The sequence below is a fragment of the Cygnus atratus genome, chromosome Z (assembly GCF_013377495.2).
Source record: "Cygnus atratus isolate AKBS03 ecotype Queensland, Australia chromosome Z, CAtr_DNAZoo_HiC_assembly, whole genome shotgun sequence".
Lineage (NCBI taxonomy): Eukaryota > Metazoa > Chordata > Aves > Anseriformes > Anatidae > Cygnus > Cygnus atratus.
The window spans coordinates 50,803,322-50,947,500 of record NC_066396.1 but is presented as its reverse complement, the minus strand read 5'-3'; the positions used below and the strand labels follow the sequence as shown (position 1 = coordinate 50,947,500).

Below are 144,179 nucleotides of genomic sequence, written 5' to 3'. Positions count from 1 at the left end.
ATGGAATAGCCCTAAATTCTCCTGAAGTTTTTCCCACGGTTAAAAACTTTTGTATATATATATATTTTGTTTTGTTTTGTTTTGTTTTGTTTTGTTTTTACTTTTGAGAGTCCTACTTGCTTAGCACTTTGAAAAGACAGCATAGTTCCACTAGTGTGGATTCATTTGCTGTCTCACAGTCTGGATTAGCAATCCCATGAATATCACTGCTATGAATCATTTCCTTCTCGGTGGTTGGTAGCGGTCTCAGAGAAGAACAGTCAAAGAAATTGTCTTCTATTAAACACGTACACTGAACCAATATTTCTTTCTTTTCATTCCTGCACACAGTGTACTTTTAAAGGGCAAAGAACAATAAAGTTTCAGCACCTCATTGTTGTTTCATTGAATCACAACTGCACAATTCTCTACCATTTGAAGAATATTGACAAGAACAACAAGATACACTGGAGTTTATAAATTTTCAGATCAGAGACATCTGTACTCTCTCAAGGTCAGCTAAAGTCAAGGATAGAAAGTAAAGAGCATGTGTTTGAGATTTTTTTGGTCTTTGTGATATACTTGGTCTTGACCACATTCTTAAAGATAATGTTTATTGTGATGTTAGACAAACTAAACAGTTCACATGTGTTCTGCAAATTTGCTGGTTTTAGAGAAAAAAATAAACAAACAAATGTATGTAAAATGCATGCAAGAATGTTCAATGTTGGGGTTATCTTGGATCCCTGGGAAAGAGATTGTCACTGGAGCCAGAAGAAGAGCTCTGAGGACTAAAAAGCTCTGCGGCCAAGTACTGTGTGCTCAAGAATAAGGGTACAAGTGAAAACGTTTTGAAGTCTCTGTGGCTGGAATCCAATGCAAGTTTTGTTTGCTTGTTTGTTTTCCTGCAGGAAATACCATCTGGAGGGCTTCAGTAATTGAGTTACTATATTGCCTTTATTGAAATTACCTCTGGGACGAATGCACACGCTGCCAAAAGAGGTAGACCTAGCTTTTTTTCTTTTCTCTCAGTTATTTGTGTCTGCATTGTCACTTCTGTCTAGAGAGCCAGGGAACTGACCTGGCTGAAGAATAACATCTTTTCTGGCTAGGCCAGTTTTCAGCTGGATCATTTTCCTGAAATAATTCCTGTGTAACCTGAAACAAAAAGTCTAATGCTATTTCAGGGAAGGCATGGAAATTCTTCTCCAGTCTGTCATTTTTATGATATGCACTATTTTTACGACACAGTTCACACTTCTTGTGTTGTGTGATGGGATGTGTCACACATTTCATGATAGGCTTTGCACTTTGAGAGTTGTGTGACCCACATCATGTGTTGTTTGTTGTGTGACAGGATTTTTGTGTGGAATCCTTGTGTTTGAAAGATATTTCATATATTCACATTTCATTGAACATTTGAACTCATTTCATATTTCAAGAATAATTTATCTTTAACAAGTTAACATTTATCTGTATATGCACAGAAATTGAACCACCGTTTAGGTAGAATAGCTTATCTTGCTAATCGCTGTGGAAGTTGGATATGCATATGAAAGTGCATATTACTGTTAATTGTATTTTCTTTCTGATTTGCATGAGTTTTCTGTTGTATCAAAAAGGGGCATCACACTAACTACCCATCCATCAGACAGTAACCACTGGATTCTGTTTTCTGCATCAAGGTGCTGTGAAGATTCTCTGAAGCTCTAAAAATTAACCACAATCCACAGTGCCAGCTACTTCTATCTTAACTAATGGTAATCTGAACTTTATCTACATTTAGAACAGCATGGCACCATCTGTATCATGCTTTATTTATTCAATAGCAGCCTTTGATTTTGTCATTCTTCAAAACATGACAGGTCACAGTATATACATAGGCAGGAACCATCGACAGTATATTAAATCTCATAGAAAATTGTATTTCTGGTAGATAACATATCTTTCTTTGTCAGTATCAAACCATCGCTTTTATGTATGGTGCCAATAGCAACAGACCTAATGCTAGTCTGAGATGTCAGGTAAGAGCAAAGACCAGTCTCTTGGTTTAATTGTTCTCATTAGCTAGGTCTGAGTGGCTCCTTGCTTCGGGTGTTAATGAAGAGATTTCTTCTTAGCTCTCCACTGCATGAGGGACCTCAGTGCCTAACTCGAGATTTTCAAATGCCACCCAGAAACACAGTAAGCTTCTTGAACATGCACATCCCGCCATTTTGTGTACACAGCTGAGGGACTATACATATAGTAATATATAATAATATACTAATTATGAAGGAAGACATAAGCTGAATAGACCTACCTGGCAATCATTGGAGCTAAAACAACCAGAGACTCTTTTCACTGAGTTTTTAATAGTTTGACTGATTTTAAATGGATTGGACTGTTGTGATAGTGACAAAAATAATAATAATAATAATAATAATGATAAAATCTGAGTGTCAATCTCTTAAACAAGCCATTACTCTGTATTCATTGACACACACACACCACACACACACACACACACACACACCACACACATACACACCCTCTCTCTCCACGCTTCTAGATTGTTCTTTTATTTGTTTCTTTTTATTGATACTGAGCATTTTGGTGGGGCTTTCCCTCCAGCGTTAGCTGAAGAAATCCGAGGAGAATCTGCCGTGCAGATCAGCGCGAGCCATCTTCCTGCCCTACTGCTGCCGCTGAGGAGCTGCGGGCTGCGGTCGGTGCCGCCGGGCAGCCACAGGGTTTATATTTTATTTACTGACTGTAGTTGTGTTTGGTCGCACAACACCTTCCGCTTCTACAGCGCCGTCCCGACGCCATGCGGGGGTACCCGCACCCCCTGCCGCGCACAAGATGGCGGCGCCACCCGCCCCGCCGCCATTCCCGCCGTGCCCCGCGCCCCGCGTCCCCGCCCCGCCGCCCGGGGCATCGCCGCGCTGCGGTGTGGCGGCGGCGGTGTCAGGATGGCGCTTGAGGCGCGGCGGATGGAGGGCGACGTGGAGGACGGCGAGCTCTCCGACTCGGACTCCGACATGCCCGGAGCCGGCTCCCCGGTGGGCCAGCAGCAGGTGAGAGGGCGGCGAGGCGGGCACCGGGCGCGGCCTTCCCGGCCCCGCCGCCTCCCGGTGCGGGTGTGGGTGCAGGCCGCGGCCGGGCCGTTCCGCTGGGGGACGTTTCTGGGAAGCCCCCTCGGGCTCCTTTGGTCCTCGGGGGCTGGGGGAGCTGGGCGAAGGGCAGCCCGCCGTGCTCCCGGGGCGTCTGGTCGGGAACAAAAGGCACAAGCCGCCTCGGGCACACGTGGGGGTGGTGGGCAGCAGCTGGTGGCCTGCCTCGGGTGGAGGTTCGGCTGCTCCCCGAAATTCTGGGGAGATGTGGGGTGCTCTGGGTGTCTCTGCGGGTGTGCAGTTGTTAGTGCTCAAGGTATATTCAATAACGTGAAACACAGGTATTTTGTAATATAAAATAAGTTGAAGGCCTTTCTTCTCTCTCTGCTTATAGAAAGAGAAGAAATGTTACCATAATTGTGGTGAACGCAGTAAGGATTCTTTAACCTCAGATTAAGAGAAATTTAAATCTAAATATCGCAGCACAGTACATAACTTTGTGATAAGAAATCAGCCAGGGGAAACCTGGAATTAGCAATAAGGAAAGTGCTTGTTGTAGAATGGCATGGGCAGCATGGCCAAAATTTCCTTCCAGTTGTGAATAAGAATTCTGGGTTATGTTGCCTGTGGTGTTTCCATAGATTACGCAGAGTTGATTCAATGTTCTAAATTTACCTATCAGATAAATGGGGAATTACTATCTTATGAATATTATAGCAACTGGACTTGTTTGTGGAACATTTTAATATCTTTTGGGTCTTTTGTCTAAATTAATAAGTGGCTATGGTGAGTCAGTAGCATGTTCTTGCTTTAAAAGAAGAAAAAACTGAAGCACAGGAGGTTCCAGCTGAATATGAGGGGGCACTTCTTTACTGTGAGGGTGGCAGAGCACTGGAACAGGTTGCCCAGAGAGGTTGTGAAGTCTCCTTTTCTGGAGATACTCAAAACCCACCTGGATGCCATCCTGCACAATGTGCTCTAGGTGATCCTGCTTGGCAGGGGAGTTGGACTTGGTGATCTTCAGAGGTCCCTTCCAACCTCAGCCATTCTGTGATTCTGTGAAAACCGAGTTCTTCTCTAGGGTATTACCATCACTAACTGTTCATGTTCTGTCCCGTGTGAATCAGAATTAGCACACCCAGTTCACTTCTCAAAGTCTGAGCAGCATCCAGCTATTGTGGATTTATAGTTCTTTTTTTCTTTTCCTCCTCACTAGAGACCCGAGAAGCACTATTGTCATTACAGGTCGTTAGTCCAGATCTCTTTCTGGCAGGTCAGACTCCAGAGAAAACATTATTTTCTCTACTGTTACAGAAACTTTCACTAAGTTGATCTGGTGGTTTGCTTTTTTAAAACTACTGTGCGTGTCTGTCATTGTCTGAATTGGGAGTTGTAATAGCTTTGCCAGTCTCTTAATAATCTTACTTAGTGTGATTCAATAAAGGTTATGTTAAGCAGATCAGTGACTCTTGATATGTTTTTTTTTCTGTAGCAACCATGCTGTAGAAGCATTCAAAATAGAGGAGTTTCGTAAGATGCTCGCGTCAACTGTAGCCCATAACATGCTTATAGAAGACTGCCCAAACAGCCACAAATCAAGATTAATAACTGCTAACTAATGAAATTTTTGGCATGACTTGATAGCTCTTTTTCTTTGCAAAAGTAATTGGATTAACAGATATTTATTTCTTCATTCCAGAAATCACGTGACGGCAGTAATTCAGGCAGACCTTTCCAGAGCAGCATTTCATCCTGTGCACCAAGCGTTCCTTATCGAACAACCAAAAGTGTGGATTCAAGTGATGAAAGCTTTTCTGAATCTGATGATGACAGCTGTCTGTGGAAACGAAAACGACAGAAATGTTTCAACCTTCCTCCTGCTAAGTCTGAGCCTTTTCCGCTTAGCCAGAGCCACCAAAAACAAACTGCTGTAGGTGGTAAGAAGGTCAACAATATTTGGGGTGTTGTGCTCCAGGAGCAGAATCAGGATGCAGTGGCTACTGAACTTGGGATTCTAGGAATGGATGGTAGTATTGACAGAAGCAGGCAGTCTGAGACTTACAATTATTTATTGGCTAAAAAGCTGATGAAGGAAGCTCAGCAAAAGGAGGCAGAGACATTAGATAAAGAACTGGATGAATACATGCATGATGACAAGAAAACAGCTCCAGCAGAAGAAGAAAATGGACAAGGCTTTCTCAAACGGAAGCGGCCTGTAAAAGATAGACTGGGTGAAAGACAAGAAATGAAATATAAAGGAAGGTATGAAATAACAGAAGAAGATTCAGACGAAAAAGTGGCGGATGAAATAGCTTATCGGTAAGTTGGGTAATGATGCATCTGCCTTAAATATGGGTGAGATGCTGATGGAAAAAAAGGCAAAAAAAAAAAAAAAAAAGCTTTCTGGCTGCTAAACCTGTAATACCAACATATAAAAAGCATGAGTGCCTTGTGGCTATTTCCAAAGGCCTGAAATTAAAATACAGCATTATAATTGTTGTCTTCTAGAAGCATCCAGTAATGGTGTCCAAATTTTTGTTTCTTTTTTGAAAGGGGTAGGTAGAGGTTGACTGGAATGATGTGTTATTTGACAGCAGTGGCAAGGACAAATACCGTTTCTCACTAGTTAGATTTAACAGTAGCTTTTTTAGGAAATACCCTGTACTTAAAAATGTGAATTTGAAGTTAGACACCAATGTACACATGCTGTTTTCACCATGAAAATCTGAGTTATAAATCTTTGAAACTATAGTTGACTTAGATAGTGTAGTGCTTTGGAGAGCACGGCTTCTGAAACAAGTTTCCTTCACATGCATGGAACATCCCTGTCTGCAGAGATGTTTCACTGCTGCTGTAACTAAGGGCTGTGCCAGGGCTAGACACCAGCACTGAAATTAAGCCTTCTCTCTTTTTGTGTTGTGAAACTGTGCTGAAGTTCTGTACTAATCTATGCCAGCCGGCATTAGGGTTATCAAGCTCCAGCCATGCGCAACATTATCAAATTCTTTTCACAGTCCTGCTCTTTACTGACGGTACACTGAGCTGACAGTCTGAGAACTTACCTGTTCAAAATCCTATTGTGTTTTTTTTTTAAGGCTTAGTTTTCAGGTAAGGTTGTTTCCCCAGTCAGTTTGCTGCTCAGTTTCCTTTAAGCTTGCACTGGCAGGGCTGGACTGATGCAGGGGAATATGGGGACACATGACAGTAGTGATTTAAGATTGATTTAAGCTGCTGTATTCTTTTCAGCAGTGCAAAGGAGCAAAATTGGTAACTAGGAAACAAGTTAAAGGACTTACTGATTTGTATATTGACATCTCAACTGGGTTTGTTGATCATTGTTGATCTCTGACATATGATACTTGGTATTGCCAAATTTTTTTGCTGAAATACAGCAATTAGGCAGTGATTAATGCTGTTATCAGTTCTCAGTATCTTCTCATTTGTGAATCTGAAAACTTGGAACATGTCACTTTTAACAAACTTTTTCTTTGTTCTGTTTAGCTTCATGACAATAAGGGCAGAAGCCCTTTTTTTTTTTTTCTAATTATTTATAGGAATAGCTGCACTGAACTATGTCAGTAGAACTGTGCTTATAGGGATGACGGCACCATTATTTAAGCTGTGCTGTGCCATCTGTGCCTGGATTCACACAATGAATGGAAATGAAACAGGTTTTCTGTCAGTCTTGTGCCGTTTTTGCCTCTTAACCTTGCTCAGTCCCTGTTGCTCTGCGTAGCATTAAAGTGCCCAGAAGAAGGTTGTACAGGAGTAGGATGAACACGAGGTGGAGATCTGACTTTTTAGGCTGCCTCTGCTGGTAACAGAAACCTCTGTAAGGAGTCCTGGTTATCTTAAATTTGCCTGCATCTTTGAGAAACCTTTTCTTCTCTTCCAATAATTCACAATTTAGAATTCAATCCTATAAAAATATAAGAAAGAATTCAATTTCTGATGCCTTATCATTCTTTGAATTCAGATTAAGCACAACATAAAGTGTTGCTGGCTTGGTAAACGTTTGCATGGTTAGGACAGTTGTAGCATAGTCATGTCACGTAGAGCACTGAGGGCTGGAGATGGTTTTCAAGAAATTTTTGTAGTTGCTGTGATCTGTTGGTCCTTAAAGTTTAAACCTACTGCTTGGGATTGTGCATAATTAGATTTGTCATTTAAAAAAAGAGAGTTTAGAGCATGAACCCTTGCTCTTGACAGGTGGTTTTGATTTGTGGGCTTAGGCTTTTTTCCAGTAGGAGTACACATTTTGGCACAGTGACTTGATGCTGTGTAAAACTTCTTTCATGCAGACTCACAATAGAAAACTTATTAGGATGTGGTTGCTAAAAAAAAAAAGGGGGGGATTTAACTCAGTATTAATGTGGTATTTTTTTCTGTTGGCATTTGATAGATTAGGTAGATAATTTGATGGGTTTGATCATAGGTTGGTCAACATCATGTTATTTTATTATGTGGGTTTGTTTCAGTTGCACATGTGACTTTTACATTTGCTGTTGTCTCCTGTTACTTGTTGATTTAACTGTTTCTAACTAGCCTAAATGTTACACATTTACTGTAACATCCATCTTTTTTGCTGACTTTGTGCTTGTAACTCTTTTAAAGTTACAGTTTGGTGTAACACTTCTTTTATACTGTAATTTCAGATGTTTAAAAAGGGCTTTACCGTTTCTCATATGATTTAACTTCTCACAATTCAATAGAGGGAAAACAGTGCATTTCTGTTGAAATAATTATTTAAAATGCATACTTTAGAAGTTACTAGCCCTTAGAAACTCGATATTATAAAATTACATTTTAGAAGCCACTGAAACACATCTAAATGTGTAGAGACAGATTTTAGCACAGTTTCACGTCCCGCGGAATAAGTTGGTGATTATGGAAGTTCTTTGGGTGATTTACTTGAAATTCTACTGACTGTACATGTGTGTGTTTGTTTGTTTTCTCTCTCTAAGACTTTGTGAGCCAAAGAAAGATTTAATTGCCCGAGTAGTGAAAATAATTGGAAAGCGAAAAGCCATTGAACTGCTCATGGAAACAGCTGAAGTGGAACAAAATGGTGGACTGTTCATAGTGGTAAGGAGGATGTGATATTGTGGGTTTGAGGGTGGGGAGGATGCTTTTTACTTGCAGAACATTTAAGTAGTACTATTGCATAGCCTTCACATTTAACAGGTTCTCACAGATGCCATGCATTAACCTATGGCCTTCTCTCAGGAAGGAGATCTTTCATTTGAGCCATGAAAGTCACTTAGCAGTAAATAGTAATGTAACCGCCAGCAGGGTTAGAGGAAACAGTGAGATGAATGAAACTGGAAATTGCCCAACTTTGTGTCCTCAGATCAGTATGTGTTTTACACTGTTAACATGTGCTACCTGCCTTCTCTTGGGTTGTTTCCCTCACAAACTTAAGAGTAAGGAATTCTAAATCATGAATAAAAGCTTCAATTTTTAGGCTGTTTTACGGCACTAACCTACTTAGGTTAATCAGCATGCAATCAGAGGTCAACATACTATGTTGAGCATATCTAATACCACGTTTGAAAAGTAACTTTAAAAAGCGAATCTATTAGCTTTGTTGTAGGACTGTTAGTTTGTGTGCCAGGAGAGCAGAAACAATCACTGATATCTATTAGAAATTATAGTAAAAATCCTATATGTAATGGATAGGCTGTAAGTTTTTGTGCGTGTTTTTGTTAAATAATGATCTGTAAGGCAAATGAAAAAAAAATGGAGGAGCAGGAAGAGCCTTGTGTATTGTTTATATTTTTTACATTCAATCATTGCAAGTCAGGGAGAAAGCTTTCTAGCTAGTGAACTCTCTTAAAAGCAGTCTATTGTCTTGAAGGATTTAAGTATTTACAAAGGAGATGAAAGGAGACAACTTCTAGTGGCACAGGCTGTTTGGCTGCAGATCAGAGTATACCATTTGAAAGGCAGATTTAGTATACCGTTTTTCTTGGTTGGGATTTTGTGCAACTAGGATGATAGAAGTATGTGGCATCTGTTGTTTCAAGAACAGATATAAAAATCGAGGCTCCTTGTTAGAACTTTTGGATTGTGTTTGTTATTTAGTAGAAAAGTGTCATTTAATACGGTATTAGGGCATTAGAGTAGCAGCTCAACCTTATATGCTGTGAATCGTAGTTGAAAAATATTCTGATAATTAGTATTTATAATTTATAAAGATTTCAAAGTTGGGTCTGTTCATGCTTCAGTATGATGCATCACACCACTGTTGTTCCACTGAAAACTACTGCATTGTGGGGAGAAACTTACACCTTAGGCAGAAATGCAAAATTCTGCAGATAAATAAATGAGATTCTACATAATTTTATGAAATTAATTTTTGACTTTGTACTATGCTTTTATGTTAGGACTATTTTGAATATCTAACCTAATACATGCATTATTGCAGACAGCTGTGAGAGTAGTTAGAATATATTAGCATTTTATGTCTTCACTACCAAGATCAGAAGCAGAGCGTAGTTGAAAAATTTGGTTTGATGTTCTAAAGCAGATTTTTCTGAAGCCTTATACATTACCTGTCAAAATGTAGCAACCTAGTAGTTGACCTTCTTCTGACTAGAACAGCTGCAAGTAAAAAAAGAACCGGGGTCATGGTTATAATAACATGTAGCACGGCAGAACTTAACTTTCTGGATTTTGTCTCAGTAGAAAGCATTGTCTTTTGTGCTGTTTTTGTATCAACAAGTTCTTGTTAGGTTTGCTGTTACCACCAATTTACTTTTTCCCTATTAAGAACGGTACCAGGAGGAGAACACCAGGGGGTGTTTATTTAAACCTGCTGAAGAATACACCCAGTGTCAAAGAAGAGCAAATCAAGGTAAAATTGTCAAGAGTACAAGTGATTGTCCAAAGTAAATTTGGGGGGGGTATTCTGCCAGAAATGTTACAGTTGAATCCTCCTCATAACTTCTAGCAAGTTTAATTCTATTATTCCAAAGGAAGTATATTCCAAAGAAACCAGCTTTTCATATTCAAAATACAAGGAAATAACAATTGATGAAGTACATTCACACAATGCAAAAGGAACAGCTTTTATGTATTGCTAGTCACAAAAACTTGTCAGGGATAATGAGACTGTAGAGTCCGAAGAGTTAAATGCTGTATTTTCTTTACTTTGTATATGCTTTACAGTAATGTTATCTACGGTTATTTTAGTTATTACAGTATTTTTCCCTTTGGACATCTGCCTCTATACTGGTTTAATGGTGTTCTCTTATAAAATACGTCTGTCCTGTACAGCTCCAGCTGTAGCACCAGGCAGTACGGGCCATCACACTGTGATCTGAACCTAGTCTTAACTGCTCTCTGGCCTCATCTGTGGTGCTCACCACCTTAGTTTTGTGAGCTTGTAAATATTACTGCCTTTCCTTTTACAGTATGAAATAGTCTGAGATGGTATTTTTCGTGCTATTAAAACAACTTTGTTCTTGAACAGTATTTGCCATTTATTTAAGTTTGTTTAAAGAATGACTCGTTTGTTTGTAGGTGGCTGGTGGCTACAGCCCACTCTACGTATCATCCCAGTATCTTGTACTGGGAAAGAGGTGAACTAACATAAATATGATTGTCTGTTGTATGTTTAAAAAAAATCTTCCACAGCTTACAGTAGTCACAAAAAGATGCGACTTTAATCACTTTACCTCATTTCCAAAAAAAAAAAAAACCACCTCTTCCACCCCTGCTCTGTGCCCTAGTAATTGTGTGCCTCATTCTTCTCCTGCTAATACTGGCAAGTGTTTAATGAGGCAGCAGTTTTTACTAAATGAACTTGACTGATAGTCCGAGACATCATTTGATACACAGTCCTGTGCAAAAAGTAAGTGTAATACTGTCATCATACAAGTTGTCTTGTATGCAGATCTCTCACAGGTTTGTTTGTCCTTAGCGCTTGACTTGCAACTCCTGGGGTGAAAAAAGCATTAATGTTTTCCTTATGCAACTTCCATTTTTCATAAAATGAACAGGAAAAAAAGGCATGTAGCTGTATTTAATTATGTTACATGATCTTTTCCCCCTTAACATAAGGAGGAAACATGTAAGAGTAATACTTTGTAGGAGTTAAACGCAGGGGTTCACAAAAGTTTGACAGTAATAATCATGATTCCTGGCCTCAAATTTCAGTTCTGGGGGGAAAGCATTTAAAGTTGTAATAGCAACTTTCTGTCAGGATTTCTCTACAGGTCACCTTTAAAAATTTTCTTTCAATTTGGCATAAAATATTTTTCTTAGAGTGGCGTATGTTGGAAGAGACCTCTGGAGGTAGGCCCTCTGGTCCAACTGGCCTGCACAAAGCAGGGCCCCACTACAAGAGGTTGCCCAGGACCACATCCATACAGGTTCTGATTGTTTCAGAAATTCAGCCAACTGAAAATTATGCCAATACTCAGTCATCCTTACAGTCAAAAAACATCTGCCAGTGTTCAGGAGGAACCTTCTGTGTTTCAGTTTGTGCCTGTTGCCTCTTGTTCTGGCACTGGGCACCACTGAAAAGAACCTGTCTGATTTCTTCACGCTCTTCCTTCAGGTATTTGTATATATTAATGAGATATGGGACCCCTGGAGCATACTTTTCTCCAGGCTAACATCTTAATGGCCCTTTGTTGGACTCTTTCCAGTATGTTTGTATGGCTCCTGCACTGGGTAGCCCAGACCTGGGCACAACACTCCAGGCGTGGCCTCTCCATCGCTGAGGAAAGGGGAAGGATCACCTCCCTCCACTTGCTGGCCATGTTTGTCTAACGTAGCCCAGGACACAGTTACCTTCTTTGTGGTAATGGCACATTGCTGGCTCACGTTCAGCTTGGTGTCCATCAGGACCCCTAGGTCCTTTTCTGCCACCCTGTTTTTTTCAGCCAGTTGGCCCCCAGCATGTTCTGGTGCCTGGGGTTCTGCAGGTGCAATATTTTCTTCTTGTTGAACTTCATAAGTCCACTATCAGTCCATTTCTTCAGCCTGTCAAGATCGCTCTGGATGGCTGCATGACCCTCTGGCGTATCAGCCACTCCTCCCAGTTTTGTGTCATCTGCATGTTTGAAATGAAAACTTAAAGCATTACTTACATGGTAGTTTGAAATCACTGAGAAATTATATAATAGAATTATTTATGGGGCATATTTCTTAATTGCTATCTCTACTCATACTTTGAACAATGTATATATTAGTTATTGTTCAGCAGTATTAGTCATAAAAAGGATTTTACTTCATGTTCTCTTTAGGAAGCACTAGTAAAATGAATATACCAAACTTTTTTTTTTCTTTCAAGGAAATATTCTATCTGGAAAACCAAAAGGAGTATGAAAACAAAAAAGCTGCTAAGAAGAGGAGAATACAAGTTCTAGGAAAGAAGATGAAAAAAGCCATCAAAGGGCTTAACCTGCAAGAATACGATGATGCATCTCGTGAGACTTTTGCTAGTGATACAAATGAGGCTCTGGCTTCCCTGGATGATTTACAGGATGGACACCATGAAGCAAAGATGGAACCTGAAGATATTATAGAAATTGATAATGCTCATGATTTGGAGATCTTTTAGTTCACAATGATAACGAAGTCTCTATGAAACACATTAAATGAGTGTTTCTTATTATCCCATGACTTCATGTTTTCTAAATTGCAGAAACGTGGGAAATATTCGATGGTGAAGAAAGTGACATAATTCTTAGCTAAATTTAACAGCATGAAACATGTTAGTTGTCCTGTTACTTGTTTGCTAAGTCTTCAAAAACTGTTAAGATTTTTCTAGATAACAACTGCATCACTGTGTTTGTCCCTTAGGAACTTTTTTCTAGCCATGTATTAAATTTAGGCATTAAGTCTGTTTTAACCAAATACATCCTACTTAGTCTGCTGAAGCTAACGAAGTTGCCATCAAGTGGGGGATATTCCTAATCACAGTTGGACAGAAACACTGGCATAAAGTCAGTCTTGATGTAAAAGATCCTGTGGTCCTAATATGACAGTGAGTTGACAAGAATAGCGGTGTTTATAGGATTAAGACCTGTAAAAGCAGATTGGCTTGTGAAATTAACTGAATTTTCATAGCTACTGACTTTTTGATAACAACCTTGTAAATAAGTACTGTTGAACAGTGGATGTTGTAAATTTCTGCAGCAGTTCACTCCATTTTATAATAGTGGTTTGAGTTTCCAACTTGTTCTGTCTAAGCTTTTTACATGAATCCACAGACAACTTATACAGATCTTTTTGTTCTAAAACATAAGTGAATTCTTTCTGAGCAGAAATGTAATATGTTTTCCCCCCCAAGGGTATGTAAGTTCTACGTGCAGGTATGAATATTGCAATTCTTGTCTCCATGCTTTTTCTCATGTGCAGTAGAATGAAGCTATGTGCAGCTTGCATAAATTCAGTTTTCCTTTGCGTGAATCTTAAGAAAATAATAGTATGCAAAAGATAATTTTTACTTGATGCAGAAGACTGTTGTGCAGTTCATAAGTTTGAAGGTAACTTTTATGTTGAACATTGCTTTTAATATAATTGAAGAACATTTGCAACACTGATATGTATGATATCTACATACTTGGTCACTAAAATAAGTTGTGTTTTCTGTGAATATACGCTATTTTTCAGTATAAAAATGAAATCAAACTGATCAGTTTGTTCATGTTTGTTTTTTTTGTGGTGGTGTTTTATTTGTGTTTTGTTGTTTGATTGTTTTTTAAAGAATTATTGATTTTACAGTGCTCTGTTTTGGTGTTTTCAGAAATCAGAATGTGTGCCCATGGAAGGAGAATAGCAGTGTCATACTCCTTTTTTATTTTTTTAAAGGTTAATTATTATGGCCCCTTGTCAAAATACATATAACTGGGAATAAGAGAATACCAAGCATGCTTATGAAATTTCCACAGGAATTGTCTGATAGTAACTATTACTCCAGTTTAACATCTCAGTCTCTTTCCTCTGTGGGTTACAAATTGAAGACATACTCAGCATCCTTCAATTTACGCAGGATTGTATTTTCCCAGTTTAGCCCAAAGAGCACAGAGCAGATGAATACCTGAGCACCACAGCTGTAAAGCTGTAATCTTCTTGGCATTTTTCAGAATGAGTGGAAAGAAGCAGGTGCCAAGCAAGCTAGAAGAGAAGAGCCTTAGGGTTCCCTACCCTTGATAGTCAAGTAGCTGAACAGAGGAATTTTTCTTGCACTGCTCTCCCTGCCATGGCAGTCTGCCCCAGCTCTAAATAATTTTCTGTGCTCAGCAGCTGTCTGGCAGTGTTAACACCCCAGTGGGTTTCCTGTAGATAGGTATAAAAGCATATACTGGATAGGCAATATGCCAGTTTGCCTGGCCTCTGAAAAATATTTTCCTTCCGCCCTCCCTTTCTTCCTTCCTTCCTCCCTGCTATGGTTTTGTCAATTTTTTTTCCACCAGTCCACAAGCAAATGAATCCTCAGCAGAGGATTTCACAGGTAGGAGGAAGGCATAGACCCACTGCAGTTTACTGTGGAAGGCAAGCCCATAGAGGACCATGTATATGAAACAAGCTTTCGAGTAACGCTAAGCGTGAGTTCACATCAGCGATTATGTGAGGATTTACACAGATGAGATCATAGCAGATATGAAAGAGGATGTTCATGTATTTGGTATATGACTCTGCTGATATCTACGAGATTATTGTCCAAGAAATTTCTGAGAGTGACATCAACAGGCTCCTCAAATTAGCCTTTGAAAAAGGGGGGAAAGAAAAATACTTTATCCTTTCTGTAGTTGCCAAATCTCTCTGGGGAAACTTGAACCTCCTGGCTGTGAACTGAATCTAATAATACTGCCAAATTGTTTCTGCAGAATTACTTGAGTTGAGGAATAAAAAGATTTTAAATAATTTATTTTTACAAGGAAATGAGTTTAAAAGGGCAATAGCAGAAGATTCTTCCCTAAAGGCATAATTACATGCAACTTCAATACTGCCAAGTATTCAGAAATGATAACAGCTGCTTCAGAAACACTTAAAATAACTAAAAGTAGATCTGTGTGTCTTGACCTTTCAGTTCAAGAGAATGTGGTTATATGTCGACAGCTCAACATGCAATATTATTAACCTTTTAATTGAGAACAACATGCAGGACGATTTAATGAACCCCTTTCAAAAGCCTTTAACCTATCCAGAGTCTGCAAACCACAGTTTACAAGGGAGCAGGTACAGTGGGCCTGAGAAAAGATGTTCACTGCTGTGTATGTAACAGGGGTGGGAGGGATGTTCAAGAGCAATATGTAAGAAAATTTCACTTGTTCCAGTTGCCTGGCTGTTCCTGCATTGCTTCACATTTATGTCTGTCTCCACCAGCGTGCTATTCGTGCAGCTCTGCAACTGTCCGTCATCCCTCTTTTCAACACAGGCCCAACCACACGTTCGCTCCAGTTGTCTCCCGAGGTGATCAGACTTCAGCTACAGAAAACAGACCCTGGGACATCTTTAAATGTTTCAGAGCAGTCAAGGCAGTTGTTTCTACTCTGTTTATTGTAGAGTGTTTCAAAAGAAGAGTTGGACCTTGACAGAGGTGGCGCTCAGCCTCACTGGGGAATGAGTTTACTCACGCTTAATGGTCAAAAGGAAAAATGTTAAGGGTCACAGGACTAGGAGCTAAGCTGCAGTGCTTGAAGGCTGAGAGAGGTCATTCAGGAAGCCTGGAAGAAACTGGTTTGTTGTTTTTGTTTGTTTGTTTCTTTCTTTCTTTCTTTTTTTTTTTTTTTTTAAGTGGAAATACATACAGGAAGGAGTTAGTTTCAGCAACTCCAGAGCTTTCAGGCTGAAGAGCTGGGAGAGAGACCAAAGTGAGCAGTTGGTTCATGGAAGGAAATTCTCCCCAGGTGCCGGAAAACGTACTGAATCAAGACTGAGGAGCATCTAGGAGGAAATCTGCCTCTAGTCTGTGGCTCAGCTTCCCCAGAGGAAGAGCAATTGAGGAAACAACATTCTATTGTCTAAAACCTGCTAAGAAGGTGTTTACAGCAGGACCCAGAGCCAAACTCAGTAAGCCCTGTTTTAAAGTTGCACTGGGGGCTCACTGAAGACCAAACAAGTGTGCTCACCGTGCCTTTGACTTAGCATCAAGTGGAAAATGAAAAAAATATCCAAACGTAACAAAAAAAATGTTAACAAAAAGTGCATGATCTCTTTCCTCCTCTAAGTGTCGCACTTGCCCCAACATTTCCTAGCAAAGCCAAAACGCAGGAACAGCGTTTTCTCAAAAAGTGCTGGCCACGGGGATAAGTTCATGTGGGTTGTATGTGTATGTCAGAGACCAACAGTAATTCTATTTATTTAAAATAACGATAATTTTAAAAGATAACGCATCAGTATTAATTTGTGCTTCCAAGCCAGTTCTTTAAAAGAAGTTTTACCATCTTGTGGTGGTTTCACACTGCTGGCCAGCTAACCACAACTCAGAGGAAGGCGGGGCAGTGGGGGGAGTACAATGGAAAGGGCTCAAGGGTTGAGATAAGGACAGGGAGATCACTTAACAATTACTGTCAAGGGAAAAACAGGTTCAGCGTAGGGAGATTAATATATTTTGTCTGCTACTAACAGGACAAAGCAGTCAGAACAAAAACTAAAAACACCTTCTCCCTATCCACCCTCTTCCCTCCTCCTGAGTGGTGTGAGGGAATGGGGGCTGCAGTCAATCCCTAATGCTCCCACGGGATGCCGTCCTTCCCGAACTGAGCCTGCGGGGGCTGCCCACAGGCAGCAGCTCTTCCAAACCTGCTCCCACACGGCTCCGTACCACGGGGTCCATCCATCCCCCAGGAGCAAACTGCTCCAGCACGGGTCCCCCACGGGTGGGCCGCAGCTCCCCCCAGAGCCCCTGCTCCTGCGTGGGCTCCTCTCCACGGGCTGCAGCTCCGGCCCGGGGCCTGCTCCTGCGGGGGCTCTCCATGGGCCGCAGCCTCCTCCAGGCCACATCCACCTGCTCCACGTGGACTCCTCCACGGGGGGCCTGCAGCGTGGAGATCTGCTCCGTGTGGGACCCGTGGGCTGCAGGGGGACAGCCTGCTCCACCAGGGGCCTCTGCACAAGCTGCAGGGGAACTGCTGCTGCGTGCCTGGAACACCTCCGGCCCTCCTGCTGCACTGTCCTGGGAGGCTGCAGGGATGGTTCTTACTCCTTGCTCTCCCAGCTGCTGCTGCACAGCAGGTTTTTTTTTTTTTTTTTTTTTCCTTTTCTTAAATCTGCTCTCCCAGAGGCCCACCCAGCGTTGCTCCATGTCTTGGCACTGGCCAACAGCGGGTCCCTTTGGAGCTGTCTGGAGCTGGCTCTGCTCTGACATGGGGCAGCTGCCGGACTCTGGTCACAGAGGCCAACCCTGCAGCTCCCCTGCTACCAAATCCTTGCCACGTAAACCCAATATACATGTATGGCTGTAGGGCTGTATTTTGACAATGTGAGTAAAAAAAAATTGTCTATGTATGTCTATATATGTCTAGTATTTGATTGTTCTTGCTACACACTGTAGTATTTTAGTTTCTTCCTTTCTAATTTAAGTGCAAATTAATGGTGTTCACTAAAATTGCATCCTTTTCTGTGTAATCAGGACTTTTATTAGTGTTATTCTACCAAACCGTATGCTTCACAGTATGATAATAGAAAGGATTTAGGACCAACACTTTATAGGTATATAGCAGAGAAGGACAGGAAAGGGATATATCCTGAGACTAGTTGGAATGTCACAAGACGGAAAGTAAAGGCACTTATTTAGACCATGTTTTCCTTCTTTGACTCCTGATTTACCTTGGTATTACAAATAACTAATTGTGTACTTGTGAAAGCACTGGGAATACCTTTAGTCTGTTATTTACTAATATTCAGTCCATGTTATTATACTAAACAATGCTGCAGTAGAAAAAACATCTAATGTAGAGAAGGAAGGCACATGCTACTTTGGAATTGACATGATCTAGCACTTTTTCCTTTCTTATTTTTTTATTCTCTCCAATGTGTAACTGTGCAACAATGTTTTGTGTCTTGGAACACAGGCATAGTTTCTTAAACTGTGTAGTATACTACAGTGTCCTGAAAGTCAGAGAGATTTGAAGACAGAAGAACAGTACAAAACACCACAGAGCTGGCTAGAATTCTTCTGAATAAAGATTAAAATGACAGTCTGTGTTCATTGTTTTTAAAGGTACAGTTGGATTGCATGTCATGTTCCTACCTAACAATGTCTCAGGATATTTTCCTTTTTCCCTTTATAAAGGACCTCAGTTAAGTCTATGTCCCATGCTTATGAATGCTTCCTTTACATTGACAACCCCCCCCTTTTTTTTTTTACTGTAAATTTTTGATGTTTTGTGAATTTTTTCAACCTTTGTGCTTAGCCAGTTAGTTACACAAGAGTTACCAGGGGAGGTGGAAGAATACCAAGTTTTCTGTCATAAAGAATGAAGGAGGTGCTTTCAAGATAAAAAAATTAAAAGTAAGAAAATTAATTAAAAAAAAAAAGAGCTAAGAATTTATTATATTTTTAAGTTATCTTGTATTTAGGGTATTGTGAGGCTTGGCAGTTGATTCAAAGTGAAACATGAATTTTGTTCTACACACAAAATTAAAAATAATTTCTAAAAAAGACTTCTTTATTTCCTCCTGGTTGTTTCTACGCACTATATTTCTCTTCCATAATGTTATTAGATATCGTCATACAGAAGAAGAGGTGATGTTTTGCAACAGCATATTTAGTGGAAATCAGAGTCACAAAAAGAAAGCTAGATTCTGAAAAGAAAAACAGGGTAGAAAGCAATATATTTTGCTTTTTAGGACTCTAGCCCAGATCTCTGGAGAGGTTATCTTGTGGGTTAACCATTGTCTAGTTGTATGCATATTTTCAGAACTAGATAATTTCTTCAAGATGTTGAAGCAATTATTGGCTCAATGCCTGAAAGAATTACTCAGATGTCTTTGAACTTTTTGAACCAGATGAGCAACTATTTGAACCTTCAAGAAAGTTGGAAGAGAAAGGGATTCTTAGAGTTTGCAAATGTAGTTCCAGAAATGCATCAGTTTTATTTTGCAGCCAGCATATCAATATCTTAGCAACTACGTTATTGGCATTATACTACTTTCTTTATAAGAACCAACAGGAAGCAAGGTGGTTGTGTGTGTGTTTTGTTGTTGTTGTTGTTGTTTTTTAAGTCATTGTTGTGCTTTTTGTTGTTGTTGTTGTTATTGTTTTTTAAGTCATTGTTATAAAAAGCTGTTTACTTTCCCATTTATAGGCTATTACAACACATAGCAACTTTTATTCATTCAAGATTTCTTTCTAACTCTAAAATATTTTTTATCAGTAAGAGAATGTTAACTCAATACTTATGAAGTACTCGTCAGCTCTTTGCAATGTTTCAATAATGCTTCAAGAGAAGTATGCAGTGTTTACTACTGCAAATGAGTGCAGAATAAGGTAAGAACCTTTTATCGAATCTTGTCCTCTGCTGAACAGAGCAGATTCCATTAAAGTCGGTGTGGATGAGCAGCCATTTATCTCTGGATGGAATTTGGCCCTTTGGCCATTTGGAATTAATACAAAAATCTCTTAAACCGTGAGGAGCTAAGCTTTAGGATTCCAAAAATTCTTCATGTGCCAGGCAGCCGATGATGAATGTAAAACAATTTTACACTGATCCAAATAAAATTATTGCCCAAGAAAAATGAAGAGTACCTGAAACTTAGGAATGCATGACTTAAAAACACTTCCTACTTGTCTAACCTGCTTAGAGAAATTTCTAAATGTAATGTAATTCTAAATGCAATTTCTAATGGGTAAGCAGGGAGCTTTGTAGTGTTAGGTGAACAGCTTTTGAATATGACTCAGAGACACATGTACATGCAAAAATGAAACTGATTTGGGGAAATTAATTCAAACGGTGCCTACACATCTGGGATCACTAAGATTGAAATTCCCCATGAGGCACACACAGATCATGATATTCATAAGTTCAGTCTCTCATTTGGTAAGAGGTAAAATACAGGAAAATGAATGTACAAGCATACTTTTTTGATATATCATTCCTTGAAAGCTGTTGGTGGTTAAAAAATAAATAAAAAAAAAACTTATAAAGAACAAAAAATCCTATATTTGGTCAGTCCTTTGTTAATTTAGCAACTAAGGGGAGTGGTAGATGGCTTCTTCTGGGAACAAAAGGGAGGCCCATAACCTTGGAAATCCCACTCAGAGCCCAATGATCATCAGGAGAAACCAGAACTTTCAAGAGGCAGCAGCTCTTCCTGGGGCATGCTGGGTGCTGGGAGACTGTCCTAGCACACCTGGAAGCAGCACTGCATGGTGATGCATTCCCATCCCATCCCATCCCATCCCAGGTATTGCCACCCCTGAGATGGTGATGTCAAGTTGATCCAGAAGAGGTTGAGAGTGATCGATGATCATGCTCATCTACTCCTCTTTATTGCTAACAACTGTTGCCCTACAGGCCTTAGGCACAGCTGCATAAACCTTAGTGCTTACAGCTTCGGATCTGACCTTATGCTTCAGCCAGCACAGCTGTGAGTCAGCGAGCTGCCTGGGCTCAGTCTGGGAGCTCAGCATTGTGGTAGGATGTAGTCCCCAAGACAGGGGCATACATGCACATGGACAGGTCAGATTTGTGTTGTTAATTTGCGGTTTGCTTCATCTTTACTAGTCTTACCCCTCATTCATGCTGGGATAATGAGCTGACTAATAGAACTTGCTTCCTGCACACTAGAGGCAAAAGCAATGCATGATTTCAGTCACTGAAGCCAAATGGAAATAAGCAATACTTGATTTTCTGCAGTTTACTTTAGACATTCTTGCATCATGTAGTGTGAATGTCAATGAACTGGTGGTTGGCCTCTTCTCACAGGTAACTAGTGATAGGACTGGAGGGGATGTCCTCAAGTCGTGCCAGGGGAGGTTCAGGTTGGAAATTAGGAGACATTTCTTCTCAGAAAGAGCAGTCAGGCACTGGGATGGGTTGCCCAGGGAGGTGGTGGAGTCACCGTCCCTGGGGGTGTTCAAGGAAAGGTTGGGCGTGGTGCTTAGGGACATGTTTTAGTGGGTGATACTGGTAGCAGGGTTACAGTTGGACCAGATGATCTTGGAGGTCTTTTCCAGCCTTAATGATTCTATGTTTCTATGAATGAAGGGAAAACAGCAAGAATTGTTATTTTATTTTATGAATATCACTCATCTGTTGTTCCACAAAAGTCAGTTATTAATAAAAATGACAGGGTCAAGTCACTTTTACTGAAGTACAGAGGATATGCACAATAAACTCTGCACCCTAGTGTGGGTCCTTCTTAATGAATAGTTTACCCTGTACATATCAGTACAGAGAAAAAAGTGTGTGGTTTTCTAGGAAGTCTCATCAGGAAGAAAGGGCTGGTAAGACAATCCTTATACCCTCTTACTTTCTTCTAGCATGCAAAAAAAGAATGTCTGTAATGACATTGCTGACAATTTAAAAGGTAAGAACCTGCTTGTAATTTCTGCACCTAATTAAAAATCTACTTTTATATCCTTCTAGTGTATGAAATATTTGTTACTTCATAGTGAATTCTATGAAAATTCTATGTGAATTCTAGTGAATTCTAAGAAAGCTGGATCACTTATGTACACCTCAATATCATCTTTCTCATCCAATAAACATTGATATGCCCTCATATGTAACAATGTCTATTTATTGCAAGAATTTTTTTTACAGTATGACTCTTTGTGTGCATGTAGTGGTGAATGTACACAGGGGAGCAATGACTGCTGAAATTTCTACCAAGAATGCACTGGGTCATGGTAATGATTTCAGAGTGGCAGAGCCTAAGTGGGCTCTGCTCCCATGCTTCTGGAAAGATTGCCTCCTACCTCTGCTTCCATACGGATAATAAAATCCACTGCAGATGGCTTAGTGCTCCAGTGAGGTACACAACTAATGTGCCACATAGAAACCACAGCTCTGTGAGAATTAAGGGATTTTCTGAACTGCTGAGTTTGACTTTGGTGTTTCAGTAACAGAATTTCTGCATTCCAAGTCCTCTGCTCACGTACGAACATTGTCTTCACCATTCAGATTTCCACATGCAGCAAGACAAAGTCTTCTGCATCACTCTTTCTGCTGGCCTTTATCCACAGGGTTAGAATCTGCATGCAGTCTGAGGTTTTTATTAAAATATAGCTCTACCTATTAATTACAACTATGAGTAGCATGAAATTAAACAGTACTTCAAGTACCAACCGGTAGAACCTGCTTAGCAGAATCAACATTTGACTTCTAAAGAGTAATGAATAATAAAATAGTAAAATATAGGAATATTTGTGTCTGCATTGATTTCAGGAAGTAGGAAGAAGAATGCCAGAATGAAATATGGCAACAGTGAAAGAAAATGTAGAGGTCATACACCATCATGCCTTACAGCGTCTTTTCTATTTAATTTGCAGAGCTGAAAATATTCTATACTCACTTGTAATTACAGCATGTTATTCACAGAGTTCCAGAACTGAAAATTTAATAGACAAAAACACGTTGCAACTTCCTACTGGTGTTTTGGTGAATCTTTTCTTTTGCTCTCTGTTGTGGGTTAATCCAGCAGGCAGCTGGGCACCACATAGTTGTTAGTTCACTCTCCGGCAGTGGGATAAGGGAGAGAACTGAATTTTAATTTTATTTAAAAAAAAAAAAAAAAAAAGTACAAGAACTTGTGGGTTTAGATAAGGAGAGTTTAACAAGAAAGGAGAAGAACAAACGAACAAACAAACAAACGAACAAAAAATGATACACAATACCATGGTGCCACAGGGTATGGAATATTCCTCTGGTCACAGTTAGGGCCATCTGTCCTGGTGGCATCCCCTCCTGGCTCCTTGTGCACCCCCAGCCTCCTCGCTGGCAGGGCAGTGTGAGATGCTGAAAAATCTTTGTCTCTGTGTAAGTACTGCTCTGAAATAACTAAAACATCAGTATGTCATCAACATTATTTTCATCCTAAATCCAAAACACACCACCATACCAGCTACTATGAAGGAAATTAACCCTATCTTAGTCACAACAAGGACATTCTTAAAATATTTTTTTTGCAATTGGCTACAAGAGTAGTTGTATGGTGTTCTTGGCATCCATAATCTCTTCTGTCTTGTCATTCAGGGCTACAAGTATCCAGGCTGTGAAAAGACAAACTACGACAGTTTTGAAGATTGCAGCTTTTTCCTCCTCCAATAAAGTGGAAATGATTCCACAGATATAGGTAAAGCAACACTTAAAAATGGAACAGGTTATTACTATCAACTTGAGGAGTCTGGAGCAAGCCTCCCTTTTCTGAATTTTCTTTTCAGAAGCAAAAAGTCATAAAAAACATAAGGAGAGCTTCCATCAGAGAGAGTGTTCTATCAGAGAATATTACACAGCTAAGAAATGATGTTTACTCTGGATTCTGCCAACTGCAATTGTACCAGTGCAAAAAGTCATAATGGACAGAACTGTACTATTGCCATTGTAGGATATGTGTTTATGTGTCTCAGTGTGCTGTATTTACCTCCCTCAACATGAGATCACAAACATGTAGTACATCTCTGTACTTCCATGTAGGTTAGAAATATGGGACTTAAGATGAAGTATTGAAAATTATGTTTTCTTGTGGATTTTAAACATGTGATAATCTGAGTATAATACAGTTTTAGTATTATGACTTGCTGTCCTATAATTTAATTTTATTGGACTTATGATTAATGCAATGTCTTAATGGTTGGTGAAAACCACTGGCTCATCAAACCTATGTTCTTCAAGGCTTGTAAGAGAAAAAAACACAGATGGTGATTTTTTCCATATTTTAACTATAACACTATTACAGTCCAGCTATGAGTAATTAAAGAGTAATTAAATCGAGATTGTATCAACACACTAACCACACAGACAGTAGTAAAGAAAATACTAAAAAAACTGGGGATAATGTTGTGATGTACAAGTGTGACTTTTTTGTTATCCCTTTGGCTGGCTGGATCCTGCTGCTATTGGATATACTGACTTCAACTGGAGCAGATTTGAGTCCTGGGAAAGAAGGAATTTACTATTTGGTTTTACTTTGAGGGAATATCAGGGTGTTATGGGGTTGTTGTTTGCTTGTTTGTTTTTTTCCCCTTTTGGAAAAATGCAAAATGCTTAGGAAGCAGACTAATCTTAATTTGTTTTGAAATTGTCCTAACATTTACAGTATCTTCCTCATGCTAGTGCTCCATATTAGAATCCCTTGACATCTGGAGGTAATCACAGTTCCTAACTCTGAAATACAGTACAGTTTTTATAAGACTTCTTTATGAATAACATTATTAAAGAAGATCTCTACAACCTAGACAACAAACTTTAAAATCATAATTATTATCTTGTAATTTATTTTTAAAATGCATAAGGCTTTCACATGCCTCTAAATCTTCAAATGTATAAAGTGAAAACTGGTATTTCCAATGCCTGTATGGAGGCTGCAACACCCTTAGAACAAACACTGACACTCCTTATCTTCCCAGCCACATAAAAGAACCTATTGGTATAAAACTAAATATAAAGGCATGTCAACACCTGAAATTTGCTGCAAGTTTATTATATGTTGTGCATTGTCACGCACAGCAACTACTTTAGGAGCAGACAGGCTCAGTCCATATTGTGGGATTTCAGCGTTTTCAATGAAGCTCTCTAAAAGCACTCTAACCCAGTAACTATCTTAACTACTGTTGTGGAGCCTGGAGCTGTTTCTGATGGAAGCAAAAAAATCTTAATACTCTGCATCAGTCTGAGCTGCCCTTCTTGTTCCATCCCATCATTAACGTGCACAGGTTGTGGTGTTTGGGTTTTGTTGTGGTTTTTCTGTGACCTAGCACTGTTTTTTTTTTTTTTTATGTTTGTCTTGTTTTGTTTTGTTTTGTTTTGTTTTTTAATGCTCTGCCTGTACAGAGAGGAGCCAGTCTGGGGAGCACTGTGATTCATGGTGTTAAGCTCCTATAGCTTTTCCAGGTGTTTATTCTCTTGAATAAATGAACTCTGACTGGTGAGAGAGCTGCATATGTGAGTGAGCAACAAGCTACTAAAATCCAGTTTTCTGAAATTCAGTACTAAACTTGCTTGGAGATGTGGAACAGATCAACCACATGAGAGCCCACATTAATGCACAGAAACCAGGAAACTCACTATGCCTACTGTCACCTCTCAGGTACTAATTTAGAGTTAAAGCAAGTGTTTAATTCTATTTAATTAAGATGTTTAATTTTGCACTAACTCACACTTTCAACATTTTTTTTCCTCTACCACTAAAGGGACAAGAATATTTTAACTAAAACTTTGAGTTGTGATTATTCAGTGGAATTCATAATTAGTCTTTGAAACAAAAATAAACAGCTTTATAAAACTGATGACAAAGTCACAGAAGTTGGCAACAATTAAGGTGTTCTCTTAGCCATTGTCCTTACTAAGTGAATTGGAGTTGTTCTGTCACCAGCTACAGCAAAGTGCTCTCATGTATTAGAATGGTTAATACCTCTCTACTTTTTCAACAAAAAGTTCTTCCCAAAGACTATTATTTCTGTATAAGCATAAGTCTCCTGTGCTAACTGGTATATTACTAAGCAAGGAGTTTCTCTGTAATTTGTTTTATAGCTGTTTGCCTGTGTGGAAATGGGATGTTTCTAGTTTTGCACAGAAGTTTTTAAATTGCCCCTAAAAAACTCTCAGCTTATAGCTCGCGTGGAGCTATATATCATCAGTTCCTGCTTCTCTTTTACCATCTGTAGTTTCTTTCTCTCTGCTCTGGGGTTTTGCAATCACTGTGGGAAGTGACTTTAGCAAGGACTAACAGTAATATCACTACATCTCTCCTACATGTACTTGTATACAGAGGGGGGCGGCGGGTATAGAATATTCCCTGGACATTATCTAAGCCAAAATCAACCACCACTGTGCATTCCTTCCCCTAAACATGCATCACAGTGTGATTTTCTCTGCCTCGAAAACTCTAGGATCTGCTTGAGTAAAGAAAAATGAACAGTGGTGGTTTCAGTAATGGATACTGAGGAGCGCTACAACTCTTGCAACATTCTTTTTGCTTCGGTCTTTCCTGCACTGCTGCTTCAGGCTACATTCCCTTCTCCTCCCTTGCCTTCATCAATCTTAGTGTGCCATAAGCATGCAGATACAGCAAGGCCGCATCCCAAATACCTCTATTCATGCTATTTCAGTTTCTCCTGGAGGATATATATCCCACAGAACACAAAATAAAGTCTTCAAAAAACTTTCAATGTGATGGCTTCAGCAGAAATGAAAAAATACATATTTGTACCTTAAACAGTAACTTAAAAAATCCCAGAACCTTTATTTTATTTTATTTTATTTTATTTTATTTTATTTTTATTTTATTTTATTTTATTTTATTTTATTTTATTTTTACTTTATATACTTTTTTTTTTTTTTGCATTTCATATATATGCAGGAAATATTGATAGCTCTGTTTGAATCCTGATGAGGTACAGTTTAAAGTTAATAATTTAAAAGTACTTCTTAGGCAAGGCTTTGAGTTAGTTATACATGAGGAAACTTACTAAAAGTAATGTAGTCGTACATGAGTTATTACAATACAAAGTACTGATTAGAAACACATGGACCATGCAGACCTTAGAGTTATCTGACTGGCATCACTTTTGCATTATCAAAGCCAAAAAAAACAGGGAGGAGTATTACTATTATCCTATCTGCTGATGTGACGAGTCTCCAGATTTTGCTGTCTTTCTAAACATCTGTAGACATACCTATTCCCTGCTTGCCACTTCCTCTCTCCCCTCACCCCCCCAACATTGCAAAGGGAAAACAAGATTCTGTTTCAGAGTGTCTGTGTCCCCAATAGTGGTCTCTAGTCAGCACTATATAAGCAAAGGAATTAACATTTTCGTTGACTTTCCAGAATTAAATACTGTAATATTTATGATGTGTGTGATATATATATGATGTATATGATATATATGATAACAGGAGAAAAAAAAAAAAAGGAATATGCTGAAAGGGAGTTTTTTCAGCACTTTAGTGTAAAGTTAATTGTACTTGGGGTGAGGTCCTGATATGCTGTGCATACAAGTACAAGTTTATTTTGTGCTCCAAGGTTGTGAAAATGCTTAGTAAAGTTGCACTTACTTGATACTGACTGTAGCTGACAGGAACAACCCTTCTAGATCCCTGCTACATCTAGCAGGACTGTAACTATTTTTTCTGTAACTTGTTGTTACAGGAAAAATATTGGCATTCAATTTTTGTTGGTTTTGCTCACTTCTTCAAAGCACAGACTTCAGAATTTACTCAGATGGACTCTTCTGTAGCAGACATTCCCTGAGTGGAAACAAATAGGCAATATTTCACTGATAAATACTCAGACTAAAGTTTCAAGCATTTATCAGTTTCCTACTTAGAAGAGTGGTATTTGACTCCCTAAAGTAACATTTACCCTTGTAGTACTGACACACTGATGGAATGTATTCACCATGATTCTTGCCCACTTCAAAAGTAAATAAATACGAATGATTATATATATATTGAAAAATATGCATTTTAACAATACAGTGTCAGGAATGGTAAAAATGGCTTATTTTCCAGGAATCATGGAATCTGTGCTAATCTTCCACAAACTCCCCCAGATTCTAGAAATTTGTTTATGTAAATTAGTTTTATGTAAAAAGTTTAGAAATGCAAACTTTGCTGTTAAATGGTGCGTGTTGGAAAACTGAGACTTTTCTTTTAAAATAAAAGGAAAAAATGCTATATTATCTCAATGAAATATTTTCCTTGTTTAAGGGAGGGAGGTCTCAATACTGTGTAGTCTGCTGTGTCTGTAAGATATACAGATGCCTGATATATACAATTTATGCTGGCTGTATCAGACTGTGACAGTAGCGGTATTTCAAAGCTGTGTGAAAGTTCTTGTTCAGAGATCAGTTCTAAGAGTTGTAAAGCATATCAGAGTAATAAGCTGAAATAGTTTTGAGTCGAGTTGTAAGCGACAAGGGTAAACACGGCATTCCTTTGTTTTGCTTTGCTTTGAGGTAGAGAAGACACTCCTGATTCCCTTGGGCAGCAGTCTGTAGGGATGGGAGTGTCAATGCCCAGTCCTCTGTGGCTGTCTTGTGCCTCTGAGCAGTGACCCCTCTGGCTGATTTAATAATGGCACTTACCGGCTTCTCCACACAAAGGAAGGATACCACACATGTGGTTTCTATCAGGCCCAAGCTGCCAAGAGCAAAGGGGAACAATGTCGATATTCAGTTTCACAAGCAAAGTGTCTGACATCAGCCGAGGCACGGTTTACACGCTTTTCTGTTCTTATTTTCTGTCTCAGCCTAGTGGAATAAGATGAACTCAATCACGTAAATACCAGGAAGAAATCTCAGGTGTAAGCAAATGACAGGGAGCTTTAAATGTTTGAATATGTCCTTTTAATCTGGGAGATGAAATGAAAAACTTCCCATAACTCCTTTGGTAATAACAATATGCTTCACTTCAAGCATAATAACTGCAAATCAAATATGGGAAGAGTCGTAATATACATCTCTAAAACAGAATGAAAGCTCAGTGATTTAAAACACAGTGCTGCATTAAATCCGTGAAGCAGACATAACCAAAACCAACACTAAACACCTGCAGAGGGCTCAGCTTGTACACCAGTAAAGTATCCCAAATTTTACTTGTCTCTTGTACTGCCTGTGAATACAGATCCTTTCACTCTAGTGCCAGCTGCAGTGTAAAACTACCTTGGGTCATAATCCTACTTTACTGACAATTTTATGTTGCAGCAGGTGCTATAGAGATGAAATTCCTCTTTTTTTTTTTTTTTTTCCCATCTGTTTTCACTCTTTCTATCCAGCTTTGCTGTTTTCCAAAGGGCTGGGAAAGAGAGGATTGTGTTAACAGGCAGAAGGAAAAGGAAGAGAGAACAACCTGTATCAACAACAAAGGCACCATGTAGGAAAAAACAGGGACTCCCCACTGTTGCTAAATTACCTGTAGTCATATAAGCCCCTCTGACTGGAATATATTTTTTCCTTGAGGGGATGTCTCTTAATAGTTGAAATTTGCAAAAATTAATTTGCTAAAGCAAACTGAGCTGGGAATGAATGTTGGGGAATGGACGTGCAGTCCCCATCTTCAGATGGGGCCAACATCATGTCCTGTGGAAAACTACCAGGTTTTTAGCCTCCATTTGTGGCTCATTGTAGAAAGAACCTTGTTAAATGATAAGCAAGCAGGAGAAAATCTTAGTGTTTTCCTGCTGACAAGCCCTTCCTACAGGAATTTGTGTGAGAAGAGCCACTGGGTTTTGAAGCAATCCTTTGAATTGTTTGCTGAGTGGTCGTGGTGTAAACAGGTTTACAGATGCACAGCCTAGTTAATCGTGCTCATGAAGGGATGCTGCTGATTTGAAACCATAAAGCAGACTTTCAGCAGGTCCACGGGGTGGAACTGGGCTCTTCCATCTGCTGCGTGCACTTTGTGGCACCGAGGGACCGATCCTCGCCCTGAGGAAGGCGAGCTCAGCCTGCATTCAGGGGACACGACGCCTCACTCGCAGCGCGCCTTCAGGAGCCAGACCGGCACCGGATAAGGCGCATCCACACGCCACCACCGAAACCTGGCTCAAGCCGGCTCCGCATAATTGCATTAATTACATTTCGACTACTGCGACGCCAGGGAGGCGTTGGGAGGAACCGGGGGGGCCAACAAAGGGCGGCGGGGCCGGGCCCCTCAGGAGGGGGGGAGGGGGGCGGGGAGGTGTCTGACAGTTGCAGCCGGCGGCGGGTTTTGAATCGCGCCTGGCGCGGCGGGAGCGCGGCCCGCCTCGGCGCGCCATTGGCCGCGGGCCGGTCACGTGGGCGGCGGCGGCGGAGGGTCGGGGGCGCGGGCCGGCGGGGCTGGGCGGGCGCCGGCCATTTTGCATCGCGGCGCCGAGCCCGCCGCTGCTGCCCGGGTGTCTCCGCAGCCTGCCGCTGCTATGTCGTCCGCCACGCCGCTGGGCCCGCGCTCGCGGGGCAGCGCGTCCGCCACGCCGCTGAGCCCAACGCGCATCTCCCGTCTGCAGGAGAAGGAGGAGCTGCGGCAGCTGAACGACCGGCTGGCCGTGTACATCGACAAGGTGCGCAGCCTGGAGACGGAGAACAGCGCCCTGCAGCTGCAGGTCACCGAGCGGGAGGAGGTGCGCGGCCGCGAGGTCACCGGCCTCAAGGCGCTCTACGAGGCCGAGCTGGCCGACGCCCGGCAGGCGCTGGACGACACGGCGCGGGAGCGGGCCAAGCTGCAGATCGAGCTCGGCAAGGTCCGCGCCGAGAACGACCAGCTGCTGGGCAGGTGAGGGGGGGTCCCTTCCCTTCCCTTCCCTTCCCTTCCCTTCCCTTCCCTTCCCTTCCCTTCCCTTCCCTTCCCTTCCCCTCCCGGGGGAGGCGGAGGAGGGCTCCCCCCGGCGCCGGGCCCGTCCGGGCAGGGAATGAATGAGCGGGCGGCAGGAGGAGGCAGCGCCGCCCCGATCCGCCCCGGCGGGAAGCGGCGGCCCGGCCCCGAGGCGGGGCGAGGCATCGTAGCTACACATCCCCCCCCTCCCCCTCCCCCCCCTTCCGTCCAAAAACCATCTAATTCCACCCCGCTGCCACGGGCAGGGGCGCCTCCCACCGCACCAGGTTGCCCACAGCCCCGTGCACCCTGCTTGTTTTTATGTGACTCGAGGCTCATTTCTGCGCCTGCTGTAGTTCTCCGTTAACAAAAGAAAATTTGCTGCTTGGGCGTTTTTCCCGCCATTTGGGTTAGCAAAGTGCACCTGATGTCACTCTTGCTATGCCATACCTTATCTATGGATTAATCTTGAAAGAAGAACAAAGAGCCGTGCTTTTAATCCTGCTCTGTTCTCATATAATCTGTTAATTTTTATTTTCAGTTAAATACAGTCTTGGTTCTGATTTTGATAATGAAAAAGATACTGCGTGTGTACAGTACTGCCTTGATGTTTTCATGTGTCTGCAGATATCTCTTACATTGTCTGAGCTCCTAATGTGGCTTGCTTTGCATGCTTTATTGTGTGCTGCTAACCAGCAAGTCCTTGTGGTTGCTCTTTGTCAACCCATGAAAGACTTCTATTACAAACAATATTGACAGTGGAAAGGAAAGCAAAGTGCAGCTGTGGATGGGCATCAAAATGACTTGAAAGACTAGCCAGAAATTTCCGTCTCTTTGTGACTTGATGGGGAAAGATATATTCTTCTCAGAAGCTGACAGATGAATAGGTGGAGGCTTAGGATGAAGACATAATCTATAGGAAAAGTCATTACTGCTTCTTCCCTTTCCGTGGCTGTAGTTGAGACGTTTTAATAATGTGAGCGTGAAGGTTCTTCATGTTCTCATTTGCATTTTCCTGTGCACTGATAACCAATGCAAAAAGATGACTAAAAATTGTTCTTGTGCTGCTGCTGTGGCCTCTTACGAAGATGAGTGTAATATTCCTTGATATGAATACCTGTCTGAGATTGTCTTGTTGCACCACAAAGCACAATGAGATTTTAGTTCCGGGCTAGAACTACTCGATAGCTTAGTGAGATGAACACTCGCTGCTGCATAAAACTGCCAGATTCTGTGTAAATGTGCTTGTGGTTATTTGTACTTTGGCAGACCTTATTATGGCATGTAGTTTCTTAGGTCATCTTTGGGTATTTTTAAGATGCATACCTTGGAGATACTTAGGCTGATCTGTAACTCTGTTTCCAAAGTTTTCCAAAGAAAAGGTGAATTTTTTTCTTCCCATATGGAAAATTCCTGTATTTGGAGAATACTCCCTGACGGTTTCTTTAATACATTTAAACAGCTGTAATAAAAACTGGCAAAAACACGCTTAAAATACTTTGCACAAATTTGCATGGGTGTACTTTAGGACTACAGATTTCCATCTGCAAAGTGTAGTGAGAATTCACATTCTCTTAACACAAATTTCTTTGTTCTTTCAGAAAGCTAAGTGGAAGCGTGGTGTACATGCTGGCTGTGGCTTAAATACTGGGTAGATCAACTGTACTAGTTCTTGCAGAGTATCTAGGCCTTCTTTGCAAAATACTCATCCTGGTCATTGGAGTGGGATTCATCTCACCTGCTTTTGGTCGTGTAAGGTCGTAGATGGACACAAATGAGCTCACTGTGTGGTGTGTTGCTGTGGAAGGGAACAGTACCCTATCTTCCTACCACCTTCCTATGATTCTGTCCTTTGTCTTGGTTATTCAGTTATTAATTTAGGTCAGTAACAATGCAGAAAGTTGCTCACTTCTGATATAGAAAAGTACCAGGGCTGGCATATAGGGTGTTACTGAGGGCGAGGGAGAGGGGCAGGCTGTGTGGGACTGAGTCTGCTGCCAAGCTGCATACCATTGTCTTGGCTTGGGTGTCCTGGTAGCCACATCCTGAGAGTCAGACTAGTGGTGGCTGGTTATTTGGTTTCCTTTAAAATCACTGGAGATAAATGGTAGAATGAATTCTTCTATTGAGTCATCTTGGGACTGTGGAAAGAGCACAGATGACTGGCTATTTAGTTGGCTGACTTTGGGCAAAATGATTTCATGGCCATCATGCTCTGTTTGAATATTTCTGTAGGTGGTTATTGTTTCTCCAGATACATGCACAGCTCTGCTTTCTTTAGTTAGTACAAAATTCTTCTGCTGCACTTTTTTATTATTCCAATCCTCTTTCAGTCCCTTGGCTTCCTGCCTAATGAGTGCATCGAACTGGATCTTCTGGTCACTTCCAAAGTTCTGCAGCACTTCTACATTTCAAGGCTCATTCACTTATTTATTTCCTGTTAGTTGACTTCAGTCTCAGATATATGGTGTGATTTCATGAACTTAAGTACCAGAACTCTGTTCTGTTCTCATTTTTAATCCCTCAAGAAAAGCTGCATTTTTTCTAAAGTTAATGCTGCTATATATGCTGGACTCTTCGCATGCTCTGCTTGCAGAGTTCCTGCCATGCAGTGGGTACTGCTGTAACTAAATGAATATGAAGGCTTCTCTTAACAGTTGAAATATTGAAGAAACAGGAAAAAAAATGAGGTGAAGAAAATAAACTTGCTATGTTCTGAGGAAACAACAGGGAGGATAAGTTGTTTTCTGAAAGCAAAAACAGACGTAACAAGAAGAAGGGAAATACGCTGAAATAAATCTCCCATCTCAAGACCGTATTGTGGAAAAATCCACGTATCCTTGAGCTTAGATGTACAAAACTCCGGGATAGTTCTCATGAGGTGGAAAAAAGGGAAATCTGTTCCTCACTTGTGAAAGAATTGGGAGAAGTTACTGATTTAACAGTATTTCCACTTTTTTCCTGATTAGGCAAGACTTCACTGTATGCTTTTCTGTTGGTGATAGCTGTTGTAGAGAAATTCCTGCATTTCCTTCCTTCCTTTAAGTAGTATGCTCAACTGTGATTACTACATCTCTGGATTCAAGGGCTGTAGGAAATGTGATCTGTAGTTCAGCAACCGAAGTTCATTGCTAATGAAAACCACAGTTTTGGGAACTGCGGGATCCTTGTTCTTGCTTCTGTAGCCACCCACTTTTTTGTTTCACCCCTGTTGAAACAGGTATTAGCGTGGCTACACAGTAAGCTGAATTGGGAAACTCAGAAATTAGCACCAAGCTTTAAGCTGTTAATTTCAGTCAGAACAACCCTCCCACCACAGGACAGCCTTGGCTGGGATTTTGGATTACTGCAGATTTGGGGTGGGTGGAAAGACGTGAGCAGACAATGCAGGCAAAGTAGGGAAAGAAGTGTGATGTGAAATATCTAAGGATCACTGAAGTGGCAGACAGAAATGTGGGGCTCCATCATTCCAGCACCCTTCTGACTGGATGAAGTTTCTGCTTTTGAGTGGAAGCGTGTCAGGCTTTCATAGCTTGCAACAGCTGCAAACCAGGGAGAACTGCAGAGCAAAATTGGTGGAAGAAAGTCCTCATGTAACTTGAGCAATTAACCTGACAGCAATTCACGCTGTGAAGTTTGATACAGCTGTGTCACCTGGTAATGTTTAAATATGTGAGGACAGTTCAGTTGTGGGGCTCAGTGTTGCTGTATCAAAGATACTGGTAAAGGGTACAATGGATTGTCAATTGTTCTAGAGTGCAAAAATCTAGTGAAGTAGTTGTGGCAAGGAATTAGTTTTAAGCATTTTTAATATTAAAGAGGTTATCTCTATCTCTTTTGAGTTGTGTCTTCAGTCTGCCCTCTTCATCCTTATTCAGAAGTGAATATCTAAGATGGGATCAGGCAGTAATAGCCTAATAAATACCAGTAATAACTATGTATCATCCTAACTATTACTGTCATAATTGCTGTGCCAGCAGGCAGCACTGCGCAGCTGGTACCCCGAGCAACTGCTCAGAAGAGCACTGTTGTTAACACAGGCAAAGTTGTAACAGCTGTTCGAGGGTTTCCCGTGGTGCGCATGTGGTATGCTGCAACGAGCTAGAGGTACAGTTTGTGCAGCTGATTTAACACTTTTCAATTTTTGTTATGGTGGGTGGCATTGGGAAGTTAGGTAAAGATGGGTGGCTTGGGAGCTGCCGGGCTTTAATCGGAACTCTGTCACAGTTCTGATCTGTCCCGTAGAGACAGCATCCCAGAGAGGTAAGGAGGGGAGTAATTAATGTGTTGCACAATAACTTAAAGTCAAATGTAAGAATGTTTCTTGAATGATCCAAGAGTGTGCCTTCCCTGCAGGGTAGGATGTAACGACATCCTGTGACTTGCTGTGGGGTAGGACCTGAGAGCTAAAGGTTTGTTCTCAGATACCCGGACATGTAATGATAAGTCAGAGCAGTAGATCTGGAAAGTAAGCTCTAGTGATAAATTTCAGCCATGTACAGAAATTGCGATCTGCTGCTGTCTAAGACAGTGAAATTATGACAGAACATTATTTCATCAAATTCCTGCTGTATCTTGCTACCCTGGTTTAGAGTTTAGACAACTATAAACAGTTTGTTCTTCAGCTCATTTGAAAAGTTTCAGTACTTTTTTTTTTTATTTTTTACTTTCTAGAGGGTTTTATTAAACAAACTCTTGTCTAAGCATGTTCTGCAGAAATTTTATGGGTACTACTGTCATTTAAAAAACAGGTTACTTGTAGTGTGGGGGTTTTATTGAAAATTCAAGGTGCAATTGCATCTTAGAGCTGTAATCTAATCAGCATTTTGAAGTACTTTGAATTGTTTACTCATGTTTTAAGATGTACTTGGACAGGATTATGATTGAGATATATATAAATCTGGCAAAGGGTTCTGCACAACTGTGGGATCTCAGTTTAATTTTGCTGCAGATAGTGAGTTCTGTGTTTTAAATCAGAGGAGATTATTTTCCTTGTCACCTTAATCAGTTTTCAAAAGTTAGTGCACCTGTGAGAGCCTGTACCTTCTAACAGAAGACCTATTGTTGATTTCTTCCTGCCTTTCTACCCCTCAATTATTGAAAAAAGAAAAAATACATGGGGATTTAATATTAATCACATGTTCTTTTTTATAAACATGAAGTGCTGTAGAAAAAAGACCAGATACTCTGCTCATTTGGATTGTTTAATCATGGGTAAAATGGCTTCATACCACTCTCGTGGATTCACAGAATCACAAAATTGTAGGAGTTGGAAGGGACCTCGAGAGATCATCGGGTCCAACCCCCTGCCAAAGCAGGTTCCTTAGAGCAGGCTGCCCAGGTAGGCATCCAGACAGGCCTTGAATATCTCCAGAGAAAGAGACTCCACAACCTCCCTGGGCAGCCTGTTCCAGTGCTTCGTCACCATCACTGTGTTCTTTCTCATGTTGGTGCGGAACTTCCTGTGCTCTGTCTTGTGGCCATTGCCCTTTGTCCTGTCCCCACAAACAACTAAAAAGAGGTTGGCCAAATCCCTCTGTCTCCCACACCTCAGGTATTTATAAACATTGATAAGATTCCCTCTCAGTCTTCTTTTCTCCAGGCTGAACAGACCCAGGTCTGTTCAGTGAACTGGTGATCAGTTGTTGAATCCTAACTTATCTTATGATTGGGCAAATACAGAAAGAAACTCATCCGATTTTATGAAACCATGTGTGCATACGATTCTACACTTCTTTTTCAGATCCTGTAAAAATAATGAATTTTGAGCAGTGGCTTGATGCATGCAGTACTTGCGTAAAGGCTCTGCCAAGACTGGTGGTTAGAGTAGTTGGATTCTCGTGGTCAGCTGAGCTCTTCAAGAAGAGACATGGTTGAGCAGTAAGTGACTGGGGATATGCATTCAGCAATAGTCTTAAACACTCACCATTTCCAGTCGAATAAACTGGATAAAATGAGAAAGCTGAAACCAAGTTACATATATTAGCTTACAGAAGTGGCAAGCATGTCCTATCACTCTTATTGTCAAGTTGATACGTTTACAAAATCATTAATGTTTTCAGACAGACGTTTTTGTAAATTGTATCCTTGCAAAACACAGCTTTATTGTTTCTTCTCCTTTAGGGGAGAAGGAAAAACAAACAACAACAACAAAAAAAAACATGGAAAACGAATGCTTCGTATTTTATTTACCTAGCCGTCAATGACTAGATTTGTTCTTTATTTTTTCATGTTTTTCCACAGTTGGTGGAAAATGAACACAATGTGCAATACCATCTAATTTTATAGAGAAGTAAGCATGGTCTGTGTTATCATTAGTTACAACACTTGTATAGTTGTTTCTTGAATTAGCTGAAAACTAAATTTTTTTGAGGTTACTGCTGGTAGTGCTTGCTTTTGTGATCTAGCTGTCTAAATAGAGGCAGAAATGAGTTGAGGGTTGCTGGGAGACTGGAAGGCATCTTCCCTAGTGTGCTTGGTGTCTTGCACTTGGTCAACTTCAAAGGAACTTTAAATCGCACCCAAGCTCAGCTTAAGATCTAGCTGCTGACTGAAAGGAGCAGTCATTAAGTGTGTGGTTTTATCTGACCCTAGGGGTCTATTCATCTTACTAAACCGGTATAAAATTATTTTTATCTGTTTGCAGGATGGCTTTTCTGCTAGCTTAGTAGGAAATTCAAGGAGATTGCAAGAAGTTCTAGGGTGTTCCGTGAACTTCAGAGATGAGGAAAGAGGAAGGGTGATTGCAAGAGCATGAAAAGGAAGCCTTCCTCTTTCACTGAGCTATTCAGTGTCTTGGCCATTTCACTGGTTTGCAAACCGAGTGGTCTAGTTAACTCACCAGAGCGGTGATAGCACCATGGCATTTGTATTTCTGAGAGCTTTGAATTAGTCTTAAATGAGATGCCACAGGTAACCAGATACAGCTTAACCACAGTACCTTAGAGTTGTATGAGCTCATTTATTTTGTTTTACAAGCTATTTTGTGGGAACGGTTGGCAAATCAAACCATCTAGAACTCTGTGCATTGACTAGGCTGCTTCTGGTGTGAGAAACTATCTTGTGGAAAGGTATTGTGGGCAGATGTACCCCAGCGTCAGAGTTGCTTGCACTCTTGAGAGTGGCACTGTGGCGTGCTTGCTACTGTCAGCTTGCTTGGGGAAAACAGATTGAGTTGTCTTGCAACTCTGTTAATGAGAGCAGTGCTGGCAGTATCAGTTGAGAGGCATGCTGCAGAGTCTCTGTGAGTTGAGTGATACAGGTTACATTTTTGAAGTGCAAGTTCTCCCTGAAGTACAGAGGAAATAAAGGGGAACTGGCTTGTTTTAGGTCAGATCTTCGTTCTGCATTATTTTGACATAAATCACACAATTCCTTGGATAAAAAGATCCAAGTGCTACAAAGAGAGAAAAGCAGGTTTCTTCTTTGAAGAAGAGGCAAGCCAACAATTAATTCTTTACTTTTGTTTCTTTCAAGAGCAGAAGTACTTGAAGGAGCACAGTTCTGAACGCTGCAACAAGGTGTTTGGTTTTCTTTTTGTTTTCCGTTTTTGTTTGGTTTGTTTTAAAATGCAGCTTCAGCATATCAACAGTTAGCTTTTTTTCCCCTACAGAAAGCTGAAGCTCTTCCTGTTAAAATTACTGAGTGTAAGGGTGAAGTATGTATTGTATATATTTGATGTTTGTTTCCATAATTCAGAGGTTTTTCTGATCTTGTTGCCCTTCTTTCCCATATTTCTTTAGGGCTGGGATAACACTTCTGACTTGCTGAGATTTCATCTGGCTTTCAGCAAATGAAGTGTTGAGCTTCAGTTTCTGTTTTCTTCTTGAGAATGTGTTCAGATGAGTTGTCTCATAGTTAGACAGCTCATAACACTAATAACTAATAACTAAATTTTAATTCTTTTTTTCTTTCTTAATATGACTTCAGTCATATTAAATTATAGGATAGCTTCACAGCCAGTCTTGTTACAAACAAGCAAGGGGTGTGCTTGATGTAACTGGCAGTACTTAACTTAGTAGTACAGCTAGTGTATTAGGTTTTAATAATTGTTGTTGCTAGTCCACATTACATACCTTTCTCTGTCTCAGTTGCAAGAATTCTGTTCTCAGCTGCCTACCAGTTTGTAAGTGATAGAGGTATTTGCACTGGGGGAGAATAAAAACTTTTTTTTTAAGTTACTTTATTTAAGGAGTATAGAGAATCTTCCCATTTTGAAGTCCAGAATAATTCAGAGAGGGCCACACTACAGCTCTCAAAGCAGTCTATTCGTATAGAACTTCTAGTCTCAGGATCCAGCTTGACAGGCTTGACTTCAGCATGAAGCATTATGAGATAGGCTGAGTGAGAGTTTCTGCATTTTTTGGATAAATGTTATCCATCAGTGATAAAACAATGAGGACCTGGTGTGGGCCCTCATCCATCCCAATAGATGATGGAGAGATTTTTACTGTAGGTGTACACCATAGTAAGACATCTTTCCCTGTTTTTCCTCCTCTGCCACACAGTATCCTTGAATGCTGAAGTTCTTAGCAGGCCTGGGGAGAGAGGAATGACAGGGTGGCGTTACTCCAATGAGTAATGGAGTTGCAAGTAAGAGCCCACATGGCCAAAACCTAAATTCTGTGCTCTGGTCTGACCTATGGACCTAACTGTTAAGAACTGGTGGGTCTAAGAAGTGATGGGTAAAGTACCGTTGAGGAACTAGGTAGCATTGTTGTACTGGATGGTGCTGAGCAGCAGAAGTGACAAATGCTTGAAAATATGTTGGAGTTTAGAATAGCCTGTGTGTCTCGGCTTTTGCTGTGTATGACCTCAGTGAGTATTGTGTTACCCAACAGAGATGGGATTAGCTAGTACTAAGTCTGTTACATAAAGCCTGCCATCTTGTGGCTGTAATGCCTAAATCATCCCCAAATTACTTCCATTTGTAAAGATTTTTTTGCAAGCCTTTGTGCACACTTTTCTCTTGAGCATGACATTAATTGCATGTACTTATATGTTATTTTGGAAAAGCTTCTTTTTAAATTTAGAAGTCTCTCATTTTTAAAATTGTAGGTTGATTTATTTGACTGGTCTCATTTTGATGAGAAGCTCTGCTTTTGTTTCTTGTATGTTCTGTACCTTGATTTGAAAAGTAGTAGATGTATTAATGCTTTAACCCTTTGAATCTAGTTCTTAAGAATCTTTACCTATTTTTAGTCTCCTCAGTGTAGTGTTGTGAATGCTAATTTTTTTTTCAGAGAAGTGTGAAAACTGGACAGGAACCTGCTAGCTGTTGTCCTAATCTATCCATTCCTGTAAAATGTTCATCGTTTGATTATAAGCATTTATATATGCTTATATATATTCCTTCAGTAGAAAAATCTGGATATCCCAGAGAGAAAAGAATAAACATTTTAGAATTATTTTACTACTTATTTGGTTGCTTTATTTGCATACATCCTTCTACAGAGTAGAAGAGTAGAATGTCTCTTCCATGAGACACTGTTTGACCACTTGCATTGACCTGAAAACTAATTTGAATGGTAATTTGGAAACCCTGAGTGTTTTGTCTTAAAGAAAAAGACATCTGTACCTCATCACCAGTGCAGTTTCACTGATGGCATGGACTATCATATAGACAGGACATGGGTATCTTTCCTCTGTCTGTGGACTTTACCATTATGTGTTGCAAAACAGCTCACTATGCTGCAACTTCTACTTACAGCTTTTTCATAGTGAACATTGATTTTAATTGAGAAATTGGTCTCTTGCTTGGAGGAGGGCTGTTTGCAGCCCAGACAGTGGATTTCCACAAATTCCTACATGGATAAAAGACGACAAAGATTATTTGTTTCCACCATATGGAAAGGGCCTCTTGATGTGGGAACTTATTTCTGGTAGGAACTTATTAAAACTGGTGTGGACAGGGCATTTTTTCAGAGGCTTGCTAAAGAGAAAGTGGAAAAACTTTTAATAGACACAGTTTCTTCCCCTTTCCATATATGTCTTACTTTTAGGATCCCTTGACACACTGTGTTTCCCCTATAATAACGTCTCTACAGCTCTAGCAAAGTATTCAGCTGTTGCTATGTAGAATCACAGAATCATTAAGGTTGGAAAAGACCTCCAAGATCATCGGGTCCAACTGGCTCCCTACCACCAATATCGCCTACTGAACCACGTCCCTAAGTACCACATCCAGCCTTTCCTTAAACACCCCCAGGGACAGGATGACAAAACAGATCTGATGAGTTTATTTAAACTGAAGTAATTTAAGCCAAGACAGTGTTTGTCTTAAGTGTCTGAAGTTTGATATTCAGATTAGACCTTGTTTTATTAGTCACCAGCCTACTTTAGGGCATTTCTATGTTTTCTTACATCTTTCTCTCCTTTATTCCAGCTATGCAAAAAAGGAGTCTGATTTTAATGGAGCCCAAGTCAAACTTCGAGAGTTTGAAGCAGCACTCAATTCTAAGGAAGCTGCACTAGCCACAGCTCTTGGTGATAAGAAAAGTTTGGAAGGAGAACTTGACGATTTAAGAGACCAAATTGTACAGGTGAGCAGGCATATTTAACTATTAAGCTTCTGTCAGTAGATGAGGTGATTTGTTTATAATACATCTATAGTATAAACAGCATGTCATTGTGGTAAAATGCAACTCTGTAGACAAAATATGAATACAAATCTGTCATATGGTCAAAACTAGAAGAAAGTTATATATCAGAATTGGAGCCGGGTGGAATTAGGTGTCTGTGTCCAGTATGGTTTGGTTTATGAACAGCATGAATGGTGAAATAGTGCTTTTAAAACTGCAGACTATGTGAAATAGCAAGGAATAACACTTATATTGACAAACAGATCAAGAGCTCAAAATAGACTTGACAAACTGGAGAACAGGTTGTGGGGAGAGACTGACTTCACAAACATAGGCAATGAATAACTAGTTCAGTACCAGTTTTCCAAAGGAATCTGGAAGTTGCAGTAGACAACAAACTGCATAGACAGCATGGTTGTAGTCTTGATCTTCAAGACTACTGCAGTCAGTCATCTGTGTAAGTCAAAAGCAGACCAAAAACTGTCAGTTTTAAATTGCAGCAAGATTCCATATAAAGGTTAAGAATAGTTGTTCAATAGGAAAGTTGCTGAGGCAGTGAGAGAGTGCTGGAGAAAAGACACTGTAGTTGTTTCTCATAATGGGGAAAGACACGTGTACCAAGAACATAGAGTTGATTTTCCATGGAAGCAGAAGTATCAGTATGGTTTATACTTCAGCGTGCCTCCTACCTTTGAGTTTGTGATTCTCTGTGCACTCCATTTGGTTCTGCCTGTGGCTGTCTAGGTCCTGGACATCTGATAAAACAAAGAAAAAATTTGTGTGCTAGTTTGGTTGACCCTTTGAAGCATCTGATTTGCAATTTTAAGCAACACTACCTTATAGGAATGAGTTTAGCAGACATTTGAAAACAGGAAACTGGTATTTGCCAAGCAGAAGAAAATGAAGGTTTGTAAGGACATTTGATAACTAGCATTAAAATGCAATTTATCAATGTGCAATATCTAGAATTCACTTATGCAAGCGATCACAAAGGGAGGAAAAATGCGTGAGTGCTTTCAAATACTGGATTTGATTGTCATGTTGAACCCTAAAATGTAGTTAATTAACTGTACATGTAGGTAGGTGAGGTTATTGTGTTATTTGAGTTTTGCTCTGTATTTGTTGTGCTAAAGATTTTTTCTTTCTTAAAGCTTGAAGCTTCTTTAGCTGCTGCCAAGAAACAGCTTGCAGATGAAACTTTACTGAAGGTGGATCTGGAAAATCGTTGTCAAAGTCTCATTGAGGATTTGGAATTCCGTAAAAATATGTATGAGGAGGTAAATTACCTTAGTGTGAAGTATTTGTATTTATAACAGAAAGAAGAAACTTGGGGGGTAATTCTGGAGTAGTAGAATGATTTGGGTTGTGATGGACCCCATCTGTTTTAAACTCCCACTCAGAGCAGGATTTATTTATATTCTAGCTGGAAGATTTCCATCTTTTTAGTATAGAAAAATGTGAACTCAGAGCTATTATAAATGGTAAAATAGCTTCATGTGTTATGTTGTTTTGTGTTTAAATTCTGCCAACGGTATTGCAATGTGCAATCTCTTCATAGTGTAAGTAGATTAATCATTTCTCACGTTGTGCTTCTGTGAGAAGTAAAGTGGTGACTGATACTCAAACACATGCTATGAACTTTTTTTTAATTTCAGAACTTTCTGATAGGATACTTTTGAAGAGTATAAACAGTTGCTGGGTATGTCTTTTAGAACTCTTCTTGCCACACTTCCTTCCACTTGTTAGTGCTTCAAGGTTTTCAGGAGAAAATAACCTAACCCTACTGTATTTCATTCCACGTACGCATTTTCTGCTAGTTCTGTTTTCGGCTTAGTTAGTGTTTAGAATCCTCTTTTTTTTTTTCAGCCACCAAGATCAAGCATACAAATAAATGGAGAAAATGTTGATAGTGAAAGTGACTGTTTAATTTCATAGCACTTTGATTTTGAGCAAGCATGAAAGATAGATAAGAATTGGGGGTTATTTCTAAAATGTAATCATATTGAGGTATATTTGTTGAAAATGTAGGCAGCTCTCAGAAGGAAATGTGACTTCACATGCCGATGGTATCCTAAGTGTTTTCAATTGCAAAATAAGGTGCTTTGCTGGTCAGACAGGAAAGTGGCCCCGTGAGAAACCTGCAGTAGAAACGGTGTTAAACTACTCTAATGAAGACCCACAAGACTAGCTAAAAAAATGTATTGCTAGTTACTAAGTAGATAGTCTTCTATAGTTTGTTTTGCTTCACTTATTGAATGGCTATTTTATTTTTCTGGTTGTAGGAAATCAATGAGACAAGACGGAAACATGAAACTCGCTTAGTTGAGGTTGACTCTGGTCGCCAAATTGAATATGAACATAAACTGACCCAAGCACTTCAGGAAATAAGAGAGCAGCATGATGCACAAGTGAAGCTGTACAAAGAAGAGCTTGAACAGACTTACCGTGCCAAAGTGAGTGACATTATTTTTGCTTTGGTAAATGGAAGTATCCTAACATTATTACTTGCATTTCAAAGGGTTTAATTCTGCAGCTTGGTTTAAAATCACAGTGTTTTTGAAGGTAAATTTTCAGGTCTTATTTTAGAAGCAGATTTAAAACTCAAGCAGCACAAGAATGTAAGTGTAGAAAGCACAGTGTGACTGAACTGTGTGGAAGAAGATTTGTACTGGGATTGCTACAAATTCAAGGAAGTTAATGTGTTCATTATAACTATATTGTTACAATCTTGATCAGTAAGGTGTCCTGTGTTTTGTTTAGAGCTTATTTCATAAAACAGCTTTCTGAGAAGACAGCATCCTGAGTCCTCAGACCCTATATTAAAATTGTGTGAAAACTTTACCACACCCAATGGTTTCTACTTCTATAGACAAGTGAAAGCATATTCAAACTGAAATCAGTTATACTTCATAATTTCCTTCCTCTAAATGATTCAGCATTTCTGTAAGGAGGGATCCTGATGTCTCAACTGAACCCGGTTTCTGTGGCTGCGTGTTGCAGTTAGTGTTTTTAAAAACAAGGTGGGGTGACAGTATGCTGTTGCGTATCCTCAGGGCTTCAATCTGACTTGAAAAAACTAGAGAAAGAAGGTAATTTAAAATAAGATCTAGCAAAAAATCTTTTCCTATTTGCTAATATGAAAAACCTTTCATAATTGAGTGTTTTTTGTTCCTTTTTCTCAGGTGTACTGCTTCTGTGCTTTCAGATTTATCTTAATTAGAAAGAAATCATACCATTTGATCTATAAGTTCAATGCTGAGTCTGTGGTGCTGCTCAAGTAGATGAGGTGGTGATCAGCAGGATGTTGTAGCTAGGTTAAATACATAAAAATATTTGAGTGTGAAGTAGTGATTAAAACGAAGAAGCAGTGGCGCAGGCACTGAAATCTGAAGGCACGTTCCCAATGTGCTTAACTTGGCTGATAATTAGCATCAGTTTGCTAGTTTTTTGTAGAGAACTAGCAATTTTAGTTTAGCTTCTATTTAAGCATACTTAAGAAAGTATTTAAATAAATACTGACCAGCATGAAAACTGAACTTAGCAGTCCGACTTTCAAAGTTTCCATTGGAGATGTTACTAATGGGTATTTTATTAATGGGTATTTATTTATCCTAGTATAAATGTTCAGAGGATTCTGATTTCAGATTGAACAATATGAAATGGTAATTGAATTGCCATGTTTAACCCTTAAAGAGAGATGTTTTATTGTGTTAGAGCTGCAGAGAGGAACTTTGCAGCTTAGTGTAGCGCGTGTTTTTGTTTGGTGAATAATTTTTCTTTTAAACGTCTTAACTTGATCTACTGCAGCTTGACAATGCTAAACTGTCCTCTGAGATGAGCAATTGTACAGCCAACTCAGTCAGAGAAGAGCTTGATGAAAGTCGCATACGAATTGAAATGCTCTCTTCCCTCCTCAACAGTCTTCAGAAAGAGGTAACAAGCTATTTGTGACTCCAGTCCTGCTAATTAGTTCTTGATTTTTAATATAAAAAAAACTTCTTTCCCTTAACTTGTAATTATGTTCAACTTCACGACTTGGATTTGTCTTTAAGGATACAAACACTACCAATTTTCCTATTATGTAGGCAAGTTTGTCTCTGGAAAAGATCAGGTGATGTAATCAGTGTGTGTGAAGTTGCACAAGAAGTGGATTGAGACTTCTGTCTATTTAGCTCTTACTCCTGCCTTTACATACCATTGTGTTTCTTCTGGTGGCTCAGTCAATGTGTTTCTGAGGGGATTTTTTCCTTCTTCCTTAGTTAAATATCAATGTTCTGTTGCTTACATTAAGTGGCAGCTAGGTTCAGAGAACTTGCTTCTGAATTTGCAGGGTTATTTGCTGTGAATTTCAAAACTATCAAAATCGCCCTCTGCAAGTTTGACTATACCTGTCCACCTAAAAAAGATTTTGCTGCTCTGCTTTTTCTAGTGCCAGTGGTGTTAACAAGTACAAGTTTCTTTTCAGTTTGCTAGCACTGATTTCAGCTAGCTTTGTTCTCTTGGAAGAAAACTCTTATCACTGATTGTATTTTGGATTACTAGCATTGAACACTGCAGCTGTTTCCACTAGGGTCTTCTATGTGACACTGGACTCCTTTTCATAAACTCAATATCGAGTCTTAAGATTGGTAACTAATTGTGTTGGTCCACTGCATCAGCCTCGTAGGCTGCCTGTTTTCATTGTCTCTGGACTATGATGACTTCCTGAGCAGCATGCATGCATAGCAGACTTGGCTACTTAACACCAGGCAAGGTGATTCTGGGGCATTAGAATTAAAAAGAGGGTTTTTAGGAGAAAAAAGAGGGTTTATAATCTTTGGAAAAGAGGACGGGCCACTCACGAGGACTATAAGGCTGTTGCGAGGCTGTGCAGGGACAAAATTAGAAGGGCCGAAGCTCATCTGGAGCTCAATCTGGCTACTGCTGGTAAAGATAGCAAAAAATGTTTTTACAAATACATCAACACCAAAAGGAGGACTAAGGAGAATCTCCATCCTTTACTGGATGCGGGGGGAAACTTAGTTACAAGGGATGAGGAAAAAGCTGAGGTGCTTAATGCCTTCTTTGCCTCAGTCTTTAGCGGCAAAACCAGTTGTTCTCTGGATACCCAGTACCATGAGCTGGTGGAAGGGGATGGGGAGCAGGATGTGGCCCTCACTATCCACGAGGAAATGGTTGGCGACCTGCTACAGCACTTGGGTGTACGCAAGTCGATGGGGCCGGATGGGATCCACCCGAGGGTACTGAGCGAACTGGCAGAGGAGCTGGCCAAGCCACTTTCCATCATTTATCGGCAGTCCTGGCTATCAGGGGAGGTCCCAGTCAACTGGCAGCTAGCAAATGTGACGCCCATCTACAAGAAGGGTCGGAGGGTAGACCCGGGGAACTTAAATCTTAAAGATGTCATTATTGAGTTATTCTTTGGTAAGCATTCTGTTCTGTGTGTACAATATTAAATTTTATTTGCTTGATATAATTTTTTTTCAAGTATGTAACATTCTCTCTTCTTGTGGACCAATTACCACTAACTTCAGCAAGTAGGCAGACGAGTTTTCTCATTCACTCATTCTCATAGAACAAACCCTATTGCTTTAGAGAAACTTTCTCGTAGAATTTGGAAATGGCAGCAGTAGGCTGAAGCAAGGAAGAGACATCTGAAAGAACGCTTACTTATCACAGGATCTGAAGTTAACTGAGCTGCATTTTCATTCTGTGTTGTCCTGCCCAGCATGTCTTAAGCAGTCTGACTCTTTAGATCAGTTTTTCTCAACTGAGTAAATTCAGCTGTGGTAACATTTTCAGATTTCAGAGAAATTAAGTAGGTAGCTCTCTTCCAGAGTAGGTTGCAAACTTCACTGGAACTTAAGGTGTTATATTTTTAGAAGAAAATGTGGAGAACAGGAGGAAGAATATGGGTGAGTCTGAATTCTGAAAGGGAGGGAAAATGCTTAACCTATTTTTTTTTTTGAGTTTGAGGTTACCTGAAAAGCAGAACGTTTGCAGATTTGAGCTTTCCTTTAGACCACTGATGTTTTGATGTTTTTTCACTGCTTTCTAGTCTAGAGTATGGCAAGATAGAGTACAAGAGCTTGAGGATACCTTGGTCAAGGAACGGGAAAACTGCCGCAAAATACTATCCGAGAGAGAGAGGGAAATGGCAGAGATAAGAAATCAGATGCAGCAGCAGTTGAATGACTACGAACAACTTCTGGATGTTAAACTGGCACTTGATATGGAAATCAATGCATACCGGAAACTGCTGGAAGGTGAAGAAGAGAGGTATGAAAGAACATGGCAACAGATGTTGGTGTCTCTATATGCTTCACTTGCCTAATTCTTTTAAAAGGCAGTTCTGGGAATGCATTCATGAAGTGTCTGATACACCCTTAAGTCTTTGTGAGAGCATCCTGCTTGAGTATCAGACCAACAGTTCTCCCAGGGAACAGAGATCATTCTACTATCAAGAGTCGTCCCTGAGGAAATAGGGAATTGTCATTTGTGGGTCTATTTGGCACCACTACTAATACTGTTTTTCAGGGGTAATTACAGGGTTATTTAATTGTGAGCCACGTGTGATATGGTGCTAGAATAGTTTTAATACAGTAATAGCTATTATGATTACTCAGCTTATCAAATAGATATGGTTTTCACATCTGATCCCAGGCTTCAGCAATATTGAGCAGTATTTTGCTTGGTACGCCACAGCTGTCGTTTGAAATTTTGATATTTCAGTGTTTTTGACTGACATACAACTCATCTGGGCTGATACCTCTCAAGTATGGGGATAAAATACAAAATACAAAGAGTTGTGCCATTGGCTTTTTGCATAAATTTCATACAAAAGCATAAGCCCCTGTAAGATTGTTTTTGTTTTTTGTGGTGGTGGTAGTTTCTTTTTTTTTCACTTGTTCCAGATACCCAGGAATGCGGTCACTAGCAAAGGCATAAAGATACTTTATAATGTTAACATAGTCCTTTAGTATTCCATGTTCCCAAAGCATTAATCACCCATTCAACAACATTTTATTTAATTGGGTAAAGTACCTCCAGCTTCAATTTTTGATGTAATGTTGTTTGTTTATAGTATTCCTGTACCTTTATCTATATAAATCTTTGGGAAGAGGAGGGAAAAAAAGTTATATAATTCAAGGTTTAAAAAAAAAGTAAAAACAAAGTGTGGTTTGTGTGTGTGTCTTGTGTCCTTTGATTTAGGCTCAAACTTTCTCCAAGTCTGTCTTCTCGAGTGACAGTTTCACGGGCTTCATCAAGCCGTAGTGTACGTACAACCAGAGGAAAGAGGAAGAGGATTGATGTGGAGGAATCTGAAGCCAGCAGTAGTGTCAGCATCTCCCACTCAGCTTCTGCCACTGGAAATGTCTCTATTGAGGAGATAGATGTTGATGGAAAATTCATCCGCTTGAAGAACACCTCTGAACAGGTTAGAAAATGCCCATGACATGACTTTACAGTAGGCTGACAACTAGCGGTGGAAGGCACCCTCCACAGTGGTCAGATCCCACGCTTCATGTTAATTCTGGAGCTAAATTGGGCTCAATAAAAGATGTCATGAAGAAATTAGTGTATCACAAAATGAACTTTCGTACAATATTCTGGGTTGATGATGGTTGGTTTTTATGATTTAATTTTCTTGGCAACTATTTTATCCCTAGGTATCCCGCCCACCTGAGTGATGTATTACTCGTCAGAGTTTACCTTGCCAAGTGTGATCTGGCTTCACAGTTAACATTGTCACTGACAGCCTAATGTCTGCTTGCACCATTTCCTATCTCAGAAGTCTCTTTTGAAGTTTGTCTCTGCTTTAAAAAGCCCCAGGAGAAATACATACTGATGGAAAATTAAGGTCTAAATGTAACTGTCAGTGTCCCTTCTATTTGCATATAGCTTCTTTAAATCATAGTTTTCCTTCCTCCTTGGTTGCATCCACAGTTTCTAGAAGTAGGAGCCCTCAATGCCTGTGCCAAAGCTTTCAGATTATTTTTCTCTGAATAGTTTGATGTTCGTATCAGTTGGAGAAGCAAGACTGTATCTATTTATCAAAGGGTATTTCATTTAAGGAAGTATTTTGTTACTCATGTTTTGATCCAAAGGATGTTAACTGTTACATTCAATAATTTGCTTCCTCCCAAGACACAGATAAATTCTACAAATCATCACAGGATAGGGCTGGACACTGGAGTACCGGAAAACCTTTGGTATCCCTTTGGACAGAGGGAGCTTCTTTCCATCCCTTAGTTTGGGAGAAGAAAATAATGAACATTGCTTCAGTAGCGTGCCAGAATTACGAGACCTGGTTTCTTGTAACTTCAGTTTCAGAAAAGGTCTAAGTAATTCTTGTTTTCTCATGTGCTGTCTGCACCTAAACTGTGTTCAGAATTGCTAACTGTTCCTTGTTTTCAGTGTTACATAGGCTTTGTCTAATGTAGTCAGATCCTTTAGCTTTACCAAAAGGGAGCTTATCTTGATGTTTTAAATGGCAAAGATTAATCTGGTTCCCAGCATCTAAGTTTTCCCTCTGATAAATGAAGGTACACTCCCCCAGGTGTCAATACATGAATTAATCTTAATTACCTGTCTGGGATAAGACTTACAGGCTGGGTGTGCCTATCCTTATTTACTCAATGGACAAAGCCTTAACATTTAGCTGTCTAGACCAAGACAGTTGTCTAGATGTCTTTAATTTGGCTGAATTTAGCTTGCTTCTAATGAATCAGGACCTGGTATTTTTTCCCTTTCTGAGTTTTCTAGTAATCCCCCAATGCCTGTGTGTAACACATGGATTTTCCTCCTATTGTGGGCCACATCTAACTACACATTCATTGCTCCATGAGTGGACCATTGGTTCAGTTATAAGTAGCGACAGCTGATTCATGGTTATTGTACTTTGGCAGCAGTATAGCAATAGTCTGTAGCACAGTGTTATAAGTTGTACTTGGAGATGCTCAGAAGTGTTGGACAGAGCAATGTATGTATCTAGATAGATAGAAAATATACCATACTCATTTAAAGAGGATTTTATATATTTTTATTGCAATGACCAACTGAATGTCAGCAGCCGTTAAGGTAAATAAGATTATTTTTAAATGATTAACTTTCCAGATTCCATCGTTTAATATTTGGAAGGTGTCTGTTGGTTGGGAGGGGGGAGAATTTAAGAAATCTATACCTGTTTTGAAATTGTCATCCCGCAGTGATGACCTATGTTTTCCTATTATTTTCCTATTAGATTGACCATATGCTTATCATGTAGTTGGTAGACAAAAAATAATTGAAAGGAAAAAATAATGGAGGTCTAACAAAATGAGTACATAGTGAGAGGTGTGCATATTTAGAAACGTCTTTTAAGAAGACCAAAAGGGATGATTTATTTTCCAGAAAATATTCTCGTCGTCTTTTCTTGTCTTAAAATTGTGCTTCCAAAAACATACTATGTATTTCTAAGATTTCTGTAGTATTTATTTAGACCAAGCTGTTAAAAAAAAAAAAAAGATGCTAACAATAAACATTAATTAAAAAAAGTAACATCAGAATTAAAATGCAGGATGTATTGAGCTTTCTCTTGAAATAAGAGGTAAGATCAATTTGACTAAAACTGTAGCTATTTACATGCTGAAGGTAAATCAGCAGTAAATGTTTTCACTGAAAATTCTATATATGCATTTGTGGTGTAATGACCACACGGACACCAGGGTTCTTTTAGTGTCAGTAACCACTACTACTTCGATGACATAACTTCAACTCTCTCTCTCTTATTGAGGGCATAACTTCATCTTCCTTATTGAGGACAGGCTCCCTTCTTATACCATTTGCCCCACAGCAGTACTTTTCCACTAACTCTTCATTGGTCCACAACTTTGCCCGGCAACAGCAGACACTCAGCAACTTCCATGCCTTAACGGCTGGAGAACAAGCAACCCAGGACGGCAAGCCGTCTCCTGAATCACCCTTCTTTGTTCCCTCTTTACATTCCTGATGGCCTCCAGCCATGGGGCTTGTCGACCCCCATGGCCACACTCCCACATCTCCCTCTTCTTTATTAACATAAAAAAGCGCGATTAACGCAAATTAAAACACAGAGGGAAAAACTACCAGGCATACTAATTCTATCTTTAACAAACTTTGTAACCACATCCCAGGGAGAGGCAGGCACTGAGTGCTGCTCAGCCAGGGGGGCTCTGGCTGCCCCTCCAGCTCCTGGAGTCCTTGTTTTTGGGTCTCGCATATGCTAGCGGGACCCTCCCATACGTTGTTTTTTGTCTGAGCTGTAGTCCAAACCGTGGAGGAGAGTGCTGTGATCATGTTAAGGCAGATGAGGAGATGGCCGGACGGACCCATCGTGCTGACACCCATCTAGGACTGGCTCCTGTTAAAACACAAGCACAACCTCAGCCCCAAGTTATTCAAGTACCCTTCCCAGTGATTGGTGCGTTAATTTTTTACCATGACTTGTGCCGTTTCTTTAACTGGGTTTCTACCAGATCTGTCTCCCAGATCTGTTCGTTGCCTTTTCTCCTGCATGGACAGATGCAAGGACCTTCCTCTGCCCATCAATTTAAAAATTTAAGAACATAGCATACTTTTAGCTATCTTTTCCTGGGGATCACACCCCTACTCCCCCTTTTTGTTTTAGAAGCACAGCTTTTAGGGTACCATATAGGTTCCCTAGGGTTCAATAATTGCTTGACCCATGGGGAGAATTAGGTATACCTGTCAGATGTTGAACACCCTACTGTTGAAAAAAAAAAAAAAGTGGGTTGTATGGGCCCCATATCCTGGGCCATTATCTGTTTTAATCATTTTTGGAACTCCTAATTTTGCAAAAGCTGACAGAAGATGTTTACACACATCCTTTGCCTTTTCTCTTGCAGGAGGAGATGCAAAAATACAATCAGAAAAGGTATCAGTTGAAACATAAACATAGGAAAGTTTTCCGAAGTCTAGCAAGTGTTTAACAAACAATCCTTTAAGTCTATTACTATTAATGTCCATGACTGGGGGAGCATAGTTGGAGATGGCAATCCCCATTGAAGTGCTCCCATATCTTCCGTGACTTAATTAATTTTTCTCAGATCATAGAACAGTCTCCATTTTCCACTCATTTTCTTGATTACAAACACCGGAGAGTCCAGGGCTAGTCGTGGGAACAATATGTCTTGCTTTAAGTTGTTAAGCAAGTCAGCCTTCGGGCCCTGTGTATCCTAGTCCTCCCGGATTGAAGGGAAACAGATCCGGCTCCTTTTCAGGGCCTATAGGGCCTGGATCAAAAGGAACGTCCAGGTCACCAGGGGGCGTAACAGCAAAGGCCTGCGATGGCAGTAGCGGCGGGGTGGCCGATGGCGCAGCAGGCAGATCAGTAAATGAGCCTGCAGCTCCCTTACTGTCTGGCAAACCACATGTTTCTGATTGTGGCCGCACATGGCTCCTTAAGGCCTCAGAAAGGCTCGCCAGGTGCCGAGCAATCCCACTGCAACCTTGTCGTTTTTAGTAGCAGAGTCCCACACCTTGACCTCAGTTTGGTCCCATGTTTCAGGATCATAAACTGTCTGATTTGTAATAAAGGGAATAAGCTGGAAGGTTGCCAGGACATTTTTTGTTTCTAAGGACGTATGATTCCCCATAGCACACAACTGCTTACCTTCAGCCAGTGAGGGGCAGTTGTGCACGCAGGTCTGCTTCTCTCAGATTGAGCGAGCTTCCAGCTTGGGTGCGCTTCTTTCCAGCAACTTTCAGTACGAGCTTCTTTGAGCGGTTGGCTCAAAACTCATCATTAAGAGTCCGATGTTATCACCAACCAGGAGGCTTGTCAACCCCCATGGCCACATTCCCATGTCTCCCTCTTCTTTATTAACATAAAAAAGTGCGATTAACACAAATTAAGAAAGCACGATTAACACAAATTAAAACACAGAGGGAAAAACTACCAGGCATACTAATTCTATCTTTAACAAACTTTAACCACATCCCAGGGAGAGGCAGGCACTGAGTGCTGCTCAGCCAGGGGGGCTCTGGCTGCCCCTCCAGCTCCTGGAGTCCTTGTTTTTGGGTCTCGCATATGCTAGCGGGACCCTCCCATACGTTGTTTTTTGTCTGAGCTGTAGTCCAAACTGTGGAGGAGAGTGCTGTGATCATGTTAAGGCAGATGAGGAGATGGCCGGACGGACCCATCGTGCTGACACCCATCTAGGACCGGCTCCTGTTAAAACACAAGCACAACCTTGGCCCTGAGTTATTAGAGAGTAGGGCCCTTCCCAGTGATTGGTGCTTTAATTTTTTACTATGACTTGTGCCACATGCATTGTGTCTTTATACGTAGAATACCCAACATGTGTAAGAGAATGACTGCTGATGAAAACATTTTTTTTTCTTTTTGTTAGGATCAACCTATGGGAGGTTGGGAGATGATCAGAAAAATAGGAGACACATCTGCTAGTTACAGATATACCTCAAGATATGTACTGAAGGCAGGACAAACTGTTACAGTAAGTTGTTGAGCTTCAGCTGTTCATCTGAAACAGGCTTTAGGCCAGTTTGTGTGTATCAGTATATATATCAGTGTGAAGGCTTTAGCTTTGCTCTTACCATACACATGTTCAGAAAACAATCACTTCCATTTATATTTGGCATTCATTGTATCAGTTGCTGGGAAAAATAACTCCTTGGTGAAGAGAACTGCATTTTTCAGAAATTTGCTTTTTTTATGGAATAATAATTCTGACGTATGAATACGTAATTTACGTATTCAAAAGTCTGTATTGAAAATATATTTTACAGTAAAAAAAAAATCTTTGGAAGTGGCTAGGCAGAGACTTGTATTTTTTTAACTGGAGGAGATTCATTGGTGTCACCTAAATGGAATTCATTAACTCAATAGCATGGAAATGTATTATGTGAGACTAGCAAGTAATGTTCATTTGTGACCTTTAACAGATTTGGGCTGCAAATGCTGGAGTAACTGCTAGCCCACCTACTGACCTCATCTGGAAGAACCAGAATTCTTGGGGCACTGGTGAAGACGTGAAAGTTGTACTGAAAAATTCTCAGGGAGAGGTAAAGTACCTCAGATATGTTTAAACTTCTTTGACTGTTTAGCCATCCCAGCATCTACCCCTATAAAGATGAAGGTAGAACCATTGTAAGAACTTTGCACTTTAGTGCACATGAGTGTCTAGTAAGATTTTCTGCTGCTGCTTTTCAACCCAGCATACTGTACCTGTCTTAAACTTAATTGCAGTATAGGAATGTGATGTTTGGAAGCTTGCAGGTTCTTTTATTTCCTCCCTGCCCTCTCCCTGTATGGAGTAGTAGAATGACTTGTTCAGGTGTTGCCCAGATGCCAAGAATTAGGCAGTGCCTTAAAATGTATTTTGAGGTAAAAGATTTTCGAGGTAAGCTTTTCTCCTTTTTTTTAGTTTGATTTTCATTAAAACTGTGTTCATGGGGAGTTGGTAAGATTAAAGTTTTAATTTTGGGTAGATAAGTCACTATGACATGTAGCAGTTGAAGTAAATTACAATATATTTTTTGTAACAAATTTTGGAAAAACTTGACACGTGTCTTGGTAGAAAGACTTTTTAATGTGTAAGAGATTTAAAATTGAAGTGCTGGGAATGCTGTTTATATGCTCTTTATGTACTGCTCTGCATAGACAAACTGTACAAGTAGCTTTCCAACCAGATGGCACTCCCATTTCTCAAAATACAAGTAGATTGGCATCAGATCTTTAGAGGAGTCAAGTCTTTAAAATGTAACTCTGTTGCAGGAGGTTGCTCAGAGAAGCACTGTCTTTAAAACAACTATACATGAGGGGGAAGAGGAGGATGAAGGTGAAGAAGAAGTAATTGTTGAGGAAGAAGACCTTTTCCACCAGCAGGTATGTGTTAACTGTTGTCCTACAGAGGTTATTTAGACAGTAAAAATCAGATACATAAGGAACGGATTTTTGCAGTTATGTCTGTGTGGTGGGTGTTCTTTTGTTAAATTTTTAAATTTAAATTTTGTTATTTTTTTAAAATTTTCTTATTATTAACTTAATGTAAAAGGTTGTATTACAGCTTTATGACATTCTGACTCTTGGCTAGACCATACCAGGCTAGTAATTTCATATATTAAAAATATGCAGTATATTATTTTGAGTTGCTAATCCTTTTACTAATGGATTTTTTTTTCAAACCTGACTTCTGTTCACAACAGGGAGGCCCAAGGGCATCTAACAGAAGCTGTGTGGTCATGTAAACTCCTCTGGCCAGTCAGGTTCCTCAAATAATGGTAATTCTTGTCTACAGAACAGAACCTTCTCAGAAGCACAACATATTTTTGTATTTCCTTTATGTGAATTTTTAATCTGAGAGTGATGGCCTTAATTTCCTTTGTAACTGAAAAGGAAGTTTTGTAAAAGAAACTATCTGTAACTTTCTTGCAGGATGTGAATTGTTGATTCTGAACAATGTACTGTTTGAAAAATGAAACTCCTACCCAGTTTTATATGCCAGGTTTTTTTGTAATAGAAACCTTGCTGGAAGGGTAATATACCACTGCTTATTGGGGATTGATCTTAGATTATACACCTCTAGCCATGTACTGTTGACCTCTTTATATTTAGGTGCTGTTGGGGAAGGGAAAGGCATTTTCAATACTATGAACTCTTTTTTTACTGAAGACTTGGACTTTTTCTACAGCACAATCAAGGTTAAGAAACTTTCTTATAGAAAAGAACAGCTTTTTTGTTGTTGTTGCTTGCTTTTTTTTTTTAAGAAGTTTTAAAGAAAGCATAGCCCAGATGATCATGTGAGTACTCAGCTGATGAAGGATGCAGTACAACTTTCTATTGGTACTCTTTGCTTAGATTTCTTATTCTGAAAGGGGATACATGTTACATGCATTAGTTGTGTTGTTAAGATAGTGTAACCAGCTTAAATTTGCTTTCGTGATTTTTTTAACAAAAGTATGTTTTAATATGGAATGCATTGCTTGTTTACAGTTTTTAGGAACAAAACCAAATCTTTTAGAGATGTAGTCTACGTTTGTATGGAAAACAATTGTAATTTTGTCATTGTGGAAAGTTTTTGTCCTTTTTGCATTCACTTGATGTCTGAAAGCTTTGAATAAAAAGTATCTCTCTATAGACACTTCTGATAAAGCTTTTGGAATTTGTTTTGTGACAGAACTGAGCTAAAGTTGAATGATTGCTGAATATTTAGAATTGATAAGCTATGAAGCTGGAAAAACTTCCATGTGAATGGAATAGTGGCACTTGACTTGTAAAGATTTCTTTTAAAATAATGGGTAATATAACTTGACATTTGGAAAATGAATTCTTTAGAGCTTTATTCAGACTGCATAACTGTTTATGCAGTTATCTTCATCTTAATCTGGAAGTGTTTTTAAAAGCATGACTAGAATCATTGTTGTCATTGGAGGTTTTTTTTTCTATTGTTAGTTCTGTGACAGACTTGAGACATTTTTTTTAACACGTCTTTCATGTTAGATCCATTGCATATTCTGGTGAACTACATAATGGCATTTCAAATTTGTGGCAGTACAAGTACATGAATGTGGGCAAGGGTTATATGGATGGAGACTGTAGTGCAGTATGGAGTGAGACTGCTTACTTTGACAGTAAAGGTGGCTTAAACAACTTAATTAAGCCTCAGAGTAAAAGTTGATTTAATTTCCTATTCACATGTAAATGTTCTTAAATAGTATAAACATTTTCATATATTTTCAGTATTATTTTTCATATCCTGTAATATTCTGAATATGTCTAAATTTGATTTCTAGAAATAATGGCTTTCTGTTCATTAGTCTTGGGTATCTCTGGGCATTGCTCCTATAAACACTGAAGTTGTGGGAAACTTTATTCTAATCCTTGGATGTCATTTTCAAAAGTAATAGTAGAGTCTAGCAGCAGTAGATTCCAGTAAAGACTTAACTGGGTCAGTTACATAGGTTTGTTACTGCTCTTCACCACTGATGAGAGAGATTATTTTGCATGTAGCCATTGGTTGCCATCTTATTTGATGCTAGGAACCTGCCAGTATAAGTATTTTTTGCTCTAGCTTTTTACAGAGTCTGTCTTTCATCACCACAGAATATTGAACAGTGCTGTAAGTCTTACCTGGGCATGTACCTAGGAGCTGCTACTTGTGGCTTTTGTATAAAGAGCTTTTAGATGAGTCTTTACAATATTCAGGTAAATCAGTACTCTTGTGATAGGTGGCAGTGGGAGAAATGCTGGTTTTTAGAAAGATGGTTTTACTTCCAGAAGTACTTTATGTAGTACATTACCTAGCATAAAGAATGTTAGGAAATGTAAATGACCTTTCTGCTGTGTATTGTTAACTTTTAGAATGAAACTTTCTACCACCAGATGGAGATCTTGTTGTTGAAATACATACTCTTTTTATTTTTGGCGGGGGGGAGGGGGACACAGCAAAATTTCCTACACTATCCTGAAAAGTACCATGTTAACTTTAGAAAGTTTCTGCTTTACTGGACAGAACAAGTTCTCCCACCTCCTCCCCACCTTTCCCGCTCTGAAGTTAGGTGGACCTTTAATTACTGTATTGAAAAAACAACCACAAGCTTGAAAGAGGTGTACTGCATGTGTAGTAAATGCAAATATGATTTTATGTCAATACTAATTCCTGTCCGCCCCACTTAGGAACAAGAGTTGTCACGTTAGTTTGGAACCGTGTTAAAATACGCTACCTGGACTATTGTAGTTACTGCCATAATCTACACCAGCCCAGGTGAGAGAAGGCAGACTGACAGATTTGGTAAAGGTAGCATAACACGGAAAAATGAGCTTATTAGCTCTATTATTTTACTACATATTTATTTATGATAGCTTTATTAGCTGTTGTCTAAACTGTGTTTGTGTTCTTCGTGCTTCCCGCTCTACTCTGCGCTGGTGCGGCCTCACCTCGAGTACTGTGTGCAGTTCTGGGCACCACAGTGCAAAAAGGATGTAAAACTGTTGGAGAGTGTCCAGAGGAGGGCTACTAAGATGGTGAAGGGCCTAAAGGGGAAGATGTACAAGGAGCGGCTGAGGTCCCTTGGCCTGTTCAGCCTGGAGAAGAGGAGGCCAAGGGGAGACCTCATCTCAGTCTACAGGTTCCTCACGAGGGGGAGTGGAGGGGCCGGCACCGATCTATTCTCCTTAATCACCAGTGATAGGACCCAAGGGAATGGTGTCAAGCTGCGACAGGGGAGGTTCAGGCTGGACATCAGGAAGAGGTTCTTCACCAAGAGGGTTGTCGTGCACTGGAACAGACTCCCCTGGGATGCAGTCACGGCACCAAGCGTGTCAGAGTTTAAGAAGTATTTGGACTGTGCGCTTAGTCAGATGGTCTGAAGTTTTGGCTAGACCTGTGTGGTGCCAGAAGTTGCACTCGATGATCCTTGTGGGTCCCTTCCAACTCGGGATATTCTATGATTCTCTGGCTCATTAGCTAGCTTATGACCTTTAGAAAGTAAGCAAACAATGTCCTAGTTAGCTGTATAGACATCTTCATTACTACTTCTATAGCATTACTTAAAGAATATTTTTATGTACATTGTTTCTTCTAGAGTTAATAACAGATACAAAATATCAAGATGTGATACTTATCAGTTATAGTTTACAGGAGATACTTACTGTATCTTCCTGGCATATAAAAGCTGGTAGGTATTTGCTGCATACAACTAGAAAAACTTTGCTAGAAATCTATCTGCTAAAATGCATTAATTTCTGTGAAAACCAGAAAAAGATTTTAAGAAACAAGTAGTTTCATTTTTACAGCACTAGTGTTGTATGATTGTGGTGGTTTTACCCAGCTGGGCAGCTGAGCTCCACCACAACTGCTCTCTCACTCCCCCTTCTCAAAGGGAAAGGGGGAGAAAATATGATTAAAAGATCTCAAGGGTTGAGACAAGGACAGGGAGATCACTCAATTATTATGGTCATGGGCAAGACGTGTATAGGGAGATTAATGAAATTTATTACCTATTACTAACAAGCTAGAGAACTGAGAAACTCAAAGCAAACTGCAAACACCATCCCTCCATCCACCCTCTCCCACCTCTTCCCCCCAAGCAGCGCAGGGGAACACGGGGAATGGGGGCTGTGGTCAGTCCCTGACGCTTCATCTCCGCCGCTCACTCACGGTCCCTCCCTGCCCCTGCTCCCTGTGGGGTCCCTCCCACGGGATGCCGTCCTTCCGAACTGAGCCTGCGGGGGCTGCCCACAGGCAGCAGCTCTTCAAGACCTGCTCTCACACGGCTCCGTACCACGGGGTCCATCCATCCCTCAGGAGCAAACTGCTCCAGCACGGGTCCCCTACGGGTGGGCAGCAGCTCTCCCCAGAGCCCCTGCTCCTGCGTGGGCTCCTCTCCACGGGCTGCAGCTCCGGCCCGGGGCCTGCTCCTGCGGGGGCTCTCCATGGGCCGCAGCCTCCTCCAGGCCACATCCACCTGCTCCACGTGGACTCCTCCACGGGGGGCCTGCAGCGTGGAGATCTGTTCCATGTGGGACCCCTGGGCTGCAGGGGGACAGCCTGCTCCACCAGGGGCCTCTGCACAAGCTGCAGGGGAACTGCTGCTGCCTGCCTGGAGCACCTCCGGCCCTCCTGCTGCACTGACCTGGGGGGCTGCAGGGATGGTTCTTACTCCTTGCTCTCCCAGCTGCTGCTGCACAGCAGGTTTTTTTTTTTTTTTTTTTTTCCTTTTCTTAAATCTGCTCTCCCAGAGGCCCACCCAGCATCGCTCCTTGGCTCGTCTCTGGCCAGCAGCAGGTCCCTTTTGGAGCTGTCTGGAGCTGGCTCTGCTCTGACATGGGGCAGCTGGTGGACTCTGCTCATAGAGGCCACCCCTGCAATTCCCCGGCTACCAAAACCTTGCCAGGTAAACCCAACACAACAGTGAGCATTCCTGAGGCAAGGTGTTCATTCCTGTTATTTGTTTCTATTTCTATAGATGTTTGAGTTTCAGACTGCTCTTAGCAAAAGCAGCACAATTTTAGATTCTTTTATTTGTTTATAGTAAGCAAGTTCATTACTAAACCCCAGTGTAATCAACTGTAGCTGTATGCTACAAGTTGTCTTGTATCTTACCTGACTTCTTTATCCCTGCTCTATGTGATAGGATGAGGAAATGGTCTCAAGTTGCACCAGGGGAGCTTTAGATTGGGTATTAGAAAGCTCTTCATGGAGAGTGAGGGTGGTCAAGCATTGGAATGGTCTACCCATGGAAGTGGTGAAGTCCCTGTCCCTGGAGGTATCTAAGAGACGTGCTTGTGGCACTAAGGGACGTGGTTTGGTGATGAGACTCACTAGGTCAGGCTGATGGTTGGACTTGACGATCTCTAAAGTCTTTTCCAACCAAGATCATAGAATCATAGAACGGCTTGGGTTGGAAGAGACTTCAAAGATCATCTAGTTCCAACACCCCTGCCATGGGCAGGGATGCCACCCAGTAGATCGGGTTGCCCAGGGCCTCGTCTAACCTCCTCTTGAACACCTTCAGGGATGGGGCATCCACAACCTCTCCAGGCAACCTGTTCCAGTGCCTCACCACCCTCTGAGTGGAGAATTTCCTCCTAACCTCTAATCTAAATCTCCCCTCTTTTAGTTTAAAACCATACCCTCTTGTCCCGTCGAGGTTTAGTTTAAAACCATTCCCCCTTGTCCTTGATAGTTCTATGGTTCTATATTCCAACAAAATGTTTGTCCAAACACACAGTAAAATACAGAAAGAAAAATTAGTAGCTGTGTAAACATATATGACTACACTCTCTGTTCAATAGAAGGTAATGATTCATTTGTCTACCTTTGTAAAAGAGGCAGTTTTAATGCTGTTCTTATCTCACAGAGAAATTTAACTGTCTTAACTAGTGTATTGTTTTGATGCTAATTTGAGTGTTTCCGGAGTGAAAAAGGGGTTCTTATGGAAAACTCCAAGTCTGGGAAATAGTGTCTTTAAAGTCTATGCAGCACTGTAAGCAGTGTAGGTTCTTCTGCTTGATAAAAATGACTTTCTCTTGAAGAAAAGGCTACAACAATCAACTATGAGTACTTTTCTCCAGGCAAAAAAGGTAAGTTGCTGATAGGAATAAAAACTTACAAAACTCTTATCTGAAGTAGAACAGCTAGTACTAACTGATGATTTTATAAAGGAAACAGGCTGTATACAATGGATTTCAATGCTTATTTAGGCTTTCCCTTTTTATGACAGATAATATCAAGGAAACATTGGGACATTTAATTTGTAATATTCAACTAGATACATCCCAGGATTACAGCAAAAGTTAGCTACTACGTACCTCTGGTTTTGCTTAGTGTACAGGTACTGTTCTGAGTTCTTTGCTGCTTCTCTCCAGTTTCCTTGTATGGGTTTGCATAAATACAGAACTTGTTTCCTGTAAGTTTAACTCTGGAGAAAGAAAACTTACATTTAGTGGTATCAATAAGGGTACATTCCAGCTTAGACTGATTGTATGGTAGGTTATTTTCATTTAGTTATCAATTAAATTTTGGATGTGAGTTTTCAAAGCTAATTTCACTGTTGCATTTTATGAACAGGAAAGATTATTGCTAATAAAGTCTTGACTTTCTCTTTAAGCCTGAAAAAAAAAAGGTTACATCAGTTTTCTGTGCAACTGCAGTATTTTTTTTTCCCAGAAGGTGGTGTGTTTTGCTGTTTGTAATGGGGTTTTGTAGAGAGTGTATCAACACTATGTATACTTAAATTTTGTACACTTAGGATACAGTTGAGGGAAAAGTTGTAATCAGTTCTATAACCTTGTGACATAAAAGGGAGGGAAAAAAGCTCTGTAGCATTGCCATCGTGAGGTGTAACAGGCAGTCAGTAAAAATTTGATAAGAACTAAAAGCAGTCACAAGTGCTAACAGACTTGGCAGCTGTTGGGATGTAGCCCTTGATTTTGAAAAAGCTAATTCCCCTACTGCTACGTCTGGGAAAGAAATAATATATATACATAGAGAGAGAATAACAATAATGAATTGGCATACTACATATCTATAATGTAGATTTTGTTTTACAGGTCTACTAGGTGTTTATAAAAGTGGGGGCCTCTGTTGTGTATATTGGTTTGTCTAAGAGCTTTAGAATTACTTTGAATGCCCCAAATCACCATTAGGCTGTAAATAGGTAGTACTTAATTCTGACGTTTGTCACAGAATGGCTTGGGTTGGAAGGGACCTTAAAGATAAAGATCACCTCATTCCAAATCCCCTGCCATGGGCAGGGATGCCACCCTGGTTGGCAGGGCCTTGTCCAACACCTCCAGGGATGGGGCATCCACAGCTTCTCTGCGCAACCTATTCCACTGCCTCACCACCCTTACAGTGAAGAATTTCCTCCTAACATCTAATCTAAATCTTCCCTCTTTTAGTTTAAAACCATTACCTCTTGTCCTGTCATTGTCTACCTGAGCAAAAAGTCATTCTCCATCTTTTTTATAGAATTCCTTTAAGGACTGAAAAGCTGCAATGAGGTCACCCACGAGACTTCTCTTCTTTAGTCTGCACATCCCCAGCTCTCTCAGCCTTTCTTCATAGGAGAGGTGCTCCAGCCCTCTGATCAATTTTGTGGCCCTCCTCTGGACGCATTCTAACAGCCCCACACCCTTCTGCTACCGGGGGCCCCAGACCTGGACATCCACTCTAGGTGGGGCCTCACGAGGGCAGAGCAGAAGGGGACAATCCCCTCCCACCACCAGCTGGTCACACCTCTCTTGATACATCCCAGGATGCAGCTGGCCTTCTGGGCTGCAAGCGCACACTGCTGGCTCACGTCAAGTTTTTCTTCCACCACAATCCCCAAGTCCTTCTCTGCAGGGCTACTCTCGATGAGTTCTCCCAGTCTGTGCTCCTGTCTGGAATTGCCTGTGCCCAGGTGCAGCACCTTGCACATGGCCTTATTGAACCTCATGAGGTTCATACAGCCCCACTTCCCCAGCCTGTCCAGGTCCATTTGGATGGCATCCCTTCCTTCTTTGGTATCAACTGCACCACTCAGCTTGGTGTCATCCGCAAACTTGCTGAGGGTGCGATTGATCCCATTGTCTGTGGTGTTGATAAAGACAGTAAGGAGCACTGGGCCCAAGACAGACCCCTCGAGGGACACCACTCATCACCAGCCTTCCGCTGGGCATAGAGCCATTGACCACCACCCTCTGGGTGTGACCTTCAAGCCAATTCCTTATCCACTGAATGGTCCACTCTTCTAATCCACATCTTTCCAATTCAGACATCAGGATGTCATGTGGGACCGTGTTGAAGACCTTACATAAGCCCAGGTAGATGACATCAGTTGCTTTTCCCTTGTTGACTGATGCAGTCACTCCATTGTAGCAGGCTACCAAATTGGTCAGGCATGATTTGCCCTTGGTGAAGCCATGCTGCTGTCTTGGATCACCTCCTTGTCCTGCATGTGCCTGCACATTGCTTCCAGGAGGATCTTTTCCTTGATCTTGCCTGGTACAGAGGTGAGGCTCACTGGTCTGTAGTTCCCCAGGTCCTCCTTTCTACCCTTTTTAAAATGCGAGTGATGTTTCTTTTTTTCCAGTCACTGGGGACTTGGCCTGACTACCCCGACTTTTCAAATAGGATAGAAAGGCTTGGCAACTATATCAGTCAGTTCCCTCAACTCCTTCTAGGTGCAAAGAACATTCTTGTTTAATTAAGCAGCTGTGTTTTCAATGGAGCTTGGTCTCATAAACGATGTCAGATGAAAAGCTTAATTGTTAGCAGTTAATTTTCAATCTTACCGTCATTTGATAGAGTAAAGCTCCTTTAGCTCTCAGTGCATAAGTGGTCCTCCTTGTGACTCTTCATATCTTTTTCTGATGAACTCTGTGATACCTCTTTGGCATCAAACGCCAGTTATGTGTACTGGCTCTGATGCCCATTATGTGCGAAGTTATCAAATTGCCCTTCCTGACTTCCTACTGTGAAAATGGTGAAAGCTCTTTTTAACAAATAAAATGTAAATGAGTTTGAAGTCTCAGTCTGACAGAACTATATAGAATGGAGTAAAGAACCTGAGGGATCATTAATCCTACTCACAGTGTGACTTCCTTCCAGTTGAGGAGAAGGCTGTGGTATTTCTCAAACTTCATTTATATGAATTGTATGTTTATACATACATATCAATCTCTTTTACCAATTCAATGTACTCCCTCCTTCTTCCTAAGGTGATTTATACTGCACCTCTGTTTTACTCTCCTCAGTACAAGCAAGGAGTCACAGGGCTGCCTGCTGTTGAATGTCTTACCTTTGCAGCATCGTTATTTTATCAAACACTACTGCTTAATCTCTCTTTAATTTTGTCTTATTTTGTATGTCTGTGTGTTTATACTTACGATAGACTAGGCCTGCAGGGAAAGGGTTATGTAGAAGGGAAACGACATTTTCGTCTTGCATTGCAGTCATCATTTATTCTGAATTGTAGTGGACTGAGCTTAACTCTAAATACTTTAGATGGTGTTTTCTATCATCAGCAAACAGGAAGTGAAAAGAAGAAACAAAACACAATTATGTCTGAGCTTTAGAGGTTTTTTTTTTTTTGATGACTTAAGTTGAATTTTATCACTTTCATCTCAATACTGATTTGGATACTGTTGCCTGTCATTTCTCACATGGAAAAGGAATGTAAATACAAGGCCAGCTGCATGAGAAGAAAGCATAATGTTGCTTAGAAGGAAATTGAATGACACTCTGTTAAAAAAAAAAAAAAAAACTTCTAACCTTTCATTAGTTAACTTCTATTTTTGCTTAACTGGGAATTCTTTTTAAAGATAGCATAACAAAGACATCATTGAACTGCCAGGAGCTTTGCTAGCTGTAGCTACTTCTTGCTATTAATTTTGGCTCTTAAGCATTTTCTTCTCTATAGCAATATTGCTGCTGTTGTAGAAAAGCTGCTGTAATGATCCAATTCTGAATTTTGATTACAATTTCAAAACTGGTGTGGCAACAATGGCCTCAACTAATAGCAGAAAATGCAGTACTGGTCAGAAGAAGCCTTCTGTCTACAACTCTTTACTTTAGAAGTGGGAGTAAGAGATTAACATCACCTATCTTCTGTGTTTCAGGAAAAAAAAATAAAAAGAGGAACATCAAGTGTGCTTTTTTTTTCTTTTTCTTTTTTTTTTTCCTCCCATGAGTTTAGTGCGAAAGGATAGGTGTGTGACTGGGTCTTTTCTGTGTCATCGTCATTGTTATTATTATTTCTTTTAATGGTCTTTTATTTGTTTTTCCTCAATAAAATGCCTGGGAGACCATTGCTAGTCGCTTCACCAGTCAGTTCTGCTGTGCTTGCTTGTGTGGCACAGAAACTAGAGTAGCAATGTAAATACATTGCTAAACTGGACTGTACTTTCTCTTCGGTTGCTTCAGGTTGCTGCCTTCTGCCTAAATGACTTGTCTTGAAACCAGAAATGAAACTTGCACTAACACAGACCAGCTGGTTGAAGTCATTATGTTGATCTGTGTGCAGATGATTTGCAGCTTGATTTGAATGACCATTTTCCTTGTTACTTTGGGAATTCTGTATCATCCTATTTTTATGTTTTATCAAATAAGAATACCTCTGACTTCACATTTCTTTCATGGGGCAACTTTTTGGGATATATCCCAAAGAAGCAGAAGTAGCAACTGAATTTTGAAGAAATCTTACATACAGAAAATGTGTAGGCATTAAAATCTTGGTTGTCCTAGTGTGGCAGTGTTGTGACCCAGCTAGGCTTCCCTTATTTCTCTGCCTGTGGCCAGCAGGTTTCCTTTTAACCTGAAACACTCTGCTTATGTGCATTTTCAGTCTTCTGTCCAGAGTTACTCTGAAAAGATGGTAACAAAGCAGTAAACACGTTAGGCAATCACAGTTTGATACACGTTTCCTCAGAATTTTGTGAATTTTTCCCTGTTTTATTCTGGAAGAGAAGCAGGTGTCTGATACCAAACATATGACCGACTCCTGACCTTACCGTCAGACTAATGATTACAGACCTGTAGGTTCATGACTTTTTTAGACACAAGTTGATTGTTTCTTGCTGTGAAACTGCAGTTTTATGTCTGAATAAAACTGTTGTTACAGTATTACATAGATGGTTGATTCCTTTAGCCCTATGAAAGTTGCAAATATTGCTAAATAGCTTCTTTATGCTATTATTTGGACAATTCTAGCTTCAGTCATGTTAACAGATTTGTCTAGGTGTACAAAGCTTTCTCTCCCCTAGAACAGATCATTAAATAAATTCTGTGGGTGAATACCCATATTACCTTGATCTGTCCAGATTATGTAAATCATTATTCTTCTTGCTGTCTGTTCCTTTTATTATTAATTGCTGCAGAGTTTGGAAAATAATGCACATGGTGGCATTACCATCTACAGACACTTCTAAACCAAACAAACACATTAAAAACACATTCAAATAAGCTATGTATCAACTGCTAATTCTAGTAGAATTTGTTAATGACATAGTTTTGTAAAAAAAAATATATATGTATATCTCTCCACATAAATGTTATGTCTCTTTTAAGAGTAAAGAATTCTTAAACGATTTGGGCAAAAACCAAAGGGGAAATAGATAATGCCATCCAGGAATAAAGTCTAGTATTTAGATTCCAAATTCAGTTCAGTCAACACTGTAGGTTGTGTTTTACATTTTTTTAAGAAAAGCCCTAGTCTCAGTGCTACAGAGAGGTCAGGGTTTACATACACCGCTAAATCTACCTGTCAAGCTGAAAATTCTGCAGCTTTAAAGGATTGTTAATAATTATGCAAGACAAGTTCTTGCTCCCTAAAACGTGTCTAATGATCTCATTCATTATGTATGCAGAGTTTGCCTTACAAAATTACTTTATACAATTAGGGTTAAATTCAATTTGGTGTAAACGCAAAGTAAATTCACACCAGCAGAACTTCAGTGCACAATATGATACCTGATTTGTTGCTTCTGAGTGGAAAAAGTGCAATTTTTTTGTTCCCTGAGTGTTACTTAATAGAATACTTTCAAGTAAGAAGATTATTGCAATTTGTGTCACTTCTTTCTTTCACATATTCCAAATTTATTCATGAAGAATTTTCCTATCAAAACTTCTCTGTCAAACAAGAAACAGAAGATCATCTTCCAATCATTTCATAGTGTTTAAATAATATGCCAATTTGTAGAAGTCATCACACACAAAAAAAGTATTTTAACAATCCAAAGTGCTAGTATAAAATCCTTCAAATAAAATCAGTTGGGGAAAAAAAATCCATCTGCAATATTGTTGATGTGATTCAGAAAAACAAAGTACAGCACTGGTTACTATCCATTTATCTGAGGACATAGAACTATAGGAACAGAAACAATAAAAACAAAGCACTCTCTACACCTGTTTTGCATTGTTAATTATCATAGTTTAATATTTTTAAACAATAGAAAAGTTTGCATCACTTGTTGATGCAAGTATTAACATGAGCTTCCATATATCTGCTAAATAAACATGTTTGGCAGCTTAGCAAATATCATATGATTGCAGCATCCATGATTTGAATTCAGACAGTGATTTCTTCCTCTGTGAAGAGTTTGTAAATCAGAACAGCACACTAGTGGGTTCTGGACAATGTCTGAGCCCAATGAGTTTGAGGAAAATATTTTTTGTGCACGGACCCAGTGCAGAAATCCCCAGATCAGACGATTGTCTCCTTTGAGTTCCTTTTGACTGATGGCAGGCCCAGCAGGGACTGCTGGTTGGAGGGAACATTGGCAGACTTCGGGATTAGGAGTATCACCCGCTGATTGGTCCGACGCCATTCGTTGTATAATCTGCAATGATATCTAAATGATACCTGCAGAGAGAAAAGAGGTGCAGTGCACTTAGAATCACTTCACTCCTCTATGGAATCAATTAGGGTTGCAGGAGGGAAACCTTCAAGTGGGACAAAACGCATATATTGGGTGGAATAAAATTGAGCAAAATGGTTGGCAAAGATCAGACCTAACATACAGATGGCAGGTTCCCCACATATCCACGGCGGAAGAGGAAAGCAGCTTGTGCCCTACCTTCTGCTATTGCCCACCACTCATTCCCTTTTTATAAAATGAAAAATTGGACATCCTGCCAGTATTTCCCAAGAACTAGAATTACTGGTAGCCATTTACAACCAGATGAATTTGGGTTTGCGTTGTTAAACTGACAAAAAATGGAGCTGGCTGGATGGTGAAGACTTGCAGGTAGCTAAGGTGTGCATACACTGACAGGGTCATATGTTCTACCTTGTAATGGCTTTATTGCTGTATGCATTGAGCTCAGGGTTGCTCAGACACAGTGAGGTGTGAGCCATCTTCTCACCGTCTTAGAATTAGTGTCTCAGACGAGGTTGTCTTTTGAATTAATCAGCTAAGCCTCAATGTGGTTCTGCTAACAGTGGAAGAGAAATGACTGCTATGGATATATGCAAGATAGCTTGGCCCTGTAATTTTTTCAAAAATAGTTTACTGCTTATTTTAGTGACAGTCAAGTGCAGTGAGTTAAGTCTGTGTAAGATGCTGTACATTCACGGCTTTGTTAAAAGCTTTTAGCAGGCTTGGTACCTTTTGGGTGAAACATGCCAAATGACAATTACAACGTCACTGAGCTGTGGGCAGGAGAGACCTAAGCAGTGAGCGCAGAAGGAACCTTGTCTTGTTAGCTATTCTGTTTTCACACGCAGCCTGTTATTTATCATTAATTTTTATGCACCTGTGCCACTTCTGCGGGTCGCTGCTATTCAGAGGGTAGAAGGTGCCATGCAGATGCTGTATCTGGAGGTAACACGCTTGGTTTGCACAGGCAGATGGAAGGTACTGCTGTTTGCAGCAAAGAGTTTGCTTCCAACCAGTGTCTCTGTCAAAGGGGCTGTGCTGCTTGGTTCCCTACCCCCTGCGGCAGTGCCGGTGAGGTGTAGAGTGACTGCAAAGCCTGGTGCTTTTGTGTTAGGCACCAACATGCCTATGAATGTACTCTTCAAAATCCTTTATTAGTGCAAAGGGGTGCTTTTAGCTAAGTAAATGATTTACCATTCTATAAAATCCTACAAGGGACAGGAAAAAAAAAAAAAAAAAAGCTGTTTTTTTATTAGATCTCTATCCAGTTGTCTGCTGTTAACGAGGGAAACCCACAGAGCTTTTGTTCAATAGCAGTTGCCCAAAGACAGCTCTTCCAACAGATGAATACATTCCCCACCTTTCGATCAATTCTGCTCCCCCTGAAGGTAAAGCAGCCTGCATCTTCATTTCTGTGGAACATCCTATGTGTAAGGACATGAGAAATCTCTTTTAAAAAAAGAGCTGCAGTATCAGCAGAATTCATGTGATAGTTAAAAAAAAAAAAAAGAAAAAAGATAAAAACTGCAAAGATGAATGCCATGCAAAGTGCTGTGACAGCTTCAGAGGAGCAAGCTGGAGTTTAGGATGGGTTTTCCAGTAGCATCACATCAGAGTCTTTGAGAAACAGCTACATTGTTAATCCAGGCTTTAATTGTTTGTTTGTTTAAGGCATTTTCAGAGGATATCCCAGTTAAGTCTGACAGCTTGTTTACAATGGGTTCTTGCCTGAAGGCAGTTTCCAAGTCATGTCAGCTACTCGATTTCATCGAGAGCCAGCGTTTCTCACCCTAAACACTTGCACTGGATGGGAAACTCGAGATGCTGAACAAACGCCTGTTTTCACACTGGTCCTTGCCACACTGAAGTTCTTTGTTCACCTTTTCAATAGGATAGCAAGGGGAGATGTCTGTCTTTCTAATTTGGATTCTTTTAGGCTAGCCTTTGTTTTTAACCAACAGTTATGTTGTACTGGAAGCTGCACGGCCAAATCCTATTGCACCCCAATCCCTATCGATCTTATAGAAATCAAGATTACCTAGGTGTGAGAAAGCAGAATGTGGCCCTGAATTCTTAAACAGAAATCTCCGTTTTGTCTGAAGCTTTCATCTTGGGCATAGCAGGCTATATATATATATGGTGGTAGATCAGTTACAGTAATCAAACATGTTGGAAAAGTAACAGTATTTTTATGGAGAACTTGGCTGTTTTAGGGGAAGGGATAAAATAGCTTCTTGGATGCTAAAAACAGCATCTCTCCCATTTTCACTGGGCTACTGCGGTGTGCAAATAATCTATATGCCAGCTTTTGCCTCCAGAGAAAATAAACTGATTTATTGGAATTAAAATGAAGCTGTAGTTTTCTTAATTTTCCCAGGTCCTAGAGGAGCATTATATCACATGTTGTGTGTAATTTACCCAACAGCACTCAATATATTCCCTGTACAGCCTTAACTAAGCAAGAAGTACAGGATTCACACATCTGCTAAGCCTTGAAAAGTAGGGAATTAAAAAAAAAAATAGGGAGGGTGCTGCTGAAGCCCTCGATGGGGTTAGGACTTCTGCTGGCAGGTCAACCCTTCCCTTCAGAGTGAGGGCAGCAGTGCTTCCCCGTGCACGCAGGCTAGGGCTTTCCTGTGTGACTGGTGCATCCCAGGCTGCTGAGCACATTGCCTGTGTGTAGAGTGCTCAGTGCTGTTTGTAAAATAGTTGTATTAAACCTCTATCTTGCCTTTATAGCTCTGCCTTCTGATGAAGCATGTGAGAATGCGCTGGCATCTGAGCCTGTTGGCTTACTTTACAGATGTACATAAACCTCGGCTAAACTCTTTCATCCCACGCTAATGCTGGGAGAGAAATGAGGGCACCTTCTGTACTGTGAACAGAGCCCGAGCATCCTTCCCACCACGTCTCCCTCTGCTCTACCCGCTGAATTAACTCCACGCTGAACAGGGCGTTTACTGTGTCCTGAAAGGCCTCCTGCCTTGCTCTTGCCTGATGGACAGAGTGCCTCATTAGCCCATCCGCCTCCTGCTGGGCTGAATGGCAGGTTACAACAGAATATCTTACACAACTCAGTGGGCATTAAAGATACTGTATTTCAATTAAACCAACCGAGGTATGCGTTTATATCAAGCTTGCTATCAACACATTCTCCAAGTGCCAAATAACCTTAAGGTTAATAAAGGGCACACAGATTTCTTGCTAAACTTCTGAAGGGGGGAAAGTTATAAAGTGAATAGAGGTCATTTTTACCACTACCAGTGCAATAGCAATAAATGCTGATGGTGATTACAGCTGAGATGCTGAAGAAGTATTAATGAGCAAGGTTGGATATGTCCACGTCACAAGTAATTTAACCAAGCAAATCAGCCAAACAGCCATTTCTAACTTAAAACCGTTCTGATGTTTGTGGTTTATATATATATATATCAAAAAAAAAAAAAAAAAAAACACCAGAACTGGGCAGCATTTGGATTTCTAAGGCAGTCATGTGCTCAGGCAATTTGAGCAACCTTTGCTTGACAACTCGAAGGAAATGACTACACACGGTGTGGCAGGAAACCTAAGCGCCCCATCACTGCTGGAGTAGCCTGCCTTCCTGTCAAAGGGCAGAGCTGCTGCTTTATGGGGAAAGGAAGCAGAAGCAAAGAAAAGTGAAACTGCAGGAGGCTGAGGCAAAACTCTGAGATTTCTCTACTACTGTGTTAAAACTAGCCTGAAGTCCTCTGTGGATGAGCTGAGGTTTTACTGTTCTGAACGAAGTGAAAGAGCTCTTACCTTTCATAGCCTTCTTGGAGCTCCTCGTTAGTTATTGGGGGTGGGGAGTGGATTATTATTTGTTTCTTCCTTCTCTTTTTCAAGCTTACTATTGATACCAATGCATAGTTAACTCTCTTTTGTGTGAAAGAGATAAAAAATGTACTTTGAGGAAAGGGCAAGATTACCCAGGCCTTGGAGATGTCTAAAGGATGATTAACAGAGGAACTGCTCATCAGGAAGACTGTTCTGTTGACATTCTTTGGGGGAAACATCCTGATGTATGCCCTTGAATCAATGTAACATGAATAGTTCTATCACAGCATCACAGTTGAGTGAAAAACAAAGATTATGAGTATTCTGATGTGAACTATCTGTGAACTATCCTCATTATGCAGTAAAAATCACGCCCCTAGGCTGGGAGTCCCCACCCGAGCAAGGGACCCTTCCTCTCTGAGGATGCGCAGAATAACTCTGTGGTGTCAGCAGTGTCCTAATGATGTAACCACTCGGGGGCTAGGGTCTCCTACAAACATGTAAGTGTAGTGATAAGGGATTGTACAAAGTGCAGCATGGAAAATTCTTATGTGTGCCAGCTTTGTGGAAAACCACCTGGTACCTAGACTTGCACAATTCTTCCTCTCTCCGTCTTGCTATCCTCTCCAGTGTCTGGGATTTGGGAATTACTGGTCTGAAATGTACAGCATCTTTCTAGCTTTCCACAGAACTTAACAGCTATGTAACCACGCAATTTCTTGTAGTTGTATATTTATACCAGCACTAAGCATAAGTGACACTTCATACAATAGTCCACCCACTCTGCAGCACTCTGTGGCAGAGGTGCAATTAATTTTCTGATTTACTCTTTCCCTCACTCCTGTGAGTTGAATACAAAACTGATACTTACTAGGGTCCAAAAGAGGTAAATAGTGAAGAGTGCGACAGTGAGTGCAATGAGGCCAACAGCTTCTAGCCTACTACTAAAGTGCAGGTGGTCCGCAGCTCCTCGTAGACACAGCCAGCCAGAGATGGTTGCCAGCGGCGTTATGAACAAGAAGCACACCATGTCTCCAAAGAGAGTCCGTTTCTCATGCTGGGGGCCTGGGTTCCTCAGCCACTGCAGGCAAAATGCAGACAAAGCAAGTGTCAGCAAGGGGAGCACGTGTGGCCCGAGTGGCCCGAGATGAGCTGCTTGCTTGTGAAACGCGGGCCTGCCCCTTCGGGAAGGGCAAACAGAGACCGCATGCAGGACAGGGCCTTGGCTGTCCCTAGAGAGCTCACACCTGAAGTTATCCCTCTTGCTGAGGCACGCCTCCAGCCATACGTACCCACAGCATCATTTGTTCAGCTGTAGAAAAGCTGACCTGAGAAGGGGACACATTTCACCGAAATGTACTGGCAAAATGCCGCCCATGGCATTCGGCTGCTGAAATGTTTCAGAAACTCCCTTCTCAACGCAGAAAGAATCACACGCTCTTCTGACAACTCCAGAGCACAGACACTGTTTGTTAGTGCTTTATATCCTACTTTAAGATTATATTTATTTATTTTAATTCTGCCCATAATCTTGGTAAAGCCATTTTAAACTTGCTTTCAGGTATCTGCATGCAAGCAGAGCTGGATTCACACAAGGTTACTTTTACTAAGAGGACATTAATCTTGCAGAACAGAGTGCCTGAAAGTCAACTGCTGGAGTGAAGGCTGATTGAACAGCTATCAATCCTGCATGCCTCTGTGTCTATAAACAGGATTTCAGGTCACAGAGGTGAAGGAAGTTCAGCCTACAACAGCACACCGAGCTCTTTTAATATAAAAACCTCATCACTTAAGTCAATCTTTAAACAGGATGACTACCAAGCCATGCAACTTTTTGCTGTGGAAAGGTGAAGGATTTGGACAGATCATCACACTCCTGCCAGCAGTGCTCCCATTCTCTGCTGTCAGTGCAACAAAAAAGCCACGTTGGCTGCAGCAAGGATGCTCACCTAGGCATCCCACCTGTTCTTGTCAAACTCTGCTTCATCTTTTCCTGCTTTGCCTGCTCCAGGAAAACAAACGCAGCACTTTTCTCTCCATCTTAATACGGGATAAAACCACTGTCAGGAAATCAATTGCAGCCAGGAGCAGGAAGCCATTGGCTCTAGCCCAGCACTATCAGGATAGGCCCAAATCAGCAGACAAATTTGCCTTGGCCTCACCGTCTCTCAGATGGAAATACACAGTGACTACTTCACAAAATTTTTGTGAGGTTTCACTGCAACACAGTAACACAGCGGCCCACATCCATTTTCAAGTATGACTCAGGAATTCAGGAGAACATAAAATAAACTAAAAAAAAAGAAAAAAGTAACTATTTTTTTTCTTGAATTGCCTTTTAAAATCCTAACAAAGTGGGAAGTGCCTTGTACTACTTTGTATGACTATAAGCTTCTGCAAGAAGGTGCAAGGGAAGATGCTATTTAAAGAGGGAGGCTGAACGATGATCCTTCCTTTCCAAGCAGAGTCTAAACCCGAAGATGAACAAGAACACCCAAATGCCAGGAGCCAGGGCTGATGCCAACCAGCAGCAGAGCGCCCATCCCTCCGCTCACATGCTCCCACCCCAGGAGGATGGGACAGAGGGCAAAGGTCTTGCAAGCAGAGCTTGCCTCAGCAGGGCTTGCACAAAGTGAGGAGACTTAGCTTTACACTCGAACAGGTTGTCATTTTACTGTAAATTTACAGAGAACACCATAAAGTCACGTGTGAAAGGCTCGCAGCCACTTTGCTCGAAGTCTTCATTCCATTTACTGAAAAACACTCCCAGGGGCGTATGCTTCACTGTTCCAGGTTATATTTGGATGCTTCTAGACATGACTGATTGCAACCTTCACCTTGTTCAATTTCCATGAATCCCCGTAATGAGAAACCACCAGGAAAATGAGAGGAACTGAAAGTGCCTGGCAGTGGGGATTCTGCTTTTAAAGGCAACTGCCAAAAGGGTTTGCGAAACACATTTGTTTAAAAGGTGACCTGCCAGAGAACTGCTGAGCACCTGCACTTCTCCTTCACCTCAGTGGGAACTGCAGGTGTTCGCTGTTTTCCCAAGGCAAGCCTTAAAAAGCCAGCAGCTCCACAGCTCAGCACGGTGTGTCCTGGCAGCTGGGTAGCAAAGAAGGCAGGGCAACATCCCTGAGCTCTTTTAGCACAGGTGACACCCTTGGACCACCACAGTCTGTGCCCTGAGGTATCCAGGTGGCTCAGCTAGAGAAGAAATGCTGCACCTGAGAGACACCCAAGAACAAGTACATGCAAGGAATAATGCATGAGGGCGTTGTTGTCATCTCCCACCCCATGACTTTCACAAGATAAAGTAGAAGGCACTGGGATTGAGACGGTATTTTATGGTGCTCCGATTACTGTGATCAAAAGCTTGAGCAGATAAAAAGCAGCCTGAGCATGCTTCACAGGCTGATGTCTCCAGGCACTGTTTCTGTCTTGTCTGACCCACATGAACAAAGAATTAAACCTAAGCGATTCAGATATTAGATGAGGCCAGGACAGACAAAAGTAGTATTAAATAATAAATTAAAAAATAAAATGAAATTTTTACAGTCTAACCTTAAAAGCTGGCGTAATTTCACTAGCTATTTCTGAAATGGAAGTCAAAAGCAATGAATAAGTAATTTCAATGGCTATATGGATTTCAGTCACAGCATGTATTTTTCTCCTGAAGTAGCATACATGTGTTTCTAAATATGCTCCTGTTTAGATTCTAGGTTTCAGTCTTCTGTTTTGGAAGTGTGCACTGTCAAGTTACTTTATAGCTAAGAAGCCAAGTCAGCAAATCCTTTTGTGAAACTGAAACTCAGACAATGATTCCAGCAAAGTGCTGAGCTGATTAATTAGCATGGCAGTGCAGGAGGGACTACCACACTGGCAAAGAATAAGATGTAAGGCCAGATGCCACTGTCAGACCCGCACTGTGATACTCTGAAATGTATTACATTAAAATGTGTCAATGTACTCAATTACTTCTGCAATAAATTGAGACCACAAGCAATAATTTCCATTTCTGAAAAAAAAGACAGCTCATAAAAAGGGTCACATTTGAAACAAAATACTGGCCTAGCTGGCAAGGCATTTTTTCATTAAGTGCCATGTTAAAGTGAACATCGATTACTGTTCCAGATACACAGGCAGAGAACTATGGGGAGGTTTTGCTGAAATGACCCAAGATCGTTTGTCCCAGTGCTGGGGAAAGGGCAATTCCTGCACAGGAGCAGCAGCAAATAGCCTGGGCAAGGCCACACCTTCAGCCATGCAGCTCCTTGTTACGAGGAAGTAGCAAGGAAGCTCCCTCGAGATGCACTGGTGATGGTCTCCTGTGTTCAAGAAAGAATCACTTCAGCTGGTACAGAGAAGGGGCACCAAGAAAACCGAGAGCCCATTCTGCAAGAGCTGACTTTGAAAGTTTGACTCAATTACCCCAGCAAGATCATGCTCTGTAAGTGCACCTTGGGGATGGCCAGAAAATGGGAGAACAGATGGGGGACATCAGTGAAGGAGAAGTGCTACTTAAGCTAATAGACAATGCTGGCTTAAGAACAAATGACTAACAATTGGCCATAAATAAATTTAGGGTAAGAGTAGGAAAAAAATTCCCAGCCTTCAGAGGATCCAGTTCTGGAAGAGCCTCTCTAAGAGTGGTATAGGCTAAAACTCCACAGTTAATGAAAGAACTTTTGAAAAGGATGCTCGATGTACTGCATTTGGAATAGGAAACACCACTAGCACATCTAAGGCACCTTCATCTCACACTCTGACATGCGTAGTACACTTAGAAGGATCTGTTGCAGTTACATAGCAAAGCAGTGTTGAATTTAAATGATTACCTACTCCAGAAAGATAAAACAGAGCTCCTGAACTTCATCAGAGAGTCTCCGTGCTTCTTCCAATTGAATGGCAGCTGCAGGTCTGGGCAACTTTATATGGATTGTCAGCAGTCCCTGGAAGACTTTCGGTCTGTGTGCCAATTACTGGCTTCCAAAATTTCACCTGATATTTAAAACTGCACACAAAGCCAGATCTGTCCCAAAACCCCTTTCAACACGAATATACTGAGATGTTTACTTGACATTGTCAAACAAATTGAAACTTCACACCCCTGAGATGAGCAAATGGGCTCAGTTTCTTTTTAACTGGTTTATTTCATCATGTCTAAGCAAACATAACAAACCGGAGAAATGCTTATCTGAGATGTGAGACAAGCCGAGGCATGTGTGCGATGTGACAGAAAAGTGAAGTCTTCCATTTGAAGAAGGAAATAATCAGAACAAGCAGCAACTGAGGACCAGACACCTTCGAGAGGCTCTGGCTGGGAATTTATCAACCTAACGAAAATGAGTTGCCAGCAGGAAGCTGCTCCAAAACACCTCCAGAAGTCTGAGCTATTTCACCACTGCCAAAGGCCAAATTCTAGAAGCGCTCACTTCATATATCTAACTTCAATTAAATGACTCACAAAAACTAAGCGAAGTACGTGCACAGTGTTTTCTGGATCAGATCCTAAGGCTACAATCAGTTTCTACTGAGAAGCTCTTTTTAGTTCAATACGTTCTGTTTGGAAAATTGATTTTACATAAATACTGCTTGAATTATACCAGCAACAAAGGAGATTCTGCAGAATATGAAGAAAATCCATCACACTGCTTTTTAGTTAAAGGTATTTAAATTGTTATCACAGATGAAGCAGGGGGAGGAGACAGGAAGGAATTGTCTTCCCTAAATGTGTTTCCCTTTGAACTAAAAATAGCTTATTACACATCAAACATGTCACTTCATTTCATTCTTTTCATGCTGATAGCCCTGCAGTGAATCTCAACAAAAGCAGCCTGTAAACAAGCAAAACTGCCAGTAATTATTGTCATTTCTGGTTTCATTCCTGCAATGACCAAGAGCATTTTCCTTTAGGCTTTAAGCCAAGAAAGACTGATATTGCCTATTTTTTTGAGAACGTTTCTTTTGGATGAAGGATGTTTTAATAGACCAAGAGGACCACTTATTGACCAAAAAAAAACATATAATAATTACACCTGAACAGGTAGTTTTGTTCAAATATTTGCTTGAAAAATTCTGTTTTAAGTTTTTGTTTTTGTTTTTTTTTTTTTGAAATGTTCTGAAACCAAGCTTACTGGAATGTAACTCAAAATAAAGTCTCTCAGAACAGAATGGTACGTATGTTCATTTCCAGTGCAATGAAACACTTTGGTTAACTCAGAACTTTTCTAGGTTAATGTTTTGCCAAGAAAAACAAATATATGACTGCTACTTTTTCATTGGAAAAAAAACAACAAAACAAAACAAAACTTAAATTTCAGTTTTGAGTTTTCCTGCTCAGATCAGATATTCAGTTACTAGCACAGCGTTATTGTTGTCAGTGAGCTGCCTTTGATAAAGTCATGGTGATAACTGACGGAAATGCTCCTTTAGTCCCAGAGTCCAGACTTCCGAGCTTTCTGACAGCTAGAAACTAAAGATCTGAGCTCTGTTATCTTTGCTATCCTAGTGCTATGGCCTCTTCATAACTGAGTCTGCACTTAACCCTCATTTTAAATAAAGTTCCAGGGAGTATTTTCATTGTTGATGTCCAAAAAAGCCAAAGCTACTACGTGAAATACCAAAATAATTTTACTTGCATGTTTTTTAAGTGGAGAGAGTAGAGTGTTTATTATAAAGATGGTATAGGATACATTTTTGTTGTTGTTGCTGTTTTGAAAAAGATAATATGCCACAGTGCAGACAAGAACCAACACTAGGCTGAAAGTAAGCAAGCAGAGTACTGCAGGTTGTTGCTATCACACTACAACAGATTCTGCCACCTAGACCTTGGGTAGCCTGCAAGCTGAAAAGCAGACGCTTGATACACAGCGGTCCACCAAGCTGTGGAGCTGGCAGTGGCTGGTAAACGTGGTGTTTGGTTTCTGGATTATACAACATTAATATCTAAACACATGATTAGTAACTATATGATAGTTAAAACAAACAACAGAGCTTGCTATGTTGCAAAAAAATCTATGAAACTTCTTGCAGGTCCAATTAAATGATATTGAATCCTTTAACATTAGTCTGGCTTACTGCTGGTCAGTTTTCCTATTACCCACTTCTAGTTTATATTTCAGGTGATACTTCTAACCGGTAAGAGTTTTCAAGATACGTCAAGAAAAAAGGTTATGTGGAACTCTGGGAGAAGTAGTTATTTCCTTTTATCTGTACATTTTGCAAAGCCACCATTCTATTTTTGGATGAATGTCTTCCCAATTAGCCAAACAAATGTATGCACTCAAGAAAAATCAATCAACAAAAATCACGTTTTTGCATTTTAAATACAAAGCAAGGCAGATTTGCTATCTGCAACACAAAGTTCAATACACTACAAATACCTTGATCTACAAGGTCAAATATATGGAAACTAATGATCCAACAAAAGCTTGTTAGCCCTCCCAAAAGTCAGACACACTGAAATTTTTCATCTTAGCAATTTTTTCACTAGAAGAAGCAACCTCTTGGCTGGCTCCTGGTGGTAGGAAATGCTACCTGCAGGACAGAGATGATAACCCCGCAGCCTAGAACTGCATTAGAGAATCACAATGTCCACAGAGAAGTCACCAATACCATAATCCGAAACACAAAGAGCTCTACCTTTAAAAAATTACAGTATCTTCCCTCATTTTAACTAGTCCTGAAAGAACAGTGATTGGCCTTTTCCACGGCAGCTATTTCCTCTCTGATTGTTCATTTACTTTCTCCTGGGAACTTTCCTCAACCCTTGATCACTGGTCATTTAAATTTAGCAAAGAGCAGTTACAGATGTGACCCACAACCTGCTTGCTGGTAAATAATTTTTGCTTTTCTTCCTCAAGGTTTGGGTTTTGTTTTCTTTTGTGTTTGGCAGGAGAGTTGCTTTTGTTTGCATTCTTGCTGCCAGAACTATGAGAAAGATTTGTGCTTGGGAAAAGTGAAGCACTGTTGCCAAACTTTTCTGTAAAGAACATAAAATAACTACTTTGCTTCTCTTTATAGGACTTTATGAAGCTTTATGCAGCTTGTTTTGGTCTCTTTTCCCCACTAGAAATGAATACAGAAGAGTATTCTAGGTGCAAAAAGTCATTCTTGAACAGCTCAGGTTTTAAAAACTGTGTGTGTCATCGGGTTAACTGTTATTTCTATTTGTAACACGTAAACACATTTCTGGTAGAAATCTACAAGGCTGCTTCAAATTCTTCCCATGTGACTTGGATCTCAAGGGGTCCTTTTTGCAGCTGAGGACTAGAAGGTACAAACGCATCTCCACCAGTTTGCCCTTTTTGGGTCAAGACAAGAGGCGAGATGTATATACATACGTACGCTAGTCAGTTAGAGAGTCCCTTGCAACACCCTCTGGATCTTCACGGACTCTCTTTTCCAAAGTGCTTGTGCTGTCCCAGTGCCCATTTGTTTAAGATTAGTTTGTGTAATTTGCCTATTTGCCTTTTTTTTTTTTTTTTCTGGCTAGTCTCTCTTTCCAACTTTTTTTTTTTTTAGTTGCTCATGGGCACTTTCCCTGTCGCCAGTGCTTCTGTACTCCATTGCCATCTTTGCAATGTGCTCCAGCGATCCCGAGTGCGTCCTCTATTACCTTCAGAAGCAGGTGATGCACCTATCTGCTCCTGGCATGAACATGCTGCACAGACAGCCACAGCTCCTCTGTGCTCTGACATTTATGGAAGACATCCCTGTTGGTGACTACACCAAGTTACCACCTTCCTTCTGGCTTTGAGAGCAACCCTTCTACAAACTACGTGCAGCAAATCTGGCGTGTCTTCATCATTATTTAATGTAATCGATTGTTAATGACGGGCTTCACTGAGTAGTGGAGGGAAAAGTAAGTGAAAAGAAACCCAACAGATAAAAAGAGCATGACTCAGAGCCTTGCACAAAAAGTAAATTCAGATTTCAGCATACAGCTCCTGGAAGTTTTAAATTATAATGCAAGCTGTTCTTAACCACTTCCCCTCTTTCTTTTTCTTTTCTAGTATGAGCTCCAGAGGCAGAAATAGATTAGGCAAAAAACTGTAGTTAATTTCTATTCTTTATTGTGATGTTTATCCTGACTATTCATTCTTTCATGCTGTTTTGCTGAAGAGTTTTGTGTTGTTAATGAAATGCTTTTTGTTCTCTTGTTTGTTTGGAAAAAAAAAATAAAAGGAAAAAAGAAACGAAGAACCAATAGATACCAAATGGATTGGCCTTATTGAAAGAATAATGTAGAAGTGAAAGGTCTATAAAATCACCAACTGAAACTGCTGTAATTTGATTTCAATGTGTTTGCTTTGAGACCCTTCTAGGTGCGTCACGAGGAATATCAGGTCTATCCATATCAATCCCAGTATCAGACTTCTTTCCTCCAGCGTCTGGGGTTTCAGCTACTTTATCCTAGGTGCTCTGTGCCAAATGTGCTAGGCTCCCACTGTCATTGAGGAGACAAGGACACTGGGGAAAAGTAGGGCTACTCAGCAGTAGCTGCTTTTTGTTCTGAGATTCATCATCCCCAGGCATACGCCCAACATGAGACTTTCATGTGCACAAGCTGACATGCTGTAGACCTCTTGTTTCCAGCAGACTGCGCAGGCAGAGGTGCTGCACATCTAGTAAGTGGTAGAATAGGTGGGATCAGATGTTTCCGGTAACAAGCCGTATGTTTTGAATTGAATTTTGCAGTATCACAAGGGACTGAGGGGAATGTGCATGTACTGGAAACGTGTAAATTGACAACGTATGTTGGATTACCGGCAAATAGACTGTAGTGCAGTGGATGACTACAAACAATCTAAAAGAGGAGCTCTGAAATCAAGAGAAATGCCTAGACTTGCTATATTGATGCTTGCCAAGTGCTTGAACAGCAGCAAGTGGTCTAGCAAAAACATGACTAAATGGCAGCTCCAAAGATGCTATGGAAAGTTTGTGCTCCAGCAGATTACCTCTGCTTGATGTTGGTTATTTCAGTTTTCTCAATGCCAGAGCTTGCTGGGTGCCCTCTCCAGAAGAGAAATGAACAAAATAACGCGGTGACCTTTAGCCTGAAAAGCGCTTTTTCTATCAAACTCCATCTCCTACTCCGTTTTAACAATGTACCAAGTTCTCCAATGTACCAAGAACTTAACATTTTAACATTGTACCATGAACTCCTTCAGGCTGACCAACCTTTGACAAACACCTGCGCAGGAGATGAAATGTGTGCATTTTCCTGGTGTGTGCTTCTTTGACTTGGTGAAGACCAATACACAGAGCGCTTCCACCCAATGCAGCAGGGGGTAAAAGACAAAAACAAGAGGATGGCAAAGAGGTATAAAAACAAATTCATTTGTTTTCCTCCTGTTTTAATCCATTTGTCCCAGCATCAGAGAAAGACAAAGGACCATAGCTTGCACATGCTACTACCCAGAATCATGACACGATGACTTGGGGCACAAAAGATGAGTGGCAAGGAACAAATTGCTGTCCTTGGATGCTATAGGTGCAGCCAATCTACACCATAAAACTAAATTCGTTGTTCAGAAACACGTTTCTTCTGGCAAAAAGAATCTGGGTTAAAATAAGAAGAGGTCCAGGAATGCATGAAACTTCACAATGAGAAGGTTGGATGGATCAGCCTGACACTGGTTCCTGCCTGTCTGGTGCAGGCTGTGGGCTTCAGCAGATAGCACACCTATGGGGAGATGTTTCACCCCCAGACAACAGAAGCATGCTGTATGTCACAGACAAAGGAATGTCACCGAGGAGAAGTACATAGTTTGAAACTTAGTTGACCAAAAAGAAGCTCATGGTGGAGAAAAGATACAAGAGACAAAAGAGGAAATGAAGGTCAAAATCAAAGCTATTTTACCTCTGCTTTTGTTTGTAACAAAAAGCCAGGGAAAAAACAACAGCAATAACAACAAAACAGGCTGCTGCCCATAATGTAAGTTGAGGAGAGAAAGCAAAGCTGGATCCCTGCATTTGTGCATCCTGTGCATGAAGTGTGCAGGAGGCAGAATACAGTTGTAGAGATCTCTCCCTTCTATCTGAGCTAAAGATCTCCAGTTTGAGCACATGGGCCCACATCCTTAGAGTGAACACGGGCGATTGCTTAAAAGAAGGCAAAAAGCCATCTTGCAATAAATTTTCATGGAGTACTTGCTCTCGTTTCATAATGAACTAATGACAAACTGACAGCATGGGTGAGGGAGAAATGGAATGGGTTCACTAACCTGCTCTGACCAAGTCATTAAGCGCAGCAAGAAATCCTCTGCTGCTTCCATAATAATGTACACAGGGGAGGGAGGAATATGGCTGAACAAGCAGCCCTGCCACTTACTGCTCACTTCATTTCAAGCCCACTACTGATGCAGCATCTCTTGGGTGCTAACAGCATGAATGCCTGTCAGATATGACATTTCTGGATAAAGCCAGTAAAGTAACTCAATTTGGTTCCATTGAGATTTCCTTCACACTCACAGCTAAGCACCACAGGAGATAGTGATCAAGCCAATTAAAGGGGTAAGGAGAAATAATAGTGTGTTTGTTGTTGTTGTTGTTTTGTTTGTTTGTTTTTGTTTTGTTTTGTTTTCCCCATTTAAGAAAGTGAGTAGTGTTTCTCTGAACAGGCAGAAGTATCTTTTTTTTTTTTTTTTTTTTCTGATGGAAAAACTCTAAATCTCTAGCAGAAAACACAAATATGATGATTGATTGCTTCAAGCATTTTTATACTACTTGTCGCTGACCAATGGATGGGATACAGTCTCCGCATGAGATATGACCTGCTGAGGAATTACTGGATAAGCATGTATTGGCTACGCTCTACAAATGGCTTTATGAGTATAATAGCCCCTCTTGACCTCCCAAAATGCATTGGTAAACTCATCTTTCACCTCCACTGAAAGGACCATTTACCATTTCCATTATCTAGTTGAGAGGAACATTTGGAGAACTAATTATCTTACTAAGTGAAGAGAACTTTGACTCTGGTATTGCCTCATGCTGTCAGCTGTGCCAGCACCTCGCGGGAGGGGAACAGCTCTAGGGAGCTGATGATGCTTGCCTGATTTGTCATCCCTCAGACAAACACAACCCTTTATCGGCACTTGATGGAGTTAGAAGCAAGTGGTCACTCTGGCTTGTCTCTAGTCCAAACATTACAGCAGGTTTTTGTGAAAATTTGTCCTGCTGCATCTGATAATCCTCCCTCCATGCCCCGCTACCCTAGGTGATACAGGGAGATAGGCAGGACAGTGCTCTTAGGGCACAGGCAATGACAGAATCTGGCAACTTGCATCTGGTTTAGTTGTGCTTTGGGAACTTCCAGATCTGCTGTAACTGTTTGCATGGGGAGGTTTTGGGATTTCAAAGCACTGTGCATTAAATTAGTACAAACTTTAAGTACAAACCTAAATTATAGCAAAAGAAATCAAAAAGTTTGGCTGATGTCTTTCTGCTTAGATTTATCCCATTACTCTTTATCTCTGCTGCTCTCAGCTTTAAAAGTATAAATCCGATTCCCTTCTAAATCAAAAACGTACTCATTCTACAAGACTGCAAAGGACTTTAAAAGAGTGAGTTGCTGTCATATTACAAGCTTTTCTGCAACAGCACGTAATTGTTATGGACTGTGTTAAAATACTGTGGATGTGGTAGCTGAGAAGCAAGAAAAGATTAGGTAGTAAAGAGAAAAACATCAATTAACAATGAGTACCACATTTCAGAAATGTTTCTGCACCTGCTTCTCATTTGTCCTCAGCTGAGAAACAAAAGGCAGGTTTTAGTTATTGCTATTATATATATACATAATATATAGATCATATAATGTATATAATATACAATATAGAATGTACATTATATCAAATTATAATATTATTGCTCTTTTGGCAAAAGAGAGGCTCCCTTCTGCAGGGAGCAATCAAGCGACCAGACTCCCCCAGCCTGGGCAGGGTTGGATTTTGCCTTCAACATCTTCAGTCCCCATTAGCCCAGAGAAATGTCACACCCCATTTGTGCGGAGGAAGCCTCTCAAGCAGCCCTTGTGAGGGCATAGCCTGAAGAAGGCAGACTCCAAAATCAAACTGCTCTGCACTGTCTCAGCGTTGTTCGTTTTGCAGTCGGTATTATCCTGTATCCTCCGACCCATGAGTGAGGGCAAAACATGATGCCCTCTCTCCCTTATTTCTAATAGCGTGTCTCCTTCAACAGCTCTGCTACAGGTTACAGTAACAATGAAGGAGGACAGGCTTAGCATATGAGCACCTGCGTCACCAACTGCTACAGCAAGATGCTTTTCATTACTTCTGAAAAATGTTACTCTTTGTAATTCACTTTTAATTCCAACACAAACCATAAATTTTATTTTTTATTTTTTTTCCCCAAAGCAAAATAAAGGAGAAAGATCATTAACAGTGTAAAGATAATGATCTTGGCTTCTATTTCTTTTTTTTTTTTTTTTTCTGAGGGTACGAAAAAAAGCTGGCAAATTTCATTCAGCCACTAAAGCATCTATAGTCAGCCCATAGCTGAATTTTAATTGATAAGGGAGAAACAATTGCCCAATTCACTGTCTGGTCTGGTACACAGGCAAGAGGAGGCTAAAAGGTCATTCAAGAATGGCTGGAGATGCCAGACACTGAGCAAAACCAATTCCTTCTTGTGGGCTTGACACAGAAGCTAGGTTTGTAAGGCTCTTTGGTTTGTTTTCTCTCTCTCAAAAGCAAACAAAATAAAACAAAAAATAGTTCCTGGCCTATATTAAATGTTCTGAATAATGATGTTGTCCAGCAGTAACTACTGCTTTGTAGTGACACACCTCTCCTCCATCCTCTATTGAGCTCCTGGTGTACTACGTATCCCCTGCACACTGCTCCCCAGACCTCTGCTTCTGTTTACCGTGAAGCAAAAACATAATTCCCGTTCTTTTCGCTTGTTTCAATTTTGTTTGAAACACGGGTTTTGCTGTTCCTGCCCTTTCCTTGAGCTCCCACTGCCACCTTGCAAAGCCCCAAACTGACAGCTTGCCCTTGTTTCGGCGGAGGCTTCGTGATGGCTATGTAAAAGCGGACAGGGCTCACTCACTGAGCTCTGGGGGATGTGCCCTGAGTACTGACCTCTACCAGTGGCCTGGGTTTGCGCTCCACTGCAAACCTGAAGTGGCAGAGCTCACAGTAGCTGGTGTTTGAGGACGACAGCCAGTGCTCCAGGCAGCTGCGGTGGATAGTCCCCAGGGTCCCCGTGCACTCGCAGGGGGAGAGCAGGTCTTCCTGGCTGCTGCCCTCGTGGCAGATCCTGCACATTGGCCGGTCATTGAAGGGGCTGCTGGAGGAGAAGGGAGAAGCCGCCGGTCAGCACGCAGGGCCGTGATCTGGAGTGTCCCTCTTCCTGCGTGCGTCACTAACTCACAACGCAGGAAACTTCTGTGGCATGTGTGCTGTGCTCTGTAGTCAGCACAGCAGGCTGCTAGGCTAGAGACCGGAGGCACTTTGATAAGCTCGTTTAAAGCACCTCCTCGGTGGGGCTAAAAACGTAGAGGAGGAAAAAAGGAAAAAAAAACATGCAGAAGCGGGCAGGTGAGTGCAGGGTGCCTGTGTACCGCCGCATTTCTCACCTCCTTGCAACAGCAGAGGAGCTTCAGGAAATCCCAAAACCCATCAGGTAAGTTCCACGGGCCGCCGATGATCCGCAACACCTCCTCAGAGCCAGCCGACCCCAGGCACCACAAGCGGCCAGCACCAAGGGCCTGGGGGGCCGGGGCGGGCGGCACGGCGCCCTGCGACCCCCGAGCAGCGCGCGGACAGCCTCGCACCCCTCTGCGGGACAGCCCCCGACGGCTGCCGGGGGGGAAAGAGGGGGGCGGCGCGGAGCCGCGCCCTGGGGGCGCGCACGAAGGTTGGGAGGGGGGATCGAAAAGTTGCTGCCGGCTCCACCAGCGACCCCGCTCGCCGCCCATGGGGCCGGGGCCGCGCGCCCGCTACCGATCCCCGCACGCCCCCCGCTTTGCGCCCCCCTTACCTGTGCGCGGCGAGGCTCCGCACGGCGGAGGAGAGCAGCAGCTGCCCGTCCTTGGCCGACACCTGCATGACATGCCGCGGGGGGCCGCCGCCGTGGGGCTCGGCGGGGCTCGGCGGGGGGGCGGCGGGCGGGCGGCTGCCGCTGCTGCTCGTCATGGCGGCCCCCACCCGCGGAGGGGGGCGGCGGGCGGGGGCGGCGGGCGGGGGCTCGGCTCCGCTTCGCCCCGAGGGCCCCCGGTGCCAGAAGGCAGCGGGGAGGCCGGGCTGCCCCCGCCCGCCGACCCCTCCCCGAGCGCCGCCGGGGGGCTCCGGGATCCCCCATGCGCTGCTCGCACACGGACGGAGCCGGGCGGTGGGGGCTCGGCTCGGCTCGGGAGGGAGCCCGGAGCAGGCTCGTGTCACGCAGAGCCGCCTCCTACCAGCCTGCGTGCGGACACAACTTGTGCCGGGAGGGAGCTGAGGTGGAAATCTCCGCTCGCCTACGGTGCTCTTCGGGGGCACCAGCTGCGGCACCGGGAGCAACAGGCTGCGTGGCCCCGGGCCCCCTTCCCAGCCCGCAAACACGGATAAACCCTGCCCGAGGGGAACGCGTGGCCGCGGTCACGCGTGAGTGCTGTGCACTGCCACTGCGATGCTCACGTACCCACGGCAGGCGTGCTTCTGTCTGCACCGCGCTTAAACCCCCCCCACCCCCCCCACCCCCGAAAGCCTGGGAGACCACAGCACCAGGAAGACCACCATAGGAAGAAACGTCTTCAAAAACTAAACAGACCGCCCTCTCTAAACAGAGGTGTTTACTTTAAAAGAAATCTCGCAATGCGAGCAAGTGGCGCTGCCCTGGAGGATGCTGAGTGGGTGTCGGTGAGACTTTGGAGCCCCGCAAGGCTGTGATGGGGACGCTAGACCACTTGTACGATTTCACGTGGGGACTTGGATTCTTAAAAGGTGTCTAAAATAGGAAAAGGCCTGGGAATGTGTTCGTTTTGTGGCGTTGCTCTGGCTATTTTCGGACCATGAATACCCCAGAGAGCAAACTGGAGGCTGATGAGCCATCTTACGGTGCATGTAATGTTGAGAGAACAGGGAAGGAAGGAAATCAGACTCTGGCCCTCATTTAAAATGAAAATGAGGCAAATGGCTGATTTCAAAACCATTAAACCATAAAAGATGCAGACTTCATAAGAGCCATGGACTCTCCAAGGAGCACAGAGGGACATGAATATCAGCAACGTTTTCATTTTAAAATCCATGCTGAGACTGTTCAACAAGAATATTCAGCAGCTGAGTAGCTGCTTCATTAATCCTAAAAAGCCCAGGCATCACCATGCTTACAGACCCATGCCACAGCTTTCTATGTCTTTTCTGGATGCTTCACTGACCTCATTAAGTGTAACAGCGGGTTTATCATTGCGTATAAAGTGACCATTCGAGCCTTTACAAACACATCCATCAGCCCCTTGATGAGTTCAAGGGCATTTGCTGAAGCATCAGATGATGCAACTAAATGCAGAGCTTTGGAGCACATGTAATGTCGCCATGTTGCAGCAATGACATTAATTCAAATTTCTGGGTACAGTACTGCATTGATATCCCACTTTGGTAGAGCAAATACATATGACCCCTTTCCAGACAACATTCTTTACAAAAAGTTGGAGTCTATACATTTTTTTCCTCATTTCAGAAGAATGCAATGTTAAATGGTGGGAGCCAGAATATCAAACATTATTTCAGAGGCCAGAAAATTCAGAGAAGAGTGGTTGGTTCTAGCGTGATGGATGCATGTTTGAAGAAATGTGTTGCTGCACCCACTCCTCTTGCACATCTCTCGTCTATCCAAAATCTATTTTAAGACTACCTTACGACTGCAATATTTAGCCCAGATCTTTTCCCTGTTCTAGTTTTTCTGCTTTGCCTTCACTGCCAGTTTTTAATTTCCCCTTCTCACCTCCAGGACATGAGATCTTGTGATGGAAAGTGGCAAAGTCTAGCTGTCTTTTAGAATGGCTCTCCCACTCCAGCACTCTCTTCCAGCCATCACTGATAAACGTACATACAGTTCACAGTGTGCTTCTTCTCTTCATCTTCTTGTGCTATCACTTTGATCAGCTATACAAAAATCTCATTTTCAGGGTTTCTTAATGATCACAAATTAAGAAGTGCTGAGTTAAGACTGAATTTTTTTTTAATGTGTTATATATATACATAAATTTATATATATGTGTGTGTAAAGATACTGCATGCATTTTGTTTGTACCGTAAGTGTGAATTTTAGCAGGAAAAAAAAAAGAAAAAAAAAAAAGCTGTTAATCCTTGAAGCTGTTCTATGTCCTCAGAAATTTCAAATTTCTGGTTTGAAAAAAATCAGTGGATGTTTTCCTGATGGAAGGACATAATGGAAAAGCACTCTACTAGTCACTGACTAAAATATCCTAGCTGTAATTTATTCCATCCACTTTGTTCCATAAGTCCACCGCTTATGGACTAAACATCAGCAAACACTGAAAGTTTCACATATGTTCCTGCTACTTTTACATTCAGTGCTCTGGTTTGCAGATGTGAAAACTGCAAGTCTCAAAATAACAAGTCCACTCCCTTATTTAATTTACATGGTTACAGATGCAAATGGTTGCAGTAGTTTGCAGTTGTTTATGCTATTTCCTAAAAATAATAATAATAATAATAAAAAAAAACCACAACACACACACACAAAAAAAAAAACCAACACCTGCCCCCCTCCCCCCCTAAACCCTGCAGGCAGTATACATACAGTCAGTAAATTAAACCTAACCATCACTGTGAAACAGGGAACTGAGATGCAGTATGCCCAAGCAAATTACCTGAGGTCATGGTGGAGCTGGGTAGAAGACAAAAGTGCAACCTACATCCTTCTCCACGGAATAATTTATAGGATGCGATTCCAGCAGGTGTTCATTATTCCTTAGAGTCTCTCTTCTCTCCTGATCTGCTGGGAGCCACCCCCAGTGCTAAAAGACAGGTCAACATCTTTCTCTCTTGCCCCATTCTGCCTTTCCCACCCTTGCGCCCACCCCCCGCTGCTTTTATAAAAATCATTCCAAACTCCTGCTCTCAAGGGTTGCAGTACTTATTGCGAGATACCTGGGAGTATTTTTCTTCTTGACATTGTGTGAAGAAATGCAAATATGCTGGAGAAGAGGCTCAGCCCCACAAACGAATGCCAGCAAACACTTACAGTCTTTGTTTCCCAGGCAAGCTACTTCTGGGCTTTGTCACCTGCTGATTATTGCAACCAGTGCGCCCCCACTGAGCTCAGCAACTGTTTCTTTATATGCTGTAATGTATTTCCAGCACATCTTCTTTCACATCTTTTTAAAGAGATTTATGACTTCTGTATCACGAGAAACTGTGAGACTCAACAAATGTCGGTGAGTGAGGCACTGCTACTGCTTTTGAATTACGCTCAAATACAAAATGTTGAAAACCAGCATTGCTACTCTGGAAAAGAATTTAAAAAAGAAAACATCTGCACTTACAATAAACACCTACAACTGTAATCCTTGCTGCACTTTAGCCTACTGTGAGCAAACTGACCTCATTTCTTACAGCATTATCACGCTGATGAGTTAAATTATCATAATAGATTTCTTTAAGCGGTGGAGATTTTCTGCTGAAACCATAAGTGGTTTTGATTTGCATGAGGCAAAAAGGTACTGCACTTCAAGCAATAGGATGCAAAAGATAAACAAATATTCACATAGAGCTCTTGAGTGAATTGCTTGCTTTTCCTTTCTGCAGCATCTTTACTAAGAATAACACGTAATGCATCTCTCCTAGTCATACAGCTCTAAACTTGGAAATCCATTCACCTTTCTTGTTCTGCGTTCCCATGAGTCGCCCTGTTAGTTTAAAGACATGCAACCCAAGCGTGCATCAATCAGCTTTGAAAGTTAAAAACACGTGTGAAAAAACACTGCCTTCTTATCTAGAGAAATTTTCCCAAGAAATACTGCATTATTAAAACAATCACAGCCTTTTTTTTTTTTTTTTCTAAATAGCTTTTGGGGATGTATTTCTGTTTCCTATCTATGCACTTTCACACACCAGAGGAACATTTCCCTTTCTACTCTCTCCACACCCCAGTGTTCACTATTAAAATCACAATCCAGTATCAAGGAGAAATGGCAAACTAACTGTGCTAAAGGCCAGGAGTGAAACCAAGGCACATGTTGACTTTGTGTGACTTGGTGGGGCTATATCTCCTATGCGGGCCCATGATCACGCCTCTACTTGCCTGATCAATTCTGCAGGCACAAACCTATGCACTTTGCACAGATCACTGATCTGAGTGCCAGAGGAGGCTGGTACTGGGAGAACAGTGACCTGTGCTCACAGGAAGATCCTGGCTTCAGGACAGGTTACCAGACTTCAACGACAGATGCAATTCCGCATCATATTGCAATCTGGAAAAAAGCTGCAGTTTTTGGAGAAACATCTGCCTTTATTTCTCCTAGCAGTCCTATTAATTACTTAGGAGTGAAAATAGTTGCATTCTGCTATAAAGCATTGTTTCAAAGGCTGACTGTGATGTAGTTATTAGATGGTGTGTGACGATATTGTTCTCCACTGACTTCAAACTTATCAATCAAGTATTACAATATATACATCACTTTGCTTTTGAAATGGAGAATAAGGGCTCATCTTTCCCTCACTGAAGTTTAGGCAAAATTTTTATGCCATCCTGCTTCTTAAGACAGTTCTCTCCCCCCCCCCTCCCCCCCCCCCCTTTTATTTTGTGTGTGTGTATATATATAATTTCTCAGAAAAGGACACATACCTCTTCAAGTTATCCTTATTTTGCATGATCCCTGTAGAGATCCAGCACTGCACAAAAAACCTCTGCTTTAATGAAACTACTGTTACGGTTTTAGTTACAGCAAGATAGAAGTCAAGACTGCCTGGCAAATCTCTGAGAAGCTAAATACTTCAACAAGTTAAGCTAGTTGTGATTAAGCTCCATCCCACTGCAGCTACGTTAAGATGCTCCAGAGATTAAACTAGGCTTTGTAGTGAGTAGTTGACTTGCTCTGCGAGCCCAGATGTGTTGATTGTTTCTCAGATTCACCTTCCCACTGGAAGAAAACACAGAAGAAACAGAATTCTCATCCTCAGAGTACTGTGAAACTTATTTTTTTATTTTATTATTTTAATTTTAATTTTATTATTTTATACTTAAAAATTTTTTACCTATTAAGAAATAATACTGGGGTACCATGAAGGTGGCATGGCCAGAAAGTTTCTAAAATTGCAGGACATGCTGAGGTGCCTGAAACTCTGACTTTAACAACTCTGACAGTCTTATTAGGGAGTATTGTACATAATTTCCAAGGCATTCATGGTTAGAATTGTTTTACATGTACCTTGGCTCTTCCCTCCAAACTCCACCATATAGAGTTGCATGGATGCCCTCCTGGTTTCAACCCCACTGAGGTTTAGTGAGAAAAGAAACAAACTAAGTACCACTCATAGCCCAAGATGCTGCCATCCAACACGTGGATATATCTGTACTTCTTTCAGCCGGCAACCATCAGTTTAGGAACAGAAGACTTGGGAACCTCATGCCATGGGAGATGCCAGAAGGGCTCACACAGCCCAGGCTCCCAACCAGCCCCTCCTGTCCTCTGTGGTGTGCCTTTGGCCATGCCTCCTCTCTCTTCACCTCCCCAAGATCCCAGTCCATCAGCTGCTATTACTTTTTGCTTCTGGACTCGGTTCCAGCCCTGCTGAGTGATCCTGTGTGTACCAGGGTTGTTTTTCCAAGTAATTAAGCCTACACCACTACCAAGACCAGGATATGTAACAGGAAAGGCCTGCTGCCCTATGGCCTCAGTAGATGCATGTGTCATTACAACTGGTACACTTTCCCATGTTTGTTATGAAATAATAATCAAAACAAAGCAAAATACAGGAATTTTCATCAAAAACATCCGAGTCACACAGAAGTTGCACACAAGACTCTTAACTAAGAGTTAAAAGTTAATTTCTACAGCTTGAGATGATGAAGCAACTCCTACAATTGACAGTCATGTTGCTTAGAGGAGGGGAGGACACTCATCTAAACTTTTCACTGCAGTGGTGCAAAACACTCACTGGACTCCAGCTATCACTGTGGATGGCTGGGAGTGCATTACTGCACACAGCAGTTCTGGGACACAATGACAGTGAAATGATGTTGAAGAACAATAATTACAGCCTTCCAACAGCATTCATTTTGTAACAATTGCAATAACAAAAAAAATCCAATGAGCTATGAGAGACAACTGAGAGCGTTGCAAGAGGAAGGTGCAATACTTGTTTACCAGTCAAAGAGGATGGTAAACTTTATGCTCCTTGCAAGATTTCACTTTAAAGCATGCCAACAAATAGTAAGCAGTGCAATACTGAATTTCACTGATACTAGAAAATTTCAGGTTGGCTGTTTCAGCACACAGTTTACTAATTCTTCGTGCCGTAGATAACATTTTCTGCTCAGTTAGTCTGATGGCACGGGGCTCCAGGGCTTCTTAAAAACAGCCATGCAGTAGGCTGCATGTAGAGTGTAATTCTATAAACATGCACATCAAAGAACTGCGTGGTAGTCTCAGGCAGTAGCACAAAGCAATTCAGCATGAATAGTCCTTAAGAGTCTTCTTTAAAAATCATTGCCCACCCATAAATCAATTATTTTTTTTTGTTATGTACTGAACCTTTGACCACTTTTCATGAGAGCAACGGACTAAGTTTTGGGCACCGTGGAACTTAATGAATTGTTTTATATGTCTGTACAGATGCTAACTGAAGTCTTTTGTTTCAATTTTTCTTTTCTCACTAGCTGTCAAAATGGAGGATGTCGCAAGCGCAGGAAATCTCATAACATTTGCTAGCTGAAGCGTTTAAGAAAGCATGATAATATATGACAGAAGTAATCATTTCAGTGGCATTTTAATCTTACATTAATAACAATTTTAAAAAAAAAAAAAAAGGGAAAGCATAGTTTACAACTGATTCGGAAATAACAATGATACCTTCTTTCAAAGTATAGAGAAAGATGCAAATTTTCTTTTCCACTAGCCTTTTCTAGTGATGTCTTTCCTCATACCAGTTGGAATGCAAGACCTGTCTGTCTCATTTTTCCTAGAAGACATTTTGGATTACTAGACAAACAAGAGGAAGCTGTGATTCAGCGTAACTGCTAGGTGTTACAAGCAGATTTTCCAGCCCCAGCCATGCACTTCCCAAGCTGAGCAAGCTGCTTCCAGGCTCCCTGAAGCAATGTGGGTTGCAGAAAACCCGTATTTCCACAGCTGTCCTTTGCTTGAATGCGCCCCCTGTGCTTGCAGAGACTGGTAGAACATAGGCACAAATGGAACAGCCTAATGTGCCTAATTGCACTTTTACTAAGCATAATCCAGGAAATAAACTAGTCTTTCTGTATATGCATTTTTCATTTGTAAATTCCTGGCAACAAGTAGCTGTTGCGAGCCAGACTCCAAAACCACCCACTTAATGGGCACTTGCCAACGGCACGCACCAGCCACACGCAGGAGCCTTGCTGCAGGTTGCCCTCTGCCTACATGGCACTCCCTGCAGCGCTCTTACAGGTTCCCCAGCCCACATGGCCAGGGGATGTGGGGTCAAGCCCAGACACCGTTTGCTAACACACATTCTTTTGGTCAAAGGTTTTCCAAAGAGCTCGGTTCCCTGTAGCGAGATATGTACTGTCTCCTGAAAGCTGGGTGATATGCCTGCCTATGCACAGTACCCAATTTGTCTGGGAAGGAGGACAAGAGTGCAAACAGAAGCGCCAAAATTCATCAGCAGAATTACTACATAGTTATACACCGAAAGCTCACAAGTTAGAGGTCTGGAAGTTCATTTTTCCACTAGAAAGTATATACTAGATTCTCTTTCATTTTCCTAAATTAGGTTACTTCGTACAGTTGTGAAAAGCAGATTTTGAAACCTAACATCAGAGATGCATGTTTACCTCTTGGCCTAAAACCTGCAAGGTGAGGCCTGCACCAGGACATTTCATTTGTCAACAACAAAGGCCAAAGGTCAAAGCATCCCATGTCAGTCCTTTAAAGTCAGAATTCCTCTTTAAAAATGACTCAGTAAATACTTGGTTATGAAGATCAGCGATCTTTTTTTGTGCAATATATATTACTAACACTGCACTTCCTTTAACACGGGAACTGTGAAATGTTCAATTATCCCTCTCTCTGCAAGTACCTAACATTTCATCAGAAAGCTTATCTATTGCAACTTACGACAGCAGCAGTTTTAATTGGATCAGCCAGATTCTCCAGACTCTGTCTGGATTCTCCTCTACAGATACTTCTTTTCTGGTGCTCCTTTTACCAGGGAAAGGATAATCCAAGAGTGCAGGGTGCTCCCTCTACACAGCATACATCATGTTCATGTTTTCAGGTCAAGTGGAAAAAATACTACATCTGCACACTTTGGGACAGTTGAAAAATGTACACAGATTGCACCTACTATGCGCAGAGATTTAAAGCTAGCTGTTTTTCAGCCTTGCAGTGACACTGTGAGACCAAAGTCTCCTTGTTAAATACACAGTCTTGAAGAGAACAAGTCAAATCAGACCTGATCAAAATGTGGTTCCACTTGATGAAAAAGTTACTGCTGACCTCGCCGAGCTTTACGTTGGACTCATAGTTCCTGTTCATCATCTGCAAGCTGAATATTAAGGGAAAATGGTCAAAATTAAACCTTCATGTATGACCAAGTCCGTGTTTTCCCCAGGAAACTTTCAAAAATAGCTCTCACCATTTCCACCACAAGGCTGAAAGGGGGGCTGCTAACATCATACACCTACAGCCCTGTCCCACATATTAACTTCCTAACCACACTTCATTCTCCACTCACAGAGGTAAACATCAGCTGAGCTCAACTGATTTCCCCTGACCGGGTGAGATTATGCTAAAAATGACTTGTGTAAACTGCAAATGATGTACATATTGCTTAACTTCATGCCCAGGTTTTAGTAACAAATTCCTGTTTGTGTGAAGCTTGTGTAAATGAATGTTCTGGCAAACTGGAGCAGTCTGAAACCTGTTTTTTATATGGCTTACAGTGGTTTATTCAGCATAACTCCTGAGCTGTTGATGCTCCATGCAATAGCGTGCAGGATGGAGAACATGGGCAGCGCTGGTTAGCAAAGGTGTTGGGTATTTGAAAACTTCAGTAATATTACAGCCAGAAATGGAGACCAAAACACAAAGTGTTTTTAATTATTAAAGGAGAATACTTAGAGCAATGCGGTCACAGAATTTCTACAGATAGCTTAGCTGTTAATTCTTTTGTTCATTGTTGTTGTTAACTCAATTATGTGCCCATTTTGAGCATATACGATTTGTCAAACTCCAGCTCTTGCAATCATGATTGTATTCAAATATGATCTCATTAAAAATATTGCTTTTAGAGTCCTGACCACTGATGGAAAAAGTTGAACATATGAAAATTAAAAAACATGTTTTGCAAACACTTCCAAGTAAAAAAAATCTAGAAAATTAGAACATTTCTCTTTTTAATAGCTTTACAATTTAATGCTAGACTTTAGTGATACTGTATCAGTCTTCCACTTGCTAACAAAGACTTCATTAGAAGCTCAATTAATATGACTTCTCTTTAAGACTATAGTTTTGAAATAAAGATGATCTTACATTGAATACTACTATTTTGTTGCACTGTAATTTGACTTGAAATCATTCAATTACCTTTATATTCACTTTTTTCCCCAGACTTCATCTGCATAAATATTTAATTTTAACATTTATTTCCTGTATTGAGCACTTCTTTCCTGCCCATCCAATGCATCCAAAAAAATCTTATCATGTAAAGTCTTTCAGGAGTGTTCTATGCAAGACACTTGCATTAGTAAAACCATCATCTGGTATTGCTAATGAAGCTTATGTGCATTAAGTACCATGAATACTTGAGCTGAAGGAAGAGACAGCTTCCACCTCTTCTGCCCTATATGTTGTGTTTGTCAGTACTACAGTGAGACTAAAAACTACTTGGGGTATATTCAAGACTTCCAATATTTTATTCAGTGATGAACCAACTGATGACACTTTGTAAATCCATGAAACTTAGCTTGTTTGTTCCACTTGCCGAGGCGACCGGCTCCGGGGCAGACGCGTGCTGCAGCGGAGCGCGGGATCGGGACAGGCAGGGCTATTTTTCGGGCATCGAGCCTACGTGAGGGAGCCGCCAGGCACCGGCAGCCCTCGTGAGGGAGGCTGACGAGGCGTAGGCGGAGCCAGCAGCGTCAGCGACAGCTCCTCCCCCCGGCCGTTCAAAGGCAGCCCTTAGGGAGCGCGAGCGACCAGGAGCGCGGCGACCAGGGCCGGCAAACAGGGAGTGACGCGGCAGTTAGCGAGGCAGTTAGGGCGGGAAGGGTGGAGCGCTCACACCCGCCCATAGGGACACCTCCTCTAACGGCACTCTCCCGTCAGCTGGGCTGCAATGGTCTCCACCAGGCACGGTGCTTTCTCTAGGAAGTCAGTACACACCCAGACCGACTGCCCGTCCAAACATGCGGCGGTTCAGGTCTCCGGGTGCGGGGAGTGTCTGAGCCTCTTGCTGCCATCGGCGGGAGGCAGAGGGACCGCTTGCGTGAGGTGCGAGCAGGTGGACGACCTGGTCCGCATGGTGGCGGAACTCAAGGAGGAGGTGCAGAGGTTGAGGGATATCAGGGAGTGCGAGCGGGAGATAGACTGGTGGAGTGACTCCCTGCAGGACCGGAGGGAGAGGGACCGGGGTGAGACGCCCCAAAGGGGGGTGGACCCCCTGCCCTGTTGCCATCGGGCAGAGGGAGGGGACCTGCGAGTTGAGGAGGAATGGAGACGGGTCCCCTCTCGACCTCGCAGGAGATGCCCTCCCCTTCCGGCGCTGCCTTCCCAGGTGCCCTTGAACAATAGGTTTGAGGCCCTGGAGCTTGAGAGACCGGTGGGTGAGGACGAGGTAGGAAGCCTGCCCAGGAGGATGCCTGAGGTGAGGAAGTTGACTCCATGCCTCAGGACTGCCTCCACCAAGAAAGAAAGAAGGGTGATTGTTGTGGGCGACTCCCTACTCAGGGGAACGGAGGGCCCTATTTGTCGGCCTGACCCCACACATAGGGAAGTCTGCTGCCTCCCTGGGGCCAGGGTCAGAGACGTTACCAGGAAGCTTCCAAACCTGGTTCGCCCCTCTGACTATTACCCGCTTTTGATAGTCCAGGCTGGCAGTGATGATGTTGAAAAGAGAAGCCTCAAGGCTATCAAACAGGACTATAGGGGGCTGGGACGATTGGTGGAGGGAGCGGGAGTGCAGGTGGTGTTTTCGTCTATCCCTACGGGGGAAGGGAGAGGCACGGAGAGGACATGGAAAGCTCACGTGGTTAATAGGTGGCTCAGAGACTGGTGCCGGCACAGAAATTTTGGGTTTTTTCACCATGGGGAGCTTTACTCGGCACCCGGCCTGATGGCCTCAGATGGGTCCCTATCTCCAAGGGGAAAACGGATCCTAGGCCAGGAGCTGGCGGGGCTCATAGAGAGAGCTTTAAACTAGGCGAGAAGGGGGACGGGGCTCAAACAAGGCTTGTTGGAGCCGTGCCGGGGGAAACAATGGCTAGGCTGGGGAAGAAGGCGATGGCCCAGCTGAAGTGCATCTACACTAATGCACGCAGCATGGGTAACAAACAGGAGGAGCTGGAAGCCATTGTGCAGCAGGAAGGCTACGACTTGGTTGCCATCACGGAGACGTGGTGGGACCGCTCCCATGACTGGAGTGCTGCAATGCCTGGCTATCGGCTCTTCAGGAGGGACAGGCAGCACAGAGGGGGTGGTGGCGTGGCTCTCTACATTAGAGAATCTTTTGATGTTGTGGAACTCCAGGCTGGGAATGATAAGGTTGAATCCCTGTGGGTTAGGATCCGCGGGAAGGCCGGCAAGGCTAGCATCCTGGTCGGGGTCTGTTATAGACCGCCGAACCAGGATGAGGAGACGGATGAGGAGTTTTATAGGCAACTGACAGAAGTTGCAAAATCGTCGGCGCTTGTCCTCGTGGGGGACTTCAACTTCCCGGATATATCCTGGAAACACAACACGGCATGGAGAAAGCAGTCTAGGAGGTTTCTGGAGAGCGTGGGAGATAGCTTCCTGACGCAGCTGGTCAGTGAACCCACCAGGGGTGGTGCCCCGCTAGACCTTCTCTTCACAAACAGAGAAGGACTGGTGGGAGATGTGGTGGTCGGAAACTGTCTTGGACAGAGTGACCACGAAATGGTAAAGTTCTCTATTCTTGGCGAGGCCAGGAAGGGGACCAGTAAAACTGCTGTATTGGACTTCCGGAGGGCTGACTTTGAGCTGCTCAGGACGCTGGTTGGCCGAGTCCCTTGGGAGGCGGTTCTGAAGGGCAGAGGAGTCCAGGAAGGCTGGGCGCTCCTCAAGAAGGAAATCTTAACGGCACAGGAGCGGTCCGTCCCCACGTGCCCAAAGACGAGCCGGCGTGGAAGAAGACCGGCCTGGCTCAACAGAGAGTTGCGGCTTGTGCTTAGCAGAAAAAAGAGGGTTTATAATCTTTGGAAAAAAGGGCGGGCCGCTGAGGAGGACTACAAGGATGTAGCGAGGCTGTGCAGGGAGAAAATTAGAAAGGCCAAAGCTCATCTGGAGCTCAACCTGGCTACTGCCGTTAAAGACAACAAAAAATCCTTTTACAAATATATCAACGCGAAACGGAGGACTAAGGAGAATCTCCATCCTTTACTGGATGCGAGGGGAAACCTAGTTACTAAGGATGAGGAAAAGGCTGAGGTGCTTAATGCCTTCTTTGCCTCAGTCTTTAGCGGCAATACCGGTTGTTCTCTGGATACCCAGTGCCCTGGGCTGGCGGAAGGGGATGGGGAGCAGGATGTGGCCTTTGCTATTCATGAGGAAATGGTTGGCGACCTGCTAAGGAGCTTGGATGTGCGCAAGTCGATGGGGCCGGATGGGATGCACCCGAGGGTACTGAAAGAACTGGCGGAGGAGCTGGCCGAGCCGCTTTCCATCATTTATCGGCAGTCCTGGCTATCGGGGGAGGTCCCAGTTGACTGGCGGCTAGCCAATGTGACGCCCATCTATAAGAAGGGCCGGAGGGCAGACCCGGGTAACTATAGGCCTGTCAGTTTGACCTCAGTGCCAGGAAAGCTCATGGAGCAGATTATCTTGAGGGTCATCACGCGGCACTTGCAGGGCGAGCAGGCGATCAGGCCCAGTCAGCATGGGTTTATGAAAGGCAGGTCCTGCTTGACGAACCTGATCTCCTTCTATGACAAAGTGACGCGCTTGGTGGATGAGGGAAGGGCTGTGGATGTGGTTTACCTTGACCTCAGTAAGGCTTTTGACACCGTTCCCCACAACATTCTCCTCAAGAAACTGGCTGCTCGGGGCTTGGACTGGCGTACGCTTCGCTGGGTTAGAAACTGGCTGGATAGCCGGGCCCAGAGAGTTGTGGTGAATGGAGTCAAATCTGGTTGGAGGCTGGTCACAAGTGGTGTCCCCCAGGGCTCGGTACTGGGGCCGGTCCTCTTTAATATCTTTATCGATGATCTGGATGAGGGCGTCCAGTGCACCCTCAGTAGGTTTGCAGATGACACCAAGCTAAGTGCGTGTGTCGATCTGCTCGAGGGCAGGAAGGCTCTGCAGGAGGATCTGGATAGGCTGGAGCGATGGGCTGAGGTCAACTGTATGAAGTTCAACAAGGCCAAGTGCCGGGTCCTGCACCTGGGGCGCAACAACCCCAAGCAGAGCTACAGGCTGGGAGATGAGTGGTTGGAAAGCTGCCTGGCCGAGAAGGACCTGGGAGTATTGGTTGATAGTCGGCTGAATATGAGCCAGCAGTGTGCTCAGGTGGCCAAGAAGGCCAACAGCATCCTGGCCTGTATAAGAAGCAGTGTGGCCAGCAGGTCTAGGGAGGTGATTGTCCCCCTGTACTCGGCTCTGGTGAGGCCACACCTCGAGTACTGTGTTCAGTTTTGGGCCCCTCGCTACAGGAAGGACATGGACGTGCTCGAGCGAGTCCAGAGAAGGGCGACCAAGCTGGTGAGGGGTCTGGAGAACAAGTCTTACGAGGAGCGGCTGAGGGAGCTGGGCTTGTTCAGCCTGGAGAAGAGGAGGCTCAGGGGCGACCTTATCGCTCTCTACAGTTACCTTAAAGGAAGCTGTAGTGAGGTGGGGGTTGGTCTGTTCTCCCACGTGCCTGGTGACAGGACGAGGGGGAATGGGCTCAAGTTGCGACAGGGGAGTTTTAGGTTGGATGTTAGGAAGTACTTCTTTACCGAAAGGGTTATTAAGCATTGGAACGGGCTGCCCAGGGAGGTGGTGGAGTCGCCATCCCTGGAGGTCTTTAAAAGACGTTTAGATGTAGAGCTTAGCGATATGGTTTAGTGGAGTACTTAGTGTTAGGTCGGAGGTTGGACTCGATGATCTTGAGGTCTCTTCCAACCTAGAAATCTGTGTCTGTGTCTGTATTTGTGGTGCTTGCCAAGCACACTCCAGACAATCATATTTATATGCAAAATTTATGCTTTCTCGTATTTGAAGACTGTGATCACCCCATGTGTTTCTGAAGATGCGATCTAACAAGCCCTTCTCCTTCACTAAAAAGAACTTACTTTGTATTATTTTATCTTGTAGTGTTTTAATTGGCAGTAGCTGAGCTTTTGATGCTTACTGGAGGGAATTAGTCTTCCAAAAATATTGTTTTTTAAAAAAAAACATTTTTTAAAAAGCGACTCAAAATTCAGCTCTTTTCCTTTTCCCTTTCCTATTCTTACCCTCCAGACAAAAGCAGATAAAAATATTCCCACTGCATTTTTATCCACACAGGAAGATACACTAATATGAGAACGAGAAGAGTTTATTCTTCTCAGCAGGAATAAAATGCAGGCTCAGTGGTCTCCTAGTATGTTTACATGAAGATTTCCCTCTGAACTTGAATTCTGGGGGTAAAGTCTTTCATCAAACTGTGTGAATTGCACTCTAGAGATCATTTCAGATGTGACAAGCATGTAGGAATACTGCAAGAAAATTTAAAAAGTGATCTTTTCCTACACTAACTGGTTTTACAAGTATATGTTTTAATGCTGAGTAAAACTAAATGCTGAAGTGACTGGCCAGTCCCATTCCTTTTCCAGCAACAAACACGCCGGTAATGTTTTTAGTGACTGTCAAACTAACTTGATATTGCTTAAATAAATCAGGCCTGACATATAGACCTGGGAATGAAAAATAATTGCTGTAAATAAGCAAATAAAATCCAATTTCTATTCAATAACTTTCAAGCAAATTACTAAGATACCTCAGTAGTGCATGAAAACCACAGGACAGAACTTAATTGAAACAACGCAGGTACAATTTAACCGGGCAACATTATTCTCCTTATCCAAAGCCAAGAGAAATACCAACATGTAAAAATAATAACAGGACTTAAAAGTTAGATATTAGCCCTAGTATTATGAGAAATAAAAACAAGTGTGGGGCATGTACTGGTGTCAATTGGGATTTTGATCTCTGTGTTATTTTGACTTCTACATTGAAATCAACCTTGAGATGCATATTTTCGTGTGTGACTATTATAAACTTGGTACAGGACTGTGACAGAGAAACAGCTTGATGATTGCACCTCAGCTTGTACTAGCACTGCTAGAGCTTCTCAGCAGTCTAATAACTGCTAAGTTGCACCATTGCCATCTATTTCTTTAGAAGACTATATATGCACTATGGTTTCCTGATTTATAACACTATATAGCTCTTTTAACTGGTTAAGTTCCTAGATAGCCATTGAAGTCAGATTCTGGCTCCCTATCACTAAGATGACTTAAGCTGTGATCTTCATGTAATGGCTACAAATGCAGGAGTTTGAAGGGGAGACTTGCTAATCTAGGAAACTGCATCCAACAGTAGCAAGCCCTTGAGAAGACTACCTTTACTTTTATCACAGGCAATTCTAAAAAACAAAATAAGAAATATTTAGTTCTGCATTCTGAATGTCTGTCCAATACCTCTTAAAATAGAAGTATGCTCATATTTCATAGGAATAGAATCTTAGAATCATAGAATCATAGAATAATTAGGGTTCGAAAAGACTTCCAAGATCATGTTGTCCACCCATCACCCTACCACCAATGTCAGCCACTAAACCACGTCCCTAAGCACCACATCCAACCTTTCCTTGAACATCCCCAGGGACGGTGACTCTACCGCTTCCCTGGGCAACCCGTCCCAGTGCCTGAGTGCTCTTTCTGAGAAGAAGTTTATTTATCACTTGAAAGATAAGCTTCCTTTTCTTGAACCTGAAGTGTGCCTATCAAGCCTAATACATGTGGGGACAAAGAATAGTATTAGAAACAAGTGGGCCATACTTCTCCAACATACTCTGGTTTGGAGTTCCTTCTACATGTGTAGGTATAATGAAGGGACTCTGGCCAAATTCCATTAAAAGGACAAATCCCATTAAAAGGCCAAATCCCATTAGATCTGAGGATGTGATCATTATGAAATTCCTTCAGCTAACCTTTTAAAGCATTATCTTAGTATAGATTCACTTATGTCTCATCAAAAAGTATGCACATGTACCATTCTGCATATAGTAAACATCACTGATGGCACAGAAAGCATGGAAGCATAGATGGCTGGAACTTGGCAAAGCATGTTGGTTCTCTTGCAGGTCAGCCTGCATGAAGAAAAGTTAATCACTGCCAAAAGGCAAAATAACTAAAGAGCTTGAAGTTTTGCCTCATTGCCTGGGGTTTATGGAAAGGTTATAAACAGCTAGAAGTAAAATAAATTATCTGACTTCAGCAATGCTTTATGCCAACCTACTTCAATACACAAAGCATTATCCATTCTTAAAACAAAACAAAACAAACAAACAAAAAAAACACCAACCACAAGTAATTAAAAATGTTCCTGTGTAGCTCCTGAGCAGGAAAGTACTACCCTCCTGTTGTTGCTTGTCATTGAGGAAGGTAAGGAGAAACACCCTGGTGGAGGTTTGGGATGCAGTATTTCCACAACCTGTTAATTAACTTCCATGTTCCACAAAGCAGGATTTTGTGTATCCTTGTCCCCTCCACTTTCTCTAGACAACAACTTATTTTCAGCCAGTCTTGGCACATTAAAACTGTGGTATCTTCTTCTGTGATGCCTATGGCCCCATGGTTACACACAACAGTTAAGTTGAGTGTAGTTAGAGACAATTACCAATGAAACCTAAAAATGGAAACCTTAAAAGTCCTAAATTATAGCCTTAGTGAGCCTTTGAGGTACTCTTGTTGTGTCTCTTAATGGAAACCCATTTCTAGTTACATAGCCCATGAAATGTGTAGTTTGAAGATCTGGCTTCAGAGGGGCTGTATACAACTGGGCAGCATTTAAAAAAGTAAACAAGCATACAACATTTTCCAAGAAGGGCATTTTCCTTGGTTAAATTTATGCCCAGGCTTAAGCTTTTAAAGCACATTCATTATACTCCAAACACAGAGAGCAAACAAACAGGATCAAGTGACTAGTTTCCAATTCTTTCTGCTTATTTAGTAGATGATGCACACCGAAATCTGCTCTGAGCTACAGAAAGAAAATGACACTTCTTGTCCCAGGAGGCTTCCACACAGAGATGTCTCAAACTCATGAGTAAATTGACTACACAGACAATTCAGCTGGTTCTGGTATCCAGGAAAAAAAAAAAAAAAAAGACTATTTTTACCTTAGTACTTCATTATCAATTCAATGGCATCCTGAGGTTTATCAGCCTGTCAGGTGAGGAAGAAAGTACACCTTGTTAGGGGGAAGCACTGAAGCAAATTTCCTCGTTAAGTACCATGTCTCCTAGTTTTTCTCTGTTGCCAGAAGGATCATTTTTTACACTGCAAGTTTGGTAACTCTAAGCCAAATCGTTATCTGTTGGCTATCTCCATCACTTTTACCTCTCTTGTCTTTGGCTACCGCATTTTAAAGTGATTGCTTCTGGGTCTTGATATAGTCTCCATACATATTTTATAATAACACTGATACTGACATAGGGAAACTGATCACTGTATATATATGAACATCTTACTATTCTAATGCATCTCGGTGGATTTTTGTCTCATCTTTCTGAGACTGTTGCATTGCCAAAGGTTAATTACATTTCCCACGCCACCTGGGCATAGTTCTCAGTTAGTCATACTTATCATTACATTTGTTCAATCTTCCAACATAAGCATCCCCAGTGTTTTCGTTAGAAAGCTTATATCCTCCAACAACTCTCCTTCCTTCCTAGCTCCCAGTTTATCTCTTACCACAGCTGTGGATGCAGAATAAATTCCTGGTATCACATCGTTCAAGAAAATTCATCTTAATGATCTGGCACACTTGTTGACATACTTGTCTCTGTAATACCCTCCAGGCATACGATTTATCTGTAACCCTAATAAAGAAAACTGATTGAAAAGAGTGACAAAAATTAGTTGAAAGTAAGCCAAAGACTTGTTCAGACCCCTCCTCATTGCAGCTCTTCTTCAAAGTCAAACAGTCCCATCCTTACATTAATTAAACATATGTGCATATAATGTTTGTGAGATCAGCCCTTTTTGACAGCCAGTATCTGCTTCATGCACGTTACATTCCTGGCTGCTGATACAGTCAGTGGACGGACTAATTATGGATAGGTATTTGTGACAAATGTTCCCGGAACCTAAATACAGATTATCTGTCTCATTGCATATATCTATCAGCTCATAACAGTCAGGCAGAGCCAAAAAAGCAAAACAGAGGAATAAAATTCCCTTTTTCAGTCCCCTAACACTTAACAAGCTCGGCACCCACCAGAGCTCAGGTATATCATCCAAAGGCAAACCACAGGAACCTAGTGCCCAAAGAAGGTAAGTAATGGCAACAGGCCAGTGCAGGAAGAAGTGAGGGAGCCCAGATGGTGGCAAATTTCACCTGTTTAATTTTTTGTGCTAGTGCAAGGCAGTACCTGACTCATTGCCATTCGAGACTTTTGGGAGAAGACGTACCTGCTTATGATTCCGAACACGCTCTGTTCCTAAACAACTGTGAACAAGCAAATGGTGACAGTCCGCCAGCCACTACTCATAGGAGCTTGTATGAAGATGTCTTTGCATCATCTCTTTTTAACAAAGACATACAAAAAATATGAATCCCTCTGGCAAAAGTTGTGCAATAGTCAGTCAGGTTTGTAATTTTTCATTATTCCTTTTTGATTTATTTAAGAGAAGCTTTCAAATGAAACTAAGTGGATCAAATACTGTCTGAAACCTGTATAAATGAGCGACAGTATGAAAAAGTGAGTGAGACAGTGAAAGCAAGCAAGAGCAACATGGAACCATAGAAACATAGAACAGCTTGGGTTGGAAGGGATCTTAAAGCTCACCTGGTTTCAAACCCCCTGCAACAGGCAGGGACACCTCCCACTAGATCAGGTTGCCCAGGGCCTCATCCAACCTGATATTGGACACTTCCAGGGATGGGGCATCCACAGCTTCTCTGGACAAACTGTTTGAGTGCCTCACCACCTTCTGAGTGAAGAATTTCCTCCTAACCTCTAATCCAAATTTCTCCTCTTTTAGTTTAAAACCATTCCCTCTAGTCCTGTTATTCTCTCTTGTCCTGTCTGCCTGAGGAAAAAAAAATAAATAAATGATGTTCTCCATCTTTTTTATAGAATTCCTTTAAGGACTGAAAAGCTGCAATGAGGTCACCCACGAGACTTCTCTTCTTTAGTCTGCACGTCCCCAGCTCTCTCAGCCTTTCTTCATAGGAGAGGTGCTCCAGCCCTCTGATCAATTTTGTGGCCCTCCTCTGGACGCATTCTAACAGCCCCACACCCTTCTGCTACCGGGGGCCCCAGACCTGGACATCCACTCTAGGTGGGGCCTCACGAGGGCAGAGCAGAAGGGGACAATCATATCCCTCCACCTGCTGGTCACATCTCTTTTGATGGAGCCCAGGATGCAGTTGGTCTTCTGGGCTGCAAGCACACACTGCTGGCTCATGTTGAGCCTTTTGTCCACCAGAACCCCAAAGTCCTTCTCTGCAGGGCTGCTCTCAGTGAGTTCTTCTCCCAGTCCATACTCATGTCTGGGATTGCCATAATCAAAGTGCATCACCTTGCATATGGCCATGTTGAACCTCATGAGGTTCAGGTAGGCCCATTTCTCCAGCCTGTCCAGGTCCATTTGGATGGCATCCCTTCCTTCTTTGGTATCAACCACACCACTCAGCTTGGTATTGTCTGCAAACATGCTGAGAGTGCAATTGATCCCATTGTCTGTGGTGTTGATAAAGACATTAAACAGCACCGGGCTCAAGACAGACCCCCGAGGGACACCACTCATCACCAGCATCCACTGGACATAAAGCCATTGACCACCACCCTCTGGGTGTGACCTTCCAGCCAATTCCTTATCCACTGAATGGTCCACTCTTCTAATCCACATCTTTCCAATTCAGACATCAGGATGTCATGTGGGACCGTGTTGAAGACCTTACATAAGCCCAGGTAGATGTCATCAGTTGGTCTTCCCTTGTTGACTGATGCAGTCACTCCATCGTAGCAGGCTACCAAATTGGTCAGGCATGATTTGCCCTTGTTGAAGCCATGCTGCTGTCTTGGATCACCTCCTTGTCCTGCATGTGCCTTGACGTTGCTTCCAGGAGGATCTGCTTCATAATATTCCCAGGTGCAGAGGTGAGGCTCACCAGTCTGTAGTTCCCCAGGTCCTCCTTTCTACCCTTTTTAAAAATGGGACTGATATTTCCCTTTTTCCAGTCACCAGGAACTTCACCTGACTGCCCAGACTTTTCAAATGGGATGGAGAAAGGCTTGGCAACAATATCAGCCAGTTCCCTCAGGACCCTGGGATGCATGTCATCAGGCCCCATAGACTTGTACTGTTCTATTCCATCAGGTGGTCTCAAACTTGCTCTTCACTTACACTGGGAGAGACTTTGCTCCCCCAGTCCCCATCTACAGTTTCAGGGAAATGAGGGATGTGAGAAGCCTGACTGGCAGTGTAGACTGAGGCAAAGAAGTTGCTGAGTACCTCAGCCTTCTCCATGTCTGTCATTACCAGTTCTCCCTTCTTGTTTATCAGAGGAGGTACACTCTCCTTCCAATGTACCTATAGAATCTCTTCTTGTTACTCTTTGCATCTCTTGCCAAACTCAGTTCCATCTGTGCCTTGGCTTTCCTGATCTCATCCCTGTACATCTGGACAGCATCCCTGTGCTCTTCCCAGGCTACATGTTCCTGCTTCCACTGTTTGTGCATTTCCTTCTTGTGCCTCAGTTTGACCAGCAGGTCCTTGCTCAGCCATCCCGGTTTTCTGCTCTTCCTGCTTGCTTTCTTACACAGGAGAGTGGAGAGTTCTTGTGCCCCAAGAAAAACATCCTTAATGAGTTTTCAGCTCTGTTCAGCTCCTTTATCTCTAAGGACAGTGTTCCAGGGGATCTCTGGATCCATCTACTAGGTCTTTAAATAGCTTGAAGTTTGCTCTTCGGAAGTTCAGGGTCCTGATTTTGCTCTTTGCCAGGCCCATATTCCTCAAGATCAGAAACTCAGCCAGGGCTTGGTCACTGCAACCCAGACTGCCTCCAGTCTTAATATCTTTAATGAGTTTGTCTGCATTAGTAAGCAGCAGATCCAGTAATGTTTGTCCTCTGGTATTACGTGGACCAGCAAATTATCCTCAATGCACTCCAGGAATATTCTGGATTTGTCACAGCCTGCTGTGTAGTTTTCCCAGCAGACATCCAGGTGGTTGAAGTCCCCCATCAGGATGAGAGCATGCGAGCATGACGTTTCTTGTAGTTGAAGCAAGAAGGCCTAATCCACAGGCTCCCCTTCATCAGGTGTCCTGTAATAAGCCCTGACCACAAGGTATCCTTTATTGGTGTGGTCCTTAACTTTCACCAACAAGCTCTCAGCCTGTCCTGTTTCTCAGAGGCATCTCTTCTCAAACAATCTCTTCTCTAACATAGAGAGCAACACCCCCACCCCTCTTTCCCTGCCTATCTCTTCTGAAGAGCTTGTAGCCCTCTATTTCTGTGTTCCAGTTATGAGATCCATCCCACCATGTTTCTGTGAAAGCAATCAGGTCATATTTGTCTAATTGCACCACGGTTTCCAACTCCTGCTAGTTTCCCATGCTGTGTATGGGAAACATGCATATGTACAAAATATCTCAAAGGATTGTGAGTGTTGCCTGTTGATTTCTAAACCTCAGTGGTAGCAGAGCATGATTACAATGGTAATGTTAAATGAAGTACTTCCATTTCTTCTCCCCTGCTGCACTTTTTGTGGTTCACATAAAATGCTGGCTGTTCACATGGGTAGCACTGAAACATCAGGCAGCCACACAGCAGTTAGGCATTAAGTTTGTATTGTAGGTCATGCCTGAAAGCCCACACTAACCTTGCAGCTAACAATTACTTCCAGCCCAGAATGTGTCCTTAAAAGCAGTATTACCATACCTTTGCAACACAACCCTACAGTCACAATGAGTGACTGACTGACTGCTCCCCATGCGAGGAAGTCAGCTTACAACTTCCAAGTTGGCTTTAAGGGCTATATTATGGATCAGTTCCTCCTATGTTATTGAAAATACTTTGATCTCTCAGGTTTTAGCACAGCCCAAATTTAAAATAAGTTTCTATAAGAGAAGCTCTCCTTTCATGCTGCAATTGAGCTGCATGAATTGCGAGGTTGCAGGCACAAGGAGGACAAAAGTAGGAATAGGAAGATTAGCTACTGCATTCATCTTTCTGTCTGCTTTGGAAGAGGCCCATGCAGTAAGTCAGAAACTACAACTCCAGCAGTCATGAAAAAATGGCTTTCCATTTAGCTGGAGGGGCAGAAGGAAGAAATAGGATTCAGTTTCCAACTTCTTAAAATTTGATCATCTTCATGAGCTTAGAAGACAAAATTTATTACCTGTCTTAGTGATACTCCCATTCACACTAAGTAATTCTTCTCCCCTTGCTGCACCAGTCTCCCTCAGATGTGATTTAAGCTGTAATAATAGAAACTCATATTCCTTATGCATGCTTAAAAAGTGAACACCATAAATACGCTAGGTGAGGGACACTAGTCTGTCCTAGAGCACATTTCTCTGACTGTGCCAGGCTCTGAGCTGACTCCTCAGCTCAGGACGGCAGCCTGTGCAGAGGTCTGGGCTCAAATCAAGGTCTAACATGGCTCTTCATGAAGCATCCAGAGAGATAACCTCCCAGAAAGCTTCCCGTTTCAACTGCCCATGGCCATGCTGAGCAGCTTCTGTCCCCTGAATTTCCATGATCTCCACCACCCAAGTGGAGGCCTCACTCAGGATGGCCTCCATCAGCTGAGCATTGGCATCAGCAGCTGCTTCAGCCCCTGCTTATCTCAACTTGAGTAAAGTCTGAGGATTTCTGTACTAGTTGGCAAGGTCTCCAACAGCATCTGCAGAAGTTATTTTACTCAGTTTCACAGAGACCTGAGCTCAGAGAGAATCAGGCCTTAAAGATGAATTTAATGGTTCAAGAAGCCCAAAGGATGAGGCTGTAATGTTGTCCTCCATGTAATTATGACTGTGTCAACACTGAGAAGCTTAAGCAAGCCCTGTATATTTACTAACTCTAGCTACAAACATGAACTGCTGCAGCTCTTTATTTCTAAGCATTTTATAAATAAAAACATTTGATGCTTCTCATGGACAGCCTAGAGCAGAGAAGCAAAAAACTAACACTGACCTTGTGTCAGTGTTATGATTTCATTTTTTAAACCCTCAGAAAACCAATTGCCTAAAATGTAACCTACTTAGGACACGACAAATCTTTCAGTTTCCAGTCCAGTGAGGTTTATAAAACGTCTGGCTGGTGGGGAAAAAGATTGTTCTCGAGTACACTGATGTGAAAACCACATACCAAGTTCTTTTTGGTTTTGTCACTCCAACCCTGGCAAATCTTAACTACTAAACTCCACCAATTAAATCTCCACCATTAGATCAGAGTTGCTATTGGAGTGTGACGGAAGAGCAGGAACAAAGAGTATTTGCACTGCAGTTTGTATTTTCAAAGAATTTTGCAAATGCTAGTGAACGGTGGATCGGATCCTTGATTTAGGTTATCAAGATTACTCATCTTCAGCCAAGGCATATTTTCTTTGCATAAGAAAAAGAGGAAAACAAAACAATACAAAACAAAAATTAAAAAAGCCACAAAATAATGCCAAGGTGATGAAAACATTCCTCTGTAGCTCTTGGACTGATAGGAAGTACTTTTTGGAGACTTCAGACTAGTGCAGCTCTGTACTCACCTCACACTGCTGTCTTTCCTGAGATGAGCACTGGTCAACTGTACTGAGAACTAGGATACCACAGCTCAGGTCTGATGACAAGAGAGGAAGGTCTCTTGCACTTCAACTGCAATCCAAGCATCTTGCATTATTTCCTTTCCCTTTACTGCATTCGTGGTGGCTTAATGGAAGAATTAAAGATGTTTGCCTCATCTCCAACGAAGAACACCAAGCCACAGATAGGCACCACGCACTGACTGTCTCAAGAAACAGTCACCGTTATTGAGTGCACAATTAAAAACCCTTTACTAGGTGGTAACTCTCTGAATTACACATTAGCCTGTAAGAATTCCACTGTAAGGTGCTGGTTGGATATCTAAGTTAAAAAACAACAACAACAACAACAACAAAAAGCATGGAAAGGAGAATTGCCTTCGTCTTTGTAGCTGCATAACACTCTTTACTATCCTCAGATTTTATCCCTAGGAGCTGTTCTCCCCAGAAGTTTCTACCCCACTGTCCATGGAGATGTTTTGTTCCCCAATACCAACAGAATTAGCTCTTTGGTTTCTCCTCCAGAGGGACTTCTGTTGGAAGTGAAAGGAATTATAAAGATAGCCCCAATGAAAACCATCTGTCACTACGTGGTGCTACATTCTGATTGTTGGATGAGGTTAAAAAGTAGAATGAAATCCCCTTACAGGGCTGGAATATGGTATGCTTTTTTCTGTACTAGCTTTTTATAGAGTAACAAAACTAAAATACTTCAGACTGCCTGAGCTGTAACAGCTTCATAACAGTGTCGATTCACTTGTGTTTACTGTCATATCCTAATAAACATTGCAGTCAATAAAGGTTTTGTGCCAGTTACCTGTATCCTTTGGCTCACCTTCTGCAGAGCTTGTGTATTTATCACGATTGTCAGAGTTAAGCCAGAAAGCAGTCACTCTTGCTTAATTTTTCACCATAGGTACTTCTATGCAGACACCACATTTACAATATTTGTGTGTTAACTTCTTAATATGTGCCAAGTGGTTTTACCACAGCTGCTGCTAGGCTCAGGTACACTGATAAAAATATAACAGAACACTGAAAAAAACAATCATCAACTGAGTCTAATGGAGCTCTTCCCCTGCTCTCAAAGGGGAGCTGTGCATGGCCTTTTCTCAGGTCATGAGCTTGAAAGCTGGGCAGAGTGACACCAGCTGCCATCACCACTACCACCTCCCTCCGGGAAGGAAAGTACAGTTTCTACTTTAAGTTATTCCTCCTAAAAATATACTCAACATTTCAGCAACAGCTTTTTCAAGTACTCTGGCAACCTGCATGACCCACAGATTTATTTCATGTCTCTGACTGTTTTTCTACCTTCTGGCAATCTTTGGTCTCATACAGACTGCCCCAGGTCATGACATATCTCTACATCTCCCACAGAACAGCCAACAAAAAAAAGTATTTGGTAAAATTAAGTAAAAGTAAAAGAGCTCCTGAGAGCTCTATACAAGGCTCTGTGCCTCTCTACCTGTAGCCATCATGGCCGGACAAGGATATTGGTTTCCTAAAACTCAGCAATTTTGTGTAGCAAATCAAATCAGATTCATGCAATCTTAAAAAAGATATATGTATTTTTTAAAGAAGGTTCTTACTTATCTTCCATAGCTTACTCCAAGTACATGAACCCATAAAAAATAAGACAGTCTTCACACGATTATCCTGAAAGTGGTTTGTAGGTTTTAACAGTCATTCTTTCTGCAGCAGACATAAATAGAGCATTAAGTAGCTGGCAATTCCACAGCAACAGCAGTATTTGTTGCATGAGCTGTGGGAAATAGCATGTGAGTATGCCATACCCAGAAAGATCATTACATAAATCATTCAGAGCATTATTCTGAAAAACAAATATGAGAGTGAAAAGTTATGGATGAGGATAATACATAATGACAGGATAATACCACAGCTAATTTCTCTTGTGCACAAGTTGCTGAGTTTCTAAGTTCCCTAGCAATGTTGATAAGTAAAAATTGAGTAAAAAGAATCCAAGATCTGACTTAAGTGTTTTGAGATTTTTTTACAAAATGTTGGACTGAAAATTTCTTCTTGCTTCTGCTTCAGCAGTACCAGCAATGATTAATCACTACTAAATACTGTTCAATAATTAAAACCAGATGATATTTCTGTTCTCATTATTTTCCCTCTCTCTTGTTAAGTTTTTCTTTAAAACAAATGTCCCCCAGTCAGCTAATTAATGTTCACTTTTCCAGGGTCTGTTCAGAATAGGAATACACTAACTCTTCAGGTAAAAGTAATTTACAGACTGTACTATCCTAAGTTATTTTCTATTATTTTGTCCTTGGCAGAGCAGTGTTGCCATGATGACCCACAAATTAGCACAGGTTATGTTAATAACATTGTTTATTTCCTGAGTTCTACCAACAAAAAAAAAAAAGTCACAACTCTATTAAAGAAGACTGAATAGAAACTTTATTACCAACATTCTTCCACAAAGAACAGCCATTACTGATAGCCAAACCCTCAGTTCAGTGAGCTTTTAATTACTGTAAAGAATGAATCCCAGATCCATGAAACTTATTCTCTATATTGCATTTCTTCTAATGATGGTGCTATGAAAGAACTTGCTTCTGAGTAAGCCTGAGAGGGCATTTCAGACACTGGTAAAGTAGCTTCACTGCCACATAGCCTTGGAGAAGTATTTACAGAGAAAAAGATTGTCTGCCTTACATAAAACCTAATGTTTGGGTCTGATCTGATAGTCTTTTACCCATTTAATGAGTGAGTTTGGGAATCATTTCACTTTGTCCAAGTTGCTTGTGCACATTATCCCATGCTTACATTGCTGTTGTGTGCAATGACCTTCAGACAGGACTTCAGTATAGCTAACAGGATTTGCACACAGACAATCTGTATCTGTTTTTACAACACAGGAACATTTGTTTCCATAATGTACTGATTGGTGGAAATTGACATTTTATTTAAATTAAAAGAGTAGTATAGAAAGAAAGATAATTTTCTCTAGCCAAACTGAGTTTTATGCTTCATTTTCAGTACTTTTTAGAAACACAGTTTGATTGAAAAACAAACAAACAAAAACATGACACAAAACTAGAACCTTCTGTCATGCTAAAGTGATGCCTGTATTCATGCTATTTTTATTTTGGAAGACAGGCTTTCCTGAAAAACTCAGGTTAATCTAGAGAGCTGGAGATGTTGAGTGCTGTATCGAATTACTAATTCACTCCCATTTTAGAAGACCTTCCTGGAATCTCTGTATTTGAGGTTTTATGAAAGCATAAAGCATTTGATATTCGGATACATTTCTGCATATGTAAAAAGAAAATAAAATAGCTACTTTAACTTGGACTATAACTTAGCACATACAGCTTTTCCTTTAATATCTGATAAGCTTTACTCCATCCCTAGTTAGGTGTTGTAGCTTAGTGCTTTTCTTATTAAGAAGTATTACATATTTTTAGCAATATTAATATTTTTAGCAATCTACTTCCTCTGAACATTTTGGGAACCTTTCAGTATTCCACATGAGAAGTTTTGTGTTTGTTAGAGAGTACTGGAAGTAACCTGAGCTTTGGCTCTGGGTTTTGGCTCTGGGCATTGGCTGCATGTTGTGCATGATCATTGATCTCTTTCACCCTAAATGCTTGGTATGGTTTTGTGGCAGACCAGTCTTAGTGCTGTATCAAACAGAACTTCATTGTTAAACCTGTGTCTAGTGTAAGCCAATGTTTTTGTCCTTTTGCTAAGCGTAAGGCTTTTATTTATTTTATCCACTTCTTTAAAAAACAGATGTATGTATTTTTTTAAGAACAGTATTTGACCTGATTGCGTATGTGAGTATTTACTTATTTTCCACAACAGATGAAGTTAACAAAAAGGATTCTATTTTTAATTTCAGACTTTAAGTTTTTAAATAATTGCATCCCTAGGCACCATGCAACAAAAAGTAATGCAGAACAATGGCTATGTTTGTTTCCAAAGTTCATTGGAATTGTGCGGAGCCCAGCATCTTGGTCCTGTGACATAGTGTTGGAGTGGCCCAAGAACATCATGAGGCAAATAACACCTGAAAACAATGCCAGCTTTTTCAGAACTCCAGACTGGTAAAAAAAAACGAATACAAAAAAAAAAAAACAGACTTTAGTAAAGTATGTGACAGGAACAAACCATAGCTGCAGAGAGCAAGGCATGCTCAGCAGGAGAGGACAGTCAGGCGCAACTCCATTGAGGTAATGTAGGCAGAAGAAAGGAACAAAAAAAAAAACCGCTTCCTTTCCTGGTGACTGACCCAGCATATAAAGTCTAGGTATTTCACCAGAACCTTTCCGTTTACTTCCAGTAACACTTGGGATTGTTCTTCCCTGCAGGGATGTGGTGTAGACACCAAGGCAGTAAGCTGCTGACCATTCGCTTTCCTAATTTAAGGAACACTAATACATTAATACACTAATACACTAGGCCTATCCGTTACTCTTTGGCATGTCTGCCATCATGCACTTCTGAAACGATAACTCTCCTAGCAAACGTTTGCTGTCACTGTTTGCTGTTTGTTTGCAGCCCTCTGATTAAGGTGATGGACTGGACTCTGCTTTCACTTCAGACTAAGAATGTGGGACCCAAAGTGGTATTCAGGGATCTTTGGCGCGACACTCATTGATATACAACTTCTATGCTCTCCAGCAATAAGTGAAGAAAGATTTCACCATGCTGGACCATTTCAGTTTTCACATAACCACATAGCACTGTCGCATATGAAATGAAGCTGTATCCCAATTGAAAGTCATCAGTCCCCCATCCTTCCTCTTTATCTGACTACTGAGATGGTACCTAATTTTCAGTGGCTTTTCCTACGCAACACCTCTTTTTCCTAAAACTCTCATTAGTGAATCATCTCATGATCTTGTATCATTAAGTTCCCTTCTCTTGGAATATGTAGAAAACACCAGCTCTGATTGGGAACCTAACATTGAACTCTGGATCTACGGACTTTAAGGAGAGGTTAGCCATGAACCACCACAGGGACAAGATTTCTTTGCTGTTAAGCAAGGTCCCATTACATGGGTCACCATCACCTTACAGTTTCCTAGTAAGGCCACATCAGCAAAATCAGTTATTTTGGATACTTGCAGAACAGGCTTGGAAACCCATTTTACAAAATTGATCATTAGACATCATGATGATACTAAAAAACAGAATGTACAAAATTTAAATGTTGTTCCTTTGTGTCAGTTGGCAAAATTAATATCATGATATATCTGATTCTTCACTTGGCATTCAGTTATTTTGTGTCAACAAATATTTGGTGGTTAGCTTTACTATAATTGTCTCAAGCTTTAGAAATTCCAAATCAGCCAGAAATGGCTTATGTCAGTCGTAAGTCAGATTGAACAGTTTTTTCCACAGTTTAAGTGGGGTTAAAGAATGTCAGAATTAATATTATGCTACATCCAAAGTACAGATTAGTTGCTGCAGATCTTCCTCAGTTCAGAGATTTGCAACAACACTTTAGCTACTAATCTTACAGAAAAAATTGTCAAACTCGGCTTTTTGTTCCTTTTGCTCTGCAGTCATTTCAATAGTATTTGCATACAATGGGGAAGGTGAGCTGGAAGCAGAGGCTGCAAATGCATCTGATTAATGAAGTAATTAAAAAACACCTGGAAAGGTAGGAATGTAATGTTGTTCAAAAGTCAGTCACCTGCCAGTCAAGAATCATAGAATCATTAAGGTTGGAAAAGACTTCCAAGATAATCTGGTTCAACCTTCAAGTTGGCATTTACCATACCGATATTTCTACATTTGCTAGTGAAAAGAAATTTACCACTGCTTGAGTTGTGCACTCACAAAAATAAAGAACTGCACATGTTCTAAAAATGTTGGTGCTAATTAATTGTAATATTTATTACACAGAAAGTACGTCTGTGACATTGTCTTAGCGGTTCAATTCATAAGTATCCAAAATTCCCATTTCAAGATTAGGCACTTAAACCCAAGACGGAAAAATGTCAGTGAGTCAGTATTGTTCCTCAGTGTTTGTGGCAGAATGCTGCCCTCAGAAGACAGTGCACTTGCTTTTTAAAAGATTTTAAACACGAAAAACCACCTTGCATTTTTGTGAGCTTAAAATGAAAGCATCCACTTTTTATGCAAAGTCATCTTCAACCTCTCAGCAGACATTGCCTCTGCTTGGGACAGAATAAGCAGATCCAGCTCTCGATGGAGTTAGAGCAACCTTTACAGAGGCATGATGTCCCTGAGGACAGATGGCAAAGATCTGATTACTCATTGAGGTACCTCTGATTGTGCTTGGCTAGATGTTTTCAAAAAACAAAATTGGTGAGGAAAAGATGAGTTGTGTTATTACAGTAGTAGGTGAAGAACTTCTCTGCAGTGAGACTCTTTTCTGACCCTAGGTCTTACTTGGGTTGGGTTAAGTCTTTGCTGGGGGAAAAGAAAGCTTGCTGCAGAAAGGCTAAAATGTGGAGGGACCAGCAATGCTTACAGAGATATACTTGCATTTCTGGGCTCTTAAGCAGTTCAAATAAGCACATGGCAAGATGTATTGGCAGCTCATTATAAGAGGCCTTTCAAAGAAGGGACACTGACTACCGGTGGGTTATTATCATGGGATTTTATTTGCCTCCAGTTCTTGAAACTTTTAAATGAGGACTGGATCGCTTGGGTCCAAAAGAATATTAATAGAAAGTTTTGGCATTCATGTACATAACTGGGGAAAAATAATTTCTTCCCCATGGCAAGGCCTTACGACACGACCTTCTGCATGTACATAAACCTCCATTCTGTGAGCACCAATTCCACAACCTTTGCTCTACAATGCTGGAAGGAAGGAAGAGGAAAAGGAAAAGGAAAAGGGAAAGGGAAAGGGAAAGGGAAAGGGAAAGGGAAAGGGAAAGGGAAAGGGAAAGGGAAAGGGAAAGGAAAGGAAAAGGAAAAGGAAAAGGAAAAGGAAAAGGAAAAGGAAAAGGAAAAGGAAAAGGAAAAGGAAAAGGAAAAGGAAAAGGAAAGGAAGACACTGAAAGAGGAAAAAATAAAATAAAATAAAAAAAGAGAAACATCACAGTCTTGCAGTTATTTTACAAAGTTGCAGAGCACTCTGAATATATGAAGGAAATGGATCATAATGTCAGTAATACAAGGAATAAAATTTCAAGGTTTTGGGAATGAATGTTTTGTTATGGCTTAACATATCATTAGACCAGCAGATGGAAGAACAGATTTCTATGTGATGCATTACCCTAGCACTCTTAAAGTGAGTAGCTAAACAAGAAGCTGTGGAGACAGATTTTTTGATCAGCTCACTACTCTTTTTCTATTAAAATTTGAATACTGGAAAAGGTGGCATACAAATTAGAATCAGAATCATAGAATCATCTAGATTGGACAAGGCCTTCAGGATCATCAAGTCCAACCATCAGCCTGACCTACTGAGTCCCATTCGTCCCTGGCAACTGGATTTTGTTTACAAATTATGATGCAGTTCCAGATTAGCATTGGCAAACTACAAACTGTTTTGTTTCTTAACCATTGCTTGTTGAAAAGGCCAGAGATGACCAATTTATCAACATCTCCCTTTATGAATTCATTCTGCTTTTCTGAGATATCCCAAGTCAGTTCTGCCGAAGTGCACTCAATTGTGTGACACAAAAGAAAGCACCAAGTACTTGTAACCCATTTGCTTAAGCCCGTCCATGATAAGTGACTTTTCTGAACCCACAGAGGTAAAGTCAAAAGAAGATTTGTTCAGCACTTCCACAAACCTACAGGGAGATCTTCTTAGCCAAACATAGTTGCTTTACTTAGAAGCACATCTGGACAAGGGCTGCATTTTGGGTGCTTCTTCTTCCACTTACTGAATTACAAACAGTTTCACAAAGCTGTAAGCAGGTCAGTAGTATAATATTTACCTGTTCAAGAAAAAACAGGACATTGTGCCCAGTAAACCCTTCCAACAAGCCCAAACATTTGTGTTGTTTGAATTTGTGTCTGTGCATCTGCTCGTGAGTATACAGCCATATGCCTGTACTAACGTTGCACAAAGCCTCCTTCACATAGTTCTGTATAATTTTGCACTCCCAAAATATTGTTTCGCAAGGTTATTATAGGGTCAAATAGAGAGTTCCCCCACACAGGTGAATGATCACTGTAAAAAAAAAAAAAATAAAACAGATCCTCCCCTACTTTCAGGTACTATTTCCTACTGGGAGAGGATCTAATATTCTCATCTGTCTGATACTTCAGATTCATGCCTTCTCAAGTCCTTTCACATTGGCTTAAGAAAGGTGCCAGAGCAGGAGATCTTTGTAACTCAGAGCAGATGAGGTGGTTACCAAGCACCAGATGACAGAGGACACCTCAAAACTGGAAGTTCATCTGGTGAAGTTAGTTTAAGCCTTTCATTAACACATACTGTTAAAATGTTCCCACCCCTATTAAACAGAATTAAAAGGAAAACACATACAATTTTGCAGAGACTCTGAAGTAAATAAATAAGCATAATGAGTTTCTTTCTCTACCTACCTTCCCAAATTTTGAGCATCTAAGAAATGTTAATTTCACAGTTATACATACTGCATAAGCAGATGCTCTGTAATGGAGCCTTTAGTAAAACAGACAATAATTAGATGATTTATACATAGACAGATTTGCTTAGTTTTATACACCACTATTATTTCTCTGTTTCATCTTCAACTTTGACCTTTCAAATACTTCAGTTATCGATAATTGTGATTTCTGTCTTAAAAAAAAAAAAAAAAAAATCTCTACATTTACTTCAACAGACTTTCAACAGTCCTAGCATGAAAACTGTGCCTGGAGATTTCAAAGTTTTGCTTGCCTAAAAACAAAGAGCACTCTCAGAATGAGCTCCTGTTCTCTCCCAGATATCTTGGTAGACTGTGTATCACGCATTTTCTTTCATATACTGAATTTTTAAAAGAACAAATACAGCAAATTGAAATACTTTGTTCTCAAAGCCACAGTCCCACACTTTGTACCTGAAAAACAATGTATGCAAGCAGACATCAGCCTGGATTTATTTTCCTTCTTTTCCTCTAAACCCAACTTAACAATTCCTGTGCTACTGCTCCTTGGGTATCTTTAGATGCTAGCAGTTCAAAAACAAACATATGCTTCCCTGATAACCGTCCTTTTTTTTTTTTTTTTTTTTTTTTTTTAACATTCTCTATGGTGCTTTATAAATGAAGTACCTTAAAATCTTAGCAATATGTACCTGTGAATCATCTGCAATGACTAATTGTGCCTACAGACTCTAAAGCATGTAAACTCCCATAAGAGTTTTCAAATGGAGAAAAATGAATTCACTGTGAATTGCATCACCCTTCTGAATAACTCAGAAAGTTTTCTATCACTTCTAGCTCACAGATGTTTTAACTAACAGCTCGGTGAGTTTGGTTATAAGGTGCCTCAGAAAAGACAGTACTGATGAAACCAAGGAGTACCTTCTTCCAGGTGGGAGAACTTTTTTTACTTTGGAGATGTTTCTTGTGCTAGTATTAAAAAAAGAAAAAAAAAAAAAAAGATTAATTGAAGATCTCTGTGCTGCGCCCATATATATAGTAAAGGGAAAAGAAGTTAGCTGTATCCTTGTCCTATTTGATTAAACACTTAAAATTTGTATTATCTTTTTCCATCTTTACAGGCTTTTCACCCTTTTAGTAGAGCCACAGTCACCTGAGCATTTAAAGCTGCCTACCCCTACGTTCTTAAGGCCCTTCTTGTCCCTCAGCAAGTTTACAAATGACACCAAGCTGAGAGGTGCAGTTGATACCAAAGAAAGAAGAGATGCAATTCAAAGAGACCTGGACAGGCTGGAGAAATGGGCCAACCTAAACCTAACGAGGTTCAACACAGCCATGCGCAAGGTGCTGCATGTGGCTCATGGCAATCCCAGACAGGAGTACAGGCTGGGAGAAGAACTCATTGAGAGCAGCCCTGCAGAGAAGGACTTGGGGGTTCTGATGGATGAAACCCTTGACATGAGCCAGCAATGCATGCCTGCAGCCCAGAAGGCCAGCTGCGTCCTGGGCTACATCAAAATACGTGTGACCAGCACGTCAAGGGAGGTGATTGTCCCCATCTGCTCTGCCGTCGTAAGGCCCCACCTGGAGTGCTGCGTTCAGGTCTGGGGCCCCCAGCAAAAGAAAAATGTGGGTCTGATAGAGCGAGTCCAGAGGAGGGCCACGAGGATGATCAGAGGGCTGGAGCAACTCTCCTATGAAGAAAGGCTGAGAAAGCTGGAGATGTTCAGCCTGAAGAAGAAAAGGCTTGGGGAAGACCTCATTGTGGCCTTTCAGTACTAAAGGTGTCTTATAAAAAAAGATGGAGAAGGACTTTTTACTCAGGTAAAAAATGATAGGACAAGGGGAATTGTCTTAAACTAAAAGAGGATAGATTTAGATTAGACACTGTAAAGAAATTCTTCACTGTAAGGGTAGCAAGGCACTGGCACAGGTTGCCCAGAGAAGCTGTGGATGCCCCATCCCTGAGGTGTTCAAGGCCAGGCTGGATGGGGCCTTGGCCAACCTGATCTAGTGGGTGGCATCCCTGCCTATGGCCGGGGGGTGGAACTAGGTGATCTTTAAGGTCCCTTCCAGCCCAAGCCATTCTATGATTCTATGATTCTTGTGTGTGCCAAGACCTATCTCCTTTTCAGTCATCAATACCACAGTGTTTCTTTAGCTGAAGCGGTTAATGTGTTATGTCCATTAAAAAAACTGCATAGCCAGAGAGAGTACTATGAAAAGGCAGAAAGATGAAAGCAACTTATTTTGTCTTAGAGAGGAAGTACATTATGGGATGGTTGAACCAGATGATCTTGGAGGTCTTTTCTAACTTTAATGATTCTATGATCTCTTACAGTATCATCTATAATTGTTTGTTATTTTCCTTCCTACCGAGAAACAGGAAAATGAAGAAAGGTCCCCCACCCACTGCCATATATTTCACACATTTGTACCGTACCCTAGTATTACAGCAGAGCTATGTTATAACATCCTGACAGAATGAGCCATGTTAGCCAGTTTGAACAAGGTGTCCCCACTTGCTCTCGGCCTCTTCACAACATCTCTTCCCTGTCCATAATTTACCCCAAAGCTTCGCAGTGTATTTTGGAGCCCATTATTACAGCTGAGCATGTAGCCAATAACAATCAAGGTGATCCGTCATGCGAAGGACCATGTGTATCACAGTGTCATAGAATCACAGAATGGTTTGGATTGGAAGGGAACTTAAAGACAGTCTAATTCCAACCCCCCTCTGCCATGGGCAGGGACACCTGCCACCAGACCATGTTGCTCAAAGCCCCATCCAGCCTGGTGTTGAGTACCTCCAGGGATGGGGCATCCACAGCTTCTCTGGGGTACCTGTGCCAGTGTCTCACCACCCTTAAATTAAAGAATTTCTTCCTCATATCTAATCTAAATCTCTCCTCTTTTAGATTTAAGCCATTACCCCTTGTCCTATCCCTACATCCCCTGACAAAGAGTCCCTCCCCAGGTTTTCTGTAGGCCCCCTTTAGGCACCGGAAGACCACTATAAGGTCTGCCTGGAGCCTTCTCTTCTCCAGACTGAACAACTCCAACTCCCTCAGCCTGTCTTTGTAGGAAGGGTGCTCCAGACTTTTCATCATCTCTGTGGCCTCCTCTGGACTCGTTCTAAAACATTCATGTCCTTCTTGTGCTGAGGGCCCCAGAGCTGGACACAGTGAATATAACACACAGATGGCTGCATGACAGCTAAAAGTTACTGACTTCTAAAAGAGGTGCAATGTTTACAGTTGTGTAACATTTTTTTTTTCAAAAAGATTGCAAAACCTGTCTTCTTTTAACTAATGCCGTAAAAGATGAGTTCCAACAAATGGAGAGATTTGTCCCCTACTGTACAGAGCCTATCCACTGTACATAAATGTCAACATAGCTTTCAGTACTAGATAAGTAACAGCAGAAAATTACTTTATGTATTAGGACTTCATTTACTGCCTCATTTTCTATCGTCCATATAATCTAGTCATTGAGCCAGCGTATGTGGTGGCAATATATATAAAGCACAGACAGCTCTGTGACTTGGAGGCCAACCTCAGAAGTGTATTTTCCAGCAAATGAATGAATCTGTGCTGAGTCTCATGTCTTGTGACCATATCGTAGCACTAGGATGTACAGATAACTTCAGCTGTTAACATCCTGATTTTAATCACTGTCATAAATTTACACACTCAGGAGGTGATGTATGGTGGTGGGAATGATGGGAATTTGGCCAGAAGAAATCAATTTGTTAAGTCACTTGTCACCTAACAACAAACACTCTTACAAGGCAGTAAGTTGTAACTACTCATGGCCAAAGACATTTTTTTTTCCATAAGAACAGCTTGTTAACCTTCATGCTATTTTAATTTTTTTTTTTTTTAGTTTAGACAGCAGCTTTCACTTGCCATAATCTACCTTCATGACTACAGTGTGTGTGTACAGCACTCTTAATCATTTCCTAATCTGCAACATTAAGTAGTGCAAAAGCTACAGAACAGTGAGTAGGAACGGTTTACCTGGAGATGGCTATTTATTAAAAAATAAATAAAAAGTTCAGATGAAAGGTTCCTAGGTATACCTATAAGGAGACTATACCATAATACAAATTGGAAATCTTACTGGTTCTTACTTAATTATTTTTTGCCTTTTACTTCTTTGAAAGAAGGAGAGAAAAATCCCAGATACAAGGCAAAAATATTTTGTTCTTTTAAAGTACAGTAGCCATGCACAATGCTTTCCCTCCCGATTTTGATAGGCCAGCACCTGGTGAATGTCAAAACCTAGTTCAAATGGACAGTGAGATACAGTTGTACTGTACAACATCCCCACCCAGCAGATAAGCAGAAATGTAGTGATGAATTTTCCCCTTTTCTGGAGAGGCTCTCTCTGAGCATTGTTGTACTTCAACATTTCCGAAAGCACACAGGCTTGCAAACAACCCCAACTTGCAAACAACAAGGTGCTTGCAAACAACCCCAACTACTATCAAGACAGTTGCACGAGGACTACTGAATACTAGGACCACTGAGTGACCTGGGGACCACTGAGTGACCCTCATTTCCCGTAAGCCTGGAGTAAACTTGTGAAAAACCTAGATCATCTCTGCTGCTGTTCCTGTTCCCTGCTCTTCATTTAAAGGACAAAAAATCCTTAAAAGAATTCCAAGTTTAAATGTTTCTTTTACCTTGTTGAACAACATAGTGTAAGACTTCTTTTTTTTTTTTTTTAATTCAGAGACAATTGCGTAACTTACTCGATCATCTTCGTATTTCTCACTCCTACTCCTGCTGGCCATATATATATATATATATTTTTTTTTTGAGTGGCTTTTTCCCCAATTTAATTCAGTATGTTTCATGCTTTCCCCTTAGATTTTTCCCTTTCATACCCTCTTTTCTCTGTTCATCCCCCTCTCTCAAGCTTACACTTTGCCTGTCTGTGCTGTGATTCTGTTTTGCAGGGTATATATTCTTCCCCTCTTATCCACAGCCAGTTATTCTCTCCTTCCATTTCACATATACGCCATATACAGAAGAGCTACAAGCAGTGGCAGCTAATAATAAAGGGGCTCAATCGGCTCAGAGGTATGTAAATATTTGTAAAGTTAAGCCTCTTTCCCACCATCTAGCTTTAGGAAAAGAACAAGATACTAAGTATTCAGTTTATACGGTATCAGTAGATTCTTATTTTTATTTTATTGTATTTTATTTTATTTTATTTTATTTTATTTTAAATTTTGAAATCTTTCTTATAAACCGCCATCTAGAAAGGAAAGTTTTCTAGGAAAAATTAAATCTACATCATAATATGACTACTTGTCCTGGTTTCAGGTAGGACAGAGTTAATTTTCCTCCTAGTAGCTGGCAGGGTGCTATGTTTTGGATTAGAATGAGAAGAGCGCTGATAACATGCTGATGTTTTAATTGTTGCAGAGCAGTGCTTACACCAAGCCAAGGACTTTTCAGCTTCTCGCTCTGTCCTGCTAGCGAGCAGGCTAGGGATGCAGCAGGAGCTGGGAGGGGACAGACCCAGGACAGCTGACCCAAACTGGCCGAAGGGGTATTCCATACCATCTGACGTCATGCTGAACAATATATAGGGGTGGCTAGCCGGGGTGGGGGGGCGGCTGCTCAGGGATAGGTTGGGCATCGGTCAACGGGTGGTGAGCAATTGCGTCGTGCATCACTTATTTCGTACATATTATTACTATTAATACTATTATTATTATTATTATTGTTATTATTTTCCCTGTCTTAATAAACTGTCCTTATCTCAACTCACAGACTTCACTCTCCCGTTTCTCTCCCCCATCCCGGAGAGGATGGTTTAGCCGGGCTAAACCACAACACTACTGAAACACACACCATTTCCTTTATTCTCCACCTTTCCTCTTCCATCGCGCAATTTTCTGGTGGCCAGAGGGAGGACAGATCTTCAGCATGATGCTTTCTCCTAGGCTGCTTTGAACCATTATTCCTTGTGAATGACCAGAAACAACCAGAAACTTGCATTTTCTTCTGACTTAGCTTCAGCTTAATGGCATCTTCACACTGGTGGTGTTAGAGGAGGACACAATGAGCTGGAGGGACAGGCAGGAGAATGACTGACCTCTCCTCAGGCTAGAAGCTGCTGTCATGTTTCTAAAAACTCCAGAAAGTCCTTACTGCTTTAGTACCTTACATAGACACAGGGAAGGTGTGAACTGGGCTTGGAAAAGTGTAATTCCTTGATCTCATCACACAGGAAAAGCAGTCTTTGCAGACTGAGGAAGAATTATGATAAATCTATGTCAAAAAGTTATCTCCCTCCCTCCCTCCCTCCCACACAAGCACTTGTCTTCTTCAGAAGCTAAATGTGAAAGTCAGGAGACTTTTAACACAATTGAAAAATTCTGCCCCTTGCTACTGTAACGAAAAATGTTAGTGTTTCCACGGAAAAACAGACTAAAGGCAAGACAGAAATTATCCAGACTTAGGGCTGACATGCAAGGCTGATGGCATGGATTTGAGCCCATAAAAAAGGTACATAAATGACAGGACAATGTGTTGATGCACTCAGTGTCTCTCTTCATGTAGAAAAAAAACCAGCTTTGTCACCATTACAGTTTTTTATCACTGCTTTTAGAAATATTAGACATTTGACTTCTCTGCTTCTGAATCAGGAATCCTCATAGGACTAAAAAAATTACCTTGACTATAATGTTTTTATAAACGAACCCAAACAAATAAGAGGGGGAAAGGATGTTAAACAGTAGTTTGGACTTCTTAAATCTAAATAGCTTCTAAAAGGAAATAAAGTGCACAGAGAACTGTGTGAAAGACTCTCTTCCTTGTAAGCAGAGGCTGACCAAACTCTTACTCCAGCTGATAAATATTTCAGTGACACCTCAGTAAAAATGAGAGAGAGAGGGAGAGGGAGAGGGAGAGGGAGAGGGAGAGGGAGAGGGAGAGGGAGAGGGAGAGGGAGAGCTCTAAATTCTGGTCTGGGCTCTCTCACTCACACTGCTTGCTTGGGCTGGTTATAACCCACGATAAGTCTGGTAAAACAGGAAAAAAATGTCCTTTCTCAGGCCACAGCTGCTAGTAGGGATCTAGAAACTTGCCAGAAATCAGGCTGCTGATTCTACAGTCTGGTTCACTTCACCTACAGTCTGGTACCAAGATGTAGCCATATCACACTGCCTCCAGATTTAAGATAAACTATTTAATAAAAGGCATAAAAAGATGAAGCATGGACCACTGTCGATATTGACTACTGATTACATTCTTTATCTAAGGTTATATGCTTAAAATAAAAATAAAAAGCACAATGGGAACAATAAACAAAAGAGGTATTAATATACCTAGATATTTAATCTCAAAACACGAGAGAAAGCATTTACAATTTCAATTTTGAGTAGTGTTCGAAAAGAAAAAAAAATCACACTGCTTAAAGGTGTTTTGTTAAATTATTCATATCCCTGTTGCTACTTTATATACAAACACTGGACTAGAGCCACCAGTGATACTTCTCTGCGTAATTACTTATTTGAGAAGTAGATGTAACATACTGCCATTTAGCGCTTGTCAGAATGATTGTGAAGATGCAGGCAGTCTGTGAATTAAGTCTCATACCTCTATTTGGAGGTACTTTCCTCAATTTCATGTATCTGTTTTTAGCACGTTTACTTCCTTTCTTAACTTAGATCAGAAAACATCATATAAATAAAATAATCCACAAATGCTAAATGCTAAAATGTAAACACATATTGTGATTTTCTCAAACTGACAAAAACTGTCATGATTTTCTTCAAAGTTATTTTTAAAAATAAGCATATTACAAAATACATTTACAATATGCCACCATTGATCCACATTCCTATCTCACTGATTTTTTGACAGTAGCAGTGTGATGGAGATGTGGAAGAGCAAGATATTGCTTAAGGTAGTGATATTTTTTTTTCCTAGGTTACAAGTGAGACCATCTTACCAAAGACAAGGAAAATGAGATTTCTTAAAAAAGCAAGTCAAGCAAAAGTTCAAAAATCTGTTTACTTCCATCACAAAAGTAGAAAACACCCACAGTCATGGGGTATATCCAGGTTCAGACATTATCTAAGATACAGGTGATATTAAGGTTCAAGACTTTCCTTTGGGCCCTTTCATTTTTTTTTTTTTTTATTTATTTTTGTGTCAGCATATATACTGAAGATCTGCTGCTGCTGTGAATATCAGGAAATGACTGCCTGCTAAATACTGTAAATCATACCTGCAAAAAAACTGAACAAACCAACACTGCAATAGTTGTGGTTTGGCACAGCTTCATTTTGGCTGCTTCTTTTGGATGGAGCACAGGGTTTGGAGAGCTGCCAGTAGCACCAATAAAGTGAACCAACCCATAAAATGTAACACACAAGGGAAGATGAAAATTATTTTGGCAAGAAAATGCTCACATCAACAGCACAGCATCCTCACATACAATTTTAAACATCCTTATATTACTGCATAACACTTTAAAAATCTTTAATACGGTATAAAATTGTCTACCTTAAATAACAAAAATTAACAGCTGACAGCTTTTTCCATTATTGCTTCTTTCCCCCATATTCATTAGTGCTGTCTTACATTCCTTGTTAAGTACATTCCCCAGAGGGACAAATGTGTCTAGCAGTGTGCATGCTTAATACACTAAGCTAGCATAACTCTCCATAGGTTTCTCCATGTACTAACTACCATCTCAAATTGATTTATAACTTCTGCCAGTGGTGTTTTATTCATGCTATGTGGAATACAGAGAAGCCGTGTATTTAACTCCCCATGAAAACACGAACAGTTCTATAAAAAATATTTGCTAAGTATTAAAGAGGAATTCTGGTTCTGCATCCAGCACCTACAGTGTAATGAAATGGCTTTTTTCCTGCTACCAAGCCAGGACAGTCAATACAAGCATGCAATTATTTTTACTTCCACATATGGTGCAAGGCTAATTTATACACCTTTGGCTCTTTATAGATCTACTACAAACGTCCAGTCAGAGGTCCATAATCATATGTAACCAAGCATCATCCCATGCATCCTATTGCTTATGTCTTATAATTACAATTCTAAAACCTAGGATTTACGAATGTTATTATTGTTCTGTAAACAACTCAAAGCCCCTTCCAAATAGAATTCCTACCTCCCTGTTGGCAGTCAGTCATATGCTTCAACAATTTGTGTTGAGTGACCATTGGCCAAGCTGGATCAGAGTACAGTAGTACCCATAATACTTTGGCTTGTACCTGCTGGAGCAGGAGAACTTGTGTCCTCTGTACCTGTCCTCTGGAGCTTGTGTCCTCTGTACCGATATATGCATCATGATGTCAATACAAGGTAAGAGGAGAGACATATGGAGATGAGATTTGGTAACCAGATAATTACTTGAAAATCATTTAATATCTATTTATATTCAAAATGCAGTAAGAAAATACTGAGCCTCAAAAACATGTCAAATATTGCTTTTATGCCACAATCTTTCCCGTACTTGCTCCAATGGGATAATGAATTCAATGACCTGTCCATCTTGAACTCACCTTACACATGTGCTGAGAGGAAATAATGAAACCTACAAATTAGAAACAAAAGCCTAACTATTCCATATAAGGATTTAATGTCTCTTCATGATAGCCTTAGAGAAGAGAGTGTTATTACTTCGTACCTGCACTGTTCCTTCCTTCAAGTAAAAAGTCCCACATATCTAACTGTAGTTCTGGAGTCTACCAGGAGGTCAGGGCAGACCTAGCATGTCAAGCAGTTGCCCAGGTACACAACCCTCTTTACAGAAGAAGGACTGCCAAGAGAACTTATGTTTGTTTGAGGGCTTCCCCTCTAGCTGACCAAATCCCTGTCCTGTGATGGCACATTTTCGCCTGGTGTCACTGTGCAGTATGTCACTACATAGTAGTGAGTTCTGTACAGAGGACTGCCTGGATCCACGAACACACTGGAACATAAAAGACATCATGTTTATGTTTCTACTCCTCACTCTGGAAAGGCACACAGATCCACAACTGGATTTTATCAGAAGCAGACAGCTATAAAGATTTTTTTTTTCAGCTGGGTAATGAAATAAATTCTTTTTACTGCTGTGTTTGTAACAGGATGAGGTTCTTCCATATTCTACCGGAAAAGGTTTACTCATCAGCCTTGCAATGTTCCAGAACTGGTTGCCATCTTGCCAGCCTGTTCTTGCAGAGTGTGTACATTGAACCCAAGAAACACATCAATACCTTCTGTAAGCATCTTTAGTTCTTCAAGGAGCAGACCAAACCTACCTTGCATGGATAATCATTGACAGATTTGCCTCAAACTGCAGAGACCTTCTGTTGCTTTTCAGCTAAACAAGAGAGATAAATGGTGAGCTCTTTCAATTTACTTTTATTTATTTTTCTGGGTGTAATTGGAACATTCTTTATATATTGCTAAAGAGCTCTGCCTGTGAAAGTTTGAGACATTAAGACCACATCGCTATCTCCTTTTATTTATGGTATACGGGCAGAGGGAGGGGACCTAGGAGTTGAGGAGGAATGGAGACAGGTCCCTGCTCGACCTCGCAGGCAACACCCCCCCCACCGCCCCCACCTTCCCAGGTGCGTGTACACAACAGGTTTGAGGCCCTAGAGCTTGAGAGACCAGTGGGTGAAGATGAGGTAGAAAGTCTACCAAGGAGGATACCTAGGGCGAGGAAGTCGACTCCACGCCTCAAGACTGCCTCCACCAAGAAAAATAGAAGGGTAGTTGTTGTAGGCGACTCCCTTCTCAGGGGGACAGAGGGCCCTATTTGTTGGCCTGACCCTACCCATAGGGAAGTCTGCTGCCTCCCTGGGGCCGGGGTCAGAGATGTTGCCAGAAAGCTTCCCAACCTGGTTCGCCCCTCTGACTACTATCCGCTTTTGATAGTCCAGGCTGTCAGTGATAATATTGAAGAGAGAAGCCTGAAGGCTATCAAAAGGGACTTTAGGGGACTGGGACGGTTAGTGGATGGAGCGGGAGTACAGGTGGTGTTTTCGTCCATCCCTACAGTAGCAGGGAGGGGTACAGAGTGGACACGGAAAGCCCACCTGATTAACACGTGGCTCAGAGGCTGGTGCCAACACAGAAATTTTGTTTTTTTTGACCACGGGGTGCTTTACTCGGCACCCGGCCTGATGGCCACAGACGGGTCCCTATCTCTAAGGGGAAAACGGATCCTAGCCCAGGAGCTGGCAGGGCTCATTGAGAGGGCTTTAAACTAGGTAAGAAGGGGGAGGGGGCTGAAAGAAGGCCTGTTGGAGCTGTGCCAGGGGGAACAATGGCAAGGCCGGGGGAGAAGGCAATTGCCCAGCTGAAGTGCATCTACACTAATGCACGCAGCATGGGTAACAAACAAGAGGAACTGGAAGCCATCGTGCAGCAGGCAGGCTATGACTTGGTTGCCATCACGGAAATGTGGTGGGACCACTCTCATGACTGGAGTGCTGCAATGTCTGGCTATAGGCTCTTCAGAAGGGACAGGCAGCACAGAAGGGGTGGTGGTGTGGCTCTCTATATTAGAGAGTGTTTTGATGTTGTGGAACTTGAGGCTGGGACTGATAAGGTTGAGTCTCTGTGGGTTAGGATCAGTGGGAAGGCCAACAAGGCAAGCATCCTGGGTGGGGGCAAGGTGGGGGTCTGTTATAGACCGCCAAACCAGGATGAGGAGACGATGAGGAGTTCTACAGGCAGCTGGCAGAAGTTGCAAAATCGTCAGTGTTTGTTCTTGTGGGGGACTTCAACTTCCCAGACATATCTTGGAAGCACAACACAGCCCAGAGAAAGCAGTCTAGGAGGTTTCTGGAGAGCGTGGAAGATAGCTTCCTGACGCAGCTGGTTAGAGAGCCTACCAGGGGAGGTACCCCGCTAGACCTTCTGTTCACAAACAGTGACAGACTGGTGGGAGATGTGGTGGTCGGGAGCTGTCTTGGGCAGAGTGACCACGAAATGGTAGAATTCTCTATTCTTGGCGAAGCCAGGAAGGGGACCAGTAAAACCGCTGTCTTGGACTTCCGGAGGGCTGACTTTGAGCTGTTCAGGACACTGATGGCAGAGTCCCTTGGGAGGTGGTTATGAAGGGCAGAGGAGTCCAGGAAGGCTGGGCACTCTTCAAGAAGGAAATCTTAATGGCTTAGGAGCGGTCTGTTCCCACGTGCCCAAAGACGAGCCGGCACGGAAGAAGACTGGCCTGGCTGAACAGAGAGTTGTGGTTCAAGCTTAGGAGAAAAAAGAGGGTTTATAATCTTTGGAAAAGAGGACGGGCCACTCACGAGGACTATAAGGCTATAAGACTATAAGACTATAAGGCGAGGCTGTGCAGGGACAAAATTAGAAGGGCCAAAGCTCATCTGGAGCTCAATCTGGCTACTGCTGGTAAAGATAGCAAAAAATGTTTTTACAAATACATCAACACCAAAAGGAGGACTAAGGAGAATCTCCATCCTTTACTGGATGCGGGGGGAAACTTAGTTACAAGGGATGAGGAAAAAGCTGAGGTGCTTAATGCCGCCTTTGCCTCAGTCTTTAGCGGCAAAACCAGTTGTTCTCTGGATACCCAGTACCCTGAGCTGGTGGAAGGGGATGGGGAGCAGGATGTGGCCCTCACTATCCACGAGGAAATGGTTGGCGACCTGCTACAACACTTGGATGTACGCAAGTCGATGGGGCCGGATGGGATCCACCCGAGGGTACTGAGCGAACTGGCGGAGGAGCTGGCCAAGCCACTTTCCATCATTTATCGGCAGTCCTGGCTATCAGGAGAGGTCCCAGTCAACTGGCGGCTAGCAAATGTGACGCCCATCTACAAGAAGGGTCGGAGGGTAGACCCGGGGAACTATAGGCCTGTTAGTTTGACGTCAGTGCCAGGGAAGCTCATGGAGCAGATTATCTTGAGGGTCATCATGCGGCACTTGCAGGGCAAGCAGGCGATCAGGCCCAGTCAGCATGGGTTTGTGAAGGGCAGGTCCTGCTTGACGAACCTGATCTCCTTCTATGACAAAGTGACACGCTTAGTGGATGAGGGAAAGGCTGTGGATGTGGTCTACCTTGACTTCAGTAAGGCTTTTGACACAGTTTCCCACAACATTCTCCTCCAGAAACTGGCTGCTCGTGGCTTGGACTGGCGTACGCTTCGTTGGGTTAAAAACTGGCTGGATAGCCGGGCCCAGAGAGTTGTGGTGAATGGAGTCAAATCCAGTTGGAGGCCGGTCACTAGTGGAGTCCCCCAGGGCTCAGTACTGGGTCCAGTCCTCTTCAATATCTTTATCGATGATCTGGATGAGGGGATTGAGTGCACCCTCAGTAAGTTTGCAGACGACACCAAGTTAGGTGCGTGTCGATCTGCTCAAGGGTAGGAAGGCTCTGCAGGAGGATCTGGATAGGCTGGAGTGATGGGCTGAGGTCAACTGTATGAGGTTCAACAAGGCCAAGTGCTGGGTCTTGCACCTGGGGCACAACAACCCCAAGCAGAGCTACAGGCTGGGATACGAGTGGTTGGAAAGCTGCTTGGCAGAGAAGGACCTGGGAGTACTGGTTGATAGTCAGCTGAATATGAGCCAGCAGTGTGCTCAGGTGGCCAAGAAGGCCAACAGCATCCAGGCCTGTATAAGAAGCAGTGTGGCCAGCAGGTCTAGGGAAGTGATTGTCCCCCTGTACTCGGCTCTGGTGAGGCCGCACCTCGAGTACTGTGTTCAGTTTTGGGCCCCTTGCTACAAGGACGTTGAGGTGCTCAAGCGAGTCCAGAGAAGGGCGACGAGGCTGGTGAGGGGTCTGGAGAAGAAGTCTTATGAGGAGCGGCTGAGGGAGCTTGGATTGTTCAGCCTGGAGAAGAGGACGCTCAGGGGTGACCTTATCGCTCTCTACAGTTACCTTAAAGGAGGCTGTAGCGAGGTAGGGGTTGGTCTATTCTCCCATGTGCCTGGTGACACGCACGTGCCTGGTGATACAGGGGGAATGGGCTAAAGTTGTGCCAGCAGAGGTTTAGGCTGGATATTAGGAAGAACTTCTTTACTGAAAGGGTTGTTAGGCATTGGAATGGGCTGCCCAGGGAAGTGGTTGAGTCACCATCCCTGGAGGTCTTTAAGAGACGTTTAGATGTAGAGCTTAGTGATATGGTTTAGTGGAGGACTTGTTAGTGTTAGGTCAGAGGTTGGACTGGGTGATCTTGGAGGTCTCTTCCAACCTAGACGATTCTGTGATTCTGTGATCTCCTGTTATTTATGGTATACGCAGTTGACTTTACAGGTGAATGCCATGTTCATCTGAAGAACCTCTTTGTCAGCATGAAAAATGCAGTGCGAAGTCTCTGCAGGCAGCCTTTCCCTCTAGTGCTCGCCTAGCCAACATGAATTACTGGAGTCAGAAGTGAGAGATGCTGGTAGCGTCTGATGCTAAGAAGCCCTGAGGGATGGGAATGAGGAGACCAGCAAGGACAGGAGAGAAGAGGAAGATAAAGGAAAGCAGGAGAGGAAGCAGGTCACAAAGCAAGGCAGATAAATGAAAAGGAAGACAATGAAAAGGTAGTTAACCAACAATAACACACCAAAACCAAACCAGATCTGGGGAAAAAGTAAAAACATGTTTTTTTCTGGAGAAAAGAATACATTCATACAACTATAAGAATAAACTGAGATCTGATGAAATTCAGAAAATCAAGTACTATTATGCTATCCTTGATAATGATCCTTTCAAATTCATTTTTAAAATGAAGCTTTGATCACGATAATTTTAGGAAGAAGACTGATGCAGCAGAGCAGTGTTGTAAAGGAACAAACTGCACAACTGTATCAGCACAGGAAAGTAAAATGCAAAGCTAGAGGAAAGTTGAATGACCATTTCCTTTGGCTGCCATCAAGGAAAATCTAGTGATTGGTGATCACTGGCAACCAGATGTGCCATGCAGGCTATCTGAAGGAAATTAGCATACCTGGTACGACTTCAGAAGGATGCTGACTCTTCAACCCAGCCATGACAAAAACAACATCGCTTAGTTTACTGATATTATACATAGCATGAAAATTGACCATTCCTTTCCAAGAAAGGATGTAATTTCTAATATATTACTCAAATAATCATTTCAAGGCAATCATTTTTCTTTTACAAATAATAAAGCAGGTGGAAAGAAATACTGCCTGGCTTCCTCTTATGTGCCCAAAGAATGAATGGCAGGGGCAGGAACAGGGAGTCCTGGCTGCCAAGTTTCCTGTGTTCACTGCTGGACTGCACTTGCTCTCTCCATGGGCTACGCTACCACAGCAGCAATACTTGGTACAACTGAAGTTTAAAAATAAATCAGATTACATAGTTGCAGGGCTCTGTCAAACTGCAAGGACAATTTGTCACCAGTTGTGCTGGCTGCACTTCAGAGCACCACGTACTTACTATACATGAGTCCTGCAATACATATGTCCAAGCATCATAACCCAGTGCTAGCATAGCACTGCCCAAATCTTGCACGATCACATACCCTTCAGGACAAGGCTATATTTTAATCTCAGCTGTTCTCCTTGGCAAAATAGCAGGAAGGTTGACCGCTGATGATCAATCATCTATGCCCATATGGCAAAGATGTCACAAAAGATATCAAAAATTGTTCAGTGAATTGACTGTAAAACACTTACCAGTGCTACACAGTGAAAGGCACTGAGAACCTCAAATAAAAGCTTCATGCAGTGAGAGGAAACAGCAAAAAGTGCCTAAAAGCAGCATGCAAAAAAAATCAGAACTAAGATTTTGTCATCAAGCCCCTGAAATCTCAGATACTTCCAGTGCTTTTCAGGCAGCTTTATCTCCGTGTCTTTGCTGAATCAAGAAGCAAGTGAGAAAGCATAAATTTTGTTTAAGTCAGAGAACACAGTGTCAATATTTATAAAAATATCAGTTTAAGAGATAAGGAAGGACACGTGAGGAGAAAAGTCAAAAGAGAAAGTATCTGGTACCTTAAATATATACCTGCATTAAGAAACATGAAGGTAGACTAATTACTAGAATTCCAAATGTCTCTTTCCTAGCAAGTATCAAAGCAAACAGCAGGTTTAAGTGCTCATCCACATCTCTTCTACATTGTCAAATGTAATAATGCATAAAGTGCTTCTTGGAAAGTGTGGATCTGACTTGCACAGAGATCCACAGTAAAACAAGTGTTACAAGATCACATCCAAACTATCTCTAGAAAAGACCTTCCTTTCTATTGGGAATTTCACTGTGCACAGTTCATATCCACTGCTGCTAAGGTTAAACACCAGTCTCCATGCCATCCTGCTCTTACCTGCTTCCTCCACTTTGTTTTGGGATGAAGCCACGTGTCTGATATCTGAAGCCTTATTTTTTCACCTGGAAGCTTTAGTTTCAGAACTGAAAGAGGCTAGAAAAGGAACAATACCCAGAATTTTGCTTTGCATATTGGAAAGAAATTTGCAAGGGCTCACATTCGGTCCCCGCAATTTCCTTTGTCACATGAAGAGGAAAGGACAGGGGGCTGGCAATATTCATATGCCACTGTTCAGGGCAGAAATGCTTACTTTCTGCTGTTTCCCACATTTATCTATAAAGCCATGATAAATTGATAGTAAGATCAGAGAGAATCAGAATTTAATATCTCCTAAAAGAACAGTATGCTTTTGTTCACAGGATCTCTTCTTATACTAATTAACAGCTTTCTGAGAGTCTTTTCTGATCATGATTTCCTATCCCCCTTCAAAAGCCCGCACTGCCTCTAGTGCTAGGCTCTCTGATGGCTGCTCCTGCAGGAAGCACAAAAATGAACAGACATGAAAGGGGAGGAGTTACAGTTGTTGCTTAATAGACCATCTGGATCACATAACATACCAAACTGCTCATTTAATGAGGCAGAACATATTGGACCATTTGTATTGTAACTTGCAGCTGCTATGACAGTAAATCCTATGTCTGCCTATCTGCCTCGCTGTCCACAAACCATTTTTTTTTTTGCACAGGTGCAAGAACACTGAGGTTAAGGGCTTGTTGCTGAGGTTCTTGCAGATTTTTTAATTGTTGCTATACTGTCAACTGTGTGGCTGAAATAGAACTGTCTTATTTACAAACGCTCAGAAGACCCCTGGTCCCTGTTGGATGACACTTTGATAACATTCTCTTTAAAGGCCCAGCTCTAAAATTGCCCAGGATTGATGGTTCAAGTCAAAGAATCTTGCAAGTATTCTTTACCATTACGCCTGCCACTGAGAAATACATAGAATCCTAAGACCAGTACTAACATTTTGTCCCAAAGGATTTCCTTTCTAAAACTAACCTAGTGACAAACAGCATCAAGCCAAAGCTATTTTTAGGTCTACCAGTAACTACAGAAAGGAAGGGAAATGGATAATGATTTCATTTTTTCATTATAGTGAGCAAGGAATAAAAGAGAAAAGAAGGGAAGAGGGAGAACAGGGAAGGGAGAAGGGAGAAGACAAGGAAAAAGGAAAAAGAGAAAAGGGAAAAGGAGAAGGGAAAGGGGAAAGGGCAAAAGAGAAAAGGGGAAAGGGAAAAAAAAGAGAAAGGAGAAAGGGAAAAGAAAAACTACATTCACTTGGTTACAGATCACTATATAAATTTATTCTACAGAATACGTATATAAGAGAGAACATACATATTACAACCAATCCGCTGTAGACAACATCAGGCTATAAACTCCCTCAGTGAAACTTTAGCTACTCTTAGCCTTTTCCAGTGCAACCACTAAACACAGGCTGCAGGGAAGCTAAGAGAACAGCCTTGGAAGTTGTATTTCTCAGAAATGCAATGTTTCTGTAGTTACATGTTGCTACTTAAACGTTCTGAATATTAAAGGTAATAATCAGCAGTCCAGAGGGAATTCAGTCATCCCTTTTCCAGGTTAAATGATAGCACAGTATACTATCCAAAACATTAGGCACCTAGGGTAGGAGATAAGCATTAATATGAGCTCCCTCTTGCCAAACCACGTCCTGCTTTACTTCACCTTTTCCTCAGCAACTTTTCAAATTTCTAGACAGAAAGAGAAAACTACCATTTGCAGAACTGCCCATCATCCTTTGTTAGCTTTGACATTCCTCCTGGTAACATATGAAGTCAAGGTCTCAGAATACTCAGTTGGTTTGAAGGAGTTTATTAACTGACAGTGTAATGAGTAACAGTGCACGTGCAAACTTCCAGCCTTGATTATCTCTGGTTTTGTTTTGGCTTTCCAGAACCTTGCAGCTTGTGATAACAAGTACATCACATGCAAAATTACAACAGAACTCCTGTGGAATGCCACAACTACTTATTCTGTATTAACAGTGGCATTACAATCAAAGATGATTTGCTTTTTATTTGTTATTGGTTGTGCTAATGTATGAAGTACTTTTGAAACAGTAAAAATAGGTGAACTCTTGTCCTAAAGCATTTATAATCCACATACAAAAAAACCAAGAGACTAGCTGGAGGAGAACAAGAAAATTTATTTATGTAAAAGGTGCTCACATCTACTTAATTCACCCCTTATATTGCTGCAGTGATTATTTATGAGAGAGACCTGTTGCTTAATTACAGTGGAGTGCCAGCTCCAAAGATATACAGTTGATGTTGAGAACTACTGCACAAATGGTCAAGGATAGCTCTTCCAAGTGGAATATATAAACTACTTTCAATTTCCCTTCCTGTGTCATTAACAGCCAGTAAGTTTTCTTACAGACATTGTGGTGTTTGTCTTCCAGAAGGGTCTGGGACAGGGAAAACAAGAACCTTCTGAGGACAATGCCATGAAGACTGTTCCATATGGGAGCACAAAAGAAAACAGAATTGGCCAGAAGACACAGTCAAATTTCCCACTTAAAAAGTGGGAAAAAAATGAAGCCATTGATGTAGATTAAAGAGATGTCAGTCAGACATCTCCCTGGTCAGATAGATTTCTCAGTAAGACAGATCACATTAGTTACTCTTTCATTGCAGCCTCTTATTAAGTACATGAGTTAAGGCTCTGGTGTTTGTTCAACGGGAATCAAAACATGAATTGATTAGATAACCACAGTTACTCCGAATTGCTGCATTCTTTGTAAATAATAAGTGTCACTGTGGTACACACCAAAGGGATAACTTAGTTATTCTTCATTAGGAAACACATACGTACACTATGTAGAATACCATTCAAATTAACACATACATTATTTGTCATCCATTTACATCACTTTACAGAACAGAAACAGGACAGAAGTAGCTTGTGTTTTCTGGCAGCACTTTGACTAAAGGAAAACAAAGTTTGTTTCACACCCAGGTGATGCTGAGTCTAGCAAGATCCAAGGCTGCACTGGATCGCAGCACAGGGCCCAAAGAAACCCAATGCACTTCCTATCCCCCCAAGCTAATGACTTACATTTCTACACTCAAAGGAAGAATGAAGAGCCTTCTACCTTACCCAGACTAAATGATCATCCACACCACCTTCTCTCCTGTTAGGAAAAAATGCAATCAGAGAGAGCGGCGTCTTCCTGGGTGACCAAACCAAGGCTGCCATTCTCCAGTTCCTCTGTACAACGCTGCAGTGGAATCACCTTGGCCAACAGCCTGGCACTGGGGCATACGGCTCGCTTGATCCCCAACCCAACTATAAACAGCAGGACAGCAAAGAGACCAGGAAGAACAAAAGCAAGAAAGCATATGGATCGAGATAAAGATAGTTTAACAAATTAAGAAAAGGGGAAAAACAGAACCAATGCAAAGGCAGCCATCATTCACCACTTCCCACAGGCAGACCAATGCCCAGCAGTGGCCACCTTAGAAGAATACACCCTCACCCCATCCTCTACCCCAGTTTTATTGCTGGGCATGATGGTATATGCCATGGAAAAACCCCTTGGCCAGCTCAGGTCAGCCATCCCCACAACAGCCTCCTCACTGAGGGGGCAGAATGGGGAAAAAAAAAAAAAAGAAAGAGAGAAAGCCTCAAGACTGTGCAGGCACTGTTCAGTAATAGCCAGGCTGTTTCAGCCACAATCCCAAAACACATGCATAAGAAAGCATCATATGGGCTACTATGAAGAAAGGTAATTCCAGATTAATACAAATACAGGTAATGCCAGATTAATGCAAATACATAGCAAAATCCCACTGCTGTACAGTGACTACCAAAACCATTTAACAGTCCTAAAACAATTACATTGCTTGGGGAGGGAGGGAATTCCAGGTCACACCTGTAGACATGACAAAGATTATGGATTAACTGAAGGGTCACTTTCCCTGGTAAGCTTCCCTGAAACATCCCCTGAATGCTTCTTTCAAAAGGACGTGAGAGACTAATTTGAATCCTGTTGTCTAGAGTTAGAAGAGCTTAATCAATAGAACTGCCCCTGAAAATGTGAGCCTAGAAGTTTCTGCAAATTGTTGCAGCAACCATCTGTGCAGTGTACCCTGTATTTATAAGCTTAGGTTATTTCCGTTCTGGACTTTCTGTGAGTGAATGAATACTTGCTCTCATAACAGATTCAAATTCAATCATCGCTGCATGACTCTATCTACTCATCCAAATAACCCCAGGCTTTTTGGGCATGTATTCAACCACTTAATCTAGCATGAGGGGATGGTTTTTGTCAGTACCCAAAGCTAAGATTCAGTCTGGCACCAGCAAATATAGTAGCTCTTTAGCAGACTGGATGTAGAAAATCTTTCTGTTCTGTTTTAAGATGTTGCTTAAGTTAATATTAAGCTCATTTATTTTTCTTTATAAGTTTTTAAGAATTAAAGTTTTCAAATATAAACTGTTTTTTGTTTGTTTGTTTGTTTTTAATTTTTGTCCGTACCTATACAGGCTTGAGGATTACATGAATTTGTAAAAATGTGTCTTTTGCCTCTTTTTGTTCTGGTTCATAGGGCAATCTGCAATACATTATGGAAATTCCACACAGAAAGTATTTTTTAGCAAGCTTTTTATTCAAGAGATTCATACATCTTAAGGCTGAACAGTTATGGGATTCTCTGATTAAACACTGAGCACATAAAACACTGACAAATTATTTGTAGCTTACACGTTCAAATTAAATACATGAGCTATGTATTTGGAATGAGCAATAGAAGACTAACAGCTAAGTAACACAGTATGCCAACCAACCTGGGATTTACATAAAAGATGCAAGTATTTTTGCTCTTGATAGCATATTCCTTACTTATTTAATCAATATTAATTGATAGATTAAATTTAAACGGGGGCAGAGAATTATGTCAGGCAATGCTGTGCATTTCAATAGTGTGTTGACTTCCATGCATTAACTAATCCTGCCTGAATGTGTTCTCAGATAGGAACACTAAGGCTCAGCTATTTCACAAGTAAGCAGAGGTAGAGATGAAAGGACTTACCCAACACCAGAGCAGAAACTAAAATTTTGAGTGATGAAGTCCTCTGCTTTTTCTTAGGCCTGCCATTCCTTCATTCAGGGATATATTTTTAATAATTTTTTTTACAGTATTGTTTTTTCATACCTATGCTTAATGCATATACCCAATACTGCTGCAGTAGGGAGCTGGTCAGCAGTGAACAAGTCTAGACACCTTTTCTCACTACGGAACTGAGTAGCCTGTAGGCAATGGGGAATGACAAAATAGAAGTTCTTCATAAAGCTGTTACGTTGAGAAACTTAGCTCATGCAGCCTTTCAGATATGCACAACGGACAATAGCACAGAGTGGCAAGATGTACTGGTTTGGCTTATAAGAGCTGTGACATTTCCTGTCTCATGTTACACTACTTAGTAACCTCCTTGTTCAATTTTTACATGGGATTTTCAAAGCTTAAAGCTCAGATCTGAAATTTGAAAACTGTATTTTACATCTCTCTACTTCTTGGCCAGAAACATAGTATGACTAATGTCCACAAAATTTTCATCTGAGATAATTGAAGTGTTCCTGAATGTTGCTTCTGAATCATTGAAACTTTGGAGATATAAATAATTCTTAATAATTGCATCACTTTTTATTTTGGCTGTTTTCAGAGCTTTCTTTTTAAACACATAATGCCTGATTTTTGGCTTTAAGTCTTACAAGAGGAAAACACCTCTTTGACAAATTTTTTCAATAGCAGGAAAAAAAAAAAGAAAAAACTTACCAAAAAGACATTTACTTCAACTTATTATTCATATTTCTTGCATGATTTATATAGAAACCAATTAGCTTTAATCTCCATTCAATTTTATAGAATGCCTCCACAAGAGCTTTTAACACAAAGCTAAGTCTCAAGTAAGCACAGTGTGAAGAAGATGAAACTGTGCTAATATTATCCTCACAGAGATAGCAGAATTGCAATTTTCATGTGTTTTTGATTAAAAAGCATTATGGGCACAATGTTCAAAACTGTACTGAAATTGCTCCTTGGGTTTACATTAGCCAAGGCTGCACAAAAGCAAACTTCCTCACAAAGACAATGGAAGCATATACAATAAAATTCAATCCAAAAGGATATAATTACAAAGAAAAGGACTAGATGCAATCCTGAAAAACAAGATGAAAAGATTAAAAACTAATTTTAATTAATCACCGAGATTAAAAGACTCCATTAAATGCTAATACTTTTAATCAGATATATTTGCAGAACTGTAGTTTAGAAATCTCCATTCCCTTGTTTTAAATACCTGGGCGAATATAAGTTACCTTTCTGAAGACTCGTTAAATTAGATGGATTATTTATCTGCCAAAGCTTACTCAGAAGTTTGGTTTGTTGCTAGCTTTCATCCTCAGACCTTAAGACAGTTGAAGAAAAGGCTACTTCACTGTGAATGAACAACAATACCATGCTTTGCAAGTCATTGCTATTCATGAACAAATGCATTCCCAAAACTCCACGCTCTGAAATCTTCAAAACAGATGGAAGCAGCTTGCAGTTTACCTATTTAACTGTATTTCAAAAACCGTATGGCAACTTCAGCCATAAAACAGCTGCTCTGGTGAAGCACAGAAGAGCTTTCAAAGCACACAGCTCACACACAGGAAAACACATGCCCAGCTCTGGATTTAGCAGAGAGTCACTGATACTCAGAAGCATTTCACATATGTATGTGTAACCATTATGGAGTCTTTCTAATTGCAACTGCTGCTGCTACACATTTTCTATAATCCCATGCTGCTTTGAACCCACACAGCCTGTGGAGTGAAAACAATTTCCCATTAAACTTTACAGGGACAACTTATCAGATATGAAAATGCAGACTTGCGTGTGGAGGCTGAAGTCATCTTCAGTTTTTTTTTTTTTTTCTTAGCTGTGCTGCACTGTCCGTCTTTTCTCAATAGGAAAACACATTTTAAAGCTGCTTACATAACATACATTTAATGACGCCTATACAAATCAAACCAAGTTCTAATACCCTTGGTTAAACTGTTTCTGATATGATAGTTGGATATAACATAAATCATGAAAAGCTAGAAGTTTTCCTTATGCAGAACACAAAGCATGTGTAGTTAAGATAATCAAGTGTAAGTTTTCCTCTCATGTTCAGTGTTCCCAGAATTATGATTTTAATGAAGAAGAGGATGTTACCTAAACTACTCTGACAGACATGATAAGAAACACATACTGTCATTTTTGGCAACACAATCAAGAACCTGGGGAGAAGTGAAAATACTCGTCTTGTCAAGATGTAGAAAAATGTGTGGCTATTCTCAGGCTCAAAAGCTGGACTCAGCCTGCTAGTTATCATGGAACAAATGGGTAAAAAACTAAGTTTGTGTGCCTGCAAGAACAATGTTTCCAAAGGAATAATTTCCATTCTCAAAATAAAAACAAAAACAGTTTTACCTTGTTAAAATGAATGGAGATATTATTAAAATTATTACAGATACCTTGCTATGCTGATAGCTTCAGTGTTAAGGCCTGAATATGATTTTACTAAAAAACTGCAGAAGATTACAAATGAGTCAGAAGACTTACCAGTATTCACATACATTACCACGTGGCAGCTATCAGGACCAGGTTTATTCATAACATCCACGTATGGAGATAATGAATATACGGTCTAACAAATTGTAGACACTTTTGCCATCACCTTTTTTTCAAGTATGCCTTGCTTTCTTTGTCAGCCAATACTGCCTACAAAATGTTTGGCTATAAAGTATTTTCTAGGTAGCCCCCTCATCCTTCCTGTTTAATTTGGGATGTCATGATGCAGTGCCAAGCACTGTGTTTCACCAGCAGGAATTGGTCTGATACTGTGAACGATAATGACCTGCAGTATAAGGAAAGCAAACTGAGTGACAACATGAAGGTTGTTCAGGAAACAGACATGTTAGTAAGCAGTACTTCCCAGAACAAAATATAACAAACTCATTGGTATTAGGTGGGAACCTGTTACATCTTTGTATCAAGTATCATTTGCACAGTTGTGGATGGTTTAAAATTTAGCTTGTAAGAACCTGCCTGACAGCAGCACGCCAACAATACCACGATGAAATAACCTGAGGAAGAGACCAAAACCAGGACAATTTACTTGCACTGGGGCAGGGAGCAGGAAAACACGCTAGTCTGG

At 41.5% G+C, this 144,179-nt stretch overlaps 3 protein-coding genes across 5 annotated transcripts; 2 read left to right on the top strand and 1 right to left on the bottom strand.

Annotated features, from left to right (window-relative positions):
* Nucleotides 1-2,857: 2,857 nt before the first annotated feature.
* PHAX (phosphorylated adaptor for RNA export) lies at nucleotides 2,858-13,722 on the top strand. Its single transcript, XM_035569397.2, has 5 exons — nucleotides 2,858-3,038; nucleotides 4,774-5,393; nucleotides 8,039-8,159; nucleotides 9,847-9,930; nucleotides 12,376-13,722. The coding sequence occupies exons 1-5, from the start codon at nucleotides 2,934-2,936 to the stop codon at nucleotides 12,643-12,645; spliced, it is 1,200 nt and encodes a 399-aa protein (XP_035425290.1). The 5' UTR covers nucleotides 2,858-2,933; the 3' UTR covers nucleotides 12,646-13,722.
* A 16,268-nt stretch (nucleotides 13,723-29,990) lies between these two features.
* On the top strand, nucleotides 29,991-56,211 carry LMNB1 (lamin B1). Its single transcript, XM_035569399.2, has 11 exons — nucleotides 29,991-30,451; nucleotides 40,875-41,031; nucleotides 42,222-42,347; nucleotides 43,353-43,523; nucleotides 44,878-45,003; nucleotides 47,129-47,349; nucleotides 48,283-48,508; nucleotides 53,463-53,567; nucleotides 54,016-54,135; nucleotides 54,848-54,958; nucleotides 55,279-56,211. Exons 1-11 carry the CDS (start codon nucleotides 30,099-30,101, stop codon nucleotides 55,318-55,320), a joined length of 1,758 nt encoding a protein of 585 aa, XP_035425292.1. The 5' UTR covers nucleotides 29,991-30,098; the 3' UTR covers nucleotides 55,321-56,211.
* Nucleotides 56,212-66,771: 10,560 nt separating this feature from the next.
* On the bottom strand, nucleotides 66,772-139,319 carry MARCHF3 (membrane associated ring-CH-type finger 3). 3 transcript variants are annotated; one of them, XM_035569401.1, is made up of 4 exons: nucleotides 139,092-139,319; nucleotides 85,843-86,050; nucleotides 72,603-72,812; nucleotides 66,772-67,920 (listed from the first exon to the last, which is right to left on the bottom strand). In XM_035569401.1, exons 2-4 carry the CDS (start codon nucleotides 86,026-86,028, stop codon nucleotides 67,762-67,764), a joined length of 555 nt encoding a protein of 184 aa, XP_035425294.1. In that variant the 5' UTR covers nucleotides 86,029-86,050; nucleotides 139,092-139,319; the 3' UTR covers nucleotides 66,772-67,761. The 3 variants fall into 3 exon arrangements, with proteins under 3 accessions (XP_035425294.1, XP_035425295.1, XP_050572463.1); XM_035569402.1 differs by lacking the exon at nucleotides 85,843-86,050; XM_050716506.1 differs by lacking the exon at nucleotides 139,092-139,319 and having other exon boundaries at nucleotides 85,843-86,167.
* Between the last annotated feature and the right edge of the window lie 4,860 nt (nucleotides 139,320-144,179).

Excerpts from the sequence above, each read along its gene's own strand:
- PHAX (XM_035569397.2), top strand. The coding sequence starts at position 2,934 with ATGGCGCTTGAGGCGCGGCGGATGGAGGGCGACGTGGAGGACGGCGAG. Across the intron at positions 5,394-8,038 it reads GCGGATGAAATAGCTTATCG|ACTTTGTGAGCCAAAGAAAG; the intron begins GTAAGTTGGGTA and ends TCTCTCTCTAAG. Across the intron at positions 8,160-9,846 it reads ATGGTGGACTGTTCATAGTG|AACGGTACCAGGAGGAGAAC; the intron begins GTAAGGAGGATG and ends TTCCCTATTAAG.
- LMNB1 (XM_035569399.2), top strand. The coding sequence starts at position 30,099 with ATGTCGTCCGCCACGCCGCTGGGCCCGCGCTCGCGGGGCAGCGCGTCC. Across the intron at positions 45,004-47,128 it reads TCAACAGTCTTCAGAAAGAG|TCTAGAGTATGGCAAGATAG; the intron begins GTAACAAGCTAT and ends ACTGCTTTCTAG. Across the intron at positions 47,350-48,282 it reads CTGGAAGGTGAAGAAGAGAG|GCTCAAACTTTCTCCAAGTC; the intron begins GTATGAAAGAAC and ends CCTTTGATTTAG.
- MARCHF3 (XM_035569401.1), bottom strand. The coding sequence starts at position 86,028 with ATGTGCAGGATCTGCCACGAGGGCAGCAGCCAGGAAGACCTGCTCTCC. Across the intron at positions 72,813-85,842 it reads AACCCAGGCCACTGGTAGAG|TGGCTGAGGAACCCAGGCCC; the intron begins GTCAGTACTCAG and ends TTTTGCCTGCAG. Across the intron at positions 67,921-72,602 it reads TTTACCTCTTTTGGACCCTA|GTATCATTTAGATATCATTG; the intron begins GTAAGTATCAGT and ends TTCTCTCTGCAG.